The 136,714-nt window shown below is 41.6% G+C and overlaps 2 protein-coding genes across 5 annotated transcripts; both read right to left on the bottom strand.

The window, feature by feature from the left end:
- Positions 1–15,182: 15,182 nt before the first annotated feature.
- On the bottom strand, positions 15,183–78,398 carry TTC17 (tetratricopeptide repeat domain 17). 4 transcript variants are annotated; one of them, XM_076344399.1, is made up of 25 exons: positions 78,162–78,398; positions 63,040–63,129; positions 61,362–61,531; positions 60,230–60,341; positions 58,971–59,102; positions 58,189–58,298; positions 57,758–57,902; positions 57,227–57,366; positions 56,824–56,984; positions 56,396–56,508; positions 54,666–54,806; positions 54,107–54,222; positions 52,790–52,964; positions 52,127–52,204; positions 49,061–49,285; positions 46,700–46,886; positions 29,110–29,280; positions 28,194–28,444; positions 27,035–27,200; positions 24,436–24,556; positions 23,944–24,103; positions 23,374–23,457; positions 21,014–21,133; positions 18,649–18,792; positions 15,183–16,269 (listed from the first exon to the last, which is right to left on the bottom strand). In XM_076344399.1, exons 1-25 carry the CDS (start codon positions 78,375–78,377, stop codon positions 16,138–16,140), a joined length of 3,660 nt encoding a protein of 1,219 aa, XP_076200514.1. In that variant the 5' UTR covers positions 78,378–78,398; the 3' UTR covers positions 15,183–16,137. The 4 variants fall into 4 exon arrangements, 3 of the variants coding, with proteins under 3 accessions (XP_076200514.1, XP_076200513.1, XP_076200512.1); XM_076344398.1 differs by lacking the exon at positions 78,162–78,398 and adding an exon at positions 68,829–68,926; XM_076344397.1 differs by lacking the exon at positions 21,014–21,133 and having other exon boundaries at positions 78,162–78,320.
- Positions 78,399–79,757: 1,359 nt separating this feature from the next.
- API5 (apoptosis inhibitor 5) lies at positions 79,758–102,662 on the bottom strand. The gene is made up of 14 exons (XM_076344396.1): positions 102,510–102,662; positions 98,741–98,902; positions 97,661–97,754; positions 90,189–90,254; positions 89,669–89,820; positions 88,110–88,316; positions 87,462–87,566; positions 86,678–86,767; positions 85,908–86,089; positions 85,611–85,704; positions 85,041–85,097; positions 84,037–84,113; positions 83,543–83,679; positions 79,758–81,909 (listed from the first exon to the last, which is right to left on the bottom strand). Exons 1-14 carry the CDS (start codon positions 102,576–102,578, stop codon positions 81,830–81,832), a joined length of 1,572 nt encoding a protein of 523 aa, XP_076200511.1. The 5' UTR covers positions 102,579–102,662; the 3' UTR covers positions 79,758–81,829.
- Positions 102,663–136,714: the final 34,052 nt, after the last annotated feature.

The raw sequence follows: 136,714 nt of genomic DNA, 5'->3' as shown, positions 1-136,714 counted from the left end.
AAACCAAAAAAGGCTCTTGCCTCCTTTTACGTTTTGGTTGTGATGGCTCATCAAACTAATGGTGGTGGAAACGGCTCTAAGAGGGTTGTCACAGAGCAGCAGAGCTGGAAGGCACCTGTATTGCTTATCTAATCTATGCTGCTGGCTGGAGCAGAGTCAACCGTAACCAACGTCATTCCTGACAGATGTCAGTTCAACCTGTTTAAAGGCTTTGCCAATATCCATTACGTCACAATCTCCGTTTCACAGAGGACCTCTCTGCGCTGCAGAGAGCAAGTGCAGTAGTTCAGCACTGGCCACACTCATGTTCCCAAATGGAGAACCTGGATGGGCCTGGCCAAGGTCACACCACATTAAAGGGACTTCATGGCCATGCCTTGGATTGTTAATCCTGGCAGGCAGCAACCAGCTTCCCCATTAGCCCAGAAACATGAAGGCAAGCATAGGTTGAACCCGCACTGCAGAGCTGTTAGAGTTGTGGCCAATGTAACTACGAGAGGAAGAGACCCAGGTACCTGGTATGACTTCTTTTGAAAACTGTCTTTGGATCATGAAAATCAAATGGGGGTGTAAAGGCAATAAAGAGAAATACAGCTGTGGAAGACGGCTCCGAGGAAGACTTGCAATAGGAGGCTGGGGTGTAGGATGACTCTTACCCGAGCACTAGGACTAAGATTTCTATTGGCCTTGATGACAATAAGCCTTAGCTGACAATGCAGGCTGCTGTTATGCTCTGATATATCTACAGGGACAGTGGCACCATGCCAGCTGGGTGTTTTATTCATACTTTGCTACTCTTATAAAGATAGGCTCAAGTGACTCATATGTCACTGGCCACACACCATACATTTAAACTCATTGTCATGGATTTGATTTCTGGGGGTTAGATTGTCGTTGTTTTCTTTCTTTCTTTTTTTTTTTTTTGTTGTTAATATTAATTCCTTTCCCTCCGCTCTCCTCAATTTAATTATTACTGTGTAATCTGGAGATCTGTAAGGCTCTAGCATGAGGTCTCTGGCTATCAAGTTTCCATGCTCACAATTAGCAAATGGAGACAACAAGAAGAGCAGCACTGGAAGAAAGGGGTTTTAACTTAAGAACCTTAAGAGGATCTGTGATGCTCTGGTCTCATCACTAACAGGAGGGCCACAGATGAGGAAGGTTTTAGGCTTCAAGCACAAGTTTTGAGGCACTTAAACCAATATGAAAACCAGTCTTTGTTGGACTTCCTAGAGCTAGATAAATGTTAAGCAATTAGGAGCACTAAAGGGATTTTAAGCCTTCTTCTGTAGCGTTCAAGAACCATTAAACCACAACGATGTCTGCTTGATCTTAGCTGAGAAGTTCTCATTTCTGGTCAAATGCTACACAACACAACCCTGAAATTAGTGTTTTTTTCACATTCTGATTGTCAACTGCTGCTTTCTCCCTCTTTTCTCCCCCATCTCATGCTACAATACCCTCAGAGACTTCTCTCTCAAACTTTGCACTTGCTCCTAGACAGATCCTCACGGAGGGCGAGGGCCTTAGGCGTAGTCAAGAGGAAGACAAGAGGCTCGGAAAAGTCCAGGATGCCACCTTTGGTGCCTCCCCCAACACTTCTACACTATACTGTCATGTGGAGAGCACAAATGCATTAAACACAAGGCAAACTGATTAGCGAGATCAGCCAGAAACTTGCTGGCATGATTTTGAATTCAGTATCAGTCCACCATACTTTTCATACCATGTAACACCTGAGTGTCTTATGCCACATTCCTGCAATGCTAACTAGGCATCTTCAACCTAGTGTTATCTTATTTTAGGATGAAGTCAAAATATAGATTCAGAATGGTACCATCCCAGAATTAAGAAAATTAGAGGTGGTGTTTTGGGAAAAGATTTCAATTAAGTGATTGGAAGCTTGTGAACATTTTCCAGTTCTAGAACAGATGTGCAGACATGAGAAATTCCCTACCATAAATCCCTTCTCCCCAAGAAGCCATTTTCCCCCCTTTCTTTTGAGGGAGAAATTTAAATTTATTTTTTGTAATTTTCTTTAAGTGCAGTAGAGTGAAAACTAGTAAATATTTTACACTTGGCTTTCTCAAGGAAAACATCATACCTGTTACGACCTACCTCTCTCCAAGGATCTACCCTCTGTCACGGGATTTTCACTGCCATCTCAGATGCTATGGAGCCTCTTGCTCAGGTCCTGTGCTCTGCCACGGTAACTGGTTATCAGCAAAAGAGAGAGGCAATGTCTACACATCTCCCATGCAGATACTAGTCAGGCAGCCCAAGACGCTAGTTGTGTCCAGTCAGACCTGAAAGTAAAAAAAAGAGAACTCAAAATTTGCTGATTATGGTGAGAAGGACAAGCTCATTTGGGCAACGCTATGCCTTAATTCTCATGGCAATGGAAAAATTCTTCTACACTGTTCCCAATTTTTCTTGCTGCAGCCACAGTTGAGACCTGCTACGGGCCGTATCCCTGCACAGGTGGTCCCGTGGTGAGACTCTGAATTGCCCACAGATGCAGGGAAAAAAAAGGGAATAGGAGTACGTGGTACATCGGGAAAAACATCAGTCCTCTTCACTGTGCTTAAACATGGGATAGATGCAGTGACACAGTACCTGAAGCAAGTAAATTCTGTGTAATTCCCTCCTCAGCGATGACGCTCCATTATAGAAATAAAGGATAATGCAGATAGCCAAAAGCGTGAATCTCCTAGTCCAGCTTTCTAAACGGCAGTCTCCTAGAAAGGCAAGCGGGGGTCTGGAGGCTTGCAGGCTACATGTCCCTCCACCCCGATGTGGTACCAAAGATGGCAAGAAGGTGGAGGATGCTGTTGCACGTTTGATACTGCAGTGGTCTGGCACTGCAGGTTTGGGAAAAGGAGGTTTGGGAAAAGGAGGAAACCTGACTTGAAGGTTAAAGTCAAAACTAAGAATCCCACCTCCTAATTTCTGTTCCAGGTACTGCCTGTAAGGTGGCTTTACACAAGTCCCCCCTGTGGCTCACTGCCCCTCTTTGTATAAGGGGGGGTAATAACATCAGCTATTTCCTAGATGGGGGTACCTGAGACTGAATGAAGCGGTGGCTGCAAAGGGCTTTAGGAACCTCAGTTAAGGGGTGAGGGTAGCAAAATATTAACTGGTTGGTAGGAGACACGGAATAGCCTCCCTTCTGCATATTTACTACAGGAAAGCAAAGGGAAAAATGACTCCAAGAGCTTCTCCTTTTTGTTTTGCTTTAGACTTCTGCTGCCTATTTCTTGTGTCTGCTTCACAAGGGAAATTTCTTTGGATCTGTCATATAGGCAGAAAAATCCTGGACCAGGGTTGTGGGGGTTTTTTTTGGATGGAGGCAACTGCAGATAGGTACTAAGCCCGTACCTTTTAATCTCCCTATCTGGCTAGATTAAATACATTTATAGCACACAAACTGTGCTGCAAAGTAGAAACTAGAAGGCTGGCTTTGTTGGGCAGGAGAGAGTTAATCCCTATGGGGTGCTCATGTACGTCAGAGCAGGTTCCTGTCTGTGCAGTGCTCAGCTAGGATTGAGAGCTTTTGTTCCTTGTTGTTTTTCATAATTTCTTTGCATTTAGTAGCGTTTGGATTTTTTTTAATACATTTTAAAGAGCATTTCAAGCTGGCAAATGGGGGGCAGACTGAGAACCCTGTAGACTGCAGTCCCCTATGTATCCTAAGATATTAGAGAACATCATAGACACGAGCAGGACAAGTCCCCACCATGGCCATGGCTTGTGTACTTCAGCCTTCAGTGCCTGTGCCACACCCTGCAGGGGCAAAATCCCAGGTTATCTCCCATCACCTTCCAGGGGTCTGAGCAGGGACTAATAAATGGTGGTGGGACTTGAGGTGGGGGTGCTTGCACCACCTCTCCATCTCTGCCCCTCTAGGTCTCCAAACAGGCAGCTGTTACCTGTCTTAGTGGGACTAGTGACCAACAGATGAGAAGCCTCGATGTTTCACTCCCAGGTCCTCAGCCAAGCCCAGCCCTGAGCGTGACTCTTCTGTTTGATTTTTGACTGAATTTAAATCAGTTTGGAAGAAAGTGGTGTCATTGTTCTCCGAGTATGAATCCAGACCGAAAGGTTTGAAGCTGACAGAGCCTGAGGTGGCTTCTGGTCTGAATTACAGACATTTCAGGACAGATGCAGTGCTGGATAATGCCTCTGCCTCCTCCAGAGGCAGGAAAGGTGAGCAGGGAACTCCCTGCAAATAGGCTGTCCCCTGAGCGCCGGGGAGGTAGGCTGGTGTGAGAAGCTGGAGGGCGCATAGAGGTGAGGGACTGATCTGGTAAAGGAGCTGAGGAGGGTCAACTTGAAAGGAAAGATCGTGAAATTCATGAAATATATATAGATTAGCCCAGCTGTGACTAAGGTTTGGGCCAAAATAACAACCCACAGTGAAAGGCAAGGGAATTGCACTACGCAGCCCGAAGGGCGGATCGGCGTGAGGCTGCACAAAGGAGCATTTCGGTGGGCTGTGAGGATCGCCAGGAGAAATCTCCTGACGGGCAGACCTTTCCCTCACAGAATCTAGAGCTGATGTGGGTAAACCCCTCAGAAATACAGTGCTGGACACCACCTGCTCGGGAGGGGATCGCCGGTAACACCGCACCGCCTCCGCATTTCCACCCCCGGTACCCCGGGTCCCGCATCCCCCGCCTTAAAGAGCCCGGGTTTTCAGACGGTGTGGGCGGGGGAGAAGGTCCCCCTCAGCCCCCCAGGGCCCTGCAGTGCCCGCGGGGGAGCCACGGCCGCCTCCGGGACCGTTCGCCGGGCGGGGAGGCAGGGGTGAGGCAGGAGGTTTCCCCGCAGCCAGAGCTGGCACCGGAGCCGGGGTTTTCCAGCCTGGCTGCCGGGCCACCGCCCGCCCGCCCCCCCCGCGCTCCTCGTCCGTCCCGTCCCGTCCCGTCCCGTCCCGGCGGCGGGGAGCGGCCGGCAGCCCCGCTGCGCTGCCAGAGGGGAGCGGCGCGCCCCAGCCAGCGGGGCCGCAGGGTTTTGCACCCTGAGTAGCCCACACAGGGACCCCCGGGTCTGACGGAGCAGCTAACGCTGTTCAACCTGACACGCAGCTACTCCTGGCGGGGGGCGAAATAAAGGCGGCGTGCAGCCCCACGCAGGGTGGGACTCAGAAGCACCACAGCAAAGCCTGGTTTCCCCCCAACGGCGCCACGGGGTCTTCCGTCGCCAAAAGAGCCAACAACGCACCAGACACCCCCCCGCCCCCCGCCCCCGAAATGCAAGGGGTCGAACCTGGGCCGAAGTGGGCACCCCACGGGCGGCCGCACCTCGGTCACGGAGGGGAGCGGGGGGCGGCCCTCCCCAGCCGCCCGGCGCCGCTCTCCGAGGGCAGCCCTCTCTCGGCTCCATTTTGGGCCGAGGGGGCAGCCGGCTGGCCGCAGCAGTGAGCGCCACCGGGCCGGTGGGGCGAGGTGACGGTGGGGCCCGTGCTTCCGTGCCCCACGCGTGGCGCGGATGGCAGCTGCGATGACCTAGCCTGTCACCGACCGCGGAGGCTGTGAGGACCCACGAGCCAGATTTTGGGGAAGGGCTCCGAGCGGGGGGGCGCTGAGCACGGCAGAGCGGCAAACCGACGGGAGCCGGGGTCCAGCAGCGGCGCGGAGGCGGGCACCTCTCCCCCGGCAGCCCGGAGGGATGGGCGTCCCGCCGCCCGGGGGGCGCAGGGCGCGGCCGGGCCCGGCAGGGGGGGGCGCGACGGGGCGCCCGGGCCGTGCTGTGCTGTGCAGTGCCGTGCCGTGCCGCCCTGCCCGGCTGCGAGGCGCTGCCCCGCCCGGCCCGGCTTCCCCGCCGCCGCCGCAAGCCGGGCTCCGGCTGCCACCTGCAGGCCGCGCGGGGGGAAGGCGCCTCGCCGCCGCCCCCGACCCTGCCCCGGGCTCCCCCCGCAGCGGGAGCCGGGGCCGCCGAGCTGCGGCAGGAGCAGCTTTTGTCTGCCGGCGAGAGGTGCCGGTTACTCTCCCCCGCCGGCTCGGCGCCCCCGGCTCTCCCCCCCGCCCCGGACGGGGGGCAGACCGGGGCATCTGCGGCATGACGCACCCCCCCCGCCCCAGCACGAAAGGCTCCTGCCCAGGGTGTGAGTTTACCCCGAAGCTGGGGGTACTGGGGAGTCATCGTGACCGTCGCCGCGTTGCCCCGGTGGCAAACGTCCCACTAGCAAAGCCCGGCCAGGAAAGAAATACAGGGGAAAGACAGAGAGCTGCCATGAATCAGCAGTGAGGGACTCAACCCGAGGACCCCCCGGATGGGCAGGGAGTAGATTGTGTGGGTATCTAGCAGGCTCCAGCGCTGCAGGTGTGCAGGCACAAAACCACTACCGGGGAGCCACAGAGCCAAAGGGGGCACACAAAGACAGGCAGCGCAAAAACTGGGACCTGAGAAACAGAAGTCAGTGGAGACCAAGACTGTGGTGGCAGAGGAGGAGAGGTAGCAAGACTGCAGGCTGGAAAGGCAGCTCAGGAAACCTGATGCTCCCAGACCGGCACCGGGCTGCGAGACCCTCGCATCACGCGCATTCCCCAGGGAAGATGCTGGGACAGTCTGTGGGATAGGACAGGTGTACTGGGATGGGACAATTCTTACCTGCTCCTAGTAGGATGGAACATCAATCCAAGTCCAAATATGTCCAGAAAGGAGGCATTAATAATTTTGTCCTTGGGCACTTCTCATCTTTGCCTCAGCTGCCCATTCGTTAACTTAGAGGTACAGGGAATAAGGCAATGACAGTGCTGGAGTGGTTCAGTATCAGTAATGGCTCTTTTCCTGGCATGGAGAAAGGCAGAAACACGGTAAGGGTGAGGGAGTTGGCGGGGATTGCCCCACAAGCCACTGCTCACACCACTACCTGCTCCTCAGCCCCTTCGGCTACTAGGTGGGTGACAAGAGCACAGCTGGAGGGGGCTGCAAAAGGGAGCAGGCAGCAAGGCTGGCTCTCAGCCCCCAGGTGCTCTTCCCTCTTCTTCCTCCCACTCCTCCCACCTTCCTCCAGCTGCTGGTGCTGCTCTTTCCTCCCACACAGCAGCTCTAAGAGGCTGGAGGAGACAGCAAGGAACAGGGGAAGCACTTAGAGGCTGACAGCTGCCACTGCCTGGTTTCTTTCCAGAGTCCCATCTTCCTTCGACCTTCACTGTCTCCTCCATTTGCTCAGAGCTGGCAGCAGTGCTCGCAGCGGTGGCCAAGCTGCGTGATGTGGATGAAGTGGGGTGCAGAGAAATGTGGGTGAATGGGAGCTAAAGCTGGTCACCACAGCCCTGAGAAGAAGCCACTTTGCTGCAAGGGAGGGAGGATCCTAGGAGGATTAAAAAAAAAAAGGGGGGGGGAAGAGTAAAACTCATTGGTAGTCCCCCCCCCCAAACCAAGCCATGCCAGCCAGCATCCATTTTGCTGGAGACCTCGGGAGTAGTGTGCAAGCAAGGGTATGAGATGGTAATCAAGGGTTGCTGGTAGCACTTTGAAGTGAAAGAGTCACAGGGATGAATTACTTTCCATCTTATCTGCTGTGCCTTTGTTGTTCATTCTACTAAATATCAACTTTTTAACTAATTCTGTGAATTCATCCACGCTTCTCATTCCCCTCTCAAACTTCCTAGTGCCACGCTGACAATATTAGAAAGTCTTGTTCTTCTTGTTCACTATCTTGAAGGGTTGTATGTTGAACAGACAAATCACAGTAACCTGATACGTTAGGACATGCTAACCAGACTGAAAGAACTACAACTGCCACTCAGTCACTCAAAAAAAAAAAAAAGCCAAAAAAAAAGCTCAGGGCTAAGCCAATAAATAAAAAGACAGAAAGAAAATAAAAGCCCTGTCCCTGGATTCACGTAGCTAATAGGCAAGCTCTACTCCTCCACCTAGCACTGAGGACGGCTGAAACTACAGTCAGCACAGAAGGGGCTTGTCTTGGCTCCTCTTCTGAAGAGTTTCTAAGGAAGCTCCCACCCAGGTTGTTTTTTTTTTTTCCTTTTTTTTTTTTCTCTTGCAGGTCCTCCAGTTGAAGAAAAAACCCCTTGCCTACACTAAAATATGCCCAATTGATTGTTCCTCTGGTCAAAATGTCTTTGAAACATTTTAGGGGAAAGTGGTTCATAAGAAACACTCTGGATTTCTAAAAGCACAAAATATCCTGTTTATGAAAGGGGACACAGGGCGCTCTGTCAGGAAACCAGCATCAGTGCTGCACTGATCTGATCTGCTCCTGAGGAAATGCTATCCTTCCTGCCTCAGCTGGAGAGGACTTCAGTCAGGTTGTAGCCACCCAATTGTTTAAGAGCTTTTAGTGGTGCTCCTGCTGAAGATGGCTATTGTATGCGGGTGCAAGGGGGGTGTCACTATAGAAATTTAAAGGAAGGCCCATGTAAACCTATGGTGACAAGAACCCTTGCAGAGCTCTTGCAACCTGATGTGCTGACCAAGCTGCTCCAACTAATTAAGATTTCTCTGTGATGACAGTCAGGAATTAATTAATTCGGGTTTGGAAGATCATTCAATTCACCTCTCTCAGTTCACTGAAAAAGATCATAAGGCACTGCGGTAATCAACAGGTAACGCACAGATTACAAAGGTTTTAGTCCCAATTCTCATTATGGTAGTCTAATAGTTAATAGAACTGGCTCAGTGAATGAATTGGTGACTTTTTTATACCCCATGGTCACAATTAACCACAGGGTTGTTTCTCGTAGTGGTACACCCATGCATTTGTATGCTGGTATGCAAAGACATTGGTGTGGTAGGGCAGACAATGCCTTCTAGTACAAAGTCTTTCAAAAAGCAATTGTTGTGACCCCACTGAGCTTGTATGGCCATATACATGATCATCAAATGATCAGCAAACAGGCGTCCTATTTCTGTAACCTGACAAGCTAGGGCACGTATCACGTACTTTTTGTTATGCGAATGTGTGCATCCATCCATGCTTAGTGACATACACACATGCCATCATGCCACCTGCTTGCGGCCCCACAGGCAGGCACGTCCCTGTGCCACACGACAAGACACAGACCTTACTGCACCTGCAGGGCCCCGAGAAAGAGGGCAAGAGCGAGTGGGCTGGAAGATGCGTCTGGTGGGCTGTAGATTGGCCGCCCCGGTGTTAACACCTCAGTTACCTGAATCACGTCCTGACCTTTCTTTTCCAGCAGTATTTGCAAGCCAGTTGGAGAAGCTGGGAAACAAGCAGATTGCAGAGGCTGTACAGTCTCCTTACAAAAAAAAAAAAAATTCGCTTTTGAGCAAGTGTTCTACCTTCCCAAACAAGTCAGTAGGCTAAAAGCCAAACCAAGTCTAGTCAGGCCTCGGTTTAGCCAAAAAGGCATATCTTAGATAAGCATGTAATGGAAAAGGTGAGGGAGAACAACTGTTCATGGTCTCTTCTAATACAAGAAGTAGGAAGCATCACATGAAACTAGCAGGTTCAAAACAAACAGATACTTCTTCACCGGAAACTAAACTGAACTCTGGAACTCCCAGCCATTGGTGACTATGGACGCTAAAATGTCTACAGTTTAGAAAATGGGCTGACAAAGTCATGGGAGAAAAATCCTCAGTATTACACGACTGCGTTCAAAGGGAGGGATGGCAGCGCACCAAGGTGTTGGTGTTATAGGGCCAAGCAGAGCACTCTCAGGCACGCTGCCCCAGGCTCTGGGATCTCTGTCGGCACTGGGAGCTGGGAGGGTGCTCTGGGAGCTTTCATCCCATCGTCCAGGTAATGTTTCCGTTCTTATGCTCCTCCCTCGGCGCCTGCACTGGCTGGGGAGACTGAGCAGCTCTCATCCTCCAAAGACTACAAGGACAGATGGCACATCCGAACGTGCAGAGGGCTACGTGTCAATGGCAGGTGACCCACCGTCCTGCAGCGGTTTTGCAGCATTGACTCATGGCTTCTCAGATGTCCTCCTCCTTCTTCTCTGAATTCTCCAGACAACCAGAAGAAACCATCCACTCAGGCCACCTCTTTGTCCTTGCTACCTTGTCCAGTCCTGCAGCCAGAAACAGTCTCTCATGCTAGAAGAGCAGGACCCTCGGCTTCCTCGCTCTTACCTGGAGCTTTCTCTCCCTCCTCTGAGAGTCTCACCACTAAAACCTAGTTTCTTTTCCCTGTTCCTGGAGAACATGGTTTCCTACCTTAGCTCCTAGCATGGCAGTTGGATAAAACTGGCTTCCTCCGTCCATTTATTTTGTTTGGATTGCATCTGCCCACAACTTAGTGTGTCTTAATGACTTTTGAATATTACTTCTTTGCTCCCTCAGCACATGGATCACAAGACAGGGTACAGCAAAAGGCACTCATAAGACATACTGGTAACTTATACTATCATACTGTAATCTGTAACACCTGCAGCTCTAGGAAGTAATTTCTTTTTTAAAAAAACAACAGTAGAATTAGATAATTATAGAGAGAAGACAAGATTGGATTTTGATCAAAAAGCAGAACAGTCAAAAATTCAGGTTGAAAGTTCTCCATTAAATTGTACTAGAACGATGACTGCTTGATTTGGCAGAGTACTGTCTTCTCCTCAGAGAAATGTGGATTGCTTGGATTTTAAAACCAGCAGTGGTGTTACCGTGGAAGGACTGCAGCCAGAAGGTTTGACTGAACAGCTGTCTGATCCCTGGCCACGGAAGGAGCTCCACAGACAAAATCTGTAACCACTGAAAGTCCACTGTGGGCCGATGTCTGGGGCTGTACACCCTTCAGAGCGGAGACTGGCTCTTCTGTGAAACACCTGGCACGCCGTGGGCACAAATAAATATAAATAGCAAAACTCTGTTAGACTAGTAATAACCCAGTTCTGAACGACTGAACATGGAAGGAGCAGCTTGAAACTAGATCAAAGAAAAAAACTCAACAAATCAAAACACCTGCCTTAAGACAATCCCCCTAGGTTATAAATACCACAAAGCTAACTCACACTCACCTGTATTTGAAACTGTTCCTTCTGTGGCACTGTCATTGCACCTCCTCTGGGATTATTGAACTCAGTTACTATTATTTTTGCTGTGGAACCCAGAAACAGATCATTAGGTTTAAAAAGTTAAAAAAATCAACTATTTGCAAAAGGTTGAGGGGCTGCTTTTTTAAGCAGTCAGCCTTATCAAAACACTGTTCCTAATCAATCCTGAGCTTTTCAGTACTTAAAAATGAGAAAAGCTTAAAGTATGAGAACCATCAAACTTAATTCAGACTTTCACTTTCTTAACATTATATGTACGGAATATAGGTTGTATCACTCTTGTGCAGATTCCTTAAAAATAATAATAAAAATAAATTGCCTTTAAGCTCACTGCCTGTCATTTCCTGGTAGTCATTTGCAGGACAACCTTCTGTTGGCTCTCACAGATGACCAGCCATCAGACTTCAGCAAGAAGACCACAAATTGATAGAAAGCTTCATAAGCCTCAGTGTTCACAGACCCATTTGCTTTGTTTGAATCAAAACTGGCGCACTTGAGTACATTCAGCAAATTAAGAGAAAAAAAAAATCAACAAAAGCAACCCCACAACTGACAAACCTTACTTTTTGGGGACATTTCTTTCAAGAGAGTCTCGTTGACCCAAACATGGCCAACTGGTCCTCTAAGAAGTCAAGGCAACCTGCAGCACTCCAGAAGGACACCTACAAGTGATGCTTGAGACAGGAGGACCACCCTGAACCTGCCACACAACATCCAGTAGTTCTGGAGAAGAGGAGCTTGCATTTTTCTGAATGCCAAGGGAAGTTCTTCTGAAGCATTTTCACTCTTTCCATGCTGATACAGAGACTATTAAACTTTTCTTATTCCCCGCTTCATAGGTCTCCACACAAGTTGTTTTTAATTTGCGTTGCTACTATTTGTATTCTTTGGAACTACCACTGTTTCTCATACAAAGACATAAACAGCAATGATTCCAGCTCCAAACCCCCCCATATGTTCTAAAAAGACATCAGATGACGTGTGGGAGGAAGAGAGGTACAGCGAGGAGGGGAAAAGCCTTGCCTAAAGTCATACAGGGGGACGGTGACAAGGATAGGGACCTTACTACTCATGAAGCAGGTCTAAACCCAGGAGGTCCTAAATCGCTAGCCAGACAAGTTCATGGCAGCTACTGAAAACTGCAGGAAGCAAAAGCATCGCAATACTGCAGCAGAGCTAATATAGCATCTTTGGCTATATCATACAATTGTTAGGGAGAGGTTATGGGTTTTTTGTTTGTTTTTAATCTTTTTCCTGTAAGAGGGAAGGAAGGAGGGTTAGAGAGTGGGGAAAAAAGGTTGTAAGCTCCATTGAAAAACTTTTCTGATTAATATTTTCAGTCTGTTAAGAACATTGGCCATCATAGGTGATGCAAGGTGTCCACAGGTGATGGAAATTAAGATCCCAGCCTCCATTGCATTGTAAAATCTGTTGTTTGAATGTGATGCTATGATCACATTGGGTGCTGACATGGTATTTGGGGTTTTCTTTTTTGTATGGCATCAGTGCAGCCCTGACCAGTACAACTATGCCATCAATGGTGAATCAAAACCACCACTCCATAGATACAAGTATCTGATGCTCTTCCTGTAGCTTTGCCTTCAAAAGCCCCTGGATGTCAGGAGCATGATGCTATCTGCAAACAAATGGAGACTTTTTTTCCCCCATCTATGCTTCATTTCTGGGTATGCTCTGAAAACAACTGAGAAAAAAAACTTTTTTGGAGAAGAGAGGATTTTGCCATTTACCTACGGTTATGTCATCCCTAAATTAGACCACTTTGGTGATATGTTTAGCAGAGCCAGTCAATATGAAATGAGTTACTAAGTCTCATTATTAGAAATCATATTGAAGTTCAGTTGGTCAAAGGTACCTCAACAGTCAATGGAAAGGAACAGGCAGTTTGAACAGGCAATTTGTCATGCTCTACAACAGGGAGGGTGGATGGATCACCCTCTCAAGATAATAATCTTTTCCATTTACTGAAGATAGAGCCTAGACAACTACCTTACCTTATTTTAAAATAGCTTAAACGGAAGGAGATGAATGTCATCCTTAAATAGCTAGCTCATCCTGCAGAGTCACACCTTTGCTCCGTAAAATTCACTGGCTTCCCTTTCAACACGCTGCCCAACTTGTCTTCTAAGATCAGCATAATTAGTTTTTCTTTGACTACCATTTGAACATAGCCAAACCACTCAAAACCACCATTCTTTGCATTTATCCAGGAGGGTTGAAGACATGGAGATGAGAAAGGAGAGTCTTCCATTCGCCTTCTCCAGGGTGGGAGCCAGCATTCCCCAGCAGATTCATCAATGGGTGAAATCTTTAAGACACACGCTCTACTGCTGGTGTTAGGTCAAGTTTATGCTCGAGTAGATCTTCCTCCTTCAGTTTTATGTACTGATTATGCAGTACTTAGAGGAATTACCTAAAATTTCTGAAAATATAGTTAAAAGGGAAGCATGGGCTATTTTAAAATTAGTTGTAGGGCAGATACAGCATACAGTAGTCCCGTTGCAAATGAACAGCTGTACATACAAATTTTATGAGAGTAAGGCAGTACTCATTCCCTTGAAGTACTTAACCAAGATTCAGAAAAAAATTACATGAAGTCAGACTACTGCAGTTTTCAAGAACCATTTGTAAGGTGCAAGTTCTCTGGAAATGCAAACAGAGCAAGAAGAGCAAAAGCCTGCTATCTCCCTGGTGGTAATACCAATTTACAGCATGGTCATGCACACAAAACTTTGTATTCCTGCCTTTTGTATGATGCCAGTATACAGTGCACCTTGCTGCATTTCTTAATAAAAAGTAAATAAATACTGCAGTAAGCAAGATGTAAACTGACATGAGTATTAATGGCTAATTTTAAGTGCCCATCAGTGCTGTCTGTGAGCATAATCCTTGGTGATCCAGAAAAGGTCTATTTTAATTCCATCTTTTGTCAAAGCCAAGGATGACCATCTGTGCTCCACATACTGCTGCTTTAGGTTCTTATGGACCAGCCTTACTCTTCACTTAAATCCCTGCATCTCTCATCATCAGTGAGACAGATGCAGTAGAAAAGAGTTCAGCATGGGGCAATCACTTGATTTGACCATATGACACATTAGGAAACCAAGCAGTAAGGTGGATCCTCTGTACCAAGAGAAGTTTTTGCATATGACATTTTAAAACTAGCACACGAAATGGAAGATTTACCAAATATATTTAAGTCACTCCCAAGTATTTACGAAACACCATAGAAACAAAGCAAATCAGTTAACAAAACTGAATAAAAGCAGCCTCTCTGCGCATTGCTTTAGTTCAAGGAAAAGCCTTTGCTCTAACCTTTTTGTAGCTCAAATGGAACTTTTGTCCATTTACTTGTACCTGCCTTCCCGGTTTCCCCTCCCACACCTCTATGTGAGAAATCTCTCTAATTCATGATCCCAGTCCATGATCCTAGTGGTGGTGTATCAGACCTTCCAGAAGGTGATCTTCCTCCTGGGGTTTACATAGCTATAGCTATGCCCATCTCCAGTCAACAACATCCAGCCTTCAAGTAGCCTTGGGAAGGGAAGGCTTTGACATGCTGTTGGCTCTGTTGACAAAAATTGAACACATTCACCCATTTTAAATAAAAATCTACCTAACAGTAGCACTTGCTCATACCTCTGTCAGACTTTCTAGATGAACAAAAATTACTCGCAGTAAAACAGAGGTAAAATTTGCATTAGAACTGCTCATTTTCAATTATATATAAAAATATTCAGGGATTCTTTTATGAAGTAAAAAGTTACAGTATTAAAAAAATTACACTGGCATCATAGTTTCCACCACTGTCATACTTGCTCTTAATTTGCATCACTGAAAGAGGAAAAAGACTGAAAAAAAGAGTAAGTTCATAAACATTGTTAGTTCTTTAAAAAGAGTCACTAAGCAGTACGTTTAACACTAAAAGCTGGAGGGTAGGTTACATGACAGACAGCTGATTTAGTTAACTTTCCCTTATTCCCTTCTGCCACAGAAAAGGAGTCAGGCACAGAGGTGCAGGGAATTTTCCATGGATACGCAGAAAATCATTGTCTAATCAGGAGTGTTAAAGGCTTTCCTGCCCCTCAGCTCTGTCTGCTCCTTAGGAAAGGCTGTCGCTCCCCAAGCCTAGACTCTTGCAAATGGCGCATGACACAAAGACGAGAGGAGAAGCTGTGCTTTGTTCATAAACAATTTATTTTATTTCAAATATGTGCCCTTGTTGATTCAACAATGATGTCTGGAGAACCATGTCCTCCACCAACCAAAGAGAGAACTGATTTGGAAATCTTCCACCTGACTTATTTGCTGATGATACCTTGACACCGCCTCCCCTTCTCCTCCTCGGCAGCTGAAAGTATGGCTCAGAGTGAGCATAAACTTGCACCTTATTCTGAGATGGCTAAAAATACAGTGAACAAAAAATTAGTAAATCAACCATTCAGGGAGGCAGAGGCCTATGAATATATAGACAAATATAAAACATCTCATTGGGATTTTTAGTGATTTTTTTTTTTCTGCAAGTAAGATTAAAAAACACTTTAACTTTAGTGTCCTCCTGTTCCCTCCTCCTCATTTCCTCCTCATTCCCCAACAGAAATAAACAATTCCAAAAATGCTTGATGTTCCTAATGTTTTTCATAAACATTTAAAATCCTGTCCCTCTCCTTCCAAAAAAGCAGGTAATGTGGTATGGAGTGAACAAGACTGGACAAAGCATGAGTTTCACACGGATGAATTGCTGATTATCTCTTCTTACTATTTGGTACGGGTGTGTGCTTTGCATTTCCATTGACTTAGATTGTAAGACACGAAGCAAGTTATTTTGGATGCTGATGCCAATCTGAGCATTAAGGAAAAACTAACAGTGCCCGGGTCCTGGTACAGGTGGTCGTGGACTCATGGAAGTTTCTTGGTTTAATATTTACATGGATGTTTTAAAATTATGGTCTGTGAAATATATTTTCCAAAGATGCTCCTATATTTGAGAAAAAAACAAACCAAACCCTTGATCCAAATCCCATCTCTTTTTAAAAGTCTTGTTAAAAATTTTGATTCATCAATTTATCTTAGCACACTTAAAAGCAGAATAGAGAATAATGACATTTTTTAAAAAAGAAAAAGATGCTGATCTCTAAGGAGACCGTCGCTCTTTTTTCATAAGTAAATGACACTGAATGGTGCGGATTCGATTCTTTGCTGGGGCAAACTCCGGCTGAAGTTTTAGTGTTGACTCATACCATTTCATCGCCTTTTCAAACTCTTCCTGTAAAGAAAGAAAGATTGCAAAGAGTCAGATTCTAAAAAACAGTAAACAATTACATTTTCTATATCTTTCCTGTCCTAAGTAGTTGGGCAGTATGGTATGCACAAAAGTAACTGAACCAATCCTTGTGGTTTAGGTTTTTTTTTCCCCCCTCCCCCAAATAACTCTGATATTTTCTTAGGCTAATGACCCAATTCTGCATACTCCATGGAAGGGAGCCAAATCACTGCTGAGCATTATTGACGAATGTTCTTGCCTTTTTCTGTTAATAGTAGATCTTAGCATTCTTGCTGTAAAAGTAACTTTTAAAAACAGATTTCAGTCAGAATTTACACAGATCAAAGCTTTAAAATCTTGGACAATGCAAAAACATCAACTTTGCTGAAAGGCCAACATTTTTAGAAACAAACTTGAAATTATTTTTAAAAGATTACTCAAAAAACCCCCAAAACAACAAACAAACAAAACTTTAAGAGCATACAGCAGCTAGACAATTTCAGTTGATAAGCTGGACTCCATAATGGTAGTAAGAAGCATTCATACTGAAATAACATCTATTTTTATACAACTAAAATCTAATTACCTATGCCACTCCGCTTTTTTATTAACTAGGAAAGCACGCCAACATCCAATAGTGTATTAGAAGAAAAACGAGAGGGGAAAAGACCCAAAACATTCTGGGTTTTTCAGTCACTTTGAACACTGTTTTTGTTAAGTTCCTTTTCTCAGTAACTTTATTTGTCCAGTAGAGATAATATTCATTTCTAGCCACATTATAAACACTAACTAGATCAATGTGAGTTGTAAAGTCTTGATTTTTAAAAAAAGTGTGTTTTAATACAGTTTCAACAGGAATTACAAAGAAAATCCCGTATTAGTTTGTGGGAGCACTGACAAACAGCAATGAAAACAAGAATCAGATTTTTCCATTTTTAGATGTAATAATTTACATTTGCTGTGATCTGGTATTATTTTGATGTTCCTTTAGATTCCCACATCAATAGTTTCTATAGCATCCATCCAACTGTTGGGCCAACTGTTTCCCCTTTGTAAGGCAACTTACTGAAAAGTTTTGCAAATAAAGGAACCTTGGCCTCTATAATGCTGTACTATTAATTAGCATGGCATCTTCTACAACCTGTTGGTAAGAGTCAGCTCTCAAATACAGCAGGTTAAATATGACGTAAATAAACTAACTTGTCTTTATGTTTGTATAATTTGATCCAGAAGATAAATTTTGTCCTGTTGCTACAGTTATTTCATGTAAAGAATATGGGGCTTCATTGAGATCTCTCAGATTGAGGGAGAATGAAGTTATCCTTAGGCACTGTGCTAACTTTAAAAAGACATTGGCAACTCAAGCATCAAACTTCTACTTCATTTCTTTCAGACAACTGTCAGAAGTAATACCTTAATAGAACGAAGTCACGCCTTTCTTCAGTTTGTTTCCATTGTGTGTTTGACAGTACTGCGCATTTCAACTCTTCTCAACCCTTATAGCCATAATACATGATTACCTGGTCAACTTGCCCTGTTATCTCCCTGATCCCCTCAACCACAGGAGCAAAACATTAAGGACAAATCTATGACAAGGGCTGAAAACTGGCAGGGATACATAAGAATATGTGTAATTGAAAATACTTTTGACACAGACATATATATATCAACTATGTCTCAGCTTAATGGTGCCTCTTTTACCCTTCAAATATACTGGCCCTGTTAAAGATAAGGATGAAACACACAAGAACCAATACAGCATTAGCAAGATAAAAGGACTGAACATTTTGTGTTCAGAGTAAGCACTGAAAGCTAAATTGCAGATTGGAATATATAGACAGTATGAAGAAATTTGAGTTCAATCTGTGAATTATTTTGGGTGTTGATAATCTACATATTGAAATTAAACTTCCCTTGTGTTTGTGCATCACAACTATGAACTGGGTTTTACTTGTGTTTGTTCATCACAACTATGAACTGGGTTTTACTTATTATGCGAAGCTCAGCTCTTCAGGATAGAGACCCAATTTATCATTAATTTTCCAGTATTACAAAAATATCCTGTGTTTAGGTGGGCAGCCAACCAAAATCTTCAATTGTTTGCTACTGTCTTAACAAAGCTTTGCAGACAGCATTCTGAAGCCAGCTTATAAAAACGTTGGCCTTCCAGTACTAAATGAGTAATAAGAATAAAATGAGTAATAAGAGTTCTGGCATTCAAAAAAATATTCTTTCTTGTTGATCCTACCCCAATTTCTTGAATGCTGCTCCTCCAAAATTATTTGTGGGAATAAGTTTTTTTTTTTTTTTTATATATATATTTACACACACACACACACACTGTACCAAAGACAAGACATAACTGGGTGACAGCACACTCACCATTGCTACGTAGACATTTGCCAGTGTGAAATGATTAACCACAAAGTGTGGTGCTATTTCCACTGCCATGGTAGCCACAATGATGGCATCATTCCAGAGTTTTGCGTTGTGGAAGATGTTTGCTAGGCTTATTAGTGGTACATCCTGGAAGAGAAGAGCAAGTGATAAACAGTGAGGTTCTTTCCATTGAAACTGTTTCAGGATCAGCAAGACAAACAGAAGACTCCACCACCTGGTCACTCTCACTTGGTTACTGCCCACTCCACTATCTGGTGACTTTGAAAGTGATGAGTCAGACCTATTTTACTATAAAAGGGCATTTGGACCTGAATTAGAAACAAAAAACCTCACACACACATAGTGTGTAGCTCACAATAGTAACAAACACTACTGTTGCATAGACAAACAACTAAAAAATTAACTCAGTTAAGTCTCCTACTATGTACCTTTATTTTTAGATGCTCTTACACTAGTTTTCTCCCCAAAGATGAGATGCATTCTCAGAGACAAAAAGAGCTGTTTGCTTGACCACCTTCCTTCAGCTCTTGCATAAAAGGGGAAGGAATATGAATAAAAGGGGACAGCAGGGAGGTGAAAAAAGGGTCCAACCATTAGTGCAACTGATGCACAGTTTTTTATCCTGCCTCTGCCACAGAATTACTATATGATGCTGGATAACAGCTATAAATAAAATTTTCTCAACTAGTCACTGATGGTATGTTTTTTTATTTCCTGGATTTCCAGACCGTGACCTTGTCTGACTGACAAAACTGTTGAGCCCTGACAGGCATAACAGACTCTCTGGGAGCTGGGCTTCACACCTTCAAAGGACAAAATACTGCTTAGTAGCAAGACTTAGGTGCCCTCAACAGGACAATAAAAAATTTTGGATGTACTTGATCCCTGCCTCCTTGACCTCTACAAGGCAAGGAGTACCTTTGGTGGATAAGTCATTTGTGTTTGCAAAGCAGATATTATGGAAGTCAGACTCACAAAAGAAGACTACAGGAAAATTAATTACCTTTTATTTACACGAGAAAAGGCAAGAGAAAGTAGCGAGATTGCATAAAACCGAAGAGGAGGATAAAACAAAATACTAAATAGCAGTTCATTCAGTGCTAACTCTCACTGAGTTCAAGTTGCAGCTGTATCTTTACAAACAAGATCCACAGTTTTCTCTTGAGGCAGCTTCAGTATGGAGGATAAAAACAAGGCACAAATTCGGAGAGTCAGCCAGTCCAAAGCAACATTACGTCACATTTCTAGAAAACAGCACTACTACACCATAACCTTGCCAAACTGTAGTTTCCAATCCATACTCTGACCCTTACAAGTCACACAGTTAAGGGTGCCGTTTCTGAGGAACCATTCCCAGTTACATAGAAAGACAGGAAAATAAGCAAAAGCTTGTTGCGTTAGATCTTTGTTCCAACCTTGTTTTAAAAGGACAAATACAAAGAGACAGAATTATAGGGGACATAGATATACAGGATGTGCATTTATGAGTTGAGGCATTTCTACTGTTAATGGCTAAATCCTCCTAATAATATCCTGAGAGTATAAACTACTTTGTCTCTCGATTTTCAGAGAAGGATTTAAGACCAAGATTCAAAAAGGAGTATACATTTTGCAGTGCTGCACAATTTGTTGCTCAGGTCCCAAAGTGAAATCTGCAACGTTGAGTGAGGAGCCTATATTGCATTTATCAGTTTGCAAGGGGGATCTTGGTGTATAAAAATAGACATTGTAATGCTCAGCATACCATGTGGCAAGGTGAAGGGTACAAAGCACTTCAGTCAACTGAAACACTAAACAGAAGATTATGTCCAAAGTACTGCCATTTTTGGAGTAAAGCACAGAACTGCTGCACAAAGTCAGGCACTAGTGTCCAGCGGAGATTCACAGCCCAAACACTTAAGATTTAAGCATTTAAATTCTTCGTTCTTCCTCCTCCCCTCTTTAAAAGCACAACCAGAAGATATACTCCCCTCTTTAGAAGCACAACCAGAAGGTATGCTCCTCAAAAGTTAGAAAACTTGTCTAGACAAAGGCTGATAAAGATTCAAAGTCCTACATAACGGGGGGAAGTTGAAGCCTGCATTGCCCAGAGAGGTGTCACACCCACTGAACCGCAGGAATTCCACTGAACCTCTTTTGCAGTTGTCTTTTATTATTCTTTTTTAAAAAGAGACCGTCCACACTAAACCGGTAGTGAAAATTTTGAGTTTTCACCACAACTAGCTAATATCTAATACATTACAGACACTTGATACACACAGTGTTGGCCTTAAAAATAGCCTGTGAAAGCTCTGTTGTGACAAGCAAAACATTATTTCGTCTGAGTAGTGGGCACATGTGTACACACCTTCATGTGATGGGGTGCATAGTGCAATGCTTGCCGTAAGCAATCGATTGCCTTCTTTCCTTGGCCTTTCACCCTCCAGTAAAGAGCTGCCATGCTAGAGAGGACCCATGAAGTCTGATTCTGGCAAAAGAACACCACAAAAACCAGTCATGTAAACACCTGTAGTGAACAGTCTTCCTGTCTTTCACTCTTCCAATTTATTTGATATATTGAATTAGAGGGTCTTGCACTTAAAAATAGCATTAAACTATTTCAAAGCAGCAAAAAGTTTCTTATCTAACAACATATATGCAATAGCCAGGTAAATGAGACTGCCAAATGAAACACAAATTCCAAATGCAACATCATTTTCTTAAGAAAGGAATAGCAGCTAAATAGCTTTAAACGGCAACAACAGTTTCAGCAGCCACAACAGCTTCTAACCAGCTGTCCGATGCTGAGCATCTAGATGTGTACACACATGTCCCGGTTTCGGCAGGGATAGAGTTAATTTCCCTCCTAGCAGCTGGTACAGTGCTGTGTTTTGGATTCAGGATGAGAACAAAGTTGATAACGCACTGATGTTTTAGTTGTTGCTAGGTAATGCTTACACTAGCCAAGGACTTTTTAGTTTTCCATGCTCTACCGACTGAGAAGGCTGGAGGTGCACAAGAAGCTGGGAGGGGGCACAGCCAAACTGGCCAAAAGGACATTCCATACCATGTGACGTCACGCTCAGTACATAAACTGGGGAAAACCGTCTGGGGGGGCCGCTGCTCGGGGACTGGCTGGGCATCGGTCGGCGGGTGGTGAGCAATTGTACTGTGCATCACTTGCTTTGTGAATTATTATTATTATCATATTATTATTATTATCATTTTATGTCAATTATTAAACTGTTTTTATCTCAACCCACGAGTTTTTCTCACTTGTGCTCTTCCAATTCTCTCCCTTATCCCACCGGGGGGGGGGAGGGGGAGTGAGCGAGCGGCTGCATGGTGCTCAGTTGCCGACTGAGGTTAAACCATGACAACACATTACCCAACATAAAGCAAAAAATTTAGTTAAGTTAGCTGACTGGACTTGTAGGCTCTCTGTAGTCACTGGAAAGAGAAAGGATGCTCTGGGATGCAGCTCAGAGCAGAAGCTTGACAAGCCTAGCTGATTAAGTTTCGTGCCCCTAGCTGACTGACTGCCATGTCACATGTTAGAAAGGAAAATACTACGTGCTTGAATTCTGTGGACTCAGATACAGTAAATAAATGTTTATGCTCACATATGCAATTAGATAAGTAGCCATCTTGATTTGTTTGATTAGCTCTTGTGAATACTGAATGAGACTGGTAGACAGAAGAACTGCATTTTATTTCCAACGCAGCTAGCCTTACTGAGAATTCTGTTTCTGGTCTCAGCACTAAATTTTCAGCTCATTTGGATAAAGCTTGCTGTCTGCAGGGGGAACAGTAGCATGTAAGAGAAAAAGTTAGTATACATCTAAAGTGAAAAGAAACTAAGTCTTGTAACATAAGCATAAGAGTAACATCTTTATTTTCTGGGGATGACAAAGCTATATTGGCTTTAGTTTGAAAGGACAGCAAGTTCCTCAGATGGCTTTCGGTAGAATAGGCTTAGGGGCACCAAACTGTTTGGGCTGAGCCCTCTTTTTCTATAGTAGTTTGGGATATCCTCCCCACTAGCTGTAAACATATAACAACAATCCCTGCATCCTTATCTACCTCATAGATCCTGGGAAAATTAAGTTCCTAATCATCTCCTCCTTACCAGCCTTAATCTAGCTAGGAAGCTTGGTTTTTCTCTGGGGAGAACAGGAAGCGCAGCCTTGCACATGGTGCCATACCTCTGCCTGAATGCACCTGACACTTCAGCCCAACACAGCATAACGTAAAAGGAAGTAGGAAGAGAAGAGAGGAAGCTCCTGCCTGTCAGCTGTCTAACCGCTGCATGCCAGGAACGCGACTCGAGAGTTGAGCCATGGCTTAACTCAGCTTTGCATAAGCTCCAAGTCAATGAAGCACAAAAAGAAAGAGGAGGGCTGAGAACTGTTGAAACAGTTTAATATGTATCAACAACCATCAACAACCAGCAACACTGCTCACTACAGGGTTGGAAACACTGGGAAATTTGACAAGCTTAGGTTTTAGTAAAGAGATATGCAAGACACTTGACAGTGTAAGCACAGGATACAGCTCAACAAAATACCCGTGAGGGCATTACAGATGCTGAATAGACACAAATCCCTAGTCCAAGTACTAATACGTTCCTTGACTAGGATTTCAGACAAATGGCTCAAGACTGGATTCACCACTACGTCAGTCATGAGCGGTAAGCCTAGACTTCTCACTTTTCTCATTTACACATACCTTTTCCAAAGCTTTGGCTATTCGAGTACCAACTTGTTCTAATGACTGTGGTGAGTACTGGTCTTTGCCAAGATTCTGTAGCACCTGTGGAAGAGGAATAACAAGTGCTTAGATGCTGGAACCCGGTAAGAGATGTCCCTCACTTGTTGGTTGCTTTTTTCCCCAGCCTTCTACAAACGTTGTAACCTGTTCCAACCTAAACATCACTGTCTATCTTGAGTTAATATTACCTGTATCATATAACACAGTGTTATAACTCCGTGGCACTGAATGCAAAGAATGGTAGAAGTTTATGTATGCTCCGTTGGACTTTTCTTTCACTAATTAATCCATCAAGAACTATAAATACAAAGGCACTAACGGTGTTTTAGGATTTCCCTCAGGTCAGATCATAGACGGTTGGGAAAACATTCTGGTAAAATACTGCTTTCAGCTTGCATTGTTCTTACAGTTTTATCCAGGCATTCACTCACTGATGGTCACTTCTGGAGACAGGGCACTGAGCTAAATGTGCCTTGAATCTGCCACGGTACGGCCACTTTTGTGTGACAGCCTTCAACTCTGGCATACCTCTTTCAGTTGACTTTCTCCAGTGTAATGCAAGCTGGCTCGACTAGAGACACCTTGCAGGTGGTCCAAAGTATGCATACTAGCTGGTAGATTCGGGTTACAAAGGGGCTCCACGGCTGGTTCTTGCAGCTGCGTGGCAAAATCAATGTGTTCTGTAATGCTGCAAAGGTCATAAAACAAGTTGAATCAGTCAGGAGAAGAAAACAGAAGAGTCATTACAAAGTTCTCTAGTGAGTGTAAACTGCCCAGAACCTGGCAGAATCTCATTTGAGTAGCTCCAGAAGCAAGAGAAACTGGATCTTCCATCTGCACTTGCACTTTTCTTTGCAAGTCTATTGATGAAATACCACGTTTTCAAACTTCTTTGAAATCCTGGCAGTTCTTTCTTACTTTGAAGAATACTGAAATCTTCAGTTTATGCACACTGAAGGCCATGTAACTGTCTTGCTTTGTGTGAGTAACCTATTTAAGGTTCATATACAAGATACTTACTCAATGTTTTTAGCAGAAACAGCAAGCCATGTGCTGGCTACAGTTGTAAGCTCTACCCTACGGAGTTTCAGGCATTCATCAGGGCTTGGCCAGCCAAGGCTACGATAGTCATGCCTTTTTCCTTGAGAAAGGAAAAAAAAAAAAAAAAAAAGAAACTGTCTGGAAGCAGAAAGACATTCTACTTTAGTACAATGATTTACAAAATACTTCATACCAGTGGATACATTCCCTATGTTATAAATGTCACGGTCCTGCAGCCAGATTTCTTTAAGAACATTCCTGAACCTAAATGGACTGAATGGAACTTGCAGGATCCAAAGACAGAACTGGATCCTACGCAAGACAGATTAGGAGGTGGAGTTTTAAAACCTGTTTCATTACACTTTTTCAATAGCTACACATTAAGAACAATCGCCACTCTTGTTTACAGGTAATGTCTCTACTTAAATGTCCTTAAAGAAAGTTCATAAATGAGTCATCATTTAGGTTCTACAGCTACAGTAAAAACTAATAAAAGTTGATTGCTCCATCTTCTGACAATCCCAGGTGAAAAATACTGCCGTTTCTTTTCAATGAATATTGTTTAAGACAGACAGTGGCTTTTACTGCATTCTTACACTCAAGATAGCAACATTTCTGAAACTATTAAGCAATTACACTTCAGCCCTCCCATTTTGCAGAGAAGTTAACCGAGGCAGGGACAGGTTAAATAACTTGCTTTATGTTAAGAAATAGATCACTGGGAGAAACAAGAACCTGATCTTCACATTTGAACCAAAGCCTACTGAAATCCTTCCCTTACATTTGGTGGATACCATACCAAGTCCTAGGCATCCAGCTTGTGTTAACTGTTAGGAAACATTTTCCTCTCATATCAGAAACATCCGAACTGTTTGGAACATAAGAAAAACTCATTGTAGCCATAAATTTGCACAGTGGGAAGCCAAGTTTAACAACGTGCCAGTCTATCGCACCTGCTATGTAGGCAGTATTTCAGTATTTATTTCTAGTTACCTGAAATTTTGCCCATTTGGATGCAAATCCTATTTCCCATCCAAGGTATAGTAAAATGCTTCACCACAATTTTGCAAAATAACGATGAAGTCTGTAATACCATGTCTTTTGTAAAGTATTCTGATTAAAGGAAAATTAACTTTGAGAAACTCTGGGAAACTTCAGAGGGGAACGATCAGCTCCCATCACCATCACTGTGAACTGTCTGATTGTGAGTTCTTATTTGCATGAATGGCAAAAGGTAGCGAGAGGTATGGAAACCAGAGACAGTTTAGTAGTCTGGGAAGCAGTCAAACACAGGACAGCTAGCGTCACTTCCCTGTTCTACCAGGAACTCCCCAGGTGACATCCAATATGTTACTTAAACTTTTGATGATTTAGTTCTTGTAAAGAGGATGTCAGCGGACCCTGCCTCACAGGAGCGTTAGGAAGACACCTACTTTACAATCGAGGGATGCTATGTAATAAAGCCACAAAAGTAGCTCGGGGGAGAGAAGATACATCAAGGAAAGGACAGGTGTGTGCTCATAAATGATAGTTTGTTTTCAAGTAATCCCTCCCTCCTATTTAAATATTTAATTCAGTAACTTACATTTTTCAGCTGCTAAAAAAGGAGCTTGTTAAAGATTTAATGTAAAAGCCTTAAAAATGTGAAATCACTTTCTAGGTCATCAAATTGTCGAGGACTAAAATGTATTGGAGAACCCGTCTTTGCTTACACATCAGCCCTATGACATAAAGATTTTACCTCCATTGAAATCAAGGTAAGACAAAAAGTATGGGGGCCAATTACTTCAGTTTTCTTCTTTGGCATCATTAGGTTCCAGCAGCTCTCCACTTCATCCCAAGCAATCATGTGCTGATGATTTCTGTCCACCTGAACACACCAGTGGAACTAGCTTGCACCATAATAATAGACAACTCTCCAATTCCTGTTACTCAACTAGCAAAAACTCCACCTCTCTCTCCAAACTGCCTCATCTATGTTGGTGCAAAACTCTACTCTTCTGTAACTCCAGTCTTCTGGAAGACAGTCTCTAAGTTTTCTCTTATAATATCACCAAACCAATTACAGCAAAACACTTTTTTTTAAATTTTATTTTTATTAGACCAAGTTTTCTGCCTTTTGTTTTTGAGTTGTGTGTCTTATGTTTAGTCAGTAATCAATTCAAGCTCTCATCCTGCATTTGTCTCTGAAGGGGTGTCTCTCATCTGATTAAAACTGAATGGACAGAGAAGTCAGTTTAAGAAAAAGATCATTAAAACCCCCTCTCTCTTTTACTAGTTCTACTCACAACATCTACCTCTTTCATTCTCCGCTCTTACCACCTCATCCCTGAAGTCCTGGGAATAAACTAGAAAGTTTTCATTCAGCAGATAAAGTTATGCTGCACTTCATGAGGAAGGTGCAGATGGAAGAGATTCCTAATTTTTCCACGTACTCATCTGGAAGACATATTTCACTACGTAGCTTTGTGATGCACATTTATGGTAATAAACCAGTGTAATATAAAAGCTGCAAAGAATAAACCAGAGTAATACAAAAGCTGCAAACGACTTGCTTTCTCCAGAACCATCAGGTTACCTATTGGTCCAGGAGAAGGTATCTTTGGTCCACTGATCTCCAGGGCAGTTTGGTAAAAGTTTTCATTTTCTCCATTAGGCCCTTCTTCCGTGTTTCTCCCAACTGGCTCCTGGAGATCCAAGTTTTCAGCTTTTGGTTTCTTTAAACGTTTAACCTGAAAAGTGATCTACCAAAAGAATAGTATTGGCAAGGTTAACAGTAAGAAACACCATGTTATCAGCTCCAACACACTACTTGTTTTAGCCCAAAGTTTCAGTTTCGAAGATGTTACAGATGAGATCTTTCTCTCTCTCTCTCTCTCTCTCCGCCCCCCCCCCCCTTCCCATCTCAACCTATTCTCTAAGCCTGCTCACATTCACCGCCTCACACCATGCAAACAAAGTACACAACTTCAATCTCCAACATAAGAGAAAACCAATTTAACCGCTAGAGAACTGAAAGGCATTTTTCATTATATATTTTGCTTGTAACGTGATGACAACAGATATTTCATTGTTTTCATGCTAACTGGAACTTCTGGTTAGAAACTTTTCTCCTTTGTAACTGTGAGCAAGAAGTTTGAAGGCACCCATCATCATTCAACACCTAAGCTCATGCTGCTGATAATCAAGACTTATGATCATAGAATCATTTAGGTTGGAAAAGACCTTTAAGGTCATTAAGTCTGACCGTAAACTTAACACTGCCAAGTCCACCACTAAACCATGTCCCTAAATGCCACATCTACCTCCAGTGATGGTGACTCAATGACTTCCCTGGGCAGCCTGTTCCAAGGCTTGACAACCCTTTCAGTGAAGAAATTTTTCCTAATATCCAATCTAAGCCTCCCCTGGCGCAACTTGAGGCCATTTCCTCTCGTCCTATTGCTTGTTACTTGGGAGAAGAGACCGACACCCACCTCACTACAGCCTCCTTTCAGGCAGTTGTAGAGAGCAATAAGGTCTCTCCTCAGTCAGTTTTAGTGATGCAGAGGCCTTTCCTTTAGAAGATGGATTGAAACTACTTGTTCATTTCACACAAGCCATGAGCCAGCTCTTTTAGGCCCATAGGGGAGGTTCCTATATATATTCCAGTGTTAAACCCCCTGAACTGTCCTCATCTTTCCCTTCTCCACAATAGTAAGTTGGTACAAGACTTAAGTAAACTCATCCAAACTTACCCATTCAGCTTCATCATCATCACCACAGTCCCCAAAACAGGAGCTAGCAAGTCCATCCTGAGATCCCTTCTTTAGGACCCGGATTCCCTGCAAGTCCATCCGACGACCTTTTACCTCCAGTGCCCCTTCAAAAGCTTCCTGAGGCCAAGAGTTTTCAAACTCATCCACCAAAGCCAGCATCTCTTCAGACATCTGATCATCTTCTAACCCCTCCATTCCTTCTGAACTGTTGCTTTCTGCAGTGACTGCGTCTAAGAGGGAATACCACAAAAACTTCAAAAATTCTCTTCCTGCCGCTTCCACAAATCATACAAAAAGGATCTTTTTTCTGTGACCTGACTTTTCCACTTGCACAACCCAAATATCACTGTCTACTCACTGCACGCTGCAAATGGGAGAGGAGGACTGGAGAATGCAGACTTCCCCGCTGCAAAGAAGCATCAACTGTTGCTTCAAAAATCAACACCTCTAGACCACTTTCATCAGTTTCCTTTCCAAACCAGAATTCTGCCCGTTTGAGGGAGTAAACAGGTGATGTCTTTTCTCTACATATGTGCATTAAACACGGAATAAAGCGCTCTGTACCTTAACCATAGGGACTGTTTTTCTTCCCTTCCGTCTGATACAGCTAATATAGAATTCACTGAGGTACAACCAACATATGTTTGTAGAGTCTTGCAAGAAACTACATCCTTTAGCTTGGAAAGCATCTAAACCTTGACCTCATTTTTTGATTTAATGCATTTTGATGTTAGAATTGGAGAAGAACAGTGAACAGAATGAAACCGGTTTTAAGGGTTACTTGCCACTTTACAGACAAAGGGGGGAAAATGTAGCTTCTTGGAGGAAGACAGCTCTTCTGAAAAATCTAGAAACCGATTCATCTGCCAGCACTGATTTTGTAAGGCTGACTTACTTTCCAGTCTCAAGAAGGAGGGATCCCTTGCTGAACTCTGAGTAAGGACTTCTGGATCTTCTGTACCTCCCTCAGAGTGTCCTTCTGCCACTGCTGTAACTGACTCACGGTAGTCATCAAAGTATTTCTCCTTGTCATGACTGCCATCTGGATTTTTCTTATGACAGTGGCCTGAAAGAGAGAAGTTTACTGATACACCATGTAAGACCGCTGCTCCTGGATACAAGTGCAGAAGCTGTACTGAGGAAGCTACAGTCTTCCAGTTTTCTACATACGGTTTAACAGAATAATTCTACAAGGTATGAAAGACTTCATTCAGTGATTAAAAAGCTGATCTGCCTCTTGACAAGGCAGATCACCTAAAACAGTTACAGGAAACAATATTATTAGGTACACACTGTGAACTACTAATGAAAGAAAAATCAGGTATCTTTTGAGGGAAGGTTGCACAGCACGTAGAAAATTACTGTGTGCTGGTGGCCACTCCAATGAGCATTCCCAAGACACATTTTTAGTGACACTGCACCACACGTGGGAGTTGCCTGCCATATGAACTTCACTTAAGACACCATAATGCTCACCGTGCTTACGTGTAAGAGAAAAAGGGCCAAGGCAGACTGACAGAGGATTGCCAGGCTCTGACCTGTGCCAGCAATAGACAGTTCGTAGGTAAGACTAGCTCATTAAATAGACAGACAAAAGCTACGGGTATTAATCTGTGCCAAAAATCAGACGTTTATTCAGCTGAAAATTTAACATCTATAATTCTGTGGTCAGGTTACAGGCTCAGATTCCACCAAATACAAAGATCTAGGAATAACATTGGAAAAATCCAAATGTAGAGCCAGTAATGAGCAGATGAAAAAAAAGTGCAAACTTGCAACACTAGCCTTTGAGCATCCTTCAGTGAGACACTGTTAAGCTTTCAGAGAGTTTAAACGGTGGCCACCTGCAACTCTGTAGCAATATTTTTGATCTCAAATACATTTTAACTAAAGAACTCAGATTTTCTAATACTAATTACCTTCCAGTCTTCCAGGGCAAGAAGTGTTTAGAGAGCTGCTCCCCTGGCCAACCCCCAGAGCTGTGCAGGTATAGACAGGATTCTCCACATGTGCGAGAGGCTGGGAGCTGCCCCGAACCCCACTGCACAGCTATGGGACTGAGACACGGACCGGGGCACCTGCCTATCATCACACGGGAAGCCTGTCACCACGGAGAAAAACACGTTCTGTGTACAAAGCTGCTGCTCTCAAATCCCTCCTTCCTTTATTTCAATCACTTGTGAGTGAAAACAGCATACATATACAAATGAATTAAGAAGCACATAGTGAATCAAGGAAAGCTGAAATTAAATGCAAGATTGTGAAGTATGTTCCCCATTCTACCCTCATGAATGCAAATTGTATTGCTCCATGCATACGGAAAGCATTATTTTTTTAAACCAGCAGCATAAAATATGAAGAATGTGAATAAAGTAGATCAGTGACTCCTTTCTTCTCCACGCAATGATCCCATGTTACAAAAGAATATTTTTAGGTCTTACTCTTTTATCAGGCCAGCAGGATGAGAGGATGGTTGTAACTCTCGTGTAAGGATAATCTGTTCCACCACTTCTCAGCAAGTGAAACTATAGCTTTTTGCTGTACGCTCTCTACTTTTGCATCTGTGAACACTCACGTGGCATCTTTGGAGGAGAAACAGACCAGTATTTTTGGGGTGGGTGGGGGTGGTGTGTCACCAAAATCAAACAAATAAAACTATATTCATAAATCCTCTGTGAAAACTATTTCTTGCCCTACCTTTTCTGCCATATAGAAATCAATATTATTTTATGAGTAAATATATAAAACAGAAGCAGTTAACTTCATAAAGTCTTCTAACATCTACCATACAGTTATACTCTTCCTTTCCTACTCTATCAGTCATTGACTCTTTCTTTAATCCCCTCCCCACCTCCCCCATGCTGTCAATAAAAAAAATGGTTTAATTAAAAAAAAAAAATCACTTCCATATATGGAGATCCTCATGTTTAATTTATGAGAAACAGTGTACACAGAACCCTAAACCTGAAAGTAGTCCCCCTGCCTGACATCAAACCAGCCTGATTTTGATGCAAGTCAAGTGCTTCTCAGTAATGTGATGACCACAATTCCCTTTGCTGAAGGTCAACTCATCATTAGTATAAAGAAGAAAGCAAAGGGGCTGAAAAACAGACAACTATTTTTAATTGAAATAAAAACACCAAAAACAGAAAAAAACCTGAAAATAGCAAGCAGAAGGAAAAAACCATGATGGCCCTTAAAGTTTTACTTAAGACCAACTCTGTTAATATTAATTTACAAACAGTGACAGCTAAAAACAGACTAGATGAGAGTACTGGCTTTCTTGGGATCTGAGAACTGCTATATGTGGAAACCCGAGTGGCCTAATTTTTTCAAATTGCTGCTTTCAGTTGTCTGACGTTGCAGGAGAAAAAAAAAAATGCTGGTTGAAAAACCAATGGAAGTCAAGATCTCTGATGAGCGTACCATGAAGCTGGTGGTACCGAAACACCGCCAGTCAGAACTTCACAGCTTGTATCAGCCGGACGCCTGAAGACCAATGGGGAAGACCACCAGGTAAGGGTGTGAGGCCAGCAGCGGCCCCAAACTCCAGGCACATTCGCTGGCTGTAGAACATCAGTTGTACCATTGCAATACTTACAGCACCTTAGCCGTGTGAAGGGCAAAAGTGACTGCCACCCTACAAATGTTCAGCTCTGTATTATTTATTAACATTTCGGTTGTCTAAATATGCACGTGTGAATTTTAGGTGTAAAGTCCTGACACAGTGATACTGCAGCTACAAAACTTGGAGGTCTAAAACTACTTCATAGTACTTGATCAATTCAGCTTACTAGAGAAGGATCACTTTCTTGCTCATTTATTTTGAGAGCAGCTGTTGCCACTTTTCCTATTGATTCAGCAGAGCTAAGAAAGCTCAGAGGAAAGTGGATCAGAGTCTGTCCTACCTTGTGTATTATGAGACCTGGTTAATATGTTCCAGGCAGCAAAACAAAGATGCTACAGAGATGACACAAAATAATTGTCTGGGCCTTTATTTAAGTGATAGAAATAACACAAATGAATAGTCTGATTGTGCCAGGTTAATGCAGAAATTGGGAGGAAAAAAAAAAAGAGAAAAGCTCCTAAATTATAAAGCAAATCCGTTGGATAGAAAAAGCAAATACAAACTCTAAACTGAAGCATTGAGACCTTGGAGATTAAAAGCAGAGCACAGTATTATGTATTAAAGGTCTCTATTTCTCATATTGTTCTAGTTTGTAATTTTTTGGGGCCAATGTGAATGCACTTGTACAGCATTAGCACAACACACATTTTAAATATAGAAAACATCTGCTAGATCATCCATCCCACCTTCTCGATTCTCAGGACCCCTCTCAAGGGTCCACTGAAGCTGTGGTACCTACTGCAGTTGGTAGGGCTAAAAAACCCCCCAAAGTCAGACTTAAGTTCTTGTTTAGGAATTGGATGATTCCAAACTCTTAAGCTGAAAGCCACTTAGTGTAAGGAAAGAAACACACAGAGTGTTGACATCTGTAGCAAAGAAGGAGAAATAGTAGAAGTAGTAGTAGTAGTAGAAGGAGAAGTGATGCAGTAACTGACGGTGAAGACTTGCTTCATCTATAAAGGGATAACAAATATTTATTCTGAAGCATACTTCATATTGCCACATTTCTGAGAAAAGTCGCACTTGGAAACAATTATGAACTTCCCTTATTACATATAAACTTTTTTGGTACTACACGGTGGTTTTTTGTTTGTTTGTTTAAGAGCAAACTTCTGTCAATTTAGGTGACTCCAGACTCTCAGACTGAAAGCCACTTACCTAAAGCAAGGAAAGAAACATGAAAAGTATGGAAAAGAGAAAAGATGAACAAACACCCCCAGTGTATCACATGGAAGTGCTGCACCTTGAGGAAGGTCTTGAAAGTAATCAAACTTCACCATTAAAGAGGGCATTGATTGTTTTAAAAATCTAAATTAACTGCCGCTGTAGCTGTTTGTGTCTTGTGGTACATCTGGCAGAGAGAATGAGGCCTCACTAAACATTTTCACTGTTCAATTCCTATATACCAACTTAAGATAGATGATTTGGTGTCATCAACAGCATTGGAAATAGAAAGTAAAATTATCTCCAAGTGTCTTTGGTCAGCAAAGAGTTTTTACTGACTTGTTATTCTCTGTTTGTCAGTGCAGAGCTTGCGAAATAGGGCGTTTGTAACTCCACCATCTATGTTCCAACATACTAGGTTTAAGAAAACTATTGGCTCCTAACTTCTTATGATAAGACAAACTAATTTCTTTAAATTTTTTGGTACATATTTAGAAATTACGATGGCAGAATAATGCTTCAAAACTAAAAGTTAAGTCATTTAAAATTTAGGTACTGATTTTTTTCCTACCGCTTCGAATAAGCAGAGCTGGATTATCTCTTGAATGATTACAAGAGTCAAGTGACTATTGCTGTAGTCAGTGACTTGCATTAGGTTATGCAAAATGCAAGTTATCTAGAGGTAAGTGTCACTTAAATGATGTGCCCCTTTATGGTTAAACAATGCAAAGAGAGAACTCTATTTAATATAGATGTAAGTCAGCCTAATACCTGAATTGTCAGAGTACAGAACAAACCGAAACCAAGCTGCTAACAGGAGTTACTAACTCCATACTTGTTTTTTGATGCACGCTCAAAACTAGTATTCCCCACAGTGAAATTCAGTAAAGGTAGTTCTCTGTTTTTATAGCAGGAATGACGTATCACTGAGCTTAATGGAAATAGTTTTTAATCCCTGCACACAGATGAATAGTCTCATCCACAGACATTTCAGGAGCAGTGCACCAATAAACAGTCTCCTTTTTATTTTTGCTAGTCACTGCTTACACAGATGCAGAGATACAGGTCAAAGGGGGTGGTATATTACCACTTTACACATGAAAATGTGTAACAATTAATGCTGCTCTTAGGTCATGTGAAAACTTTAGGGGTGCTCCCTGCTTGGGTGACACTGCATATTTAGAATTAGGCTAAAATATATCCAGTATAGAAATTAAACTGAAAACCAGCATATTTTCACCTACCACTTTTATAGAACAAGTCTTATTCAGTGCTTCATGTCACAGGCAATATAATTTACCAGGGTTTACAAAAATAATCTGGAATGAATGAACTCACCTACCAGAACCCTTTTGTGCACCTAAAACTACTGTGATCTCAGTCATCAAAATTTGGGCCAAACTAGCACCTGAAGAACTGTCTTACTTTCTGCACCATGGTGACTTCATCGCAATATGACATTAACAAGCCAGGGGAGTGTTACGGGGAAGTGCTGTTTGAGAGGCCACCCTTCAGACAAATACAAAACATGAGCTTTGACTTTCACGGCAATGTTAACACTGGTGATTAACACACTGCATACCCAAATTACCTTTATGTTTCAAGGTGAACATGATAATTTCCTAAAGATCTTGTGAGCCATTAACAGCAACCATTTTATTCCAATCACATATGAACAGATATTGGATTGCAAAACATTTGTTAAGGAAAAAAAATCCATGCCAGTTATTGAGATGCATTTTAAAAGCAATAGGATGAGCAGTAACTAGAAAAGAGACCTACCTTTAGCACCTACTGCTGCTCTGCTCACCTTAATTATAAATTAACATGGTTCTATTAAGATTTTGCTCTAAAATTCATGCATTCTTTTTCTTACTGTTTTCCTGAAAAAATACATATTTACACTTCAAAATGAATCCCATGATTGAGCTTTGAAAGCAGAACCTGCAAACCACTTATGACTGAACAGGATTGTCATCAAAAACATTACAGAAAGGTCACAAGTCCTAACTGCTGAACTGCAAGACAGTGCTGTGCTCCAGAAGCAATACCAAAGAAAATTTGGTGCTTTCCACACACACGAGTGTAAAAAAACCAAAACAAAACCAAAACGTTCTCAGTTTATTTTTAGTGGAAAATGATCAAAGTGACAAACGGAGCAGGGAAGTAAAGGGAGAAGAAAAGTAGAAGTTCTTAATTACAATTACCTGGCTATGCAATACTGACCTGTGAATGTTTGATAGGTCTATATTTAACTGAAGAGAAATACACAAGTCCTACGACATATTCACTGTGTACTATAGGACCCAGGAAAGATACAAAGCAGATGGGCAACCTACATCTGCAGAAGCATAAAATTGTTCGAAGCCTTGTTGCAGACTTGAAAAGCCAAACAGCCCACCCAGCGGTCAGTCTTGCTCTAACCCAACAGTATCACTGCTAGTTTCAAGAAGGCATGACTAGGCTCCATAACAGTAACACAAGTGTACCTCCAGTACCTTTACAGTTGTACCATACTGGATAAATCACTTAAAAAAAAAAGAGTATCTACTACCCACATATCATCATAGCTACTATTCTGGAATAACGAAGGACAGAGTATACTAAGTTCCCTCTCTGGTCAAGTATTTCAAGGTAAGTATCAATACAGGTACTGGCAGAGAATGATGAGTGTAGTGCCCAAAATTTGGACTAAGCTTTTGGTGTGTTTTCTCTCCACACAGAAACACTGTTCATTTTCAGCTTTTTCCTTTAATATAAACCCTCCTTTGCAAAACTGGAAGTTACAGGACAAAAATAAACATTTTCAAAGGACAGGACATACTGTTAACTGAAAAATAAAAACTAAGTATGGAGAACAAATAATGAAAAGCAGCATCAGGTATTTTAAAAGTTGATTTTCATAAATTCCTACCTTCTCTAAATCCCACCCTTACATGAGCGGTCAGGGGCCATTCTTCAAAGATGATGAGAGGCATGCTCAAAATCAAGTAGTCAGAAGAGTGCGCTACATAACAAGCTTTGGTTTGATGCACAGCAAAAAACAGGATGATGATTTATGTGGTCAAAATTTAGACTCAAGCACACAAAATGAAGCATACAAAAATTCTTTCTTTTTTATTATTTATTCCAACAACAGGTTTTCAATTAAGAGGATTATATAGCAAAACAACTGTTCTCACTCATAGGGAAATAGTTTTTAAATCTAATTTGTAGCCATAAGATGCCTCTAAATTTGCTTAGCTATAAAGATTATCTATTTGTCTCATTACAGCAGTTCTGATTAAACCTTTCAAAACATACAAATGCCAACAATACGTAACCCGATTTCTTGTTCATATTAAGTGAGAGAAATACCTCACCATTACGTAACAGACCAGTCCCTGATGAACAGACACACAAATTCTCCTTATGAAATACAAAGAAGTGATAAATAAAACATGGAAAAAAAAAATTAAAGAGGAAGACAAACCTATTTAAATTAGAACACAATGCAGTCTAATAAGGGACATGCATGCAAATTGAAGAATTCAGTAGGCTACTTTATAACAGAGTAGAAAATGTCAACCCTCCCCCCCAACACCTCTTCCACAGTTAAAAACAGGGAGGCGAAAATCAAAGAGGTTGACTACCTAAAGTCTTCACTCTCCTCCTTCCTCACCACCCACTAAAACAGGAGCTTGGTTTTTTTATGACACACATCTAGAAGCCATAACTTGCTCTACGATGCCTGGGAATAGGGCCCAAACCATAGAAACATCTAAACATCTAAATTTAAACTCTCCAATCCTGTCAGTGGATGAAAGACTAGAAAATGTCTCTTTCAGGGGACTCTGGTCCTACCTACAGAGTAGGAAGGTAAGTAGCACTCCAGTCTGAATTTCAGGCTGTGCCTCAAGAATAGCTTGATTTTTTTTTTTTTGTTTTGGGGAAAGAAAGCAAGAGAAACAAGCACATGTAAGTTCTGAAGACAAAGGCTTGTCCTCAGTGACTTCTCCTATGTGCCAGATTTTTTTTTTTTACTGTCAGGTAAGAAAATAGTTACTTATTAATTCCTTAACAATAAACACTCACCCACAGTAGATCACAGTATAATGTATGCTATGAATATCGAATGACTAATATTTAGTTCCCTGCACACCACACACTTCTGAAATCTGTTCCTGATTAAGCCATGGAAATTCTTAGTTTAAGGATCACTAGCATAAGCAAAGGCAACAGTGGCCTGCATTTGTTTTGCTCTCTTTCTAATCTTTCCTCCATCATAAGCTACATACATCTTCCTATGCTAAACATTAAATATTTTGTTAGATCCTGTTAGATCCTGCGATTCCTATGAACTCAAGTTTAAAAGGGACTTTAAGTACAAGAGTAACAACCCACTCATGAGAAATGACATCACGCAGTTGAACTCTACAACAGTTAACTAACCCCATTATGAGCTATTGTTAGCTTTCCACTTCTCTCAACATACAGGGTTGACACTATAAAGCCAAGTAATGGCCTTATGTGTGTGTCTTTTGACTACCACTCTGTCTGTAAGGTCTGCACCATATTGGAATTTAAACAGTATTCTACAAGGACCTGATTCATATTTTTTATTTTAAGAAAATATTTTTGATAGGCTGTATTTATGTTTATCTGTGTATCTCTTCACTAGGTTATACTGCTCAACAAGAGCAGATTAAGTCAGACTTGATCCATGACAATTTACAGATTTGTTTGGGATAGATACCCATGCAATCTTCCTCCTAAACGGAGATCAAAGCAGAGACGCTGACACACTCAAATAGCAAAACGATGTGTTAACTGGTCAGGTAGGTATGCCCCTTATTAATCTAAGATAGCTTTTAAGTGCTTAGCAGTTTGTCCGACAGGCCACATTTTACACAATTCCATGAAGAAGCAGAGTTGTTGCTGTAAATAAGATAAGAAAATCAATCCTGATTTTGGGGGAGTGATGAACAAGAATTGGATTGGCCTCTTCTTGAGGCCAGGTGAGGAATACCTGCAGAAGGTTAAGTTTGACAAGAATACTGCCAACCATCCTAGTTTAGGATTCAGCGGGAAAATACTCTCCTCACACTGCCAGAATAGTACAAAGCTGTATAACAGTGCCTGCAGAAAGACTAGGAATTTTTGGAATAACGTCCCTTCTCCCCAAAACTGCTGCATTCAAGAAGCATCAATCTCTTCCTCTAGGGCAACTTTGAATTGTCCTAGTTTCAGTCACTAGTAGCCAGAACAGATGATAGATTTAAAGCTTTGAGGACAGTCAAAGTACAACGCAAACTCACATGAACCAGGCAACCAACCTTAAAAGGAAAAAACAAATCAATAAAGTAGACAGATCAGGGGTAGTTAAGTGCCTGGCACTCCATGGCTCAGCATGCAGTGCTCATTTTAATCTGCGCACATGGCATTGCATGCTGCTTTGAGACAATCTCAACATGACTCATTACAGGCTGAGGCTACACATCACCACTTTACAAGTTCTCAGATTTAAGCCAAGTGAATACAGCCTTCAAGGTCTTGGCAAATTGTTAATGGCACTAAACTGCACGTTGTCAGTTCTACCATACGTGGGGACCACATGTTCTTTCTCTTCAAAGCATGCTTTAACCAACTCACTAATTCAGTCTGTACAGCTTTACTATGAAGTTGTTTGTGCAACTACATCTTCCTGGAGATGTAGCTGGGGAATTACTATTCCTCCTAAAAAGGCTGTTGAACATATGCAGTTGTTGGACCTGTTTAAAAAGGTCCAGCTCTAGGCAGTGCACACTATTCAGGTTCTGTACAAATTTTTAGCAGCTACGTGCAAGAAATTGCCACTGGCAAAAGCAGCCTCCTAAAAAGAGATGAAGACACAGACAGTAGCAAACGTGTCTCATTTTCTCTACATTCCTATCACAAAAAAAGCACCAAAAACATTGCAGAGAAAAGTTAATACGTCTGATAACTGAAGGTATCAGGTTTTGAAAAATTTAGTTGGAAAGAGAACTTTTTCCCTTCCATTCTAACCCCTGACGATCCTCCTCCTACGACATGAGCATGTAGTTATGCTGAAGTAACCGAAGGATCCAGATAACATATCATGAAGAATCATTTGCACTATAAAGGCAGATAAAAATGGGAAATGTCATATTATATTTAGTTTAATACTGTACTGCTTTTCCTTCATATATTAGTAGTTTTGCATTGGTAAACTATCATTGAACTCTCCTACAATTCTAAATTCCCTTCCACCGTGCTATCCCCATTTCCTCAGTTACTCCTGCAGCTGAGGCCATGACTTTCTTCTCCCTCCTCTGTTAGCCTGTGGCCTTCTGATCCTGGGAAAAGACAGAATGAGTACAGAACACTAAATATTGCAGGCATACCATTCTTAACAGAGCATGATGCAAAGCGAGACTGATGACTGTTGGGAGAAGTTGTTAGGTACACTGTCATGCTGTAGATAAGCAGAGTAAGTACGTAAGCTAGCCAGACAGACTTTGCATGATGTAAAGAAATCACCTAACGTTAACATAAAAAGAAGCTGCAGACCAAATTCACCCATTAATGTGTTTAACAAATGCAAAAGAGAATGACATTTGAGCAACAGAGATATACTTAAGACAGCATGCTTTGTTTGCTGGTTACAGAAGCCTTTAAGATACATAACTGCTTTCCAGCAAGCAGTAGCTTGGAAGCAATGTGCATGAGCAATGGGTATACAGACTTTGGATACTGGTGTAGCTAAAAATGCCATGTTTAACATAGTACCCTATTCTTTGATTTTTAAATTTAAGAATCTCAATCTATACATCTCGGCACAGTTTTGAGAAGAAGAATACATGGAGCTCAGAAAGGAAAGACAGGTTTCAAAGTGAGCTTGGCATGGCACTATCAGGGTGAGGTCCTTAATTTTCAACTTCCTTCAGCCACCCAAGAGACACTAGACAAAGACTTTTCAGGGAAAGATCTGATTTATACAGCAGGCACCAAATCAATAGTAAAAAATACCAAAAAGCCTGCGTCTGGTCAACCATCTTCCAGATCACAGCACTAAAATTCTAGGAATGCCATGATTATTGCAGCAAAGGTGGATGGTAGGAACTGCTTCTTCCCTCACTGGGCTAGTGGTGCAGAAACAGTACCATAAAACTGAAAGAATAATTAGGTCACGTTATTCCCACAGAGCAAATTCTCACATAAGATTTCTCCAGGATGTCCCAGTCAGAGGCACGTCTGACATTTCCTGACACCCCCACCCCCTAGGGATGTCTGCCTCCAACAGGACAAAAAGCAGTCCTCATTCTCCGTATCTCCCACCTGCCTGCATTCAATAAGATGTTTTCATTCTACACAAGCACAATTTAACCTCCTCTTACTCCTTCAGCACTGCAAAGCCCAAACACAGTGACCTAGATTCCACTTCTGCAGCACCAACAGATCTTTCAGATGGACTGACACTGTATGATCTCTGTTGCCAGAGATGCTCGAGGGAAAAAGAATCTAACTTGATTTTTGGATCCCAGGTGGAACTTGCAGGGTGAACAACAGGCACGCGGGTGCACGCATGTGTGTGTAGGGGGTAGAAATAAGCAACCGAGTATTTAACTTCAAATGCTAACATTGATTTTAGAATTGCTACTGTTTAAGACAGAACCCACTTCCTCTATGCTACTATTAAATGGTAATGCAAACATTTGCCATGATGTGTTTCTGAGAGCTCCAACAAGCTGTTCGCGTGCTTCATAGAATTCTGCTTGTTTAAAAACCCTACTGGGGTTGACTATTCTGTTTACACAGATGAACTTTCCCATAAGGCAATGGAGAGAGAGAGTAAAAGCAACAGAGAAATGAACGGTCACAGATCCCATGTCTTTCATTAATATAATCAGATAAATAAGAGTACTAACATTTGTGGTAGTCTAAATAAGGCTTGGGAGCACTCAAGAATTCTGCCTTTACATGATACGCAAGTCAAAGAAAGAAAAAGCTGAATTTTAAACATATAGTAGTGTTCAGTTCAGAACCCCATACAATTAGTATAGATCCTGGCCTTTTGCTTCAACTAAAACAAGATTAAATTCTGAGCTAAGCTCAACACCCTTTGCACCAAGAGTAAACATCCCCTCTTTCCACCTATTAACACTGTAAGTGATGAGCATTCCTTAGAAGAACAAGATGCAGCAGCTTGAGAAGGAGGAAACTAAGATGCAATTATGACAAAAATGTCTAGAAGAACCTCATGCTATAGCAAATGGAAGCAAAATTTAGCAGCCCCTTGCTGGGACTATCAAGTCAGTCATAGCTTGTACTTTCACTAAGTAAGTGAAAGGTGCATTTAAAAATGCAAAGTATTTTAAATCTCTATGTTTTAACATGCTATTGTAAAGAAAATGTATGCGATGCTTTTGCTTAGTGTTTGTGTGTCTGAAATCGCTATAGGGAACTTGAAGTGATTGAAGCTGTCAAGTTAGAGTCAGAAGCTTAAACTGTGATGTTGATTTAAGCAAGTTATTTAATCTGTCCATAAGCTTACTATTAGAGTTTCAAGCAGAGATTCTCCTTTCAGGTCAACCTCTCCTCTTCAGGTCAATTTGCTTAAAGGTCTAAGCTTATTAACTTTGTAAGAACTTAAGTGCTGGGGGACAAAGGAAAATCCATACACTTAAAAGATCAAATACCTTTTCTCCATGTTTTATTTTAAGAGGAAGTAGATGAAATAAAACAAGACTTTTGATTTCATGTGGTATAGGGTATTTGTACCACGAGAGGGCACTAAAACCATACTTAAAGCAGATCATTAAGCTACTGCTGTATACATTACAGAACTAAGTCATAAAGTAAGGAAGTATGCATTGCTTTCACAAGCATACACACTCACTACATAAAAGCATTCAGATATCTTGATGGCATGCACATACATTCATAATGTACTCACACTGCCTCTACTTTGACCAGAGCAGCACAAAGCTTTTTGTAAAAGCAATATCCTGCCACGTAATGAAAGACAGTGAGACTACAGAAACTTGAAGCTTGAAACAAGTTGTCCTTCATGTTTTGAATACCATCAGTCTATTAATAAAGTTTAAGATTTTGAATTTTGATCTTGTCTAAAAGAATGTGAAGTGCATGAGCTCATAATGAATTGGAACTGTCAGTCAGAGGTAGATGCTTACAGTCAGATAAAAATATTTTGAGTACATATGACTTCTGCTTGTCCAAGCAGCAATTCTGTTTACACACAAGGAAAAGTCCTATGCAACAGCAATTAACAAATCAGCATGTTTCAATGGCCAGCTGACCACCACACTAAAAATATGCTTCCAGTATATTGTAACCTTTTTAATAAGGTTTGACAACATCTGAATGTTCACATCAGCCAATGAAGTGCCACAGGAACAATCCCTTAGGCATTAGTTGGATACTCCTCTACAGACCTTATCACATGATAAAAGCTACTTGCAATTTTTTGCAAAGTAATACAGGTGTGCAAAACAAATCCTGGCAATGCACCGTTTCAGTATCAGACAAAAATAATGCTGGCTTTCTCTACTAGCTTAACAAGCAGCACAAAGCCAAAGCATCTCATCTGCAGCTCTGAGAGTTGACCATGTTTTTCACATTAAGCTTTTTACAAAGTTTTATGCAAGTCTCTTGGTCCTGTTATTTGTGTGTCAGATATAGCTGCTTAGGTATCTGTCAAGCAACATAAAGTTTCTGCTACTTAACATGCTTCAGGAACTGACTTGCCAGTAACTCAGTAGCAACACCCTTAACACTGCCAAGTCACCTCTAGAAGGACCACCACAGGATAATCCCATAGCAATGAAGTCTTCCGACCATTTTCTCAGTTATTTGGGAATAAGGCCGTATGTGGGCTTGTTGGTCCAAGTAATGGAGGCATATGTAGCACTGCAGCACTGTTGCTGTATAGTATCCATATTAGCTGCAACTGACTGAACTCCTGCAGCTGCCTAAAATACATCACAGGTGACACAGTTGTACTAAATTTTGGACACTTCACACACCTCCTCCGTAAGAAAAAAAACACCAAAAACCTTTGCAGATTTAGAAATCCTTTTACAATGAAAAAAAACATTTATATAAACTTCAATATAGGAGGCAGAAGTTAAATAGAAAAGTGTTGGTCTGAGGTTTTCAATTCCTCTTCTCACATGCATGAAGTGACTTGGGTTTGAAATATAAATTTCTATCTAGAACAGAGGTAAGTTAGGAAAAAAAAAAGTACCAGGCAGCAGTACAGACACGAGCATATAAGCATCCAACAAGTCAGCATTAGTTTATCACACTTCCAAAGTCCTATGCTAACTGTCCCAACATGTCCAAATGTCCCAACATGCTTGAGAAAATTCCCATTTCACGTATTTGAAACATACACCAGGCACATACTGTAATCAAAAATCAGACTATAAATTCAGATTTTTGATCCCATATTCCATCCCATGCTAGCATATAACTCCCACTGACCATTTGCTGGATTCTGCCAATGGCTCACGGCAGCAGAGCAAGGAACTCCGTGACTCGCTAGTTAGTTCAGTTCTCGTGAATAGAGGCTTTTGACAGGCGAAGCAAAAACACAGCTATCACATGGGCCTACAACCCAAAGCACAGGCAGCCCTACTGCTGTTACTTTCAGAAATACTGAATGAATGCTTATCAGAACAAGATATTAAACCAGAGACAACATTTGTCATTCCAATTCCTTGGTAAATTTTTCAGCATAACATAGCCATCTTAAAGGATATGAATAGTTATGACATGCCATCAAGTGCATAACAACAAGAGGACAAACTAAATTCAATATCAGATGTCCCCAAGCAGCAACACATGATCTGAAAGGCTGTGAAAATCTCCTCCTGAAGTAACAATCCAGTGATGCTGGGATTGTCAAGCATACATTTGATCCATGTATTTACAAATGTGCTGCATTAGCTCTATACCTAAAGTCCCATTCAGAAAGGTGTGTGAAAGTAGGGTTCAGTTTGCACCTTGTCATCAAAATGTGCCTTCCAGTCTGCCATGGAGCCAAACAAGAGAAGATTATGTTGCTTTATGAATCTTGTAAGTCTACATGATATTAACATTTTAACAAATGCCACAAGTGCAACAGGTAATGTTAAATATTAGCATCTAAATACAGTTTGCATTTTTTCGGTTCTACGTGGTGGTTGAGTAATTGTATATACTATTGCATTACGTACGTAAGCTCAAAATTCAAACTTACAATCTTTTTTCAATTGTTTTCTTTGGACTGAAGGATGAACAAAAGAATCCCAAAATTTCAGGATACTTCTAAGTGTGAAGTGTGATTTCTGGATACGCATTCTTGAAATAATTCTGGTTTTGGAGACTTAACCTCACTTTCATACAGCCTGTCAAGGTTCCTCTCAAGTCAGTTGAAGTTTACAGTGGGGAAAAAAATATTTCCCCAAACCTTATGAAAATAAGATAGGCAAATCTACCTTTCTATTTTTGAATTCTGAGTTTTGACTTAAACCACAAATCATCATCAAGGTTGAATTAACCAGTATGTTTATTTTACACTCTGCACAAGAATGTACAAAGAACATTTACACTATTCGTCAGGTTCATACTTTCAGGTTTCTTGCACTCAGACAAAAGACGACCTAAAGGATATTATAAATAGAAATGAGAAAGAAAGAAATATTAAGACAGGAAGAGTCCCAGAAAAGGGCAAAAATATAGAGTAAAATACTTAAATGCTGCAATACTGAAATATAATGAGCACATTAACGTGCTAAGGCATATTCAGCTCTCTTTTGATTTTGCAGCTTCACAGATTCCTTAAACAAAAACAACCCCAATGTACCAGATGAATATATTCACACTCAATTTGTTAACCTGTGGTCAAGCTAGCAAAAAAGGAAAGATAACACTTTTCTCATAAACATTCTTGATATGGGTTTTTCTTCACGTTCAAGAAACACAAACTTCCTAAACAGTATATGCAGTAATAGCTGACCTCAGAATGAACATCCTGGATCAGGCATCAATGCAAACAGCAGCCAAGAATGAGCCAAACTAGAGGAGTATTTTTTTAAGTATTATGACAAGTTTAAGGAACAAAAGAAAAGAAAGATGTAAAAGATCACTTTGGGGTTCAAATACAGCCGTTGCTCGTTACCATCTCAGTTCTGTGAGTATACCTTTAAATTACTTTCTGCTTAACTTCAAAATAGAGTGGCTATCATTAAGGTTTGACTGGAACAACTTTAACCTTTTGAGTTACAGCCACTTTTAAAGAAGATCTTAATAAAAAGTAAACCAACATTGAATTTTTTTTCCAGAACAGTGTCTCTTGTGATGAAATGTGCAAGTTCCACTACTGCTTATGGTATCTGTCAGGATTTTTAAAAGAAGGGCAGTCTGACGTTAAGAGATTCAATGAAAGGTACCAGTGTAAGAGTTGACATTATGGAAGTCAGCAAGACACCCATCAGTTGGGCCACAATACCACTTACTACACTACATTGAGCCAAACAGCATTCATTTCTCTGCACAACTGATGTGCTGTCAATCAGAGCAAAAATGCATAAGGCCATAAAAAATAGTATTATGCTAATGGCATAGTCCTGGAATTTCACCTACAATGGCATCATCCATATTGTACCAGGAGATATGACGGCCTCTACTCTATGTTTAGATAGCATAGTTCTAGATGCTAAATCAGAGGAGGTTTCTCCATGTCTTTCCACTGGAGAGGGAATTAAAAAAAAAAAAATTCAGAAGAAGTCCTAGCAATACTAAAAATCAAAAACATTTCTCTCGTGAGGTTTTTGTTTAAAAACAAAGGAAAGATTAGATGGAAAGATACCTTAGTAACAATTTGAGAGAGAAGGGATTACAAAATATATTCATAAATGTTCTTCAAGATTGCCATATGCAAGTACAGACAAAATACTTGAAATATTCAGTGGGATTCACTGAAATGAAAGAATCGATCTCCAACAGCTATTATTGTTTGGGTTTTTTTCACAAGTAGCCACTAAGGACTATAAAGCATTCTATCTCAAATATTTTAAAATTTTTTTTTGGGAGAGATTGGGTTCAAAGTCATTCTTCTTACAGATTTTTGGAGGGTTAAAAGAGCAGTGACCACAGACCCCATATAAACAAAATAATGTTGACACAATATAGTCTATTCTGTAAAGACTGAAGACTAGAAAATTACATCCAAAGTACTCAACACACTGAAAGAATATGAATTAAAACTGAACTGCTCTTCACCAAATTCTTCAGCTTTAAGAAAACGTATCCATCTGACTGTAAAATTTGAAGGGATGTACAAAGGGGCTGTTGAGTACCCTAGCAGTAGTAGCTGTGCACTTCCATAAATACTGAATCCAGAATTCCTCATTTACCAGTAAGAGATATCGGTGAGGCTGTTAAGGTATTACTGACACACTCAGGAAGTAATTTGCACTCAGTGGCAGCCCTCTAGATATTTAAGAAGTCATCCACAAGCACTTCTTAATGGACTGTAACTTTTCCATTAAAAGCAGTGCCTCAACCTTGGTCCTTATAAGGAGAAAGCACTATAAAACAAAAGGGAGGATCCTTGGAAAAAAAGCAGAGTAATCATGAATTTCAGTTGCAACACCCAAGGCAAATAGACACTATTTCACTTGTGGTCCATGTTTCAGCAGTTGCTTACCATGGCACACAGAAGAGGTGATGTTGTACAGAAAAGGGTAAAACTGCAAACAGCGGATCATCTTCAGGCTGCTTTCACACTCCAAGCACTTGGTCGTCAAATCCAGCGCATGTCTGAAGGCCTGCAGGGCTCCACTAATGTTGTTCAGAGCCAGATATGCATTTCCTAGGCTCAAAAAAGTCAGGGGCTGCAAAAAGAAAAGCAACATACCGCAGCATAAATATGTTCACTGTTTAAAATTGAAGCCAACTAGGAAAACCCCCTGTCAGTCCACACCCTCCCAAATTTGGCTGGAAAGAATTTAGAAAACTTCTTAAATAGGGACTGCCTATTCTTAGAATGGAGAACTAACATGTTGATGCATTGGTGCTAAACGAAAGCTGTTTTGACATAAGGTTGTGTTCAGGATTCCATCTTCCTACGATGAAAAACAGCTGTTAAATACACACAAGCTGAAATGAACCGTTAAATATTTACTTATAACCCATCATAAACATAATGCTTACTGCACAGAGTAGCAAAGAACTAAATTGAAATGCTTGAAGACATTTTAGAATGATTAAAAGGCAGCAAAAATGTAAAAATATTACTAGCGTCCTAGCAGGACAGATGCATTTCATTTGTCAAGTGTTCAGGATTTACTTGAGCAGAACTAGGTTACTGAAAACACCAATGTCACACTAGCTTAGGGGTATACATTTATGTTTACTTTCAATTCTTTATAAAACTTAATATTTTTGTCCACTGCTTTTGGCTAGTCTTCCTAAAATATGTATTTTTTTTTAAAGTACAAATTATAAACACCTTTTTCACTGGGTAGAATTTAATTAGCACTTTAATACAGGCACATAGTAAAGCGTTACATTTTGTTTGTTGACTCAAAAGTCTTTCACTTACACAAAGTAATTTGCTGCAATTAACGGTATAATGCTAGAATAATGACTATAACATTGTAATTTAGCAGTCATTTTTTCCACTGAAATAATTTTACATTCATTATCTGAAAATGTGGAGACTGATCAATAGCTTAAGGTTTTTCAAACTCATCTTAGCTTGTATTATTAAACACCATTCAGAAAAAGGTGCCACCTGACCAACATGATTTTTTTTTTTTTTAAAGCTTTTGCTAATATAGCACATCCTTCACCCCCTGTCGCTGTAATTCATTTTAATTTGTATTTACTTTCCATTACTTTACATTCCAGAAAATACTATTCAAGTACAAATTCTCCTGCCAGATTTTTTGATACAATACGTATTACAGGACTGAGAATGCCTGAAAAAACCAGGAGCAGGCATTATTGTAATAAGGTAGGACTCACCAATATTTTTGAAGAAAAGCCCTACTCACACAGCATGGTCCTAAGGATCCCTAGGCTCCTCCCCTCCAAGGCTGTGCTTTCAAGTGTTCTTCTTAAGGCACATCATTCAAGCATAGTTCTTCCTATAGTTCCTTTTTGCATTCTTACCTGCCAGCTAAATAGGCTAGATTCCTTTCCAACAATTGCAAAATTGTTCCTGAATGCTATATTGAAAAAGCTTATTGTTTTTAGCTTTTTTTATGTGCTAGGTGACTGGTGGCCCAGCAGGTTTAAGCCCTCTGTTTATCTAACTACAGAGACAGAAGCACAAGAAAAAGTCACTTGAACTTCTTACTGAAGCATCTCAAATGTAAGACCAAAATTACTTGCTAGAGAAAAGGTGTCCCCTGCCACACCCCCCCACCTCCTTTTCACAATTGTTCTGGCCAGTCCAGTAGTTTAGTTTAAACAGTTTATACAGAAACTTTCTACATGCCATAGGTGACAACCTACAAAGTGTTTATAACATTACCATTCAGAAATACAAAAACCTGTTTTGAATCTATGGTTGAAAGTAAAGTCACCAAACAACTAGAACACAGCTTTTTCTCTAGGTATATAGATGAAATCTAGGGACAAGTAAAACAGTACAGGTAAAAAGTCAAGTGGCACAGAAAGATGTCTATACAGCCAAAGATCTCGGTGACATACGTGCTACTTTAAGGGTTTTACAAATCAAGATACAATGCTGACAGCATTACAGATCTCTGTTTTAGATGAAAATGTTGCCAGAACACCAGGATTAGATTCCTTGGAGCCACTGCTGATAATACAGGTTTTGGGAGGCAAGAAGAATTTCTGCTCTAGATGTTTATATTCTCAGCAACCAGCATCACCCCCAGTGCAATCAAGAATTTAAATGAAAATTAACATCAGTTGCAAATCACAAGCTGGAAGTTGAACTGCATGCACAGGTAAATAAGAACAAATAACACGTATTTAGAAAATAATGAAGGAAGGGACATTCACCGCTGAACGAACACAAAACACATCATCTTACCTCAGAGGCATTGATGGCCAAAGCCTTCAGCAGGAGCCTGCTGGCATCCAAATGAAGACCATAATGAATCAAGAGGTTAGCAAGATTGACCAGAGGGATGTCCTGATACTCATGTGGAGCCAAATTAAATGCTTTTTGCAAACAGGTGATAGCAAAGGTGCTATTTCCAACTGCACGCCAGTACAATCCAGCTTCATTAAGCACAAGCCATAGAGGATCTTCCGGCTATAGGAGAGTCAGGGAAAAGGATGAAAACACCCACAAAGTGGTGTCTCAGGAAGACAGAATTGCCTGCTCTTTGGTAAGAAACAAACAAACAAAACTCACCCTTGCATACTACCTTATTAACTAGATACAAATTACACTTTGCTGTGACTGCTAGCAGATTATTCAATTTGCTCTACTCTACTCAAATTGACCCGATTTACAGTCTGAACTGTAATTTAGTAGCAACTGTTGCTCACACTCTACTCATATGACTGCCTTATATCATGACCACAAAATCCCTTAAAATATAAAAGTGATAACGGTTAGCTAGCTTCAGGAAGCAACATTTGTGAGCCACTTCAGAGTCTTAAAATTACATTAATACAGATCTATGTAGAAATGTTACAATTTGAAGGTCAGGCAGCTTTTAAATTGTAGTTAGATGCGCTTCCAGGTCCTATATCCAACATCAAGATTTCCTGTCAATTTAAGGTTCCGGAGTTCTTTTTTCTTAGATTTAGTTATCTATTTGTCTTATGAAAGTTGACAAGTGACATGCATTGGATACTGTTTAAAGATTATAAAATAGCAAGCAACAAGTGAGGGCAGATGGAATAATGGAGGAAGTGTCAAATACATCTTGAACGTTCCTTCCTCCTCTTTGACCTATAACAGAAAAACACTCATCCTACAGGAGAAATAGCAAAACTTTAAAATACTGACAGGTAGACAGAGCTATGTAAAACATCCACTTTCAGATAGACCAGTTTGAAATTGTTTAGAAACACTTACATTCTAGTTTTTAATATTTTCAGCATTCTGTGTTACCCAATTCTACAAAGAGTTTAAAGTATAAAAGCAACAACCGAAATTAATGTCCAATCCAACCTACACATCTGAAGCTCTGTGCTGGTTTTGGTTGGGATAGAGTTAATTTTCTTCATAGTAGCTAGTATGGGACTATGTTTTGGATTTGTGCTGAAAACGGTGTTGATAATACAGGGATGTTTTAGTTACTGCTGAGCAGTGCTGACACAGAGTCAAGGCCTTTTCTGCCTCTCACACCACCTCACCAGCGAGTAGGTTGGGGGTGCACAAGAAGTTGGAAGGGGACACAGCCGGGACAGCTGACCCCAACTGACCAAAGGGATATTCCACACCATATGACGTCATGCTCAGCATATAAAGCTGGGGGAAGGAGGTAGTGGGGGGGACGTTCGGAGTGATGGCGTTTGTCTTCCCAAGTAACTGTTATCCGTGATGGAGCCCTGCTTTCCTGGAGATGGCTGAACACCTGCCTGCCGATGGGAAGTAGTGAATGAATTCCTTGTTTTGCTTTGCTTGCGTGCATGGCTTTTGCTCTACCCATTAAACTGTCTATCTCAACCCACGGGTTTTCTCACTTTACTCTTCTGATTCTCTCCCCCATCCCCCTGGGGGGTAGTGAGCGAGCAGCTGTGTGGTGCTTAGTTGCCGGCTGGGGTTAAACCACGACAAGCCCAAATGCATGCATGAGTAGGAAACATGCAGCTAGGATTAAAGCAGCAAAACAGATAAGGATCTTAACAGTAGTATTGTATTAATGCAATACAGCTGGCATTACAGTAATACTGTGTTGAAAAAGTTAATCAGTACAAAGATTTTCTTCCAGATTTTGAAAGCAATCTCACACAGGAGGGTTCTACCTATGGTTCAAGATGAACTGGAAGATATCAATAGGATATACTACCTCTTTGTTCGGAGTACCTTACATAATCTGTAATTGTAAGAGTATTTATCACCCCTATTTTGCAATGCACATACATAACATTACTTGCATGTTATTCATGCCAAAACTCCTCACTGAATTACACTCCCTACACAGGTCTCAATGACCTTTCTTTAACTAAATCCTCAGCAAGTTATTAGCACTTTGTCTTTCCCAATACAAAGATAGCAACTGTGGCACTCCTACTCTAGAAAGTTTATCATTAGCAGAACAGGCATGACACAACGTGTTCTTACATCAGCATCTAAATGACCGAGAAGTTCAGACTTTTAGCATGAGGGCAACAGAATACTACAGTTAAAACTGAAATACCTATGCACTGCAACAGTAAGACATCAGACATGTATAGGACTGTTCTGAACAGCATAATAATAGCTATCAACTCCTACTGTTAATTTTTCTTCTGGGTAAGACAGATGCACGTAGTAAATGGTACTGATTTTAGACTAAAACCAAGACATACATACGCTGCCTTGACACAACTTGTACAAGAGTTAATTTGAGAAATATCAGCTTGACACATCTAAAAGAGTCAACCTGTATCTCAATGCTTCCTGTCATTTGACTTGTGACTCTCAAAGGCCCCAAGCAAGACGGAGGTGGCATTCCACATGGTGGTGTACAGATCTACATTCTTTGACCCAGAGTGCTAATTCTCCTGACAGAAGATTGACAGAGGGTTGGTTTCTTTGGAGGGGGAGTGGGGTGAAGGCAGGGTAGTGGGGAGGAGGAGCAAGAGCAAAAGGCAGGCACATAGAGAGGGATGAAAGACGGAGGAGTAGTTCCAAGCTATTTCAGTTAAGCAAATGGCTGCCAGGATTAGCTAATATATTGCTGCTCCATGTCCTGCAGTCACAACAAGAACAAGTAACTACAGGGCTGTTTGGTCCACACTAAGCTAAATTAAACAGATACTTCTCTGTATGTTTATGCTTTACTTGTAAACATGGATTTTTAAGTTAGTTTCATCTCAGTTACAGGTAGCAAATAAGCTTATTTCTTGCACATCGCTGACTGACTTCTTTAGAAGTATAGAAACAAGCCTCAAATAAGAATTCTGAGTTTATCTCATGCTACAGTTTTTGACATACCTTTTTCATGGCATGATCTAGAAATGCTCCTATCTTCGCCTGTGTAATAGTTTGAGTGTTGATACGAGAATGCAAAACCTGGACAACAAAGATTTTAATTTTTTTTAAACAACTGAATAAGTTTTACAGTATATATCTACATAAGTCATTCAAGTCTCACTTCCCTCAGTCTTCCCTTTAGTAAAGGGAAAAAAAACCAAAACCAAAATGAGAAATTGTTCTAAACAGATGATGTGAACATGTAACAATTAAAGCAGCCTATCTCCAGAAAGCAATATGAAGGATTAATCTCAGCCTAAAGTTACCAACTTGTAGAATACGGTAGTTATTGGAAACCCCAAGAAGATGAATCATGTCAAGTGACTGTTAGGAGTTCTAAAAGAAAGCAGTAATTTTAAATAGTAAATTAAATTTCCTATTCTGTGTGCTTTTGGTCAGCATTTAAAGGAAGTCAGACAAGAAGTCTTATGTTGAGCGACAAGTTCTCCCTTTCTCCAGCCCTATTAGAAAGCACTTGCTCCCCTTTTTTGGAAGTACTGATTGGCTTGTGATATCAAGTAATCTTTTAAATATCAGAATCTTTCATGCTCTGAGTAAGATTTTTAAGGCAATAAAGAGGAGAACTTTAAAATAGAAGAGAACCAACAAGAAAATGTCTCTTACTTGTCTTGCTTGATCATCTGGCATCTTGAATTTCAAATCTAGATTACTGTCTAGTTCCTTGACCAGTATGTTTAGAGATTCATTGTTACGAGCATCAGTAATGGAAGAACAGTCTGGTGCCTGGGTTTCTCCATGTCCGACAGTATCTCTTGGGATACTCAGGATTGGCTGGACTCTAGCAATACGGAGAACCAAGACAAATTAATAGCATGTGCTGCATGTCACTGATCTATAAACATAAGAATCAGCTATATATCAACTGACAAGTCTTATACTCTAGACTGCCACGAGACACAAGCTGCAAACCAGGAGAGTTCGAGGACCACCCTTCCCTTGAAAACTCATTAATAAATAAGGTCTTTACTTTCCATTTTTAAGCACAGAATACCTTTAAATAATGGACAATGCAGTAGAGATGAGACACAGAAGGTTCTCATATTATGCTAGTAAGGACTGTATGAAGTTTAGGATTAAATAAATAAGTGAAAAAGAAAATACTGAAGTTTTTTAAGCTAAAGTTTAATTTCAAAAACATCAAGAGGCAGCCAAATTATTTGGAAGAACATTCTCAATTGAACACTGTTTGTTTCAAAGAAAGCTTCGGGACATTTGTTGACGGGGACTTTTGCTTTAACACATGCTCAATACTAGAATTATGCCAACTAGGAGAAAAAAAAGCTTTCTTACTATCACTATTATAATGTTAAGTGAGTAGGATATTATGAAATTGCATTGATCTATTTAAGGTAGCTATTGCAACATAGACACATTTATTTTATTCTGTGCAATAACAAATATTACTGACTATTCCACAACTAAGCTCGTTTTCTACCTCTGTCCCAAAGGAACAAGCCAGGGCTTTCCACTCCTAACCCTTTTTTAGTATTTTCTGGTCTTCACAATTTTCTGTTATCATAACTAAAGCTAAGAGGACGTATACAATGTACAACAGTTAACTGTAGTTATTAAATACATACCTCATTCTCTCTCTCAAGGTCTTTTTTTAAATATACTCTACAAGACATTCAGACTTGTGCTTAAATCATCATTCTGTTAGTAATACTGTAGATATTTCATGTATTCATCTTGTACTAACAGTCAGGGAAGAATCATCATGAAATTGGATCTGATTGTTACAATTACAGCAAAGACGACAATAAAGGAAAACACCCTCCTTCTGTGGACAGCCAGAGAAAGAGGTCTGAACACATCTGTGCTATTGATTACTAATTGCATCCATCCTCTACAGAAAGAAAATACTCATTAAGATGTTAGTGTGAAAATTTACAAATATAATTTTTAAAAATCAACACTTGCCTGAATCCCCTATTTTCTGGAGGCAGGAAATAAGTTGGCAGTTCTTCTGGATCAGGAATTTTGGGGAAAGATTTCATGCACTCTGATCGCTGAGGCCAAAGAATATGCTGTTTGTCCTGAGGGGGAAAGGAATTATTTTTGATTATTCTCTCAACATTTTTAATATTCTAATTAACAAGCTAAAAAGAACATAAGGAATAGTCTGAAGGAAAAAAGAGCAGAGATCTTTAAAACTATTATTTTTCCATCTTTTCTGGAATATCAGCAGTTCAGTTTTCTATCTTTACTCAGCGGTACTGCTTTATTTGCAGCAGATGTTCACAAAGGTAGCTAAGAACAACCCCCTCTGCGCTGCAGTAGAGTTTCAAATGATGGGAAACTGGTACAGAAAAACTACAGAGATGCTTGTATGTTGAAGAAATTCAAAATGCTACATTCTCCAGTGCTGCCACACATCAAAACTGTAGCCCAAATGCTAAGACGTTTCACATAAACAAGGACAAGATTCACTCTTTCACAACTTCTCTTTGAAAGGGCAAAGCTTATCCTCTTCACTCACTCTATTGGATTCTACACTCCACACTGAAACAATAGAACGAGCAACAGGGGAAGACTGCAAGGACTGGCTGTGGTCGCTTTGGTTTGCATGAAGATCCAAATTCACAGATGTCATACTAGAAGTAGAAGAGTCTTCACCAAACTAGAAACAACAGAAAACCAATATTTAATAAAGAAAAGAGATGGTATAATACTGGCTGAATTTCTGCACGTTATTTTTTTCCCCCACCATTTATGTAGTTAAGCCTCACTGATGAGCTGAAATTTGGGTAAGCAGAAAAAAACCGGAAATTTAAGCCTCTTGATCCACTCACACCATGGAAAAGTAATATTCATGTTGTAAATAAGTCAACAACAAAAACACAAGTGCAAATCAACAAAAAAATTATAAAAGGTACCAAGCAAACATTTCTAATAGACCACAAACAAAATTCTACTTATCTAGACTGCGTAGCTCTAGTTCAAGTCAGAGTTACTAAGACTCATGGCTTGCAAAATTATCTTGATAATCTGAATTTATAATTATTATAATAGGAAGAACATCCAAGAAGAAAATATAGCGTAATTTAATAAACAGGAATAATTATTTTTAACTAGTTAAGGGGAAACTCCAGAACACATTCCTCATTGCAAAACAAATGAAACCATAATCTTTATCTGTAGTTCTAACACAGCAGTGGTGTTGCTTGGGTGGCTGTCGTTCTGGATTTTCAGTATTAGTATACACCTTGCTTCCAAACTTCTCAATATTCCTGTATCAGATTTCCTTGGTGCACTGCCTAATTCAAGATATACAATTAGCAAATACTCACAAAACCGGTCTAACACCTTATTTTTGGGCTGCAAAAGCACTCACTAGATTCAACACCATTGAGCTCTGCTCTTCCACTTGTTAATTGCTTATGGCAGTTTTGTGCTCCTTCTGGTAGGAAAAAAAGATTAAATTGGAAGGAGCATGCAAAAGTTGCATAGCTTGAGTCATACGACACTGTAATAAACAAAAGAAACTATGATCCATTTTAATGCTGCAGAGATAAGTGATTGATATAATATTATTTTAAGCACACTTTTAAGCTGTTATGTTGGAATATTCTTTCCACTAAAGAATAATTCTTGTTCCATATACCACACGTACATTAGAAAAGAAAACCAACTCCTTAGAAAACCTTTGCCTCTTCATTAACATTAGCTGCCTAATGCTTTTTCCTGTCCTCTCTGAAGGAAACTAAATTGGAAGATTAAACATGTTATGCTCCTGCTAGCATGCCTGAAATGTAGTATATTTATGTAAGAGAAAGCTGTAATTCCTCAAGTGAGGATTCTTGTACTTCCTACAAAGAAATACTTGTCTGTTCTATGAAGGATGGAAAAGCAAAGGAGTCAATATAGAAGTGGCTGGTAACTCATAGGGAACTAAGACTTTGGACTAAAATAAAGTTTTTCAATTCAAATAATTCTAATAGTTCTCTTTCCTAAGTAAAACAAAGTCTTATACAATAAACCCTCTAATTTTCTATAATCCACAGTTGATCTCAGCTTGTATTACTAGCAAAAGAAACTAGCATTAAATACTTTACACTCCAGAGGAGAGACTAAATGATTTCTCACTATAATTACCACACCCAAAATGTACCCGCTTTGTCAAGCCTCAAAAAAAAAAAAAAGAAACTATTTTGCTAATAAGGCAAATGGGATGCAAATTAAAGCAGTGGTATCAATTCACAGACAAACCTGAACATATTCCACATTTTCAAAAATGTCTCCGCGGTGATAACGAACAGGCTGGTCCCACTGGCAGTGCAAGCTATGCTGCTGGTTGCCCAGTCTACAAATCTGATGGTTCCCTGCAGAGCACAAAACATTTTTTTCTACTATATAAGTGAGTTTTCCGAGGAGACAAAGACAGCATACAGTCAACCCTTCCGCCCTCAATTCGGTCAATCCTTTTTATTTATTTAATCAGCACATAGGAAACTCCGTCTTCGAAAGACTCGAAAAATACCCTGTTCAAGAACATACTGCAATCCCTTGTTTTAATAAGCAAAACACAACAGCCACTCAGGGCCATCTTAATATATAAAGAAGTTATGTCCTGACATTAATCTGAATATGTGTAATTCCTCATTACTATAATGAGCATGAACTCTAAAAAGTTGTACCTAATTGAGCTTCTTTTGCCATCTGTGTCTCGTGAATGATGTTCCTCAAGATTTGTTCCTCCTGGATAAGCTTGTACTTGTCTAAAACATCTTGTTGCCGAAGGTAATGGTCATGCTGCTTCTGATATTCCTTCAATTCATTTAATGTTCGCTGAAGTGATCTTGAAAATTCAACAGTAGAAAAGATTTATTTTGAATGCTTTTTAAAATATCAGCTTTTCCTACAGTGTTGCACATTTTCAACTTTGGTTTCTTAAGGTATTCTTAGGAATAATTTTATTGCATAGTCAAAGAAGTATAGAAAGTTGAAAATCATTATTCTATTTGAAATGTAAATAATTGCTGCAACAGAACAATAAAAGTGAGATTGTATGAATTGCCACTAGGATGCTTCTTTAGTTACCTATGCTGGGCTTCCAATTTTTGCTCAAGTTTTTGCTGACATAGGACAGCATGCTTCCTTTTTACAGCTTGCTCAAACCCTGGTTTGGCCTGTAGAGCATGATCATAACACAGGACTGAGTGGTTGTACTCTCCAAGCATCTGAAGAATGACCAAGAGAGAGAATTAGCCATTGTTCGGTTATATTTAAAAAAATATTTTAAAAAATATTCAATTTTTAAAGAAGTCATTAACTCAAATTTTAATTTGTGGTAACAAGCAGCCCGTCACTTCTGAAACTCAAGCCACTATATCTGCTAAAGAAAGGCTGCAGGAGAATTTCCCTGGGATTTATTTCCAAGTGCAGATAAAAACCTTTGCTGAAAGACAGATTTTTAGATGAAAATACCTCGACAGAATCTTAAACATTAAGCGTGAAATGCATGTGGAACACAAGACACATTGTAAAGTAGTAAAGCATCACAAGTCAAGCCAGAAATATTAAATAATATTCGGTTTTCTACAAGTCTTGGAAAATAAAGATAGTATTTACTGCGTATATATTTCCCAAAGTGTAATAGCTGGTAAAGAAGTCACTGTAATCCAGAGCTGCATGGACCACAATAGCTGCATCTGCAGAGAAATGAGCCCGGTGCAGAATATTTGCCAAATTTACCAGTGCAATATCTTTATTTTGCCTAAAAGAAGAAAAGAAAATGAAAAGAAGAAAAAAGAGACATTAAAAGAAGGTCAGACTGTGTAAGAATCATGCATAAGGATACACTCATTTGTCAGTCACATATTAAATACGTAATTTGATAGAAAAATGTCTAAATTATATATATGCCTAGTATAGCACATAAAGACTAAGAACAAGTAACATGGACACAGTCTTAGGATACAGTCTTAGAAACTAAAACCTGTTTACTAATTAGGATAACTAGAAAAGCAATCTGAAAAGAAATCTTTATTAGCAATTCTTACCTTGAAGAAAAATGAAGGGCACGCATGGCACATTCTACTACTTGGTATGGCTCATTCTTTATTCGCCAGTAAAAAGAAGCCATATTATAGAGTACCCAGGAAGAAGAGTTCTGCAGTAAAGAGAAACACATGAACTGTACTAAGACATGAACTAAAAGGTTAATCAGGGCTTTAATTACTATGGGATGGAAAGCTGAGCACCTGCTCTAAGTTATCCTCTTCCTCTGGAAAGCTGCCATTTGGCAATAGTTGTGAATGTTCAGGAAGAATGAACTAGCATATAAATGTATTAAAGAAAATAGCATTTCTGCCTTTCAGACAGGTAAAAATTCAAAATGAGATGAAATGAGAAGTGACAGTAGTTTAAGCATCAGCAGCTTAGTTGGAGTTCAATGAGAGTTCCTATATTTTGCAGGAAGACATTTAATAAAAACATACACATTTCACTATTATTGTTTCTTCTTTGTTCTTTAAGTACCTGCATTTTTGTTTAAAAGTTTTTATTACCTTGACAGAGCAATGAACGTGGCTTGCCAGACCACACAGATACGAGTCATTAAAGATGACAGTAAGTATCTATTTACCAGCTTTGCCAATGCCTTCTCCTACCTCTGCTTGCCTAGCAGAAAATGTTTTTAGTCTGCCTTTTGTAACTGAAATGTAAACCAAAAATGTATGTGCAAAACTAGTACTGGATCTGATTGCAGGTACCAGGCATATCTAATCTTGTGGGACCTTTCTAGCGCTCTTTTTGTACGTGTAGTAAGATTACAGTTTCATACCTTCATTAGCCCATCATAAATACGATGACCTATTTCCTCTATACTTCTTCCCAGCCTCCGTGATAAGTATGTGAAGATTGGATCTTCTTTAGGTAACAAGGGTGCGGAAAGATTAACTCTTTCTTGGACACCCTAAAACAAAAATTGAATATAAGTATTCGCTGACACTTTTAACTAAAAGTACAGAAGTATACACACAAGAGCATGACTCCCAGAAAAACTTACAGCTTGGCTGTTTTACATTTCTATCATCCTTTCATATCAAGATCTTAGGGACTTGACAGGATAACGTCACCTTTGACAGATGAATAAGATATATTATTATAGATAGGCAAACACTAGAAGCAGCCAAAAGCAGCTTCTGCTTGTGAATGCTATAGGAGAAATATTCATTTCTGGTAGCACTGTGTATCTGGCAGCTATTGATTTCACTAATGACCGCTGAAGCACTCAACTCATGTTTGTCAGATTACATGCACCCTATGAAAGTATCCCTACACCTCTTCTCTTTCTTCCTTCTCAAACAACAAACGTACTCCTTTCAAAAGTACATCCAGACCCAGGAACAGAGCTAAAAAACTTCAGTTCCTGTTCTGTCCATAAGAAAATCCTTATTTATAGATGAAAAGTTATTTTAAATATTTGTAATAAAATAAATATCAAGAAATAAGCACTAAAGCTGTGTCTGCATTAGAAAATATGCTGATATAATACTGTTGACAAAAACAATTTTCGCACCACACTTCCACTGTAATCTTTCTAAAGCAGATGAACTTTGTAATAGTAAAGAACAATTATCTCATCCTCTGGGTTAGGGCTTGACATTCAGATACCAAAGAGACAGTCAAGTATGTCAGAGCTCCGACAAGCCTGCAAACAATTTTCTGGCCCTGAATCTTCATACAGTTTAACGACGCTGTTCAGCACTCTCCAATTTTCAGCTGAAACAACTCACAAGTTAGAAGTGTTTCCAACGAAAGCTGCCATTTTACTAATGAAACGTGTATTATGAAAACAAAATACTCCATTTTCCTAAAAATGCCCTCTAAAATAATGCAAACAATAACAAAAGAGAAACAGGATCTGTATATCTGGTGGAACTGTCCTCCTATAAGCAGGTACAATTGTTTAAAAAAAGAAAGTCTGAAACAGCCTTGAAAGATTACAATACCTTTCAACCTTGACTGAGAACTGCCATTAAGAGTTTTCTATTGCTCTTCCTGACAGGGAAAAAACCATACTTGCATTTGCTCGCTTACCCGTAAGTGCTGAAAAGCATGAATACTGTATGGAAGATCTAGAACTTTTGTACAGTCTGGCTGCTGCAGGTCTGGAGGCACTGGCGACTTTGTGTCTATATAGTCTTCAGGGCTGAGGACATAACAACATAACACAGCAGACTCCAGATTAAAATACTGCTGAAGTTCATAAGAGACAGTATTGTAGTTGACAGACACAGTATTCTGATATGACCGTTACAAAAATCCTGTGTTTGAGCACATTAGACCATTTCTGATGTCTTCCCAGATTTCAGTTGTATCAGAATGTCATCACTATAGGATAAAGTAAATAAATTTGTCTGCTTTAGAGAAAACATCAACATTTGGATAGCCTCCAAAATGTATCAGAGTCAACCTAGTGTATCACTACTACGATTAATGATCTATCTGCCAGGCAAATGGCAATGCATGCGGATTAGAAGACTCTTCAGCTGAAACAAACAAACAAACCCCAAGTATTAGTGAGAAGCCCAAATGAAGGTATCTGAGGATAAAATTAATCTTTTCCCACTTCAAGTACTCATCTCACTATGTTAAAAAAAACCCCAAAAACCTACAAAAACAAAACAGTCAGCCCTGAAGATGAATTATCAATGAAGCTGAATGTCAAGCAGACTGTCCACACATCCTTTACTTGCTAAACACAGGATAAAATATGACCAGAAGGTTCAACAGCTTGGTAATCAACAGAATTTCATTCAAATTTAAGTCAAGACAGTTCCCACTACAAGAAGTGTATCTAGCTCAAAACACTCAAAGCACACTCAAGCAAATTCAACCCCCTTCTACATGATGTAGTTCAGTTTAATTCGTGTCTCGTCCTATCAGTACAGACTTACAGTGGTAGAACTGACTGGGAGCCTGGGAATAGAATGGAGAAGTTTCAGGGTAGGGCTAACATGGACAATGTGGGTGAGACAGCATTTCTGTGTCGTACCCTTTCATAACTAGTGGCAGAGGTTGTTTCAATTTTATTCCACACTAACACAAAATAAAACAACTGTCATCTAAAGAACAGTCGGTGATAGTATTTTTCTTTTTACTTGCATTTAGAGGTTTTGTTGATTTTTTTCATTCAGTAAAAATCTTAAAATATAAAGCATCTTATTACCGGATATCTTTGCTCTCTAAGGTGATGTACGTGCCATCGTATAGATCTAGGTCCCCCAAGGGCACCTTTGCTTTAATGCAGTCCGGATCCTCTTTATTATGCCTTTGTTCCAGCCCTGTGTCTCTGTCCTCATTTTCCTCTATATGAATCTTTTGAGCAACTAACTGTTTCTGTAGGAATAAAAAAAAGGAAACAGAAGAATGCATACTGATGAAAGCAAACTATATAGTTGCTAGGAGTTGAACAGTCCAACTTTTTCCTTAAAACAAAGTCTGTTTGAAGAAAATCTAAACACTCTCTTCAAATTTCGGGAATATTTCCCTATATTTATAACATCTGTAGGACATTTTTTGATTTAGATGGAATATAAATACTTTCATTAGAGATAATATGACTTGAACAGGCCCTTATTTCTCCTGCTGTACCTAAAAAGAGGGCTAACAGCATTCCAAATTCAGAAAAAGAAGAAATAGTTGTTAACAGAACGTCAACTTTTCCATGTTTGGACCCTTTTCCTCCACTGTAAGACCTCATGGAAATAGTATTAGAGATTGCAAACAAAATGAACTTCTTAACCATTCTGTGTGCTAAGTACAACTGAGGTGGCAGGCTAATGCAAGAATTGAAACTAATTTCTGTAGATCAGCTTATAATGTGCCTTAGGAGCTATATTTCACCCCATAAAGCTCATGGGTATTGATTACTATGAGCAGTGAATGGACTAACGATCTGCCCCAGCAGAGTAAGCTGTATTTAACTCTCACCTAGATCTGCAAATTGAAAACGCATTAAATACCATAAGGATTTGTATATGTGAAATGAGAAGAAAATTTTCATTTTTAAAGCCATACACATCTGATTACACACTACTATGCAATACTAGAGATATATACAGTAGTAGCAACTTGTTCAAGATCTTACAAGTCATTTGTATGCCACGAATTGTACATTAGTAATTTCCAAACCTATAACCCATATCCTGAAAAGCTTACAATTGTTGTTCCATCCACGGCTAAAATGTCCATTACCACAAAATTGAGTATACCTTGATGAGAAAGACTGGCTGAATACAGTCATACAAGGGGCAGTCCTGCTTTTTTTCCTCCCTTCCACTTCTCCCGTTCACCCAAAGCTACCTCTGGTGCTCATCTAACTTCCCAGTTATCTAGTTACGCTAATCTGACAAAAGCAAAGCTGGCACAAGAGAAAGGAATGCATGGCCAGAAGAAAGGCCGTGAGCTGTTAGCTTGCCCAGCCCATATTAAATTTAAACTTTAGTTTAAGTTATCAGTTCAAAGTTCATTAAAACCCTTTTCAGAAGGGTGTTCTCAGACCCTTTTTCAATAATAAATGGGCTTGAAGAAAAACAGAGGTGACCTGCTCTGTATTATTCTGGAACATAGTAGTCAGCAACAGAATCCAGCACCTAAATGACTTTATTTAAAAATGTTAGGATTTATGGATAACAACAGGGAATGATGCAACTGGGGACAATGATAACCAGTTGAGCAAACCTGAGGCACAAAATTCTTGAGATCTGAAGAATTCTTCATCCTTTCACTGAAGCAGAATTATGCCAATAATGACTTCTATTCCCCATCTAAATCTATCACTAAAAAACCTGTGAAAAAAATTCTGTGTTTTCAGAAATTAGTTAGTACTTAATGTTATGCTTTACCTCCAGTTCTTTGAGGTAGTTAACTGTTGTTTCTTGTCTCATTAGTATTACCAAATCATGTGGGTTCCTCAAGTTCATTGGTGAATCCACCTGTAAGACATTTCAACAGTCCATCATGTAAGTCATTCTCCTAATTAGAGTGATTTTAAAAGGTAAGAAGTTACATTCATTCAACTACAGTTTGTCTGTTTAGAGATTTTCTGTCCACTCAGCATTCATAATACGTCCATAACTTAAATCTGTACTTCAAAGAACATTGTTATTTGAGAATCCAATTCAAACTATGCTTTAATTTTAAACCTATTTTACTTTATTCAGGCACACAAATTCTAAGCATAAGAGGCAAGTAAATTTCTCACAACAAATACTAAGAGTAGCTACTGCTGAAATACTAGATACCTTAAACTGCAATCGCAAAAACCTATTTTCTTTCATAGCTTTAAGATTCCTCCATCACATCCCTCAATAGGCATAACGTACTTCAGCTTCAAGTCAACCCCTCCATGCAACTAATTTAACACACCGGCCTAGCATTAAGATCTATTGCCTTCAGGACTAAGATGTAAATTAACAAAATCAAGAGGTAAGCAGACGAAGACTGAAAACTCTGTTACAGAAGACCGTGCTACAGCTTCCATAGCTATGCACAGGAGTTGGCAGCTCAATGAAGAATGACATTATAGGTAAGTCACAGACAAGAGTGGTTACATGCCAGACCTTTACTGGTCCCTAATTGGGCTCAGTAAGCTATGGCACTTCACTCCACAGCTGAAATACCCCAGCCTTGTCCTCATGCCAAAACAATTCTGCTGCCTGACCGGCTGGGGGAAAGTCATTACAGTCAAGAAGGTGGTGTATGAGCAGCTGAGCTGATCCAAAGGCTCACCACAGTTGAAAGGCTCACCTCCAGGCTTCCAGCCCCATTTCCTCCAATCTGTCAGTGCAATACCAGTTAGTCCTGCATGTCAGCTCTGGTGCCCACCAGGCTCTCTTGTGAGCTAACCCAAACGCAGTAGTTGAACAGGATGTAATCCCCTATTGGTTGCTGTATCTGAACTAGTAAATTAAATTAGCTCATAGAGGATTCAATGAGTATGAGAACAGAAGCAAGGAAATGGACAGGAGTATGTGATGACAGGATGAAAGGATGAAGGGTGACAAGGACAGCAAGATCTCGCATTTTTAACATAAAGACTGTTATGGTAGACGGTCTACACCAAGATGTTCCTGGATCTGCTCTTTCCATTCAAGCTTTCAGGATACGGAACTAGCTACTGCACAAAGATGTAAGCACTACCTGTGTGTTAGCACTGATACCTCTACATAGGCTATCCACCCCCATGGTATCTGTCCAAACTTGCTGACATTATAATTTAATGGAAAAATTTGCCATACATACATGTGCAGAAGAACCTCCTGAGCTCCAGCTCTTCATTTTTTGTCAACTTTCCATACAATTTGGACACATTTCTGGGACTCTCTCTTATTGCAGAGAACTGCATCTCCAGCAGGACACCACCAAATTCCTGGTCATTTTAATGTGTCCTGTCAACAGATTAAGCCTTGGGCCACGTTCTCTTGGCTGTGAGTCAGATAAGAAGCTCAAATCTACTTTCTCTGCACTACTGACTGTGAAGTCTACATTCCTTGCAAGCCTCCCTACTGAGTAAGGATCCTATCCTCTAAGATGAAAACATTTGTTCCTTTTATCCCCCCACCCCCCAAAAGAAACCCCCTCAGGGTGGTTTTGGCTAAATTTGTTTAAGTATTCCTTTCCAAATCAAAAGCTGAACTGCTTTTTTTAGTATGGAGCCATTTTGGCAGGTGGCTACCTACACAATCCAGATACTTACACGTAACTCATTTTCTGCCTTAGCAAATTAATTCTCTTATATCACCAGATGAGTAGAAAATAATAGGTGCTACTGACACCAGTTAGTTTTTTTACACTATGAATTTGGAGATTATGGATTTAACTGTTGCCAGTAAGGGTGACCAAGTATCTGCAATGATCCGGAGAAGCACAGAAAATACCGTATCAAAAAAATTAATGATGTTATTAGTTGACGTATTAAAGTCTACAGATTTTACTTAGTCATATTTCATATTTCCTCCTATGGGCCCCATCTCACTTTGAACTGGTTGCACACAAAACCAGAGTTACGTACTGAATGTAGCACTTGTTCATGCCTCATTTGCTAGAGAAACTACCGTGGTATGTACAAGCAAATGAGATGAATTCGCAAAGAAAATAAGGGAAAGTTTTACTGTATGTAAAGCGCTTAATCGCCCATTCCAAAATAGCACTGTTCCTCTGACATCTAAAGGCTGCTTGCATGATACTACACAGTCACTGAGAGCAAAGTCAACTATCAGCTCCACTTTCAGTGACAAACTGCATCTGGGGAGCAATTTTTTGCAGAAAGTTATGCAGGCATCACCATTTAGAAAGCCTTATTCTGAAAGATGAAGGATCTCAGCTTATCATTCATTCAGAAACAGAATGATATTCAGGGACAGCTTCTGTTTTTAACTTTTGATAAAACAGTCTCATGACAGTTAGGTCTGAATTTAGCGTTTGGGAATTTGGAGTGGTATTTTACCAATCCAGTGTGCATGGGTTAACAGAAAAGCAACGCAACAAGTACCAAATTCCTATCAACTATTACCTGGCAGCAGAAATCAAAGTGATAACAACAATCAAACAGCAACGTCACTTAATTCATTCATAAAGTTATGTCAATCCACCAGGAAAATAATCTCAAGTTAGGCAGCATGCATGATATTTTTCTTTAGTCTTCAGACTTTCACTTCCAGATCTGACCTCAGTTTGTCAGCAAGCAAATGAGTACTTTCCAATAATAGCAAAACCCTTCAACCTAGTAGAAAGTTAATATTATTAAATAACCTTAGCAGTCATTATCTCCTTAAGACCAATGCAGTGTGTAAACAAAAAGCTCTAAACCCAAAACTTTAGTAGTAAATCCAACCTTACATTTATTTACATTTGATCATTTCTTACTCTGAAAGTTCAAGACTTCCACTGCAAGAAATTATCAGAGTAAAGACTATTATTAGCTCCTAAAAATAAAAATCCATTTTAGGTGCAGTAATTTCGGAAAAAGAATTTGAATGGAAAAATTAGGCAGCTACACTGGACAATCATGCAAAGTTTGCAGAGGAAACTTGAGCCAGCACATCCAATGCATTCAGAGCACTTTTGGCAGCTTGTAAAAGTGAGTTGAATATACCGTATCAGTTCTTATACTCTTCACTTTATACATTTACAGTATGAAGGCATTACAAAATGATAACTGAGGAAATAAAAAGCATTCAGATCTACAAAAAAATTCTATGACACAAAGGAAAACAGATTCTTAATTGAAAACCACAGGAGATCATAGAATCATAGAGATCTTATGGTATCATGCAAATGAGGAAAATAATGCCAACTTGGCCTTCAACAGGCATCAGTTTGGAGGATGATGGTGCTCAAACTTAAGAATTTCATAGAATTTCAAGTGCAATTTCCTGATCTGCTTAGATTGATCCAAAAAATCACCCTGCTGCCAAGGAGGGGAATCCTCCCTTTTCTTACTACCTGTAATCTTATAGCTCCACTGAGAAACAGGCCAGCCAATTCAGCTGAAAAGTAACTTAAAAGATTAAACAATTAGTTTTCAGCCAGATCAGCAGGCTAGTCTGAATTGGCCTCAGGTGAGCACTTCATCATCCCCCTCTCTATAGTGACAGTCATGTGGCACTCGAACCACAACCTGTTCCTCTCAGATCCAGCCACCAATACTGTCAAGACTTCTGGTTCGTTATCCACCTTTTTACAACATCCCTTCTCAGATCAAACACGTTTTCTTTTACAGATGTAGAAATGGCTGGCACTGAAAAAAGACAAAGCTGACCTACTCAGCTATGAAGAGCACCAATACTGAATTTGCCACCGAGGGCAGTAATGCCACCTCATGAAGAATTTAGCACAGCGAGTAGGTAGCAAAGATATAAATATCCGCCTAATCTACACAGCAGAGGTAACAGTAGCAGCAGTGGTAAAGATAAGTGGGCAGCAGCACGTGCTGAAATTGAGAACGCACCTGGGTGCTCACACTTCGCCCTGTCCTTGCTGCTGGTGCTGCTCGTGCTTGAGTGCCACCTAGCATCTTCCTGCTTTCCAGTGCAGCCATATCCCAAAACCCAGAAAATTATACCCTGAATAAAAACATAAGACATGCCAGAAGTTTCCTGTGGGCTGCTGCTTAGAAAAATTCAAAGAGATGACAACACACCCCGAAGATTTGGAAAAGCCCTCGGAGCTTCACTCACCTGTCAAATAATTCTTTAGTCAGAAATACAATAGTCCATATAAAATGTATTTGATGGATACCTGGAGACTGTTCTGGATTACATCCCTTCCTTCCCACAGGAAAAATGCTCTAAAGACTCTAGGTAGATTTTAGAAGATACTTCATATCAAGAAGATACCAGTATCATGCTTGTGCTCTTACAGACACTTGCTGGTTCTATTTAATAGTCACCCAGAGACTGATCTGGTTGTGGAAATGCCTCCAGTTTCAAGAAAGTATCTAAAACAAAACAAGAAGAGGCTGGTTCCACCAGAGAAGCTCTGCACAAAATATCAACTTATTTTTCTTTTCTTTATATCTGTTGCCTTTGCACAGTTGAACTATATCTTCATGGCATCCATTAGAGAAAATATTTCTTTAGACAGAAAACAGTAAGCAACATGAATGGTACTGGATCATTTTGAGGAAAGAACACATTATCTCCACAGTTGCATATGATCTCATGGTACAAACAGTATGTATTTACTAGCTCATAGCCATAGCTCCCCTCTTTTATGATGGCTCAGGTATTTGCAAATAATTGTGTATTGAAAGCCTCCTGCTGTGAAATAAAGGGCGTATGTGGCCCCCGTATTAATAGGCTTCACTGGACTTGCTGATGATACAGTCCTGGGACACTGAAATGAATAAAAGTTTGTATTTGTTCTGAGCACTGCTGAAGATGTGTGTGGTACAGTGTTTGCATTTAATGTCGGTTTTTAAACAATTAGCTAGTAAGGAAAACAGAATAAAACTTTGCTCTGGAAACTAGCATAGGTCTGACTTGAACAGTTAAAACCTTATTAGAGGGTAGGTGTTATTTCAAAAGCTGTCATGTTTTATTTCAACACTGTAACAGCTGCAATCAAATACCCAGGTGTTCTCAGATGCTGCTTTTTACCTTAGGATTGAATCTACTGCCAGGCAGGACTTGGTCTCACTTCAGCGTGTTACACTCTCTTGCCTGCCACACAGAAAGTTGCAGATACCTCCCCCCCAGTATTAAAAACCACTTCACATTTGATGCTTCCTATCGCATCTGACAGGATGCATCCTGAGCTGAGGATGTTACCATAAATTCAAACTGCATTAGAAATGGTAGCTTCACTTTTATGCGATATAGGACAGTGGCCTGCTAATACTACAGATTCTTCACCCCTTCATGCAAAGTCTGTTGTGACTCATCATCTGATTAAGGGAGTCAGATGAGGCAAACACAGATGCATATTGTGATTTAGTTCATCTTTTGCAAAACGTAAGCAGCTCCCCACAAGACTCTGCTGGGATGAAACGGAACAAATGTCAACCTGCAGAGCACCTACAGCCTTGTGGTGAGGAGAGTGGAGACTCCTGTGCCAGAACAGATGCTTGTTCCAACCTACTCAATTTTAACTCAAAGCGTTAGACTGATGGCAAAGCACCCCATTCACTTACTCTTCCTCCAAAGTGCTGAAACTGTGACATTCAAGATGAAGTGGTTGAAATACAAGAATCTGACTTCAATTCAAACACGGTAAACAGGAAAAAAACAGTGCTGAAAAGCTTTCCTTGAACCTCTGATGGGTACTATAGCTACACTGCAGAAAGCCTGCCAGTAAACCACTTTTAGAATAAGTGTTCTCTGTTCAACTTTGCCCAAAGGTGAAAGTTTCTTTATAAAGCACAGTTCAAATTTATTCACTGTCACAAAGTACACCAAGAACCTGATTCAGCGAGAAACATACAGAATTTGTGTAACAAAAAAAAAAAAAGACATTGGAGTTGAATCAAACCCTGAAGTTGTAGAGTCTCCTGTGTTACCTGCATATATCAAAGTCCCTGAATAATTAGACTTGTAAGTTTTGCCAAACCTTCCAGTATATTTTTCCCCACGATCCAGTTATATTGCACCAGGAAGTAAATTTTTAAAATGAGAGTCAATGAATGCCTCAGTCAACTATTTTTAGGTAAGGCTTTTTTTAAAGTACTGTGGAAATCCCACTGTTAACTGAGGCACAGGAACACCAACATCAGAACAGCTGTTAGTGCCTCTGCATGTCCTAAAAGCATTCTACTACATGCAGAAGGCAGATTATGACAGAAAGAAGCTGGGAAAGATACTACATCAAATGATGGCGTACAGCAAAATGGGCTCCTCATGCTTGTTTTATAGATAGTGGATCTTTTGTCACTGTACTTGTGAAATGAAGGCAATTCCCACTCAAACAGGCTGGAACTCCTTACTGTCTCAAGTGGGAGCGAAGGATCTAAATACCAATGCTTGCCTTTTGGTATATTCTTGCTATCTTGACATAGTCCACTCTCCAACATGATGCTACCACAGCATTTCTGAAAAAGCCACAAAAAAATCTGTATAGGTTTCAGTGCAAGACAAGCTACAAAACTGGAAAATATATGGTTTGGCTTATCCAAATGATGAGCAGGGAGTGTCAGAAGACACTTGTTCCAAGGAATGTCACTGAAAAATTCACACAGAAAAATGATGTTGAATTGGTTTTTTATAGTAAGTATTGAGCCATTTAAAAGCTTACAACTGCAGAATTTGTTAACAAACAGCATTAGGTGTTTGGATATTATTAAGAGTTGCTGCGCTACAGGGAAAACAGAAATTTTAAATACTTGTAGCACTTCAAACATAAAACCTAACAAAGTTGCAGTATTATTGAATAGGTCTGCTCAACTGAGATCCCTTCCAGAGAGCACACCAGCTATGAATATCATAGATAACAGATCTAAATACATCACAGGAAAACAAGACTTTATTTGTAACACCACTTGTCTGCAATGTGTTGTTGGTCATATTTATGGACACAAAACAAATTTCCAATGTGTATATTCTAGCTAAGTTTTATATTCTACAGTAGCAAAACAGATGCCAGCCATACGCTCAGTTGAATCAAAACCAGAGATGGAGAGATCACTCATATACATCTGTAATGAACAACTATTATGAAAACAACTACTTGTTTTCATAAAGGCAGACTGGTTCCTGCTGCCTGCTCACTGCCAAATCCTAAAAATATTGTGTTCTAATGTTGAAAGTACAGAAAAGGAAAAATAATAATTAGACTTACAAGGTACCTAAAAGAAGGTTACCCCTGAACAGTAATTTCTTCAGCAAATGAACAGCAGACAACCCATTAGTTTTTTCTGGTTAAACTTTAAGGGAAATGACTTTATCCAGTGATGTATTTTTAGGGCAGGCACTTTATACCATGTTCTCATTCCTAACTGGTTAGTAACAGGTAAAGATTCAGCTTTAAATGTAAAAGAGTTCAGCTACATGAAATAACAGTGGATTTCACAGTCTCGCTGACTTTGCTCTTTTGGGTTTTGATGGGGCCTTCATGCAAACATGTGCTTGGGCCACTTCCAGGCTGTCCCTTTGCTGTGAAGCTCACAATATGGGAAAGGCATGCCAGGCACCAAGCACAGCTTTCACCACAGAATAATCAGTTTTGAACAGTTGATTCGTATCATCTCATCAGTTTGTCCTACCCTTATTTTAAAAGTGACAGGAAACAGGAGAGGCCAGGAAAATGAAACGTGAGGATGCTCAGAGAAATGGGACGTGGGAGCCACCCTGTGCCCAGAGGACAAAGGCTGTACAGAAACACCAGAAGTGGAGGAGTGAGCATGACACGGTGCCTACACATGGTCAGAGCTACTGCTGGGGCCTTCTGGACTTAGAAACTGAACCACCTTGGCGTATATTACCGTGCTGGGCTAAATCCAGATATTTTTGTATTAAAGCTTTGCTGTCAGCAGTCAAAACCTGGCATAAGGTTACCTGCTAAACTGCGGCAGGTGTGAGGGGCACGGGCACTGACAGCCGTATTTCAGCAGCCCTTCGGATCTGCCTCTTAGCTCCTCCACCTCAGATGCAAATCTCTCACTGCTGAGTTAAGAACAGCAAAAGCTACTTCTCCTCCACCGCTGCCCCAAAGAACAAAAAATTTGCATTTCTGACTGCACTCCACATACAGGTTACCACAAGGCCTATTTTTATCAAACTCGGATCTAGCCGTGACCTTCACAGTGATACAGAAAGACGGAGGTTGCGCTCACCTGCGAGCAAGCAGCACTGGTGAAGTGCGGTTCTAGGTCAGCAGCACCCCATTGGGGACAAGGACGTTAAGCGTCTCAGCCATTCACTACACAAAATGTTCAGGTTCAAATTTTTCAAATACGCTTATGAAAAGGCAGAAAATTTAAAGTGAAGGGTTTTTTTTTAAATTATTATTTTTCACACTAGAGGAAGGCCTAAATTCCACAGTCTTTTGGTGATCAAGAGAGAAGTTTTAAAACAGAACTAAGTTTCCCTTTTCCTGAGGATAAACTGACCTATGCTTCAAAACCATCATGCTTCAGCTCGTCACCCTGGGGTTGGACGACATCTAACGAACTGCAGTAGACTCACACCAACCTCCAGCCTAGGCTTCTTTGCACACACTCATGAAGAGGCACTAGCAACTGTTTTGGGGAAGGCATGCTACGTTACACACTTCAATAAGAAGGAACAATTTTTGTTTGTTTGTTTAGCACACAACAGACTCGGAAGGATAAGAAATTCAGTCAAGAAAGAGGTCATACAGCCAAGCAAACTAACCTTTAGAGAAAGAGCAAAGCAAACATCCACCTGTCATTTTCAAGATAGGACTGAGTGACTGCTTAATATATCACAGAAGATGCTTTTGTAAGCAGCAAATAGCTTTTTATCTGGCTGCACTAGATTTTCAGCTTTCCTTGGTTTTGGATGGCTGCTTTTCCTCTAGTCTTGAGCATATGGACCACTGTTCTCACCTCAACCCGTTAGCATACGTGTGCAGTCATGTGATAGCCATCCATGAATCATCGTGCCTTGCTGCAACTTGAGGCACGCTCGCATTCAAATCCACAACCAAACAACTATGTAATGTCTCCCCTCTTTACTTGTACTAAGCCAGAATTAAGCACACTACTGCACTGCATGAAATTCAGATGTCACGTTTATTGAGCAGCTAGTCTTCTTAGCCCTGAACAGGCTAACCAGCATTGCTTGTTCACTCTCTTCTCCAGCTCATCTCTAACAAACTTCAAAACACACGACAGTGCATTAAAAACAAAACAACTTTTTGCCAACTCAGATTCCTTGCCAGAGGCTCTCTGCTCCTGGCAACACTTCCCCAGTCCTGCTTTGGACCATCTGCCTGGGAGGTTTCTTTGCTTCTTTTAGTTTAGTTACTCAGAAGTAACTTTTTCAGTGTTTATAGTAGTCCACATAAAGGCAGTCCTTTGAGTCCCTGCCAGCTTGCTCAGCTTTGATCGCCTCCATGAAGGGATCTTTAGAAAGACCCTACTTCAGTTCTGATATGTCAGGTCTCTGAGAGATGATAGCAGCTGGTCCCCACCAGTAAAGCCATGAATGACTACTGAAACTGCTTCCTGCATTGCATTTAATCTGTCACTTGTTTGTCCTCTCTTTACGCCAAGTTTCTCTCTTCTCTTGAATTACACTAGTATTTCTATAGAGTGGCTAGTTTCCCTACTGGCAGACAAGCACTGTCTAAAATCAGTTATATATTAGCCTGAACTTTATACTGCGAGTTGTGAAATGACAAGGCTTATAGACATGTGCACTGAGCAGATATAATCTCATTAAAGAGAGACGATTACTCGGTCCCTGGCTTTGCAGGAACACACATTTGAAGGCGGACTCAGACCAAAACAAGAATATGAACTGATCCAGAGAATGATGTATTTGACCTGAAAACAGGCTACTAGAGCAACAGATACAACTTGATGGCTTTTCTCTTGATGGCTTACTGAGACAACGAAATGTTACATGCACTGTTGGGAATTAATTTGTTTCATCATTCAGAAATGCTCACTAGAAACTGGAACAGCAGGGCCTACTTAGCAAGCACTCCCATTTACTAGATGAGATCTTGCTGATACACGGAAAATTGTTTGGTTTGCCTTAATTTTGCCACCCGTGCCAGGTTGTTATACCAGTAAGAACTCCAGCTCAAGTCTCAGTTGGGGTACTGCTAGCTGTCTTACGCCACAGGAAAATCAATCTCACTTGAATGTAGTCTCATATTAAAGGCTTACACCCTTGCTGCACTATAAGGAGAAACAGCTGGTGGAGATTTTAGGGCAATAATATAGAATATTCTCACCCTTCTTCCCTCAAACAGATTCCAGCTATTATATTTTGTATACGGGCCAGGATCTGTAACTTCTGCTTTCAGCTCCTCATCCATAGCTCACTTTGGTAACAAGGAAGACAAGGTTCACAGTAGCAAACTAAAAGCTGCAGGGAAGTCACTTGTCACTGGTGCTTATCCGGACATCTACAGCTAGTGGCTCATTTAGGAGGGTAAACATCTGGGCCTTACTACCACTTAAGTTTTGCCCACATCTTAACCAATTATATGGGCTTCATTCAGATAAACTGAGGTAGCCCAAGTGAAGATTAAGCCTGTCACTCTGTAAAAAGGTGACAATCTTTAAAAATGTGTTTCAGACTGAGAATGCTAGTATTTCTAAAATTAAATAATATAAATGCTAATTAATACCACCACTCTTAGCCACAAGACAGTATTAGCCACTTCCAGTTAGAGACTGCTGTGCTGGAAGGGTTGTGATCAGCAGTGCGAAGTGCAACAGTGGCTGGTCACCAGCAGCATCCCTGGGGGATCAATACCAGGGCCAACACTGTTCAATGTCTTTACTAATGACAGGGGAAAAAAGAACCTCAGCAAGCTTATTGTCCTCTGCAAATGAGGGGCAGGGGTGGCTACTGTGGAGGGCAGGGCTGCAGTTAGAGAGATGGAGAAATGGGCCGACAGGAACCTCGTGAATCAACAATGGCAAGCGCAAACCCAGCGCGTGGGATGCAATAGCCCCGTGCAGCAGGAAAGGCTGGGGCTGAACAGAAAACAGCTTTGCAGAAAAGGATGTTTGGGCTCTGGTGGGGAAAAAGTTGGTGATGAGCCAGCAGCGTGCCCTTGCAGCTGAGGCGGCCAACTGCATCCTGGGCTGCAGCAGCAAGGCTGGAGCCAGCAGGGTGAGGGGGGTGATTATCCCCCTCCACCAGGCACCCGTGAGAATGCACCTGCTTCAGCTTTCTGCCCCTGGTATCAAGGCCAGCAAAGCCCATTAGAGGTGGTGAGGGGCCTGGAGCACATAACCCACAGAGCAGCTGAGAGAAGCAGGCTGCCTCAGCTGCAGGGGGATATTGCTGCTGTTTTCAGCTTCCTAGAGGCAGGGTACAGAGAAGATGGAGCCAGACTCTTCTTGAGGTGTGACAGTGAGAGGCATGGTACATGTGCTGCTACATGGGAAATTCTGATTAGAAAAGATTTCACACTGAAAGCAGTCAACCACTGGACCAGGTGCCCAGCAAGGTCATCAAATCCCCACCCCTGAATGCAAAATTTAGCCAGGCAGGGCCCTCAGTGACCAGATCTAGTTGGCCCTGCTTTGAGCTGTAGGGCATTGCTTTGTGACACTATTTAGATTATTGTGTCTGAACCAGCAGCAGCTGAAGGTTATTCCAAATGCAAGTCTTGACTTGCACAGCTGTCTTCTAGTAGGTAAGGTGCTTCAAAATTCAAACTTGGGCTGCTGTGCAAGCAGCAAGAACTAGCACAATGGATTGATACTTGGGCCTTCAAAGGAAGAGTCTAGAGTACTATGGAAAAACCTGATGCGACAGTATTTTTCTACAAAACAAGTGTAGATTAATTAGAACTAGTAGAGAAGCTGATAAGATGACAGGCAATGCTCTACGTACACTGAGAAGCTGAAACGCCAGACTGCAGAAAAACACGAGAAGCTGCACAGCCAAAGAGTTTGAACGTGGACAAAAGCCCCACTGAAAATGCACAAAGTAAAAATAGCTGGAGAGAAGGCTTGAATGGCTAAGTGTACTGGTAGAAATGCAAGTTCTCATGATAAATATCAACTGAACGAAAAATATTCTGAAAAATTAAAGCAAAGGGAAGCCTAAAATTTCCCTGCAGAGCATATGTCCTGTTAATCAGTACTTAGGTCTTGGTATTAGGAGAAGGATAGCTCAAATATTTTGGAATATTGTGGTTCTACCAATTGATAAATCAATTATAAAGCATTCCATCGCCAATGAATCATACAATATCTTGTTGTTGGAAGGGACCCATAAGGATCATTGAGTCCAACTCCCTGCTCCTTGCAGGACTACCTAACACTAAACCATATATGACTAAGAGTGTTATCCAGATGATCCTTGAACTCTGACAGGCTTGGTGCCATGACCACTTGCCTGGGGAGCCTCTTCCAGTGTCCAGCCACCCTCTCAGTCAAGGACCTTTTCCTCATGTCCAATCTGAACTTCCCGTGGCGCAGCTTCATTCCATTTCCTCGTGTCCTGTCACTGGTCACCAGAGAGAGGAGATCAGCACCTTCCCCTCTGCTGCCCCCCTTGAGGGGCTGTATACTCTGATGAGGTCACCCCTCAGCCTTCTCTTCTCCAAGCTGAACAAGCCAAGTGACCTCAGCCACTGCTCGAAAGTCTTGCCCTCGAGACCTTTCACCATCTTGGTTGCCCTCTGCTGGACACACTCTAACAGTTTGATGTCCTTATATTGAGGAGCCCAAAACTGCACACAGTACTCAAGGTGGGACCGCAACAGTGTGGTATAGAGTGGGACAATAACAATTCCTTCCTATTGCTGGACAATGGAGATTATCTGTTCATTTTGCCGCTAACTATTGAACCACAATTACATTTTGGCATTTAAAACAACGTTCAAATTCACTCTAGAAAATGCCCACTCTTCTCATTCCCCAAAATACAAATAAGCGGAAAAAAATGAAATTCAGAGGTGCTCTGCAAGGATGACAATGACAATAACCACAAATTTAAGTATCATTTTCACAAGAGCCAGGGAGATGACAGTAACAGATGCTGAAATACATCTTATTACAAAAAACTCACTGGACAATTAGCAGCACTACATCCCAGCTACTGAAGAATCTGGCTCCTCATATTCCAAGTACTACCATATTTATAGTTTGAGTTTCCTTGCTGGAAATGGATGGATTAATTTTGACCGTGCAGGTAAGTTAAGTTATTCCACAGATATTATTTTATCACCTCCGCTATAGACTTTGAGTACTTTATACATGAAACATGGGAATGTCCCTGCTTAGAAAGCACTGGTAACTGTAATAGAATAGCTTACTGCATAGCAGTGGTACACTGAAAGCTTCTACCTGTACCACCAATTAACTAACATCATAAAAAGCCATTTCTTAAAATCAGTGCTGAATTTAGCTAATTAGATTTTCAATTCATTTTAGCTAATTGGATTTTTTCAAGTCACAGCTGCTTTTCATGCAATAATCAAAATCAACACTTCACCCAAATTTGATAATATACAATTAATATACACAGATGCTTTCAGACCATTATCATATATTCTCACCACTTTCCCGCTACATAAAGTGGGAAAAGGAGGTGAGACAGCACTGGAAGCGTTGTCATTCATTAATTTATGATTAACTAGGGTGAGAGAGTGCCTGGATCCACACAGACAGATGAAGTGCCTGAGAACCATAAAGACAGCAGGGGCTTCCTGCAGAGAAAGCCAGTTCTACCTGTCTGAGGAACCTAATGCTTTCTGACGGGAGGCCCCACCAAAAATTCTCACAAAAGGAAGGTGATGTTAACAGACACTTCTCTCTCCATGCTCTTTTTTTATGGGGGGAAGGCCACGTTGCTTGCTACAGCGGTTAACTCTTCCACTCCGGAGGAAAAGCGATCTGGCAGTTCTGCTTAAGAGCAAAGCGGATCTGACATGAAAGTGGATTTCTGGTGCTGTTCCCCTTGCAACAAAGAGGGAGCAAAGCAAGTAAGAAAAAGCCCAAACACGAAATACATATCGACTCTTTCAGCCGCTTAGTGAACGTGAGGGACAGCCCAGTATCAAAATAAGACACTTTGACTAAACCCACAAAATTACTGCAGAACGGGGCACGCGTGTGCTTCTGCACCAAGCAGACACCGCACCGTTTCTCTTTCTTACTTCCAGAAGGAACGGCAAGCAGCCGGGGCGGGGGCGGCGGGGATGGGAAAAATCGCAAACTCATTCATCACTCGGGCTGCGCCAGCCACGGCGGAGGAGCCCGCGGGGCGCTCCGGGGACGGCAGCAGCTGCACGGCGAAGGGCAGGCAGCGCGGCCACCGCCGGCGCTGGGAGGGCTCCTAACTCCGCGGGAAGGTCACAGCGCGCGTCGCGGGCGAGCCGAGGTCCTGCTGCTTTCGCGACCAAAGCAGGACCCCGGCTTCGGGCTTACTCAGCAGCACGGCCTGAGGAGCTGAAGGCTTTCAGGGAGGCTGCAGGTAAGCGCGAACCGCCGCTGCTCGAAACACGGTTCCAGTTAAAATCTATCCTCGGCTCGCTTAGACCCACCGACCGTTCCTCCCCGCCGCCTCACCCCGGGGCTGCGGCGACTTCAAGCCACGTTTCGCGAGCGACGCCAGCTCGCCGCGGGAGACCCCCGTGCCGGGGCCGCCGGGAGCGCCCGCCAGCGCCGCCCGGCTGGCTGCAGCGGCTTTCGGACCGGCAGGTTTTCGCACCGGGCCAACAGGCCCTGTCCCCGCGCCGCACAGCTCGGGGCAGGCCGGGGCTGCGGGTGAACGGCGACGCGGGCAGGGGCTCTCCCTGCCGCCGCAGCGGGCCGCGACCGCCGGGGCAGGCGGCGGTGGGCAGCTCCCCGCGCCCCCCCCCGGCCCCTCACCTGCTGCTGGATCTTCCCATCCTCGGTGACCACCCAGTGGGTGGTGGCAGCGGCGGGCCGCGTCCCCGAGGCCAGCAGCGAGCACAGGCCCAGGGCCCAGCCGGAGAAGACCCACGCTCGACCAAGCCCGCCCCGCCCGGACACTCCTGCCGCCGCCATCTTCCCCAATCCCGGCCTGCCCGCACCACCCGGAACCGGAACCGCCCTCGCCGCCATTTTGGGAGGGGGAGGGCCGAGCGGGCGGTGCCTCCCGCTGCGGGGCGGTGCCGCCTCTCCGGAGGGACGGGGGCAGGGACAGGCCCTGGGCGGCTCCCGTTTCCTCGCCGACAAACCGGGTGGCCCCGGGTCGCTACCTCAGGCGGCGCCGGGAGCCTACCGGCCGGAGCTGCGCGCCCGCCCCACCCTGCGGCGGCAGCCGGGGCAGCCGCAAGGCGAAGGAGGCCGGATGGCGGCGGCACCGCCTGCGCCGGGAGCTGAGGCCCGGGACGGGGCTCCGTCTTGCAGCACCACCTATCGACTGCTCCGCGCACATCTAACCCAGCCGGTTAACCGAGCCTTTTGCACTTCAAGCAGGCACCGGTAACGGCAGAGCCGCTGTCCAGAGCTCATGGCTGACTTTAAATGCGTGGCGCTGCGCTGAACGCTTTCATTTACAAAAAAACTGATTTCTGCCTAGTGCACGTTGAAACGTTTGCCACGACAGCTCGAGGAAACGGCTTTCTGCCCAAATCAAACCGAACTGTACCTGCAGCTATCCACAGTTAATGCCAGTTCACCAAAGAGCCGGTTGAAGGTAGCTCTGAAAAACACATCACTCCTCTGTCCTTCTAATGCTTTTCAGTTACAGAGAAAAATATAAACTTTTCCTTTCCTATTCCAGTTAACGGTAAATACCAACCCAGCAGTGGCAGCCTGTTTCCCCAGACTTGAGTGAGATCTAGAAAATTGCCAAATTCAAACTTTGGTCTGTTTGACCTTTCTAAGTTCGCAAACAAGCTGCAAACAGTTCTGCTTCCCAGAGCCTGTTAAACAGTAAAATTTGCCTGTAAGTCAAACCCATTAAGTAGAAACAAGAAAAAAAAAGTTTACAAATGGTGTCATAGTGGTTAAACTAATGCAAGGGATGCAGTGTCTCTCAGGATAGAGAACACATTCCCCGAAGTATGATAGTTCCTTACTGCTGCCAGTTTTCACATCAGGCATATTACAGATTTCACCAAAAAAACCAGGCCGCTACTCCGAGGCACTCTTGCTCTAGCATAAGACACCAACAAATTTTATTGCACTGTCAACATCTAGGAGGTCAAATAAGACAATGAATGACTCCTTTTCACATAATTCTTAAATAATATGTATGACATGCAGCTTTTGCTGAATATTTAAATTCCTATCCAAAATTTTGCATTTAAAAGTTGAATTACTTAAAAGTTGAAACAGCTAATGCAGTCTTGCTAAGATCTATTCCTTAGTGGCAAACAGCTCAACACATCTATAGCAATCTAAGGAGTAAGTCACTGAAACAAAAAGGTACCACAGTACCCTTCTACTAAGCCAACACAAAATGTTGCAGAGTAACTGTGAAACAATGAGCCAAACAAAATTACAAAATGAATTTATTCCAAAAGCGTAAGGGAACATTTACAATTCAACAAGATGGTAAACAGGTGTCTCCACAAGAACTCACTGCATTAAAATTAAATATGGAACTGGGGGGGGGAATCTAACTACTTCTGAGGCCACAAGAACTTTGCACATCACCTCTGAAAAACAGGAGTCCCATAAAGAAAACTCACTTAAAATTCAATGAGAAAATAAGCTGCTAGTACCTAGTTATTAGTCTAAATACAAGCTATGTTTAGGCTTTGAGATTACATTTTTAAATCCCCTCAAAACACAAATTATAGCCACAAGTGCAAAATGCCTATTCCCCCCCCCCCCCGCCCCGATGGAAGCTTATTACCCATCTATTGCCTATTTTCAGAGTGACATTTTGATCTCATGAATTTGTCCTTGAAAGCTCTTTGCCAAGTTTGTTGGTTTTAGTGACAAATCTGAGTTTAGCAGCTGGCATGTAATCAGAAATACAAAGTAGCTCATATGTCCTGGAATGTCAAAAGTTTGCTGCCTACTGCTCCAGAGTTAAGCAAAAATAGACTTCTAATTTAGTGTCAACAATGTCTCTAACTTTGACATAGTTTCGGTATTCTGGCCTTCTGATTGTAGTAGCAAATAGCAAAGAGTGTTAATGAAGACACCTGAGTCAGATTCACAAGCAAATACAAATGGAATTAGGTGGTGAAACATCACTTTGAGGCATTTGTCTGTGTCTGTGGATATCAAATGGCTGGACAAAAAAAGGAGGATAAGAAATAACCTTCATTCTTCTAAAGCCTAAGCTATTTTACATCAACACGCCCTGGAACACTTATTAAAAGTCTTTTCCTCTGTCCCAACTTCTTTTTACTATCTGCTAATTCCTTTACAATGTTGAATGACCTGAGAAGTAAAAATTTTGAGTGGTGAGAATAAAAAAAAAAGCATTGTGCTCTTACATTGTATTTTCTGGGTGTACACCAGTAAATAAGAATCCCAAGTTGCTATGGAAAAAAAAAATAGCATGGAATTGTTAACTTTTCCACCTGAATTGAACTACATAGCTGAAATTTTTTCAATGTTACCCAAAATACAATTTTATTTATATATTTTTAAATGCAACTGTACTGGTAAAAAAACCCAAAAAACCACAAAACAAAAAAAAACCAACCCTCAAGTGCCAACTAATCCAGAAATCTGCAAAACATAGAAAAGAGCCAGGTACTGCTACGGTCCAGCTCCAGCCTATGAAGCTTAATCACTGCATCAGTCTTTACCCATTCCTGAAATAATTCTAGTCATTTATTGTTTTGTTTTTCCTGTTCATTTACTGAAATTTCACGGCATAACTATATGCACATATTCATATTAAACATTAAAAATTCATTTGCAAAACATCACTTTTGCATTACAATGCACGGAGAAGAGTAAGATGTGCAAACCAAAAACACCACATTCTCCACATCTCTAAGTAAAAGGACTGCTTCATGCTGCAAGCAAAATAAATTTCCATCCATGTTGCAAACTTTAAAAAAACCAGCATGTATCTCATTCAATTCCATTTAAAAAAGTAAATCAAAGCAAATTTAACAATGGTACTCTTCTCCACATATTGCAAAATATGGTTACAGATGAGGAAAGGATTACTTCAGCTGCTAAGCTTATCTGACATGTATCTCTGTTGTCATGCCTTTCCTGTCCATTACTTAATACATAAACTCAATTATATAGTTTCAGTTATGCAGTAGCTGATTTTTAGGTTAATATACAAACTGTCAAGATGTAGCTTTTGATAAAACATCTATGCTCTTTTCCAATTTTGAATAAATCCTGAAGACACTTCAAAAATAAGAACCCAAAACTGCTGACTGTAAGCATCCAAAAATACAGTTGTAGTTTCACTATGGACAAGTTGTAGTCCGTTAGAAAAGTAGATCATACATACAAAGGTATAAAGAACATTTAAGTCAGTCTTAGTGGAAGGCAGTCCTTGAAGGAAACAATATTCCAAGCAAACTTGCGGAGTAGCACTTTCACTTTAGCCCTTCAGGGGCACGGAAGATTTAGCGGTCTACTTAGTAGATTCTTCCTCGGCTACGATTGCCACGTCCTCCCCAGCCTCTTCCTCGTCCACCCCGGAAACCACCTCTTTGCTCTGAAATAAAAGTCAAAACTTTTCATACAAGTTTTATGCTGTATACAGATTAAAATTAAATAGCAATAACTGGAGGTATTGAAGGCTGACTTAAGTCTCTGAGGCTAATCCTACTTATATACCATGAGATTTCAGAGTTATGCTTTGATGGACGACCCCACTAATTGTAAAACAGGGTCAGGAGAACTAGCCTCTCTAAACTAAATGTAGTCTTTCTGCATACTAATACTATGATACATAACCGTCCCATTATTTTAGAAGTATATTTGGGCCAATCCATTATCACAGAGTTGAAAACTGGTTGGTAAAGAACTTCATTAGGCTACCTAGCTCATCCTTCTGTCCAATAACACCATGTTGGTCTTGAGGTGTTTGTCTGACTTGCTCCTAGTGATTTTATAAAATTGAAACCCACAACTTTGTCAGTCTCTGTCCTTTTCTAGCCTTAACGTTATCACCAGCATACGTAAGTTTTTTTGCTGGGCTGGTATCTTAACTATATCCAGTTAAATACCTTAGACATTGACTGATACCACACAAACTATCTGTATACTGTAGAAAATTTTTCCTTTCCCTTTGATAAGAACAAATCTGATCACAGCAAAAAACCCCACAAAATATTTTGTTAAAGTTTCTTTGGTTTTGTTTGAAAATATATCAAACTCTCATTCCCCTTCCATGCTTTCTCTTCATGTACAGTCTTAAAATACAGATCATATTAATCTACAAAGAGAACTGTGTGCTTATTTTAAAGAGTACAGAAATCAAAAGCTGATCAGAGGCCTAAGCATCTCACCAACAAGAAACAGTAGCAAGCAATAAAACATTTTTGGTTGAAAACATCTGAATTTTTAGAACCGTAGGACTACAAGCTTATCTTAAAGACACAGCTGCATCACCTGAAGTCTGCAGTAAGAAATTTGCAGAAGATTTTATCTTTTCTCTTTGTTTGATATGTAAGACGGTGCTTTATACCAGTTTTTTAACCTATGGGCATGGGTGATAATTTGTCATAGCAGGCTGCTTACTTGACAGAAAGGAGTAGGACCAATGCCCTCCCCTGTAAGGAGGACAACAATGGGTTGCTGCCATTGTTGGGCCTATTCATCCAGTCTGCAACCAACCGCTCTCATGTTTTGCCCAGAAATATGACTTGCAGAGAGACAGAATCACTCTGACTGGGAAAATGAGGACATAACTGTGTGTATGCACAGTGAACCTGGCAATTCCCAGAAGTTCTAGATCAGGTCTGCAACATCAGCAGTGGCTGTAATAGGAATTCAGCACAGGTCCAGTCGTATGACAGGAGGTGGCCCAGCTCTGCCACTTGCAGAACCTGGTCTGTCCAATGGGAAATTTGGGGTGCGAGTGCTGTGTGCCATAATAGAGAACACAATAGTTCAATTACTAACTCTATGTATTAAAACACCACTAAAACTAACTTGCAAATGACATACAGTTTATAGGCTGGTAACACTCAAACTCTGTAATAGATCAACAGCTAGAAAGAGACCATTACACACAAAAATTGGTGACAGTACAATTTGATCTTCCAAAAATGTGATAGTAAGTTGGCTTAATTTGTTTGTCCCCCCCACCCCAAGGCACAACTGTCACTAGACAAAGTTCTTACCGTAAGAAAAACTACCCAGGTTACTGCTGTATTTTCCACTGGGAGGATTATATATTTGCCTGGCATCCCTTTTTGGTCCTGCCGAAGCTTTCTTTGGGGGTGAACTTGAGGTTGTATCTTCACTTGCTCTTTTTTGACTGACAGAAGAAAACAAAAACAGAACATTGTCACCACAGGGGTGACAAGTACAGGAATAGCAGTTCAGCCTCAAAGATTAATCACTGGAAGCTAGCAGCAGCTAATGAAGATGCCCTGAATAATACTTCAAAAGAGGAAGTAAGCTAGTCTCCAGTTGATTCGGTCTATTGTATCCCTAAAGTAAGACTAAGATTATCACTCCACAGCCTTAATTCCTTCCAGGATGTGTGTTATTTTTGATTGTAAAACTTTTAGCTCATGTGCTGTGTATATTATATATACACAGCTTGCGATCTTTATTTTGTAAACAGCAAAAATTAACACCACTGTTTTCTTTTTTTATGAAAAACTCTTACCTTGCATCTGCCTTCTGTACTGGTTTCCAGGACAGTGTCACTGTACTTTTATAAGAAGGAGGAATGTGGAAGAGATCCTATGGATGCGAAATCGGACAGTTTATTCTACAGTTAAATTCATGTCGATTGCACTTCAAAGTTTTAGCTACCTACTGAGACTCCAGAGTAACAGTTACTTTCCAACAATTTTAAGTCCTTTTTGCAGTCCCATGGCAGAGGGAGAAGGCAGCAGTAGCTAACTGCCTTAGCCCATACACTTTACCAGGAAATTCAAATGAGATTTATATTAATAGAATAGACTTATACTAACATAATACGCTTTCTTGCTCTCCCTATGCACATTGAGCATCTTATAATGAACTACAATGGCTCCTGCAGGGAGACATCCAATATCCCTATGATGGTAAAAGATAGGCTTCTCAATACTGTGGGCAAAGTTTTTGGTTTAATCATGGTGATTGAGGGTGACGGATGGGAAGTGAGGGAAGAGAGGAAAAGGTGGTTAGAAGACATCAGAATGGTTTCAAGGGCTCTGGATAGAAGTCTCTTTCTGCAGCCCATCTCTCCTAGACTCTTTGGAGAAAAAGGTTCTGTACAGCAGCTTGTTTTGCCTCCTCCCTCCTTTACATCTCCTTGCACCTCTTCAAACTGTTCCTTACCCCTCCCTGCCACTGCAGGAAAGGGAAATGACAAAGAAAAAGGCTTGGCCAGAATCCAGAGACCCCTAAAGCAAGGTCTGCTCCTGCGGGCAATTAGTGCTGCAAAAAAGGGCCTCAACACCCTATCCCAGCAGCAGCAAAGGCTAAGCAGCTTGCATAAATAGCAGATCCATGTCTCTTCAGAAACAGTAAAGCGAGCAGCAACCCTGAACTGGCTAACACTGACTAACTTAATAACACAATACAACTTAGTTCAAATCTATTCCTTTTTTCTGCATAGGTTACTCTACTGTGTGAATTTACCCCTTCATAATGTGAGGACCCCTTCATAATGTGAGGACTTACCTTGATTAAAACATTAATGTTATTGGTTATTTTCAAGGCAACCACTTTAATCTTGTTCTGTGAAAAAAGAAACACCACTGAACACCTATTCTAGTAGCTTTAAGTTATGCCAACTGCATTTGATGAAGTCGTAACATTAAACTGACTGCTCTTCCTAGTGAATTGCTATAGCAATAGTAATAGTGAAAGGCGTGTACATTTCTGAGTTTTCATTACAACTATTTTTAGGCTTCTTGCAGTTTTACACTAACTAATTGCTTTTAATGTTCCAGTGTACTCCCCACTAAAATTCCCCCCCCCAATATATGAAAATTTCCTCTTCAAAACAAAATGCAGAGCACAATTAAGCCAAATACCTGTGGATGCAGAGAACAGCTAACAGTAGAAACTAGAAGATCATCTTAGCTTGCAAAATGCAGCATCAGGTAAGATGCAGTTGCAATAGATGTTAGCAGTATTATTCCCTTAATCTATCTGCATGCTTATAACAGACTGCAGCCCATTAGTGTGTGCCAATGGTTATTTCAGTAGGCTTAATTAGAAAAATCAGAATTACTGAACAATATTTACCTCCTCTGTTTTCAAGGCTTCTCCTGTTTTACCCTGAAGTGCTAGACGAAGCTGTCGAATATACACCTGCAACCCTCGAGCAAAATACTGTAGCCTAAAAAAATATAAAATGAATTTTAATGAATTTTGCATATTCCCATAAAAGCATAAGCAAAGGGAAGCTGTAATCTCATTTTTTTCCCCTTTAAGAGGAAGGCTCAAAATAAGTCTTCTATCAATCTGATTTGTGCTTCTTTAGCATCCAGACAATAATCACACTTTCTAACGGAACTCCAACACTTGCCCCTAAATGATTACCTGATTTTAAAGTCTTTCAATTTCTCTGCATTCAGCTTGGCTGTGAGGAAGTCCGGAAGTTTACGACCCAGCTGATGGAAGCTATACAATAAGCACTCCACATAACTGAATTGCAACTTGGGCTCTTCATTGCCAGCATTTTCCCCATTCTCTGCTTCCTCTGGAGGAAGGGGCATATACTCCTAATGAACAGAAAGGAAAAACAAATGCATGGGACGTATTTACGCAGACTGACTGTTCTTTTGCAGTGTTTGAACTGGAGGGTTTATTTATGCTGACAATTTAAGAAGTATCCCCCATCCCTATACTCACGTGATGAACCGCTGCATGAAGTCCTGGTGCAGGTGGTTTGCCTACACTTACGTGACTTGACACCTCTGACTCAGAGGAAATATTATGGTAGCACTGCTACCAGAGGAAGCAACAATGCACTGCACCGATGCTCCTGAAACAGTGCTAAATTTACTTAAAATTGTCAGATATAGCCTTTAATGAGATCAACACGAGTCTCTCATGACTATAAAATTTAAAAAGAACAAAACCACATGAGTTTACTGGATTAAAACCATTATGCAGGTAACAGCTCTCTGTATCTACAAAGGCTTTGAATTGCAAAATGATGTTTGACCTTATATCATGGACAGAGCTATCTTTGAAACAGCCACTTTAGAAAAAAGATAAATAGATTAATAGATAAAAATAACTTGTTTTGATGAAAACTTTTTTTTTTAAAAAGTGTTTTACATGAGTAAAAACTGAATTAGTCTTACCAGTAATTTATCGAACAGCTTCTTCAAATTTGATTCAAGCTTTTCCATATCGCCACAAAATGAACTCATTTCAGCAAGAAGCTTCAAAACCTACACATAAGGGTAGCCAGGTTTTTGTGTGTTAACTGAAAAGTACAAAGGCTTAACTTTCAACCTAAAAACGATTAGCACATCATTATGGCTGGCACAGTACAGGTCAGCTATTACAATTAAACCCCTCCCAAACATCAGGAAAGAACACAAGGAGGAACATGCCTAGTCTGTTTCTCATGTCCTCAAACAGAAACACAGGTTTGTGTGTCTAATCCCAACACGCATCATTAGTCAACAAGTAAACAAAACTTCATCTCCCACATCTGCAGCACAGCTCACCTTCAAAGTGAGATTCACAGAGATCTAACTGAAGCTGCAGCACTGATTAACGTAAGCAAAATTACAGACATTTAGCCTCCTAAGGGAGTGTCTTAATTAGCACAAGTCATGGAACAATCATTTCAGTAAATGCTATGTGCTTAAAAAAAACCTGACAGTAATATAAAAATGATTACACTGATCTACTTATTCTAGCCTTGCCTCAAAAGCTCAGGACAGATGACATATGCCTTAAAAGGCAATGCTCAGTCATGCCTCAATACAGCAAACTTTTTTTTCTAGCGTAGCTAGTTTTCCTCCAAGCCAAGAACTGAAAACCACTTAAGAAAGGAGTTAGCATTTTTTAAAATAGCCGTCTTCATCTAACATGCTTATTTTTTACGATTTGAAAGACATTTTAGCTTTGGCTTACCTCTAACTGGATATCAAGACCCTCCACTGGAGTAGTCAAAGAACTGAGGTTTGGCAGAACATGCTCACAGAAGTAAGTAACAAATTTTGTGGAATGAACATTTTTCTGCAAAAAACACCGCACGTTATTCAGGCTACCCTTTGAGTTTGAAGGAGTTAAGTGTTTTTTCCTCATCACTCCGCCACCCTTATAAATGCCTACCACACAGCTATACCTTAAAGCTTTATTAAACTTCCCTCTAACTCCTAAAACGCAGAGACCCTTCCAGGTAGCTTAAACTCAGAGGCTGTCTGCAACAGGGGCTGAAAAGATTGCCTATAACCCAAGAATAGGCCTTTAAGTGCTGCAATTGCCTGGCACTAGACTTGAAATAATCAAACTCATACATGTATGAGCCCAATGTGAGAATCTTGTCATAATTCACTGTAACATCTTAAATTCAAAAGAAAATGTCGAAGAGCAGAGAACAACACGAAAGCTCTTTGTATTCGGAGGCTTTAAAGATGTTTTCCAACATTTTAATACATTAGAAGCTGAAGGTGGAGAAGTACTGATACGCTGTCATTCTAACATAATCATTGAGAACACCAAAGAGAAGCCACAGCCATTAACTTCCCGCAATATTCCTCATGCAAAGCAAATACATACTGAGAAGAGTGGCACTGCCTGCCGAGTACACTGTAGAAGTCTGTCCACACAATCTGGATCAGATGGATTGAATGTTTGTTCCAGGTCAGCTTGTTCGGCTACCAGCTCCACTAGTTGTTGCCTCCCACTTACTGTCTGTAAGCTTTTTAGTCCAGACAATATTTTCATGAACAGAACAAATTCCTCGCCCGTCACATCTTCCAGCACCTTAATAGAACACCAGAAAACGTATTTCTGTGGTGGTAATTTGCAAACCTCCAAGTCAAACCTACTTGATTTGAAAAGGTAAAGTATGCAAAATATTTAGGATTTAAATTTAGCTTCTAGTTATTTAAAAACACAAGTTTAAAGAACACATGAAAACATACAGTATAATTGTATGCACCTCCAAATTAAAGTAACTGCCATCAAGTTGTGCATAGGAAACATTATTTTTCTTGAACTCTAACCTTAAGAACAAATTTCTTATCTAATAAAATTGTATGCTTCAGGCAGAAAAAACGTTAAATGAGTATCTACTCATTATTGATTGTTTTAATACTTCTTTTATCTTTCTCAGCTTGAATCTCGGGAATTCAGCAAGAATCTCGGGAAATTCAACAAAGACAAATGCAAAGTCCTGCACCTGGGATGAACTAACTTCCCTGCATCAGCACATGTTGGGGACTGACTGGCTGGGGAACTGTTCTGGGGGACAGCAGGCTAAACATGTCAGCAGCATTTCTTGGGTGATGAACAGTGTCCTGGGCTGTGACAAGAGCATAGCCAGCAGACTGACAGAAGCAAAGGGATCGAGGATTCTCCTTTGCTATGCCCTCATTAGACCAAATCTGGAATACTGCACCTAGTGTCAGGCCCTCCTGTATGAGGAAGTTGTTGATAAGCTTCAGAAAGCCCAGCCAACAAGGTGATCAGTCTCTATGGCACATGACCTGTGAGGAGAACCTAAGGAAACTGGGCTTTTTCAGCCTAAAGGAAAAAAGTCATAAGGGGGTGAGGCAATCTAACACTGATCTTCCAATATTTAAGAGCAAGTCACCAAGAGTAGTAGCCAGGTTCTTTACTGAAGTGGACAGGGTGAGAATGCGACAATGAATAAAAGACTGAAATGGGAGGTTCCAACTGGATAAAGAAAAAAATAAAATAAAATCATGTTGAGAATGATTAAACATTGGAGCTAGTTGCCCAGACAGTATGGGAAACCTCCATCCTTAGAGGTTTTCAAAACCCAACTGGACAAAGCACCGAGAAATCTGATCTGAATTCATCTGAGCATGATTTGCTGAGGTGATTGATCTCCCAAAGTCCCTTTCCAACGTGAATGATTCTGTGATTCTAGTAAAAGTTACTCTTACAAAATGAGAAGAGCCTAGCATTATTTTAACATTCCCACAAAAAAATTCTGCAAAGTTTGGATCGTAGCAGAATAGGATAACTAGAAGACCATTTGTACAATGCTTAACTCTACATGTGGTTTAAACAAACAGACCTCCAAAGCAACGCCAGTGATAAGGGATGGTTTAATAATACTTAAGTTTGTACTGAAATAAGACACTCACCTTCTTTGATTCAGTCAATATGAACTCTTCTACCTCCTTTGTCATCACCTCATCAGGCAGGGTTTTCAGTTTTGTAGAGAGGAACTTGATGGCTCTCTCTCTCACAATATCCTCTCCCTGAAGAATTTGACTGAATAAGCCTCCCAAAGTCCCTGAATTGAGAATAAATCAGGTAACGCAAATTATTTTAGAAGTTAAGAGCTGAACCTTCTATGCAGAAGAAAGAACCTTCCTCCTGTAAGACTCCATGACACATTTTATAATAACTGCTATACTAACTTCTAAGAAAAACCACAATTTTCACGTACCTTGACATAAGAATCCACATTCTTTTATTGGTCTGTATAATTCAGATCCACAATTATTGAAAAGTTCAGTATTGTTTGTAAAACCAAACAATGAGTGTGTGTGTCTAACTTTTGCATTGTACTAAGAAGATACAAAATTGAGCCCTGTTCTCATCCTACTAGAGACTGGGAAGTATTAATAAAAGACATTTATAGAAGAATGTGTCCTTTACCTTTAGCATCCATCTTAAATATACTGAGCAAAGCATTGTTCACCAAATTGAATTCTGCAGAATCATCTGAAGAGAGGAAAAAAAACCAGATATGCATATCCTTGAAATGCAAACACAAGAGCAGAAAAAACAAAGATAGATTTCTGATATCACACAAGAAGTACTCTATCCTCAGCATTTAGTTATAAACAACATAACTTGTATTTTTAATGACTACTAGACTGAGGAAGTAGAAAGTCATGATTATGAAAGCTGGAAGCAGAACAAAAAGCTATTTGCCACTTCAGCCTCCCTGCCAAAATTTTAACATTACAAACTTGATAGGACTGAAAACTTGAACAGAAATTATTAATCAATATATTTAGTCATTTTAACAGCTGAATAAACAAGCTGACCTTTACTAAATTAAGGTAAAATAAATAGTTATTTCTTTTTAAACTCTTAAGTAATCTACAGTATTTCTAGGTGGGAGAAACAATTTTCCTCTTGAACTAAATGGAGAAATGTGCAAGTCTCAAAAAAACCCCGTCTCTTCTGAGAAGCCTAGAGACTTAATCATGCATTTTTAATACAAATTTGAACATCCTAATATTTAGGACTCTATAACTTACTGAGATTTAAAAAAAAAAAAAACATATCGTAAGTTAAATTCTGAATTAAATATTTTGTACCAAAAATGCACTGTATGGAAGAAAATGCCTTCAGGATTTTTAAAGTTCCTGAGTACCTGGTTTAGAAATCCAATAACTATTTTTCAGAAGGCAGTTTGCTGCAGTCCATAGCTGGAGGGATTTTTGTTGTGGTTTAACCCGGCAGGCAGCTAAACACCACACAACCATTCACTCACTGCCCCCCACCAGTGGGATGGGGGAGAGAATCGGGAAAAGAAAGTAAAATTCATGGGTTGAGATAAAGACAGTTTAATAGGACAGAAAAGGAAGGGAAAATAAAATTAATAACAATAATAATAATAAATAATAATATAATATACAAAATAAGTAACGCACAATGCATTTGCTCACCACTTGCCGACCAATGCCCAGCCAGTTCCCAAGCAGCGGTCACCAACCCCCGGCCAACTCCCCCCACTTTATATACTGAGCATGATGTCATATGCTATGGAATAGCCCTTTGGCCAGTTTGGGTCAACTGTGCTGGCTGTGCCCCCTCCCAGCTTCTCGCTGGCAGGGCACAAGAAGCTGAAAAGTCCTTGACTAGTGTAAGCACTACTTAGCAACAACTAAAACATCGGTGTGTTATCAACATTGTTCTCATCCTAAATCCAAAACACAGCACTGTACCAGCTACTAGGAAGGAAATTAACTCTATCCCAGCCAAAACCAGGACAGTATCCACCCCTCATTCTATACCATCTACGTCATGCCCAGATCCCACACTTTCCAATATATCCCAATTAATCACCACCACTTCTCCTGTCTTTTGATAATACACACAGATATCACTCCCTTAGTCTATGGGCTATCCCTATAAAATGTCCGTTGAGTTTATTTAGTCCATGACTTTGGGCTCCATCTGTCGTAACAGTCCTTCAGGGCAGGAGAGATGGTGCGTGGTGTTGCATTGTTGCACGCTGAAGCCAGTTTTGGTTCCATCACCGCTGCACTTTGCTCGGTTTCATCAAAGTTCATTCTTCATTAGTCTGGTTGATTCTTACTGTAATACTGTTGATATGGCATATAGCCACCATAGAAGTGATGATATACAGTATTATATAGCAATTAACACATACAATTTAATTCCTTGGCTATTCTCACCCAAAACCAAATCCCCTCGAGATACACATCGGACTTCCCCATCCTTCCGCATCACCCACCGAGTGCACCCAGGTCCTTGAGCAAAAGCAATCCCACGGATGGGTTTGCCTTTGCCCGAGGCAGGAATAACCCAGACTGTCTTCCCCACCATGTTTTTTATGTGCACTACAGGGACTTTATCCCCTTTGTAAAAGTTTTGACTGGGCAGGGCCAGCTCAATTGGCAGATCCCCTCGTGTTGACTAACCAGGTGGCCTTTGCTAAATGCGTGTTCCAATGTTTGAACGTCCCAGCACCCATTGCTCTCAGTGTAGTCTTTAACAGTCCATTGTATCATTTGATTTTCCTGGAGGCTGGTGCATGATAGGGGATGTGATACACCCACTCAATGCCATGCTCTTTGGCCCAGGTGTCTATGAGGTTCTTTTGGAAGTGAGTCTGTTGTCTGACTCAATTCTTTCTGGGGAGCCGTATCACCAGAAGACTTGCTTTTCAAGGCCCAGGATAGTGTTCCGAGCGGTGGCATGGGATATATTTCCAGCCATCCGGTGGTTGCTTCCACCATTGTAAGCACATGGCACTTGCCTGGGCAGGTTTGTGGCAGTGTGATATAATCGATCTGCCAGGCCTCCCCATATTTATATTTCAGCCATCATCCTCCATACCAGAAAGGCTTTAACCACTTGGCTTGCTTGATTGCAGCGCATGGTTCACATTCACAGATAACCTCTGCAATAGTATCCGTGGTCAAGTCCACCCCTTGATCATGAGCCCATCTATATGTTGCATCTCTTCCTTGGTGACGTGAGGTGTCATGGGCCCACCAAGCTATAAATATCACCCGTATGTTGCCAGTCCAGATCCACCTGAGCCACTTCAACCTTAGCAGCCTGATCCACCTGCTGGTTGTTTTGATGTTCTTTAGTGGCCTGACTCTTGGGTACGGGAGCATCTATGTGATGGACTTTTACAACCGGGTTCTCCACCTGGGCAGCAATATCTTGCCACAATGTGGCAGCCCAGATGGATTTGCCTCTGCACTGCCAGTTGCTTCTATTGCTGCAACCACCCCACGGGGCATTTGCCACCGTCCATGAGTCAGTATAGAGATAGAGCACTGGCCACTTTTCTCAGTCAGCAGTATCTAAAGCCAGCTGGATGGCTTTCACCTCTGCAAACTGACTCGATTCACCTTCTCCTTCAGCATTTTCTGCGACTTGTCGCATAGGACTCCATACAGCAGCTTTCCACCTCTGATGCTTTCCCACAAGACGACAGGACCCATCAGTGAACAGGGCATATTGCTTCTCACTGTCTGGCAGTTTATTATACATTGGGGCCTCTTCAGCACGCGTCATCTCCTCCTCTGGTGATATTCCGAATTCTTTGCCCTCTGGCCAGTCCATGATCACTTCCAGGATTCCTGGGTGACTAGGATTTCCTATTCGAGCCTGTCGTGTGATCAGTGCGACCCACTTACTCCACATAGCATCAGTTGGGAGGAGCTGTGCTTCAGTACCAACCACTTCCGAAGCAGCTCGAACCCCTTCATATGCTGCTAATATCTCTTTTTCAGTTGGAGTATAGCGGGCCTCGGATCCTCTGTATCCCCGACTCCAAAACCCTAGGGGTCGACCTCGAGTCTCCCCTGGTGCTTTCTGCCAGAGGCTCCAGGTAGGGCCGTTCTCCCTGGCTGCGGTGCAGAGTACATTTTTTACATCTTGTCCTGCCCGGACTGGCCCCAGGGCTATTGCATGAACCATCTCCTCTTTAATTCATTCAAAGGCTTGTCGTTGCTCAGGGCCCCATTTGAAATCGTTCTTCTTCCGGGTCACTTGATAGAGAGGGCTTACGGTCAGACTGTAATTTGGAATATGCATTCTCCAAAACCCCACAATGCCTAAGAAAGCTTGTGTTTCCTTTTTGCTAGTTGGTGGAGACATGGCTGTTATTTTATTGATCACATCCATTGGGATCTGACAACATCCATCTTGCCATTTTATTCCTGAAAACTGGATCTCCTGTGCAGGTCCCTTGACCTTACTTTGGTTTATGGCAAACCCGGCCTTCAGAAGGATTTGGACTATTTTCTTCCTTCTCTCAAAAACTTCTTCTGCTGTGTTGCCCCATACGATGATGCCATCAATGTACTGCAGATGTTCCGGAGCTTCGCCCTGTTCCAGTGCAGTCTGGATCAGTCCATGGCAAATGGTGGGGCTGTGTTTCCACCCCCGGGGCAGTTGGTTCCAGGTGTACCGGACGTCCCTCCAAGTGAAAGGAAACTGTGGCCTGCACTCTGCTGCCAAAGGGATTGAGAAAAACGCATTAGCAATATCAATTGTGGCATACCACTTGGCTGCATTTGACTCCAGTTCATACTGAAGTTCTAGCATGTCCAGCACAGCAGCACTCAGTGGCAGCGTGACTTCGTTCAGGCCACGATAGTCTACTGTTAGTCTCCTGACTTCGTTCAGGCCATGATAGTCTACTGTTAGTCTCCACTCTCCATTAGACTTTTGCACTGGCCATATGGGACTGTTAGAGGGTGAGTGAGTCTTGCTGATCACTCCTTGGCTCTCCAGTCGACGAATCAGCTTATGGATGGGAATCAAGGAGTCTCGGTTGGGGCGATATTGCCACCAGTGCACCGTGGTGGTAGCGATCGGCACCTGTTGGTCTGCAACCTTCAGCAACCCCACAACAGAGGGGTCCTTCGAGAGACCAGGCAAGGTAGACAGCTGTTTAATTTCTTCCGTCTCCAAGGCAGCTATACCAAAAGCCCACCGGTACCCTTTTGGGTCCTTGAAATACCCTCTCCTGAGGTAGTCTATGCCAAGGATGCATGAAGCCCCTAGGCCAGTCACAATGGGGTGCTTCTGCCACTCATTCCCAGTTAGGCTCACTTCAGCCTCCAATACAGTTAGCTGTTGGGATCCCCCCGTCACTCCAGAAATACAGATGGGTTCTGCCCCTTTATAGCTTGATGGCATTAGGGTACACTGTGCACTGGTGTCTACTAGAGCCTTATACTCCTATGGGTCTGAGGTGCCAGGCCATCGAATCCACACAGTCAAGTAAACCTGGTTGTCCCTTTTCTCCTCCTGGCTGGAGGCAGGGCCCCTCTAGTCCTGGTCATAGTATTCATTACTCATTTCTTGTAAATAGCAATCAAAAGTCCCTTTATTAAGACTGGAAGTAAAATCAGCCCTTCCGATTACTCTGTCTGGGGAACTGCTCACTGGAAACCGGAGCAGCAATTTTCCTGGAAGAACCCTCCTTTTGTGATTGTTTTTCCTTGCAACTCATGTACCTGTGCCTCTAGGGTCGAGGTAGGTTTTCCATCCCACTTCCTCATGTCCTCTCTGCGGTCACGCAGGTAAAACCACAGGGTGGCCCGTAGTGCGTATTCACTATATCCTCTCTCTCGAGCAGAGGGACGCTTACTCCTAATAGCTGAGATACTGGTTCGTACAGGTGGGGAGTAGGACATACCCTCTTTGAGTTGCTGCAACTCCTGGGACAGTTTTTCAGACAGTTTCTCCACAGCCGAGACACAGGCCTGTAGGGAGGAAGAGAGACTTTCTTCATATTGCTGGAGTTGGCCAGCCAATTCATCCACCGTGTGTCCCTCTGTCTTTCCAAGCCATTACTGCCAATGAGTTGGCATATGATGGTGGTGTGCTCTGTACAAACTTCCACCACATGGGTCATGTGCACTTGACTTCATCTGGATCTTTGGATAACTGCTCGTTGTCCAGGTCATCATAGATCACCTCCAGCACAGCTAATTCCCTCAGGTACTGGATACCTCTCTCCATGGTGGTCCACTTGCCTGTGTGACATATAACATCTTCCTTGACGGGATACCTTTCCTTCACACCTGAAAGGAGTTGCCTCCGGCTACTGGCCCTGTTATCCCAGCATTGGAGCAGCCAGGTGACAACATGGTCGTCCGGACAACGACTGAAATCTTTTCGTGTATCTTACAGCTCACTCAGGGATAGAGATCGGGTGGTTACAATCTCATTTATGGGTTTCTGCCTCTTCCTCCTCCTGTTCTTGTGATGACCCTGATTCGTCTTCATCCCTTACTAAATGAGCTGATCTTCTTGTGTATTTCTTCTTGTGTATAGGGGCGACTGATACTGGCACGGGTTGGTTCTCTGGTTCAGCTGCGGTGCCTGTCACGGGGGTTGGAGTAGCTGCAGTGCCTGTTGTGGGGGACAGATCTCCAGATGGTATTCTTAAATACTTGTTTAACCTTAAACAAGACCTGAACCACATTCAGGAGACATAGTGATAGCAACATGCTGGTTTGAATATCCCAAGGATATTCGAAATTCTCAAGAGGTGTTGTAACTTGCCTGAAGGAGAAAGGGAAGGTGAAGGAGCAGGGGAAAGTGTCCCCCTGTCTCCCCCCTAGATTGGTTCCCTGAGGAGAAAAAGGTAAAGACTGTAATTATTAATAGTTTCTGAAAGGTGGCTCCCGAGGTACGGAGATGACAGCAATGCTGAGTACAAATACCAGATTAGTCTCACGACCAATAATTTTATCATATCATAAACCAGCAGTGTTACACAGTGCAGCAAAATGATATCCTTGATCCAGCTCCCAGAGGTGATAAACAGCACAACAGGGAACACATACAGCAAGTAAGGTTTTACATAACACAACTTTGAGAGCAAGCACGACAACTTTGAGAGTAAATCAATCAACATTGTGACCAGCGACTGTTAAACAAATATGATGAATGCTTGTAACAAATTTGCCTTAACACGCTCTGGTCAGATCTGTCATTATCTCAACCCTTCATGCCCCACGTCAGGCGCCAAAAGGACTGTTGTGGTTTAACCCAGCAGGGAGCTAAACACCACACAGCCATTCGCTCACTGCCCTCCCCCCGCAGTGGGATGGGGGAGAGAATCGGGGGGGGGGGGGGGAGAGTAAAATTCGTGGGTTGAGATAAAGACAGTTTAATAGGACAGAAAAGGAAGGGAAAATTAATAATAAAAAGAATATACAAAACAAGCGATGCACAATGCAACTGCTCACCACCTGCCAATCGATGCCCAGCCAGTTCCTGAGCAGCGGTCGCTGCCCCCCGGCCAACTCCCCCCACTTTATATACTGAGCATGATGTCATATGGTATGGAATAGCCCTTTGGCCAGTTTGGGTCAACTGTCCCAGCCGTGCCCCCTCCCAGCTTCTCGCTGGCAGGGCATGAGAAGCTGAAAAGTCCTTGACTAGTGTAAGCACGGCCCAGCAACAACTAAAACATCAGTGTGTTATCAACATTATTCTCATCCTAAATCCAAAACACAGCACCGTACCAGCTACTAGGAAGAAAATTAACTCTATCCCAGCCAAAACCAGGACAGTTTTGTTTTTTTTTTTCTCCCCCCTTTTTCTACAGATGCTTTCAGAGAACATGAATGAAAAGAATTGTTATATTTAAAAGAAAGGATTTTAGTTTAGATTAGGATAATTAGCGACCTTTCAGCACAAGTAGCAGCATAACCGTACAGCAAATATAAAGGGGGGGGGGGGGGGAAGAGTAGAAGCAGGACATGAATGGCACTAGGACAGACTCCTTTGTATCAAATTATGAATCAACAGAAAATGTTTTACAGAACAAAACTGTACATTTTTAGGTGTGCCACAAGGAGTTCAGCCAGGAAACTACCAATGTCTCCTACCTGACTGTAGAAGCTGGGTCAGTATGTCTGCTACCCGAGGAAGATTATCTCCAGTGGCAAACTGAGGCAATTCTTTGATTGCTTGTCGCCGGATCTGTGAAAATTGTCATTATCATGGAAATAAAAAATTTAAAAAATTAAAGTAACTACAAAAAACAAATAATCAGGCAATTCAACTACCAAAGTTTGGCAGAAAAATCAGCCAAATTTGAGAAAATGACCACATATTCTTTTAACATGAGTATCATAATCAGAAAGTGATTTTCAAGTTTCAGACTTTAATGGCAGTCCAAACTTCGTATTTGCTATGAAGCTATTATGACGAATTTATGAAGAAAATAATATATTTTTCTTAGATCTAAGCAGCACTGGAGAAAAATCAAATTCAAACAGCACCTCTGTTCACAAAATCATTCATTTGATCAACAAAATAAAGGGCTGGAATCTGTATTATTACGGAGTCTTATTTGCTAACAGGAAGGACAGTTTTACAATTGTGCATATGGCAGAGATAAACTCCAGGTTTTGTTCCCAGCACTGAGAAAAATCCTTGAATGATTTGCCCAAATCATTTGAGATATGATAACCAAAGATGCTTCAAAGGTACAACTTCTATCAACACCACAGAAGCAGCACGAAGCATCTCAAAACTACTGCAAGAATAATACATTCAGAATCACACCCCCATGGTTCTCCAGTGTGAACAAAATTTTCTAATAAATCCTTCTGGGGGGCAAGAATCAATTACCACAAAGTGCTTTTTGAAAGGAAAAAATGTAATAGATATTCAAATAAACTGTATCTAAGTTTCTTTCTACAGAACTATTCCTTTGATCAATGATGGGAGGGAAAAAGACGCATGAAAACTGATGTATCTTCCCATACCATCACACAATAGGTTCTTCTATGGCAGGAATACAACTAAGTATTCTTAAGTTTTCCAAAGACCAACCCTCCCCTCCTGAAAGACATAGCCTAAAAAACAAAACAAAATGAACCAAAAAAACCCAAACAAAAAGATAAAAGAACAACAAAATATAAATTCAATGTATCAACTTGCTACAAGGTTCTTATTCTTACAGAAACATCTTCATCCTCACAGAGGTCCAATTGGGCATTGATAGCCGAGTCAGCTAGCTCGGGAAAATGCTTGAAGAATTTAGGAATAAACTGGGCTGCAAGTCTTTTCTCCTTGGCACCTCCTTTCACACCATCCAAGATCGCCTGGTACGCATCCTTATGCTGAAAGAGGAAGAACAGAATACATAAGTAGAAAAATCTTGGGGTATTCTCAAGACAAGGAAAGGATTTTTTTTCTCTCCCATTCACTTCAGCTATTTAAGTGAACTATATTATACAAGCTTCATACAAAGAAATAAATTTATCTCTTAGACCAATATAACCATACCAATTTAGTAAAATTTGCCTCTATTGACTGGTTTTTACTGTTATTCTGGTTCCTCTGTTCACGTGCTTACCATTCAAACTGCCAGCCCTAAGGCTAACAGCTCTTGCATACCACTTGTGATTAGATTAGTGCAGACTCAAGGAATTACACGATCACCTTCACTGAACTTGGACAGTTTTTCCAAAGAGTTTCTGCCTTCTGTCTGCTCATTCATTGTCTCTCAAGCAGAGGTTACCTCTCCTAACAACTGTGCCACTGGAATGGATCACGAACGATTTTTAACGTATATTGTGCTAAAGCATCTTTGGCATCTATTCAAGCAGTTAACTTAATCTGAGATAAAATATCGTTCTTAAAAGATCTGTTAACAGAGACTAGATAAAAAAAAGAAATCTCCAGTTGAAATATAGAAATAAACACTTCAGCAACAGAGTGGAATATTCGCTAGCTGCTCCAACTAGAATCACACAGGCGTTTCTGACTTCGTTCCTGCAGGACTGAAACTTTAGAATAAATGGAAGTCTTTGTTGTGGTTAGCTATGTGTTTGCAAAATAAAAGTCAGCATTATTAGGATGCTAGCAGAAATCAGAACCTTCTATCATTAATTTTCCTCATGGTTGTGAAAAGAATGCTTTAGACAACTTACCCTACTTTGAACAGCAACATCAACAGCACAGGACACTTTGCTTTATTTACACTAAATTTCCCAGAGCCACATATATCATCACCCCTACTCCACATAAAAGTTCATCCACAGCAAATAGAGATACTAATTTACGAAGCAGTATACTGCATTAATTCCCTCTAAAGTAAGCTGTATTTTAACATTCAGTACCAACGCTCCTTAAACACTCCCTACACCTTGTTGATAGCTCTCCGTGTTGCCAGATTCTGAACTGGATTGGGACACTGATCTGGAAGAAAAATAACCAAGGAAAAAAACAGTTGCTTTTCAGCTGATCCCCATCCCCATCCAGTTTGCTCCGTAGCTGTGCCAACACAGTGCACTCAACAGCAAAGGCAGGAATGAGCCAGCACAAACTAACAATGAAATACACATTATTATAGTCACAGGTTCTCAGACTGCACATTAAGAACAACTTTTTTGTGGAATGAATCACTTAAACTTAATACATATTAAAAAGCATTCATACAGCAATGAAATAGAGTAGCTTACGTTCCATAATTTGTATTGCTGCATGCTAACTGCTCCTGTCATTAAGGCAAAGTACAGTTCAGACAGGAGTTTGTTTTACCTGTACCTGGCAGCATTGAATGCTAAAGAAAAAAGTAGGCAACTGCAGAAGCAGCATGATTCTTCAGTTTTGCACATTACCTCCCAATCTGTAACATAGGAATGTCCTAAGCCAGAGACAGTGTCCAAATCTTTATTTTTAATAACTGTCAATTGACCAATCATCCGTTAGTTTCTCTAGATTAGTTCTTGAACCAGTTCATTCTCTATAATGTCCTGTGACAAGTTTCACAATGTGTTATGGAGAAAAGTTCATCTCCTCTTTATTTTAAGCCTGCTTCCTAATAGTTTTTTTCAAGTTCTCACCTTCATTCCACTCATGAGGTAGACTCATCATACCTGAGCCCCTTTCTCAGCTGAAACACTCTTTTACAAGCTCAATACTTCCCGTCTTTTAAATTACTCCGCTTAATGTCATACTTCTGATTGCCCCCTTGCTCTTCTCCTCATGTTCAAAGTTTCTTTTTTGAGACAGGGTGACTATGACTTTTTGTAGTGAGAAATCATGTTCATAAGGTTGTTAAAAGATAATAAAGTATGTAAGTGGGATAAAACCAATGAATAAGGAACAATTACTCATGGCTTCTCAGAATGCAAAAATTGGAGACATCAAATAAGATTATGAAATGACAAGTTCAACGGAGATAACTCGTTCATAAAGATTAATGAAGTAATGGAACATTTTGCCACAGAACGTTTGTACGCCAGAAATATCAGTTAAAAAAAAGCATCAGAAAGGTTCGCTGAAGAACAATCTAGCAAGATATACTAATTACAAAGACACTATCTCTGGCTCTGGAAGCCCACAAGCTGTAGAGAGGCAAAGCTGGGAAAGTATATCAGAAATCTTGATTCTATACTTACCCTCAGAGGTTCTTACACATCTGCTATGGATCCCTGTCACAGGCTGCATTTCTTAACTATACTGGAGTTTGTTCTACCTAAGATGGCCATTCCTATCTTACAAAAGCTACCCACAATAGTCAAAATGATGATGGACCACATATTTGTAAAACCACACAGTAATAGCATCTCTTTTATTCTGCATCTCTCCCCATAGTTCCCAGCATTTTAGTTCCATTTTTTGGTTGGCTCTGGGATGATGTTTTTGTTGGACTGTCTGCAAGGATGCTTTGTTTCACTAAGGCATAATTACACAAACAAACTGAATGGACTTGAATTAAAAAGAAAAAACTTTTTTTTTTTTTTCAAAAAAAACCCCAAACCACCACCGTATTATTTGTTCTCTTAAAGAACTTTCCAAAGGACCTTGCATAGTAGTATCTAGTTTAAAATCCACTGCCAGGTATGTGCAAAGCTACTTTCCTACTTATGTACATTATGACCAAAAAAAAAAAAAAAAGTATCTGCTGCTTTTTCAGGTAGCCATTCAGTAAAATAAGAGCCTAATGCAATTCAAAACCTAATGTTAGCTAACCGTAGTATATTACCAATACAAAATATTAAGTCATTCCCTTTTTTTGAATAATTCAGTAGCGGTGTAAACAAACGGCAGATCTTTCCAGGATTTTACAGGTAAAAATCTCCTTTAGCCGTGAGGATCGAACTCCCATTCTTGCCTTAAAGAAAAAAAAAATTAAAAAAAAGGGCCATATGCAGCTATCAAACCATAATAGACTTCACCTTCCTCCAACAAGCCCTTTACCAAGAGGGCCTGCCAGAAGCTCTCTGGAACGGCAAGTGCACTGGATCAGATTTGGATGACTACCGGCGTCTTCTTTAAGGCCTGAATTCGCCAGGCTAAACTCCCCGCCCCCATGCAAAAAGCAGTCTGGCTCTAGCTAGTAACTAGTTAATATCCGCGACGCCACACTTAAAAGGCGAGCTGCCGGCAGGACGGGAGGAGGATGCTGCTGCAAAAGCGACGAGAGCTGCTACCGTCCTTGCAGAACCGCAGGCGCGAAGCTCATCTCTACCCGACCTCGCGCCACCCCCGCCCCCCGCCCCCCCCGCGGGTCGTGAGGAAACCCGCACCGAGAACAGCCCCGGGGGCTAGCCGGTTGTCCGGCGGGGCGAGCAGCCCCTCCGGCGACATCCCGTCCCGCTCGCCCACCGCCCGCTCCGCCTCAGCCCGCCCAGCCCGGAACTCCTCGCGGCGGCGGCGCCGCCGCGCTACTCAAGCCCGAGGCCTAGCGAGGCCTTGCAGGCCGCAGCCACGCCGCACCTGGCCCGCCGTCTCGGTGGCGTCCGCCAGGATCCCGTAGTTGCGGTAGAGCTCCTCCACTGTGGGCATGGTGCGGCGGGAAAGGAGCAGAAGCCGCCGCTGCAACCGAGGCCGCCACTGACGCCGCCGCCGCTCAGGCCGCCGCTCCGCTCAGGCCGCCGCCGTCAGCACCAACGAGGCGGAAGTGCCAGAGCCGCCGTGTGCCGGCGTCTGCGCTGCGCCCCCAGGCGGCTGGCGGTGGAGCTGCCGGGGCGAGTTAAAGGCGGGGCGGGGGGACCGTGGGTGTGGGTGTGGGTGCGCTCCCCCCCCGTGTTGTGTACCGATGGAGCTTAGGTGATATTAAAGGGCTATTCAATGTAAACAGGAGTGCCCCGGCTCCTGCGTGGCGCCTCGTGTCTGGGTTTTCGTAATCGTAGCGCAAAACATAACGCACTCCCGCAACCGCCTGGTGTTAAAAATATTTCAGAATTAGGTGTTTTTTATCCGCCTGGCCCTCAATCTGGAGCCACAGCACCCAGCGGCTTTTCCTGCCGTCAGGGGAGTGGTACAGGATGTGTGTGTTTGCTCAGGGATGTGCCATGTCCTTTACCTTTTGCAGCCTTGCTTTTTTTTTCCGGGCTTTTCTTCACACTCCTCCTTTCCCTGATTGCTCTCTTCCCCCAGCTACTCGTTTCTGTATTTGCTTTTTTCTCTCATATACAAACACTACGAAAGACGTACGGGAAGTGCCTGTCATACTCTGAGCTCCTGGTGCAAGAAAGAGACTGGTTTCCCGTGATTCGGTGACTTTCATGTTTTCCTGCAGAGGAAAATACCCCCTTATTCCAGCATATAGAAACCGAAGTATCTGCAACTAATGTCAATGGAGGCAGCACGCACGCAGTAGGCTCAAATGACCTAAATATAAATTGTGGCAAAAGTTAAAAGGCTGTAGCAGCGTCTTCCACCTCATCTCAAGATGCTTTAGCATCCTGCTGATTTCACAGGCACTTAAAATGAAAGAGGATTCCCCTCACGTCAGCCTGAGGCCAAGCTAAGCAAAACACTGGACCTTTCTTTCATATCTTTTCCAGCAGGATGAAGGGCACTTTCAGAGGCATTCAAAGCCCCAGTCTCTCTCCAGAGCCCGTGCAGGCAGACCGCACGCAGCAGGGATGTACAGCGGCATCAATCATTCACCTTCCTTTTGTTGTTCCTCTGCTCTCGCAGTGTTTCAGCAAGCGGCAGCAGTGACTGCATCAGTCACCTTTCTCCCCCTCTTCGAATTGAGGCCTGGTGCCTTTAGCTGTCCGCAGGTGTGTTCATGTGGTTCTTGCATGCTCTGACGGGGTCTGAGGGTGCGGAAACTTGTGGCTGCTGTCAGATCCAGGAGCGCACTAACCACGGCCTGACCCTTGGTGTGCTTGTGACCATCGCATTTACCCAAAGTGACCTTCTTAAAAGAATATGCTGGTTAATCCTAGTAGTGGGAACAAAATATAACACGAGAGAAAAAATATTTTTAATGCATCAAAAGAGCTATGTGCATGACTAGCTTACCTGAACCTTTCATTTTCTAGGAAGGGACAGCTTCCCCAGGCAGCCTGGCGGATATTAAGAGATGTCAATCTCGTGCCCTCCAGCATCTTCCAGGCAGCATCGCATCTGCATGCAGATTTTAAGACTCTTTATAATCATCTTTATCAGCACTGCCATGGCAAGCTTTTACAACTTGGCCAGAAAGGAAGAAAGATAAACCTCCCATTTAATTGCTTTTTAACCCTCCTGAAATGTTTACATAGATGGAGGTGCCTCGTTGTCCCCTTTTCTTGCTTGTTTTCTCAGCAGCACGCTATTGAACTGTGATTACATTCTATAGCAAACATTGATAATCAGATAAATATGTAGCATTTATACATTACTGTATGTATGAGAGCTGTGGAGAAAAAAGTGGAGGAAAAAAAGAGAAGTAGGAAGCATGAATGAAAATGGGTGTAGGAGGGGTTGTGTGCCTTCCGGGAAAGACTGGCACTCCGTGGCGGAGCACAACGGGCGCTTGAGGTACCAAAGAGTGATGGGGAAGGAAGTGAACTCAACTGTTGGACTTTGGCGGCACTACAGGGAGATTAACGGGTGGGGTGGGATGGTAAGCAATTTCAAAATACTGTAATAAAATTACATATTTTGTCATATCTAAGTTTATATATATTATTTTAATCACATTTTAATCACATAATTATTTTAATGTTGTATCATAACATATATTATATGCCTTGGAATTATACTTTTTTACCTTCTCTGGCAATGACACATTCAGCTGTGCTCATCATCTTTCTAACAGAGAACACGCAAAATGGGAAGGGGTATTCAGAGCCACATTAAGAAAATGTTTTCTCTGGGGTTCGTTCTATTTCCCTCCTTTGATCGCCCATGCGTTGCCTTTTGTTTTTTTCCCTCACCAAATTCCTTGTTGCTTTACATCATTCTTCTCTTTGTTTTTTCTCTCCTTACAACAATTTCCATTTTCCAGTCTCTAGTTTTCACTTACATTTGAAATATATATGAAAACATATGAAATATTTTTTATAATGAAGCTGTTTAAGATTGATCACCATTAGTCTTTAGCATTAATACGGAAGGAACATGAATGAAGAGCTGATGGTGTTGCAAGTTTAGGAGACATTGTTTGAAATTATTTTTCAAAGTTAGTCAGGGATCTTTTGGTTTGTTAAAGTCGGAGTATTTTTGGAAATGTATCTTTAGAAACTCAAAAGCCTGAAATGTGCATTTGAGAATGACACCTAGCTTTTTCAGACTCTGCAGTGCAAGCCTCCTAGTTTCATGAAATATGATTAACCTGGCCATCAGTCAGGATTTTCCTCTCTTCTTTCTTCTCAATCTCCTCACGCCAGTGCATGTGGAGATAACCCTATGGTAAGTTACAGACTCGTTTGATAACAAAGCGTTATCATTATACATTTGACTTCCATTCCTGCCCACTGCCCACTAATCTATGTACACTGGAATCATTGCAGATCTCCGCACAATTTTCAGCAGGTTCTCCAGAGGAAAAATAATTTACTTGTGAAATCAATGAAACTTGCTTTTTTCCTCAGAGGAAAAAAAAAAAAAATTACTATTCTTGTCCCTCAGCTGCCCTGGTCTTTAGTGGAGGACAGACTTCAGATGAAGCCATAGACAGGGGCAATAATAGACTTCTATTATGACCATGAGAGAAGAAGACATGCTTAATGAAAATTTCACACTGGAACAGTGGTTCAATCACGCGAATCCTCAGGTACCAAACCTGGAAGGTTTCTGTGGGCCAGGTACCCAGTGGGACAATAAAGTGTCTGAAATCGAGCCCGTTTGCTGGTTTATGCCGAATGGGCAACTGATCCTGAATTCTAATTTTCTGTTTCTCACTCTGCAGGATTGGGCTTGAGTCACTAATAGAGCTTAGTTTTACAAATGAAGGGATGTAGCAATTATCCCCCCTTCATCTTAAAAATTTCTTGGTGTTTTTCAGAGAAAGGTGTCCAGGTATCACGGGGAACACGGCCAGTGCATAAAAACGTTCGGAGACGTAAAGCCGTTTATTGGCACGCGTTAAAGGTCTCTTGCGTGGTTATAAGCACCTACCTGCTGTCTTCAGCCATGCACAGATTTCCCCCCGGTTCCCTCTCGCGTAACCTGCTTTTTTGGCCAACCCCCCCCCCCCCCGGCGAGGCCGCCCGCTCCTTTTTTCCCAGCGGGACGGCCGCCCCCGCCCCCGCCGCCGCTGCGCGGACCAGCGGCCCGGGCCCCGCGCCCCGCCCCCCGCCCCCCCCGGGCCAGCAGGCGGCGCTCTGCCCCCGCAGATGCAGCCGGGCGCCCCCGCGGCCGCTCCCGCCGGCGGCGCCAGCTTCCCGCTCTGAGAGGAGGAGGCGGTGCCGAGTCGGGCGGTGTCTGCTCCCGTAAACAGAGCCGTGCCGAGCCTTTATTAAATGCTTTCCGTGCGGTATTGGGAACCCTCTTGCGCTGCTGCCTGAAAAAAACGTGGCACCTAGGCTGTTCCAAGGGACGTCTCCAAAGTCAGCCGGAAAATGAGATTAGAGAACTAAAGTCGGGGTTTTTTTTTCCTTTTTTTTTTCGGGTTGCTGCCTTTGTACGTGTAACAGCGGTCTGATTGTACCCGTCTTACTGTTTACCCTGCTACGGTGTGTAGGATTTTTAGAGTATCCTTTTAAATGATTTGTGAACCTGTTAGTAATGCTCACTCTGTTCTATAAGAAGCTACCGTAGCCCTGACAAAGTATTTGTGCCTTGCGTGTTAACTACAGTTAATTGGCACTATTATTTGGAGCCCAGAGTGCTGTGTGCCTTTCCACACAGGCAAGGTTGTGTAAAGATTGAAAACTCGGCCCTTGCCGGAGTCAATTTGATTCTCTTGTTTGTGTGGAACATTCACGCAGCAATAATACAGAGGAACCATCTCGAAGGGTAGAAAAACGTGACTCTGAAATACAACATCTGGCGAGAAGACTTAAGGATGGACATAGCATCTACAAATTGTTCAGCTCAAAGAGCATCTACGGAAGGGGGACAGATGACTGGTTTATACTGAGTTTATTCTACTTTTGTTGGAAAGTTCCACATGTATACAATGCTGGTTAGGGCAAATTAACGGGACAGATAGTGAGTACTCCATCCTCCTTTTGAAAAGATATAAAATGATTGGGATGTTAATACCAACAACATTAATGTCTGTTATGGTGATAGGAACAAATCAGCAGTTTTGTTCAATATGAGTTTGAAGGTCCCTGGCATTATCAGTCAGGACTGTTTCTAGACCATCTGCATTCATGTTAGTAAGTCTGCCATTGTGATCATCCAGGTATCGCAGCCCTAGGCAATGGTACCCATTTCTACTAACAGCCTCTGACACCTTGTGCAGGAGAAAGAGAGAATAGACATCCAACATTTCTTTTTTCAGACTCCCAACCATGTGTGTACGAAGCCCTCAACAAGCTCTGAGTACTGGCCAACCTTGTAACATCTGCTCATACTCCCTTTTTAATGCCACTGCCCACCTCCAGCACAGAAGTCTGATCTGTCTGCACCACACTGAGCCGGGGCAAACAAGGATGGCACGCTTACCCCCAGGAACCCTGGTGCTTGGGCAGGCGGCAGTGACTTTGAGCTGAACCCTGCACAGACATCCAAAAATTTGGTCTGTCTTACCCGGAAACTCAGTAGATGCCAATGGTTGTCCCAGGACCTTCCCCACCACTTGCCTCTTGCTTGATAAATTCAGAATGAGCATTTCAACCATGGATGCTGATCCAGCTCCCACGCTGAGCAGCCCGATGTCCTGTGCCTTCCAGTGCTCCTGAGGCTGCTGCTGGTAAGACAGCTGTTGCCACCGCTTCCAAAACCGTGTGAGAGCTGCTTCGCAGCACAGTGGCAGATTGGCAGTGCTAAAGCCACATGGCAGCAAGCTGTGAAAACTTCTCCACAGCTGCTGTGTATTTGCAGTGGCATTTGCAATGGCATGGAGCACTGTTTTTGTCTATGCTGGCTGATAAGAGTGTGAAAACGACACTGGCTACGCAGAAGGAGCTAGACGGTGACAAAAGAGAGAGAAGAATCGTGAGGATCTGAGGTTTGTTTTTAGCTGGTTTTGGCAATGTTCTCCAGAGGTACTTCAGAAAAATCCCAGCAGTGGGGGTGGAATACCTGGAATACTTGGAATATATGTTCAAAGTAGCACTTAGTAATAAAAGGTCCCTGCCACCTGGATGAAATACTGTGGGCTGTAGCAGGCTGTGCAAACATGGCTATGGAAACCACAGTCCACAGCGCTTACTGTGCCCCCCCAAATCATAGTTTGAAATAGGATCTCTGAGTAGCCGATCCCTTTCTGCTTGGAGCTTGACTAGGTTTGAATTAAATAGTATCCCTCTAACACTCTGAGCCACTCTAAGGAGAAAAATAATCCTAAGTAGATTCAGGCCTTTATTACATTGGAAAAAGTTTGATGGTAATTTCTATCTCCAATTACCCTAAAAAAGAAGCAAAATATTCTTTTCCCCGCTCCCATTTCTTGAACTAGAGAAATCAGATTGCCAAAGAGGTTTTTTTCTGGCATAGCTCTTAAGACTTTTGTTGTCATGGGGATGTCAATTAATGGGGTAGTTTGTTATGTTCTTAACCTAGCTGTGCCAGCTAAACTTTTGCACGTAGACCAGGTCTTACACTAACCTAAAAACTCATAAAAATAGGAACTGGGCTTTCTGTTTAATAAATTGTCTTCTGAAGACTTCACTGTACTCCTTAATGTTTTTCTCCTCAATACCGTACTGTATTAAGTAAATGAATGTACAGGCATGTATTACATACATACAGATTGGAAGATGTAGTAGACCACACAGGTTTTGTTAATGCACACAGGTATAAGCAATCTGAACTTTATTGGTATAGCTGGCCGCGTGCAGATCCTGCAGGTGCATGTTGTAAGGTGCAGGCCGTTCCTGTGCCTTGTATGATCTGCAAAGACACTCGTATAATGTAATGCACACATATGTGCATACACAAAATGTCTGGCATCATGCACATGCATGAGTGTAATGCATGCCTGAGTGCATTATTGCGTATTTGCAATATATGGGTAAATACAAAATGTTTTATACTTTGTATACTCATTGGTCATAAATGTGTGGAAGTGGATAGAATTCCATGAAGAGATTTTAAAGAATGCAATGTGATGCGTACATGTGACCTAAAGCCCGGAAAGCATCTTTGTGAGCACGTCTAACTATACTGCATTGGCAATTCTACCTTTCCCATTAAAAATATTTTCAAATTATTTAAATACTCAATAGAGTTCTCCTGTGCCTACCAGGGAAGTTAGGATTGCTAAAGGACTGCAAAAAACCCTAGAGAGGAAAAGATATTATAGTATTTTCCTAGATGTTTTGCACTGGAGCTCTGCAGCTGTCTCCTCTACCCCAAGAATCTGTGCTTCTTGGAGCACATGAATATTCTGTGCTGAGTAGAAACCCTTGCTGTCTGCCAGCAAAATGTTGACAGTGCCCTTTGTTGGCTTCCCCAGGGAGTTCATGCAAATCACTTTGAAATACAACAAACCATAGGATCCCTAAATGCTTCTAAAGAAGACCAAATTAGGAAAAGGCTTCACATTGAAAACATAATTTTCAATTAGTGTCTATTCAGTGGGAATGGGAATGGGGCGGTGGAGAGCTGGCATGTGAGATAAGCTGGATTTGTTAACATGCTTTGAAAATGCTTGTTGGCTAGCATGTCTTTTTTGCCTTGCAAGTGCTCACCTTGCTGTAATTTGGTGACATTTCCACAGCTGCAATATGCTGTGCTCTTGTACTTCAGATAGAAATGGACTCTGCCCAGCAGGAGGTAGTCTTGAGACAACCATCAGCAGACTGCGTTTGTGTCATGTACGCAGCTGAGCATTGCTGCACAGGCTGAAAGCTGGGAAAGAAACAAGTCATTTCTCTCCCCAGTCCATCCCTGTTAGTATCAACCAGTGCATTTATGAGAGCACTGAACAGGGAAGCTGATGACTGAATGGCTGCAGACCAAAGTGACATCTCATTCCCTCCGGAACAGCACAATGTGTCTTTGGTATAACTGATGTGGGAGGTGGTTTTTCCATGGATAGACAGTGCTAGTCTGCAGGAAAGGCACTGGGGACCCTTCGCTCCCTGAGTGCATTTTGTCAGTATTCCTCTCTCCTAACAGAGGAAGAGGAGCAAGTTAGTTGCTGCTGCAGCTATAACTACTAGAAGGAGAGGCATGAAGTACATCATAATTAGCTACTGTTTCTTTTACCCCTTATTCTTTTATTCTCTCTACTCTCCAACATGTGGCAGCATTGAGCGTTTTTCCTAGTTTTATGAATAAGGTTGAATGGACCTGGGCCTTTTCTCCCTCCTTTGGTTTGCTTACTTACGTTACTTTGGCTTGGACCTCCTTTAGAAGACCTCTTTGCCTTATCTCATTTTCTCTTTCCCTTCTCACCTTGTTTTGTTTTGTTACTTCTTGTTGCTCTTGTTAGAAATTATCCCTTCCCTGCCTTTAATCTCAGGAAATACCTGCCTTGCCACCTCTTGGTACGGCTATGCCATAATACTTGCCCAGTGTATGGAGTGGCCCATCCCTGTGTCCATTTGTATGTGCTGTGTGGGTTATCTGCCCTCTCTCTTGCATTTCAAGGCACTGTACTCGAGACGCTCTTTCACATCTGTCTGGGTATCCCTGGGACCACAGGAACTCATCGGACTAGTGCCTCAGCTCATCACCTGGCCAGCTGCTCAGTCTCTGCTCACCTCACCACAGCCTGCCCCTGAGATGAGGAGTGCTGCCTCAGGTCCACAGCACTTACTTCCTCACCTTCATTTTCTGTTCTGGCATCAGGGAGTGAGGCATTGATGGTATTTGTAATGATCAGAAGAATCAGCACAGCACTTATTGGAATAAGCAATTTAAAAATTCCTTTATCAAAGTGAAGGCCACCTAGCGTCTGGTATTTCCAGGGTTTTTCTGTCAAGACATGGAAGTTATAGGACACTCACTTACTAGTTACACCCACTGTGGTGAAAGTGAAGATTTTGTGACACTATTATGAACACTGTACGTGGTTGAGTTTCCCTGCTTTTTCAAAGGGAAAGAACTAATTAAAATATGGACCTAAGCAAGTGACAGGGAAATGTAGGGAATATACATATAATGTTTATCAGGGAGTGAAAGGACTTTTGTGGGATATGTGATAAATACGCTTCAGTGAAGAAAAGGGGGTGCCTTAATTTTTAATAGTGGAAGTGAGAACAAAAGAACCTTATGATAAAAAGCTTTTAAGAAAGTACTTTTAACTTTTTAAAAGTTTTTAAAACTTCTGAAGAAGGACATAAAGATGTATTTTAAGGATTTCTTAACGAAATGTGAGTATTTAATAGATTTGCCTGCTGACAAAGCCTTTCCTATCTTTGCCATTTGCACTCAGGTATTCTTTCTGCAGTCAGTTTGACAGGCTATTTTGCTTTAGAAATACTTGCCTGTGTGCTTTTCACCTCTAAATTTCTTGACCTCCCTTAAAAGCATACACTCTCTGTGCATGACTGGTTTGGGTCAATTTTGTGTGGGCCATGGAAACATGCAAGGGAACTGTTACCTATCCGTCCAGTTCATTCCTATGAGAAAATACACTAAAATGTAACTTTCAGAAGTAGTCAGGAATGTTGCAGAAAGGTTAGTCTACTGAGTATAAATATCAAGAAATTATTGTCGTACACATACGCAGAAATATCAACATTGTATTTTGAGCAAAGGAAGTGTAAGAGGAATTTTCTGGTAAGCCAGGCCATTACTGGAACACTCCAGATAAATTTAGTTCTAAACTTCACTTTTCTTACTTCTTTTATTCCCCTAGATTTTCAGTTCCATCATTTTCCTTGGCATATCTGCCCTGTAAAAGCTGCTGAAACCGGGCTAGAAGTTGTTAATTTATCATTTTCTGCCAATGCTTTAACTCTTAATTTACTTCTCACATTCCTTCCTCATTTCTCTCATCTCTTTTCCAAAGATCAGAGGCCAGAGGAGCTCATTATGTGCACCTTCTTGTTATCTTTAACATCTCTGACAGAATGGTACCTCAACTCTATAAACTGGCCATTTTCCTCTCTCCCCCAACATCTCATCTGTAACATATTCCAAACGAGCACCAGCTCCTTGATGTAGTGCCTCTTTCATCTCTGTGTCCTTTAAAGAATCCCAAGCAACTGGTTCTCTAGTATAATTACATCCTTTCATAATGGAAATCTGCAATTACAATACAATCTTACACATACTATGGAAAACTGAGTATAATACACAGTAAATGCGCAATATTCACTTTAGAACAATGTTACAGGCATCGTGTTATCTCATGACAGTTTGGGAGAGGCACAGTGGCTTGGCCTCAATTCCCACTTTGTCTTTTTCAAAAGGTGTGAACCAGTGACTTGTGAAGATATCTGAGGGTGAGCAAAGTTTGTGGACTGGCTAAACTTCTTCCCTTACCAACTTGCTCCTCTTTCCACTCTGAGTTTGTGACAACAGGGAGCCAGTGAGACACCTTCCCAGCTTTTACCTAGTGCTGACCAAAACAGCCATTTCTCAGTCCAGACTGAACAAGCTTGGTGAGAAGATCCTCTGCAGCTGTGGACCTCTTCCTCATTTGTTCAATGCGGCACTGAGAATCGCCTCTGGTAGGGAACGAGCAGGGCGCAGCCCTCTTTAGCTTAGGAAACAGTCCGGGCTTCTGCTTCTGGCATGGGTTCAAATGTGTTGATTATTTACTGCTTATAGTTTGGCTAATAATACAGTCTGGAGCATGAAGAGCTCTGAAAGAGAGACCTATGCTTCCCCTATTAAGATACAAACAGAAATATCAGCCACTGGCAAGGAAACAGCAAAAGGTTAAACTGCTTGACATGCTCTCTATAGAAGTTTACAAAACAGACTGTTTCCTTATTAGTCTTATCGGTCCCAGCGAGCCATTCCAGGTAATCTCTTTCTCTTGCCATGAAATTTGGCCCTTCTGGCAGCCAATTCAACTAGCAATGGGTTATTTATATGTAACTTGCAAAGAAGCAAGACAAAATTAAATGTCTGAATCACAAATTGAACAGAGACTTCCAAGTTTCTGGGAAACACCTGTGGTTTTCTCAGAACTCTCCACGTCATAGATGAAGGCCTCTGATATTCCATGCAAAACAGGAATTAAGATGGTCTGTTCTCTTTTCTGGATTTGTTTAGACTTTTCTGGAGCCAACAGGCAACCTAGTCAAATGTCATCTTGAATATATCTCAAGTGATATATAAAGGGGAATTTTCAACCAGCCTTGATTATTCAAGATCCATGGGCACTTTTTGACCATGCTAGTGCTCAAATCAAATCTCAGTTCTCATAGTCCCTCTTTATATGTGAAAGAGGAATGTGAATCTCTTGTATCAGATATTCACATGGAACCCTTTCCCACCTGGATACCAGAAAAGTTTGGAGTCAGAGATGAACTAAAACAAACTTTTTGGTTCATCCTTATTAAAAGCCTGTATAACTTCAATTGCATTTTTAATTGTAAACAGGCTGTGTGTTTTTCTGTGCTCTTCTGAACAGCTGCAGTGTTCTCCCCTGTGTTCGCTGCATTTCACTGGCAAGTCAAAGTATTTATGAAAGGGATTATATGACATTGTTGCCTGCGATAGCAGAGGACTGGACTCAATGGCCTAGGCAGTCCCTGCCAATCCTATGTCCTTATTTTCCTGTGATTCCTGTAGAGTTTGTAAATTATATTAGGATTGCTGGCATGAAAGCCACAATGCTAATCTTTTTTATTATTGCTTTATCCATTTTGAGCTGGCATATCCATATCAGAACGCTTGATTTCCTGTTGTCTTGCTGTTTATACTGTCATATAAACTAACCCATAAAGGGTGTCAGAACTCAACTGAATCAGAATGGAAAAGCTCGAAGTTCGTTTTGCACAGATGTTAAATGATTACCTAGGCAGGGAGAGATCAGTCCCCCATGTATATTTTGATACACCAAAGCTCCAAAGCCATTTTTGGGCTATTGGTCTGTGAAGTGTCCTCTTTCAACGATTTAACACTTCAAAGTATAGACACCCCTGTGCAAACAGAGGATTAGGATGTTCCAGGCAGAGGATTATGGATGCAGGAGAACTTTCATGCAATGAAGAGCTTCTTTGCAAGAGAATTACCATCGTAAATAAACACGTAGTTCTGAGAGCAAATGAACTAATGAAACCTGGTTTCCTATGGTTTTGTGTATTGTAGTTGGATTTTCTAGTATCTGGTAACGTACAAACTGCAGGTGAGGCATTTCAGACAGCTTTCTTCATGTGGCCTATTTAACGTTGAGTGAGGATGATCATATCCCAAAAATCCTCATTTCTCAGATAGAAAAAATACCAGATAAAAGCAAAATTCACTTCCCAGCGTTGCCACTGGGGCATACTAACCATGAGAAAGAAGCTGTAGCCTTTCCTCCCACCTGTCCGTTTATAAGGCCTGGTACAGTGCACTACCATTTGATTCAGGAAGAAATGTGCTGCTATGTAGCCCATCTGTATCACGGGCCGCAACCAGTTCTGCAGCTGTTTAGCTAGGAGAAGCTAATAATTTAGAGAAAAGACTGCACATACTTTCTATGAGATGTTGGCTGCTCTTACAGGTGCTTTTATAAAGCATGCTCTGCCTGCTTTCTGTCACCCTGGAACTCATCACAGTATAAGCATTTTTTTGTAATGATGAGGGTGTAATAAAGCACCCGTGAACCACTCAAACATGTGAATCTTCAGCGTGGCTCTAACTCTTCAGCTCTTTCACTATATTAAGGCCCTAAAGTGAGCATTTTGCTGGCCTCTATGGAGCAGGGAAAATTAGATTGCTTTACACTGCGTGGCTATTTTATTATAATAGATGCATTGAAGATTGAGCTCTTTAATTAATATCTGGAAAAGAAAGGGGAGGATCTACTATTGAAGCCCTTGGGCCATTTCAAGGAGAGGGTGAGAGTTAGAATGAGCTGGAGAAAAAGAAATAAAGCAGCTTCCTGAAAGACTTCCTCTTTAATACTCATTTTATGTCCAAACACCATGGGAAGCAGGATGGTTTTTTGGTGGAGGACACATCCCAGGACCATCACAGAGAGAAAATGATGGTATCATTGGGGTCAGCATCACCTTTTGTCTTTCCTGAGTCACTTTCTCTGAAGGTTCCCAAAACAACTGAACAACGACAGTTTAGCCTTCTGCCCTCTGGAAGTCTATGTGTAAATGTTGTGGTCTCCTTTTTCTACCTGGCAAAGTGAAGCACTGCAGAGCAAATTGACAGCAAGGAGGTCAACAGCCTCTGAAAACAATGTTCCTGCATCCTCTCTGCTTCCGTCTGTCATGTGAATGCAGCTTGCCAGTTATTTGTATTTGCAAATTTAGAAAAAATCTACCCTATTTTTGCTGGAGAAACAGAAAGGTTCGGAGAGGCAACTTTCACAGTTTCAAACGGAGAGGCTGGGAGGTGTTACGCTTCTGACACACATAACTTTTCTCCCGGGCTGGGTGGCCAGTACCAGTGTAGGCCTCTTACAGATGTAACACACATGGCTCAAACACACAGAAAATTGGGAAGATTAAATACCTCCCAATGGAAACTTTGACAGGCAATACTTCCTTCATAAACATTGAATTTGCATACAAAATAAAAGCGTGAGGGAAGAAAGGACACAGCTAGTCTTTGGTAAAATACAACAAATCAAGTCAAGAACACGTGAACGGTAAGTACAACACAAACTCTTCAGTCTCTTTGGCAGCTGTTGTTCATTCAGCCTCCCGACTTGCCAGCATAAATGCTCAACATTCAAGAGGCCCTTTTATACCACTTTTCCCCTCCTGCTGCTGTGTCCACTTACAGCTTGATGTCAGATATTATAATGTAAGGTCCAGGGCTAGTCCAGGCACCTGGGCTAGTCCACCTCGAGCTCAGATGCCTGACTTTTATGAGGAGATATTTTGGTGTCACCAACGTGTAGTCTCTTGTTGATCTCACTACCGGGGCCCTAAAGCCACCCACCATTTCATTACTGCCTCTAGTCTTGGAGCTGTTACCGTGTAGGCCATCTCTACCCACTGTTTGTCTTGCTGTGCTATGTGTCACTAGCACTAGTATTTAGTCAGCTTTTGCACACCACAGTCCTAAGGCGGTGGTGGGTTATATCCCCCTGTTGCTGCTACTGCTGACTCAGTATTAATGAATTCAGCTATTATTGATTCACTGGGCTGGAAGAATCCACCTCCTCATCACTGACTCTAAAAGTGTCTCCCCACCAGTTCAAGAGATATTTCACTTACCCTCATTCATAGTGGTTTCAGCTCCAGTGACTGTTGGATGGTACTGTGAAAAGTGGTGGTGGGGATGAGGTTCTTACAGGCTTTTCATTTTTGTATACGTTTCATTTTTAACTTGTAGCCAATTAGAGAGAACAGCTGTAGTGCTTCTGGTTCTGGTGCCAGCTGGGCGGGCATTAGTGGGAGTCAATGCACAAAACAGCATTGGGCAGTGCAGACAGAATTCAGTCATTCTCGTTCCTAATATCCATGGGCTCTGAAGGAGCTGTTTCAGCTTGGCTACATTTAAGATAGAATCAACCAAAAATGTTCATGCTATCAGGTTGGGCGAAGTTTAAAAGGGCTATGGTCCAGACCCACAAACTTAATTCAGATGAGCTATTCCAAGGAATCACTTACCCTTGGGAAAGCAGGCTTGCAGCATGGACAGTGCAGTAAAATGGCACAACAGCCCCTACTTGTCTTTTTTCCAAACATGTCCAAGAGAGGCATGAGGAGAGGCAGGATATTCAGGGCTGACTTGAAGCAGCATCCTTTGGTAATTAAGATCTGACTGGCTGAATAACTCTGACGAATTTCTGAAGCACTGAACTGAAGGACCAGGAGCAGATTCTCTTTTGGCATGCTAATATAAGCCTGTGCTGTGAGCAGCTCCAAAGAACCATGTAAATGTAAATGAAGCCAGAAGATGAGTTTATGGAACAAATACCAAGTTTGTCTTTTATTCTCTTTGCTTTGATCTCTGCTACCAATTAAAAGATAAAAAACTTTTACAGCACATATAAGTCCAATTAGATCTTGTAATGAAATCCTCAAGTGCTACCGAGGTGGAACTTGCAATAATTAGTTTTGATACATAAATAACATTTCCAGATGCAATTTATTCTTTTAAGCTCATGTTCCTCTTTCAGTTCATAGTGTTTTATTATTTCACTGATTTGTGAGAAGTAGCTTCCAATGTTTCTGTTCCCTTGGTTCTTACAGCCTCTATGCTAATGCATTAAAAAGAACTAGAATTAATGACAAATCTAATAAGTAATTATTCTAGCGGCAATGCTATGAACTGGAATTCTAACTTTAAGAATGGGTGAAAAACATTCATAGTCCCATAGTTTCACACCGTCATCCATCCAGGAAAGGGCAAAGAAACTACTGATCATCAAGGCACTGAAGGCATGACAGGTTTTGCAAGTGAACAGTCAGAAGCCGTGGCTGGCTATGATGCTATGCTTGGAGTTATGATGAGTGTTGTGAGCAGCTAATAATTTCACAGGCTGCAGTAAGGACCCTCTGCTTGGTGAGGTTATTTGTATAAAAACCCAGATATCTGTCCCACATCACCTTTTTTGGAAAAGATTTAATGAAGTTATGCAGGTAGAGCTCAAACCATACATATTAAGTAGAACTTTTTTACTTGCTACTTCACTACACTCCTTTAAGACTTATTTCCATTTAAACAAAGTAAGATATAGTCTCGTAGTTTACGCTGGAACAACAATACACAGAAAGGATGGTCTTCTGGCTAAGAAATGGCACAAGAAGTTAAGATCATGCAAGCCCCCTTCTCCATACTGCACATGTTTCTGAGATGATGTAGACCATCATTTAGGGTGAGATTTTGGGGCATTAGCCTGTCCCTTCAGAGGACTAATACTTTGTGCTGGCAGTTTAGGTCATTCAGGTGCTTAAATCCCTGTTTTGAAGGAGCAATAAGGGTGTTGTGAAACTAGATACATGAATATTTATAAGAAACATATGGAAATCCAGATAAAAGTTGATTTAGTCATTCTTAAACAGTAATGTTTTAGTATATATGTACCATGGTACTGGGAACTGAGTGACTGCATACAAAAGATAGGGAGATGCTAATTACCATTGCTCATGTCCTGCTTATCTTCAACAGCCATAGGCATTCAAAGGGCAGGGGCTCTCACAGTCTTGTAGGATTCAAGGCATAGTATTGCAGATGCTACCAGGTCTGCCTCTTCTAAAAAGCTCTGTGCCCAGGCTGCTGCATTTCCACCTCAAAAGACGCTTCTCTGGACTCCAGCCTTGGCTGCCTTATCAGTGCACTTCTCATGCTGTCTTCTTTCTTTCTCCTGACTGACACTCTGGCAAGTAATCTTAGCTCTGTCAAAATAATTTAATGCTACATCCTTGCTGCATGTCTCAGGTTTTATCTTTGCTGCCATAAAGGGAAACTCAGGTAAGGTTTGGGCATGTACATTTCAGACCTAAGTCAGTGCAGACAACAGAAGAGGGAAAGGCCAGGCTTATCGCCCCGCAACACAGCCTATGGCCGCAAGGAACACTTCTGAGAAGCAACCTGTCAACCTGTAAGGGGCTGGGAGCGGTGAAGATGATACAATGTGGCTTATACTCCATGATAGCCTCTGTTGATTAAAACACCTTCCTGCCCCAAATACCACAGAAGCCCCTACAAAGGCCTGCTCACCTGATTTGTTCTCTAAATATGTTTGAAGTTAATACAGAAGGGCCAAGCCACCTCTGACCCAGGGATAATGTTTGTTCCAATGGGAATATTTTCAGCCTCCCAAATTGTGGATCCAGCCCCATGTATGCTGCCTGCTTTAGCAATCTTGCTAAAAATTGCACACTCTTAATCTCTCTGACCACATCAGGATTGCATCAATTTCCATGGCTCTCAGTGGGGATGCACACAACTGGCTTCGTTCCATCTAGTCTGAGATGTTTAAGTCAAGTACTTCCACTGGGGATCAAGATATACCAAGATATTTATAATCAAGGGAAAGAAAGAGAGGCACCTCCAGAGGATAACTCAGATTTAGCTAGTGAGAGGCAGTTTTGTAGGAACATCCCTTAGATTAACAGAACATGACAGCTAACTAAAGTAACACCTGTAGTCCAGAAGCCATATAGATGCATTAACATGGCTCTGTAGCCCAAATTTACAACAAAAGCACATCTCTGAAATGTCGTGGGTTTGAATGATATACACTGTTTATGCACTCCTCCCAAAGTACAGCTGGAGCTAAGCCAATTTACAATGTTGTTTCAATACCTTGCAAATAACTGCCAGTGAACTCCCAGCTCAGAATACAGCTAATAGCAATATGGTTACAAAAGTCTGCTTTTCTCACAGCCAGCAGACAAAAGGCATTTTTCATCCCAGGACTGTTTAGGCAGTGAAGGTATCGGCCATTCAATGGGATGCTACTTAGTGTAATTTGCAATAAATTAGTGAAAGCAAAAGAAAAAACTTGCTTATGATCACTCTCAGCAATTATGACCATAATAAAAGGCCATTTATAAAATGAATCTATCAAAATCTCATTTCGTAGAAGGCAGAAGAAATATCCAAGTACCAAAGATACCGAATGCCATAAAAAACATATGCTAAGGACACATTACAGGCTACCATTTATAGGATAAGCAAGTTTAGTTATCTTAAGAATTGCAGGGAATCTGAATATTCACTGCATGTCATCCCCAATGAGTCATTTTCATTCAGCAAAAAAAGGTGAAATGTCCTTTTCAAAACCACTGTCAGGAACCAGGCTCTCTTTAGCAGCAGAGCAATCCAAGGTGTCTGGTCTCAGTGCTTATTAGAAAGTCTGTAAAAACAAAACAGCATGTGCGTGAAGCCCCAGCGTTCAGAAGCAGCCTGGCAACATCCGTTTAGCCCACGCGTGCAGCCCCAGCAGCCAGCAGGGACACAGGGAGTGGACTGTGACCCCCGATCGGCCAAACCAAAGCAGGGCGTTCCTCAGCTTGGAAGAGGAGGTACACCAGTAGTGGGCATTTCCTGTGTTCTCAAGGAGAAAAAGGGAACTGGATGGTAATGTCCCAGAGCAGAAATTATCTTTTTCTTTTTTTCACTTTTTAAAAATGCTCAGACCTGTAGTGACACGCAGCTTCCCTGAGTTTATCCGTCCCTAGCCAGGCCTGTAAAGAATGATGAGATGGGTGACAGAAGGCATCAAGAACAACAGTGCGTTCAGTCCTTGTGTGATGATGGCACCCAGTCTCAATCAGCAATGGCAAAACTCCCAGCTCACGCTCTATTTCCCCGTGTCCTTGGCAGGGTGGTGCGGACGCTGCGCTGGAGAGGAGCTGTGTATAACACTTCCAGCCAACAGCAGTGTGCTGTGGTGCCTTATCTCCTTGGTCAAATAATGACAGAATTAAAACAGGAGCAGAGGTGCTAACAGACACACAGAATAAGACTTTCTTCTTTACACACAGAGAGCTCTCCCTTCTCTCTCATCACAGAGATTTCCTCAAACCTGCAAACATGCTTTTAATTGAAGAGTCTAAACCATCAATCATATAAAAGAGCTTGCCACATTCTGCACTGCCTACCACCTGCTTATGAGGAAAAAATAGAAAGTACCAAAGAAGCATATGAATTGAATTGTATTGAAAATTTACTCAGTCAATCTTTTGGGACCAATTCTTGTCTCTCAGAACTGATTTCACTGCACTATTTGTCTTGGTAATATAACCAGAAATGCTTTCTTCCTTCTGGGAATTGAAACACCTCTTGCTGTAACCTCTCCTGCACAGCAGCTGAAAACACAGGGGCTGTATTACCTACTGGGCAAATCTCAGCCATTAAAACCTTTCTATTCTCCATTATGGCCCACTTTAAGGTACTCTCTGTTCTTAACAGAAAGAAAGCTGTTGGGCCCATTAAACCATTCCTTCAGAAATGCTCAATCCAGTGCATGCCAGAACTAACGTGCCCTACTGTCCAGCAGTGGAAAGAGATAGGATAGTGACGGGCCATGAAGTAGCAGCCTTTGCACAGAGTTTGATCACCACAGCCAGTTAAATGTTGCTGATGATTTACTTGGTTCCTGAAGAAAAACTGATTTACTTGTAGCTAAAGCCTCTAGTAAGAAACGTAGTTCTGAAACTGCAGATTTTTGGTTGCTGTTAACAAAGAACCAGGAGCAGGATGGGAACTTCTGGCTTGCTGTCAAATTTCAGTGTGATGCCGCAGCCAGACTGAACTTAGCTCTGTGGACTCAGGCAGCAGTAATCTGAAGATTACATTCCTATATCTAAGCAGTATGGGCCTCTTGCATCTTGGGGCCACTCTGAAGGGCTGTTGTAAATTATACTCGTAGAAACTGCTTTGCCAGTTCAAGAGTGCAGAAGGGAGGCTGGATCGGCTTATAGCACTTGGGAATTTTCCTGTATAAGAAGAATAACTTTTTGCTGATGAATACAGCCCCAGTGTGGCAAAGAGAGATTTGGTGGAGAGAGGAGAAAGGGGCAAGAGTGAGGCAGTCAGATCAAAGAAGCGATATAGAGAAATACGGCCTGTGTGGACTGGAGGATGCAGGTGTTTGAGACACTAGCAAGAATGAGGCAATAAGACAAGGAGGACCTGGTGTGCCGGCAGGTGACACTTTTCAGTTAGCTCTCAGCTATCAGTATTTTTGCAAAGACATATCTTCTAACATAGTTGTACTGAACTTTGAAGTACAAGAAAACTCTTATGACAAGAACCAGACTTTCTTCCTGTCTTAAATATTCCCCCCAAAGGGTCTGTTCCCAAACATCCTTGGTACCATCTCTTGCATTTTCCTGATACTTCTTTCGAGTCCTGTTCTAGAAGATTGATTTGTCTGTAGCGTGCATGGGAAATCCTCACATGTCCACCCTACACAAGCCTCTAGTCCAAGCAATTTCTCACCTGCTGCTACTGTGATCTATGGGAACAATATATATTGATTAGTGGCTGGACATGAAACTGTGCAAGGCTGAAGGACGCTTCTTTTATTGAGAACCAATTCCCTGCTTGCTCCATTTTCCTGTTATGAGCTCCAGAAGCAAAGATTAATGACAGCCGTTCCACTTGTTTAAACAGCTGATGTCTCAGGCCTAGATCCCACCTGGGGCTCCCTTCTGGACAATAACAACAGACCATTACTGAGCTAAGAAAAAAACCACCATAAAAAATAGCAAAGTTTTAGCTTCCAAGTTGGCAAAGAAAATAATTTCTTCAGGAGCAGAAAACCCATCGAAGGACAGAAAATGAGAACACTATGGGTAGCGACAGGATTTTTACTATAGTCCATTAATATTGTATTTTCATAGATGCAGATTGCAAAATGCAGACATTGCTGGGGTGAGATGCAGCTGTTGGATATGAAGAGACACAATTGCCATAACTGTATGATGGATGTGTTCACAGTGAATGGAATGTGGAAAATGACAGGGTCGATGATAATAGATGTGTAGATACAGAGGAAGAAGTTGGAAGAATGTAACAACCAAGAATAACAGGAAAAAAGGCATACGGAGCTATTTTGGGCATCTACAGCAAGTGTTTTTGACACAGAGAATAAAGAGGATATAGACAAGAGGCCAGCAGAGCTGGACCATGGATTAAAACCAGTGCATTAAAGAGATGTAGCCTAGGAGCAAGACTGGCATTTCTTGCTCCACACCCAAAGACCTGGCTGAAGATATATATGGCCCAAAGGAAGGACACAGGTTGCTTTGCTCCTTCTTTGGCACCAAGAGAAAGAGGATGGCAATAATAATGGAAGATGGAGAGACTGTGTTGCTGCTGCATGTGCTACAGTTATTCTTTGGTTAGAGGACTTTAGGTTCCAAGATTCTTGCTCTGTTATTTTTTACCAGTACAAAATTAATTTATTGGAAAAAGTGGCCAAGAATAACAGCTAATTAAAAGGACTACTTGAAAAACTCCTACAAGTGAGTACTAAGAGTTCATTGCTTTCTGCTTGTTTAAAAGCTCCACAGTTAGGTTTATCAGGTTGTTACTATAACATAACATTTTTTTTTTATTGCAAAATTTCACACTTAACTCTCAGGTACAATCAGAGAAATAAGAAAAGGCATCATGCAGCCACCAAGCCTTCCGATTATATTTTCTTGCCTCATTCCACATGCAAAATACCAGCTGAGCCTGGAGTTACATTGCAAACCATTGAACTAATGAACGTTACATCTTGTAGCTGCCATTAACTTGCAGAGATGGGGGAGTTTGGAGGGTGGTATTTTCCTGCCATTTGTTTGACTAAGGAACAAAAAAGGAAAGGAAACACTGTATCCTCCACCCCTGCCATCACCACTTTGTCTGTCTCCATCTGTCATCCACGTAGGCTCTGAGTGATGAAAGTTATAAGCACTTTCAGGCACATTGAGTGAGTACTGCTGAATCAGGAGAATCACAGTCTGGCCTCAGCAATGAGTTAATCTTTTAAGCCTCATGTTAGTTAAAAGGACTTTTGCAGGTCCTTGGTAAAAACCCAGCTGTTACTTTCAGAGAACTTGTAAGCACCAGAGCAGAGGATCTAGGTCTTAGATCCCAGTTTCTGCACTCTGAGGCTTTGGGGAGGAGGGATAAAGAAAATGTTACTTATCAGCGGTGACCTTGTTTGTCTCCTTTTCCTTGTTTTGGGCTAAGGAAAGCTGCTGAACCTCATCAATGAGGCGAGGAGGCTGGGCTGGTTTGGCGTAGCTCCTCTGACATGTTCAAAAGGACAAACAGAAGGGTCTGGAGGGGGCTTATTCTGTGGGGCGCTTGGGCCTCAGCAAGCTGCAGAGCAGCCCGGCAGAGCTGCCACGGCCATGAGTGAGCCAGGTGCTCTTGTCTGCTGACCTGATTGCACTACTCTCCGGTGACGGTCCAAAATGGCAGAGCGTTATCCCCAGTATTGGTGGTTTGATAAAGGCTGCCATTGCCTGGACTGCTTGGGAGACAAATAAAGATGGGAACTTCTCCCTGGAAATTCTGTAGTTTTTATTTATATGTCAAAGAAAACCCTGGCTTTTGTGCTTACTTACTACTGTTGCTTTGGGCCTTTTTACAAGTATCAGGCTTCTGTGTGTACCCTGATGCATCAAAGAGGTCGTCTTGTAAAAGTCAAATAAAGCATCCTCAAAGGCTGAAATTTTGAGACATCAGCTAAAGGGTTTTGAGGAGAGAAGGTGGTGGCAAGTTGCATAAAATCCACACGTATTCTGCTCAGAAACAGCTCGAGAGCAATTTCAGGTAAAGCAATCCTGCTCCTCAAGTTGGGACTATATGAAATAAAGCTCCATTGATCCCTCCTGAACCACCTCGCTAAATCTAGTCTGACTCTTCAAATAGCACTCTTCAAATAGCTCCTGATAAAACTGAAACTCGGCCTCCAATGTAAGTCTTTTACCCACCCCTTTCCTTCTGCAAGCAACACATAAATGTCAGAGTGGTTTTACTGACCTCAATAAATGCTTGCAGGCAGGCAAGGATGATCCCAGATACTGCCAATAGGAGGCCATTAAGATTCATGTTATGTTTCCACAGCCCCTGTCAGCTGGGAGGACCTCTAAGACTTTACAGTCTATAGGTAAGTTTCAGTCTGGTGGTGTTCAGGCAAGTGACTGGGGCTGGGGGAAGCTTGGGGGGGAAGGACAGGAGATTGCCTTCCTGTTTTCCGTGTCTGGGAAGGGCTAAGCAGCACTCAGCAAGCAGCTTTCATACAGTCAGGTGGGACAGTGATTGGAAAAAAGCAAGGTGAGAGGGAGAAAACACAGAGATATTGTTCTGCTTCCTACTCTGTACCAGCTAGCAGAGCTTGCTAGTTGCGTGGGTGAGAAGAAGAATATGCTCTACCGCAGGAAGGATTTTAGGAGCAGGCGCGATTCCTTGTATGCCAGAATGCTTTGACTGCTTACTTTTGAGTCCTGAGGGGCAAATTTATCTCTAATATGAGTCAATGGATTTTCACGAGAGTTGAATAAGCTCCACTCTCTTTTGTAAGAGGAATGTTTTCAGCAGCTAGGCAAAATAAAAGAAGAAAAAACTTATGCTAGCTCTGAAATCAAGCAAGCACCCAGTAAATTGTTTCCGAGTGGCAGATACAAGCGTCTTTCCCCTGCTCTCTCCAACAGCTTCCTACCCAGAGGATGCTCCAGGTATGCAGCTCCCATATGTTACAGAAATCCTCCCATGGTAGACAACGGGGTAGCAGAGGAGCATGTACACACTGACAGGGCAAGGGCTGTGCTATGGGACGTCTGGCTGGGGAGCAACGTGGCTGCTATGCAACTCCAAATTCTCTCAGGCATTTTAGAGTGAATCAGGCTCTGGAGTGAGGTATCCAGTGCATCCTGGCCATGTTCCCTCCCTTGCTGGAGACAGAACCTTGTAGCATTTATTACTTGCCCAGTTTCCTGGTGCTTACGTTCAAAGCCTCCACAGGAGAATTTCACTTTGTTAGTCTGTTCCTAGCATTGCCCTCTCATTTTGGATTTCCTACTGTACTTTACACAGATTAGCAGCAGGAAGGTTGAGCAGAAAGTGAGAAAACAGGTTGCTGGCTCACATTTATTTGTGAAAGAGGAAGTCTGACCTCAGCTGGAGAGCAATGACTCCTGTAAAGGGATAGTGTATGAAAACTGATGCTTCAGAAACCTCGGATTATTTTTAGTTTTCTGTCCCAAGAACAGGAATCCCACAGTGCAGGTGGAGACTCTCTCTGAAGATGCTGGACCACCCAGAATTGGCACACACATTTACGATGAAGAAATTTTGGCCAGCACTAAGTAAAGCTGGATTCTGCTCTCAGTTACAGCAGCAAAAAGTGGAATAGGCATTCTGATACCAATGGCATAATTTTGCATTTGTTCCTGAACACTGAGCCAGTCTCTGGCCCTCAGTCCTCCCTCCTTTATGTTCACAGGAACCTTCTACTGAGCACATGCATTAGTTTGTATCTCTCTTTTCATCTTCTTTTCAGCATGTAAAATATCAGCTTCGAAGTAGAACTTAGATGTAGCAGTCAAGAAGCAGATGGATCCAAAGGAGATACAGAACTCAAAGGCTGATTTTATCTATACTGATCTCAGCATACAAATGCTACTGAACTTGGTGAATGTCCTTCCCAAGTTTATTTCAAAGGCTTCCAGTACTCTGCAGAAAGCTGGCTTTGGCCATCCCTTCCTTCTTACACTGTCTTCTCTTGCTATCCTTTGAAATCCTTTCACTTCCTCCGTCTAAGACATTGTCTTTGCATTTTTGAACAGAGCATGGACAAGGTAGAAACAATTGCCACTTCTTTCAGAATCAGAGTGAAACTTACTTTCCAAGCAACTGCACTTTGCTAACCAGGCTGTGGGTTTGACAGTCCTGAGGAGCAGAGTTTCCTGGGGAGCAGAGTTCTGTGTTAAAAAGCAGTGACTCTTCAGAAACCTGGAAAGAAAGCTTTCCCAGAGAGGCAGAGAGGCTTTCTCCTGCTGCATCTCATCTTTCAGGGAACTCCAGCTGTTTTATGTTTTATCCTTTCTCAATTTTTTTTTTTTGGATTTCAGAGAACAACTGCTTTGGAGGAAGCATCTACTTCTTCATGTTTTAATCTAGTTTAAGTCAACTCTCTGATCACAACACACTAATGATACCATGTTTGGTGTATGCTCATTTCAGATTGTTTTCAAAGACTTCCAATATTTTGAGAAACTTCTGTTTTAGCCATATCGTCTTTCCTATTCTTTTCCTTTATACTTTATTTCCATTGTTTCTCTACCATCCCAAAATGCCATGTTTGAATATCCTTTGCATTGTCCCTTTCTGTAATAGTGCCCTGAAGACTGCTGTTGTCAAATCCCATATTCATCTTGGTTTTATTTTGAACCTCTCTGGAGATTTTGAACCTCAGCATCTCTGGCCCTATTTAAATGATTTTATTAAAGCCATTCGTATATGGAAATGTGCTAAATGATTTATCTCAGTAACATTATGCAGCTGCAGCAGTTCCTCCCTTCCCCCAGACAGAGTCCTCAGCCAACAATCCCAAGAGGGCTACAGACAGCCAAGAAAATAAACCCAGATCCTGGGGAATGTGAACGGATGGAATTTTATGAGCATGTTCCTCATGGGGAATGTTGTTGAGACTTTGGGATCTATCTGTATTTTAATTAATATGGTTGTCCTACATTCTCTTCTGGGAGAAGGGCAAAAGAAAGCAATTTTAATGAGATCCCACAGGTTTTTGCCAGGTAAGTGATAATATCCAAAGACAGAATTAAATGAATTAAGTCAAGGAAATCATAAGAAAATGTCTGGTTAATTGATCTGGTTTTGTGTAACAGGGAGCACAGTTATAGCTGATATATTTGGAGAAACTGTGGTACAGCCTTCAAGCTAGAACATTGCTTTTTGTCTGGATTGAAAGGCACTCTGGCAGTAGTGGGAAACCAGAAAGAGGTATCAATGTGAGATTAGGAGATGCATGTGAATGGAAAGGTAAGAGGGTTTTCAGTGATGAGGCCAAGAAGATAGGAACTCATGGAAGGAGAATGGTGATGTGTCTTGAATGAATTTGCACTAAGCTCTGAAGATGAGGAAAACAGGAGTGAAGTTGATGTAAAGAAGGAGAATTAAGGTTGATGAAAAGCACCATCTGTTTTTTCACATATCGGTTTATTTGAAACACATATTTTCACACAGTTTTTGGTTTATGTTTTCCTCTGATTTGCTAAGGTAAAATATTTTTCAACAGAAATTGGAACAGAACGATAATCCTAAAAAAAAAATACTCCTTTTTAGCTGAAAAAAAGAACTTTTTTGTAAACATTGTCACTGAAAACAATATGGACATAATTTTCCAATGGAGAAAAAGGGTTTTAAATCCAGAAATAATTAAACCTTCTTAAGGAGTGCAGAAGAGTGCCTTAGCTATACAAAGGAAGAGAGGAATTGGAGCAGTAGGAATGGGACTTTGGACTGGATATTGGGTGTATGTATATGGTCCCCTTCCTCACTGGAATCAGGCATTCAAAAGTCCTTGTTCCTCAGTGGCGAGAGGACAGAGGTGACTTTGTTGCAGTGCTAATAAATGGAGACTTATTCTGTAGTTCACTTGGGAGAAACTTTTGATTTTGAACCAAATGTCTGTTTGTGCATGCGTTAGTTACCAAAGGGGTTAACCTGCCTGACCAACAGGATTGGTACACCTGAACACAGACCACAGCACTTGCAGTTTGCAATGTCAAGTTCAAAACTGGCATGCATAAAGTATTATTACCAAGCAGCTGCTTGCTGATGTGGCTAATTGTTTGACTTATTAAGTTCTTGTAGTCTAACAGCAAAGCACAGAAATCAGAAGTAGGAGATGGGAGGATCCCTGTGGCAAAGTAATAAACTATCCAAATCAGTCAGTGGGGTCTACGTGAAGAATCAAGATCATAATTCATGTATTAATTTGTTGGATCTCTTTCAAGAACTGTCCTATTTTAATATGTAGCTTTCTGTATAAAATATGTGATGGATTTTGAAGTCAGCTTTGCTTTACTTTTTATTGCTGTTTATTACATCTGAACAAAGCCAAAAATGTCCATGAATGATTCTAGTTCAGCGAAAATCTCAGGTGTGTTAGTCTAAACAAAGAAAATTAGCTTAAAGACAGGAGTGAGACTTGACAAAGTTGTGGTTGGAAAACAAGGTGTTAACATTTTCCACCTGCTGACAAGCTCTTGCAATAGGTGCAAAATAGGTTTTCCCTTAGTCCTCTCAGTTTTGAATGACTTTACTGCATCTGAAGTGTCTCTATTCACTTTAAAAATGGAAAGGCAATGGCTGTAAAATGCAAGGTGTTCAGAGCCTTGGGAGTGAAGTTGAGGGTCTGTTGTTCCAGAGACCGACCAAGGAACATGGAGGTCTCCATCAGCATCTTCTTCCCTTCCCCTTTACCTCGCTTCCTAATGTTTAACCAGGGTTTCAGGATTTTACAAAAATTAAACTGTTGGGCATGATGTTTCTGAAGCAAACTGTGGTTGGTTGGAAGATTCACAGTGCCACCAATTCAAGCCCATAACATATGATTTGGATTCTTATGAAGCTTTTTCCACAAATGACATAAAGCATTTGAAAGGTCAAAATCTTCAGAACTTAAATATTGTTGCTCACTCCTTGCTTTGCTTCTGAATAGACCGATTTTTTATTTCCCCTTTCTGACCTTCATTCCTCCATCTGCCTCTGTAATTTCAACAGCTGTTGTGATTTGTTTTATAAACTGCCTCTGTCTGGGCTGCTTCTGTCCTGAGTGCATTTTGTTTGGGGCTGATGTGTTGCCTAAACCATTCCCTGTTCTTTGATGATATTAACAAATCAAGTTGCCTCACTGGATTGACTTTTCCCCTCATTTATTTCAGAGAGCCTTTTGGACTGAAATCTCCAAACCTATCACAACTGCCATTGTAAATAAAGCTGACAGTCAATTACAAGATGGACTATGTATTTGAACAAGACCAGCTTTGAAAGCCCAGCCATTTCTAATATACTTACAGACCTGCAAATGCTCTTTGTTTGCAGGACACAGGAGTGCCCACTGCATGTGAACAGCTGGTGCTGGTGTGTGGTGTAAAAAATTGGCAGAACAGTAAGAGAACTCAGAGGACTTTAGTGAAAATGATAAGAAAAGCATTAGCTGTCTCCCAAGGAATAAACCTTAGTTGGTGGGGGTGCTGTTTTTCGTGAAGCGTTATTGTATCTGATGCATTAACGCTTTCACTGCTGACAAATAGCAGCCAGGTTCTGACGTACCAACATGCATTTCAAAAACAGCAGGGCACATATTACCAATACAAAGGCGTTGGAGTACATAGGAAGCTTGTAATCCATGAAGAAATGCACAATAATGCATCTTGCACCATTTTTAGTTTTAGTGGAAAAATATTGCAGCAAGACAGTTTGTGATATGGGCGTATGTGTCTGTGAGTAAACTCCAGATAGCACTTGGCACAGTTTAATTCCTCTCCATTTGGCAAATCATCTGGTGTTCTCCCTTCTGTTGCATATCCCAGAATAAAATAGGAGAAGCTGTCTTCAAGTGTACAAAAAGAGTGAGCTTAGGCTGCACAACGACCATGTTTCTAATGCATCAGAAACAAAGGTAGTTCTGTTTGATTTACCATTCTGTTAGCGTCATCAAAAATCTGCAGAGATGTGGAAACAGCACCCCCTGGGTAATTGTTGCGGAAAGCATGCCATGGTATTCAGTATGGGCTTTTCTCATGAGAGCTGCTCCAACGGGGTGGTGTCTATAACTTTGTATAACCTTGCACTGAAAAAGGTCTGACAAAAGTAGGAAAACCAGCTCTTACTTCTGGGAGGATGCAGTCAGTCCAGCACAGGCATGGTGGAACATATGAAATGCATACTCTCTGCGAGTCTCTCTGTCAGTCTTCCAGTTTATGGTGCCAGTAAATCTGCTGCCTTGATCTGAACAATAATAAGAATAATACAGAAATCTAAAAAGAGACTGAAGTTGTGAGCTGCTGCAAGAAACAGAAGATTTATTTTTTTAAAATGTGACTGTTGAAGCAGTTGAGGAATATCTTCTTGCTTTGAGAATTAACACACGTTCTATGACTCAGGGACCTGGACTAGAAATAAAGACAAAAGTCACAGCTCACATGCTGTGCTTGTGTTACAAGCCATCCTCTCTCCCTTGCCTGCAGGAATTTTAACAGCACAAGGCAAAGCACAGGAAACGATGTTGTGAAGAGCGTACCAGGACTAGCAAGGAACAGGCCTGTCCCCATCTGCTTCTTTGGCCCCTGCTGCTTTGCAGGAACATCCTGTCTCTGCGTTGGTTTAGTCTGGGGCAGAACAAAAAGGAAAGAAAACCACAACGGTGAAACTTGATTAACTGTAGTAGCTGCAGCTAGTGAAATGGCCAAGTTACCTCTCTTGTTTCTGCATTAACATTACGACATTATGTTCAGTCGATCAGTTTGAGTATGTTATGTTATGTGGCAGTGGACTTAAGAGAGCTTGGCTATACTTTCTCATTCCGTTTAATCTCTCCTGCTTTTCCCTTCATGCTCCGTCTTGCTCCTAACCCATCGCTTTCCTCCCATTCTTTCGTTAAGTTGGTAAAGTGGCCAAATATTCACAGGCCAGAATATTCACAGGCCAGAATAATGTGACATTTCATGGGGTAAGTAGTTCCTTTCTTACATGAATCTTGTTTCATGTGGCAGCCAAACCCACTCTGTCTTCAATTACATCTTTAAGAGAAACCTAGAGAATGTCTTCTGTTACTTGATTGTTTTAAGGGGACCTAATTCTGTAACTGTGCCAGCGCTAGACAGAGACAGCAAAGGAATGGGCTGAGAATTGCCCATGTGCAACGTGTACACATTTGCTCCTGCATACTTCAACTGTTTCTTCTCCCAGCAAGCATGAGGCTGGGAAACAGAGTGATTCTCCTGCCTCCACCTCTTGGCAGCTGGCTGCTAGTCTGTTGATGAGATCAGACTGAAGTGAGAATGACCTGTTTGCTGCTACTGGCGTTGCAAGAGGCAACGATAACAAACTGTCCCTGCCAGCTAGTCAGCATAACCCACCTATCGTGTGTAGTTCTTCCTCCTTCAGTCAGCTGTAACTTGGATTTAGGACATATGTACTGCCGTGTGAATGAAAGGAAGACTCAGTCTTCTCGGACCAACAGTGGTTATTCCAAACTTGCCACAGGTAGAAGTTGTACATCACACGTTTTATTCTGACAAGGTTGAGCTGGGTGTTATCACAGGCAGTGCAGTCTGGCTATCAGTGTATCCTTAGGACAGGTGTCTGCTCCATGCTTTGATCGTGTCAGCAGCTCACCTAAAACCTCACAGTGAGTTGTGGCAGGGCTAGGGAGAGCACCCATAAATCCTCCCATAGCAGGAGCCAAAGTCTCCTGCTACTGCTGTTGGAGCAAATGCTGAAAAGAGCAGTAGCGGTCCTAGGTCTATCTCTGGTGTTGAAATATTTCTAGTGAAGAAATGCCCATCACTCCAGAGGCTATGCAACATGCTTTAAGCAGCTGCAAGGGCCTACTGACTCTTCTTTTAAGACTTTTTTAAAAAAGAACCATCAGACCTGCAGACAAAGCCCTCTGCCCTATGTGCTGCAAACTGCTTACATGCTTGTTATGAGACTCACACAACAAACAGAAACTATCCAAGTAGATCAGAAGGCACAATTTTTGAAGAGGGTGTGCACAAAAGAAACTCTGGAAATATTTCTTTCACTGTTTGACATCCCAGAAAGAGAGGATGCCGATAAACTAGAATGAGACCAGACAATAAAGGCATGGAGAAAATGACTTATTTATGAAGAAGGAAGTAAATATATACAGACTCATTCTGAAATTTTTCTGCAGTGGTATGTTATTGTAGTTATAAGTGAGGAATGTAAGAAATACACGTGCCTTTATGTGGAGTTCATGATGTTTGCACCTGTTGCCTCGTATTTTTTTCTTGCCCCATATAGGTTTTAGGTCAAACTAATGAATTTCAATTTTTCCTTAATTGAGTATTTTATGGCTCCAGCACTGTTCTCCACCTTCACCTTATGTTTAACTGAATTTTTTTCTTTCCTTTTTTGGTCATTTGCATAACATCACAGTTATGGTGTTCCATAGCAATTAACGCACACCAGTCCTTTGACCCTTGTTCTGACATTTTTTCTGGTGCTTTCATGTACCCACATTTCCATTCATATCTCATTCATACCAATATTTATATTTCCAGTATTACTATTTCTGTTAAAGATTTTTCAGATGAATGGTAAAATCAGCCACTGTAAACTATACAGCACCAAAGAGTGAAATTTATTCTTTTGCAGAGAGCCACTGCAAGCTTTGTGTACCACTTAAGTCCCAATGGACACAGCTGAAGAATTAGCTAAGACTTAAGCAGAGAGAAGAGTGAAATTCACCCAATAGCCCTTTTTTGGCTGTCAGATCTCAGTCTGCAGGGGTGAGAGCTACGCAGTAACTGTACACATGACTAAGAATTGAGAAAGAAAAGAGCTTTTGCATTTAGCTGACACCACTCCCGGTGCTGCAGTGTGGCTGTGACAAGAATGCCGCAAACTGCATTGTCAGGTGGGATACAAGGATGGTCCATTCGTGCTTTATGCCAGCTTCTGAGCTATTTGAGTCCTCCTTTTAAACTACCTCTGTATTATTCCCTTTACTCCAACTGCATCACCGGTTTTAATGAATATTATTTAATATTATGCTGGAGAGGAGTAGTCCATGAAAGCAGTGATAAGTTTGCAAATTTGGTCTAAGGTTTCAGTCAGTTTATAACATGGACCATCTGACATGCATGCTAGGGGATTACCTTATGTGCTTTTGATTTATAGATCTCTCAGGTGTCTAAATATTGTGTTAGTTAAGCTCCCTTAAACACAAGGGGACATTTATAGGTACCTAGAGCTTAAAATGGACCAGTGTACAACAGCACCCTATACTGGCATTTCATGTCCTAGAAGTCCAAATTGTCTACACACCTAGAGTTTTTAAAGACCTTTTTTAAAGGAATGGTGAAGTTACATGCCCAGACTTCTTTCCCTATTCTGGGTCATTTTCTCTACATCCACTATCTTTTCCACATTAGTAATAATAATAATAATCAAGACAAAAACAGCATCCTTTCATAAATCATGGCATTTTTGAGCAATCTTCATGGAACAGTGATCCCAAATTCATACTATTTCCTCCCTTCTATCTATGTGCAGCAACCTTGTTTCGTGGGAGAAGCGGGTCTGGTGGGTAAAGCACTGGTGCTGCCCGTGACGCTGGGGTGGGGGAGCAGGTGGTAAATTCCATGGTGAGGAGAAGGTGGACTCAGAAGTCTGTCCCCTTCACTGTAGGGGAATAGATCTTTTGGAGAGAAGATGAGACGTAGGCCTTCTCCCATAATCTTTTGATCTTTACCTGTTCTTGAAGAGATATTCCAATACTGCTGCCACTATTTTGCAGTAGGCATTTTCTTTCCACACTCAGCAAGTAGAAATGGATTGTGACTCCTGATAGTGTACCTACTATCCCCCCACTGTCTTTCAAGAATATCAGACTCGGGACCTGGTAAGAATTACTTTCAAATCTACATTTAAATGTTATATTGATTTTTAGTACCTTAATCTTTACCAATCTCATCTGAATTTGCCATAAGTCTAATGGATCATTTGGTTTTAGAGAAGGCTCACTACTTAGAATGAACAACTGTACACTTGGCCAGCTCAAGGCCACTACACCATTTTAGTACCCTTTGTAGGACTTAAGCAATACAAAGACATTGAGCTCAATTTCTGAACAAGAAGAATCCCACTCTAAATAATTACACACAAGTTGTGAACTATGTATCCTGCAATCTATTCCACTCATTGTCACCTAGGAAACCCCATATCCATTTATTCCTGAGGCTTTTCTGGCTAGTAGGTACATTTTCATCACTGTTAATTTTATCTGAAACACCAGAATGAATGTATAGAGAAGGAAGGGGATAAAAAGAAAAACAAAAATCATACTCCAACTGAAAACTGATGGACAATTTCTTGAAGTTGTTCTCTTTCTGTGTATTTATTCCATTTCAGAGGTATGGGAGGATCAAAAATTTCTGTTGTAGTCTTCAGCTTTCATGCTTATTAGAAGTAAGGCCTGTTTTTCTTTTATACTTCGTACAGAGCCATTTCAGCTGAAAGAAGTGAGATATGCTATGCTTTGATATTAAGTATTGCTTGAAGGACTTGGCTGCTCTAAAGATCAGGAAGTTAATGATATTTTGTCTCGCAGCAGGGTGACGTTTTAATGTATATTTTAGATAATACAGCAGTTCAGTGATAATATTGTAGATTATCGCATTTCCTTCCTGAGGCTTTATATTAAATGGGTAAACGTTTCTGGGCAAGCAAAGCCTTCTTCAGTTTCAAAGTTTTTTTCTCCTTGTCCTTTATGGCAATATATTTCTATTAGAAGGGCTTTTGTGATTGTGCTTTTTCTCCTGGCTTTTGTTGGGAATGATTCTTCCCTGTGGAGATAGCTAGCATAAAGCCTCTGTGCCCCATACTGGAAAATGAAGTAAGACATAGACCTTGAGCTCTGCATGTGGAGCCATGGGAGCGTGAACTCACTCTCCCATTCACCAGAACAGCAGCATCTCAACTTTATCAACTGAGTCAAACAGCCTTGCAAGCCTGAACGTGGTAGTTGCTTGTGCAAAGTAGTTTTACACCAGTGTGCATCCGTTACTTAATATGCAATTTCTTCCCTATGGATATGGAAGGTCATGTCCCAAAGGGTGGACACACAGTATTCCTGTTTTGAATCCAGTTCATCTTTTCTATAACACTGCTTTTAAGATTCAGCCACTTACAATGACAAGCAGCTAGGGCAGTAGTTGTATTGTGTATGAACTAGTAAAGTTTGAATGTGAAGTGACGGATGGGCTTCATCTGGAGAGGCAAAAGAAAGATGCACTAGAACCAATCTATGCTTCCAGAGTTCACTTTGGACAAAAACTGTGACTCACTTGTCATGCTTACAAATGCTTTTCATTGAGATCATAAGCAACAGAAGGTTCATCTACACTGCAGTGGAGCATGGGACCGAGGTCTCTGCATGACCACTAAGTAGGCTGGTACATATAGGTAGGGCAGTAGCTCTGCCTGGAGATACTAGCTTTTGTCCTGAAAGCAGCGTGATCAGCTTAGCAAGAAGCTCTGTATGAGTTGTAGCATGGACCTGTGCTAGATGGTACTGCCTGGGGAGCTCTTTGCATGTGTGTGCTCTAATGCATGGTGCAATACGGACAGGATGACAAGCTGTTGTATAAATGAATAAAATCTTTCACCCTGTGCTAGAGGTAATTTGATCTATTATACAGACAGTCTGCTTGCAAAATTCCTGATCATTCTTTCTGAACTTCTGAAGTGTTGTACTGGATGTCTTGCTCACGGACGTGACAGAGAAGTTAGGTGCTACCTGGTGTATGGAGACCAAAGCTCCTGATGAGCAGGAGACTTTAGAGATGGGGATCCTGTGCCGTCGTCTTGGGTCCTGAACCTGCACACAACCTGGCATACCTCCAACACTAGTGCAGATAGGGAGCTGAGGAGAAACAAGGGTGCTCTTGCTGTATTACATACCTGGCATACTTCCTGATAAAAGACCACAGAAATTATCCTCTGCTTTGAAAGGATGCATGCTGACAGGCTGCACTAAAGAAAATGATTTACCTATCTGAGCAGATAACAGTAAATGCTTGGCACAGAGCCGTACAGCTCCAGGTCTAAAGATACTGCAGCTGTAATAGAGGGATGAAAATGCATGAGGTATGTTAATTGAGCAATAACTGAAATGTATGATTAAATGAAGAGGTAATCTTTCTAAGGTAGTTCCTCTTAATACATGTTACTTTGCATTATGCCTTTGGGCTTTTCTACACTAGAAAAATGAGCAGAAGTAAGGTCATGTTGGGTTCAGTCAACTCTGACCTAAAGATGACTGCTTTGCTAATATAGTT

The sequence above is a fragment of the Aptenodytes patagonicus genome, chromosome 7, assembly GCF_965638725.1.
Source record: "Aptenodytes patagonicus chromosome 7, bAptPat1.pri.cur, whole genome shotgun sequence".
Classification (NCBI taxonomy): domain Eukaryota; kingdom Metazoa; phylum Chordata; class Aves; order Sphenisciformes; family Spheniscidae; genus Aptenodytes; species Aptenodytes patagonicus.
This window is presented reverse-complemented; position numbering and strand designations above follow the sequence as displayed.

Bases quoted from the DNA above. Each gene is read 5' to 3' on its own strand.
- TTC17 (XM_076344399.1), bottom strand. From the start codon at position 78,377: ATGGCGGCGAGGGCGGTTCCGGTTCCGGGTGGTGCGGGCAGGCCGGGA. The intron at 57,367-57,757 runs GTAAATACTATC...GTCATTCTTCAG, and splicing joins CTTTGGGAAATATATACGCA to ATGCTTGGAGAGTACAACCA. The intron at 16,270-18,648 runs GTGAGTGTGCTG...CTTTCTTTACAG, and splicing joins CAAATGTCTACGTAGCAATG to GAAGAGTTTGAAAAGGCGAT.
- API5 (XM_076344396.1), bottom strand. From the start codon at position 102,578: ATGCCCACAGTGGAGGAGCTCTACCGCAACTACGGGATCCTGGCGGAC. The intron at 88,317-89,668 runs GTGAGTGTCTTA...TGTTCTATTAAG, and splicing joins TATTGACTGAATCAAAGAAG to GTGCTGGAAGATGTGACGGG. The intron at 84,114-85,040 runs GTAAGTCCTCAC...TCGCATCCATAG, and splicing joins ACATTAATGTTTTAATCAAG to GATCTCTTCCACATTCCTCC.